Consider the following 118,202-nt stretch of genomic DNA (forward strand, 5'->3'; position numbering starts at 1 on the left):
GATTGGAATACAACTTTAACGCTTTAACTTGTATATTTATTATGCACGACGACCACCAGAGGGCATTGTTTATCTGCCAACGATTAGTCTTGAACTTGAAGGCTTTATACCGAGGGTGTTTTGTTATACCGTCTCCAGTGCTGTCTAGAGAAGATGTCAGAGAGCATAATGGCATGTCTTTCGGTATTGCAACACTCACTTTTTTTTAGTGCACATAAATTTGAGTGCAAATGCATTAAAATTATTTATCTTTTACTTACTAAAAATTATATGATATGATATAAAAATGAAGAAGACATACAGTGTATGTAGGGGACAGGTAACTGTCTGATGAGCATTAATCTTCATGCAGGACTTGATATAATCTTTTATGAAAATTATGTAGAAATAAAAAGTTATTTAAAAAAAAAAGCAAATTAGGAAATAATGATTGATTATTTATTTTTGTCGTAAGACAACATCGAGCAAAATTTGTAGGATCTATTGAGACTGGTGATTTTATTTGGACTTTTGTGCACACAGATGGAGGTAAACTCACCAGAAATCTAGCCCCAGTAGCATCACCTGGTGGTGAAAGTGTATAATTGCACCCTAACTTTGAATGTTGGCATGTAGGAGGCAGTGTATCCATATCAATGAGATGGTCTTGGATTCCTTCTTGCAGCTGCAGCCTTGAGAGTGTGGGTTGCTAGTGTGTGTGTGTGTGTGTGTAGTGCGTGCGCGCACAGCTTATCTAGCTGCTATATCCACCCCCCCGTAATAAGCAGAAAGAGCAGCTGCGTACCTCTCCTCCTACGCCCACCCACCCACTTTGCTGCACAGAGCAGAGGTTGGGAGGGTCACTTTGTCCTTGAAAGCTTTGGATGCTCTGAAGGACAGCATTGCTAGATAAAGACAGCTCAATTATTGCACGCATATGTGTGTGTGTCTGAGAGAGAGCTTTTCTGTTTGTCACGCCTCTTCGAACGCTCACATTCATCATACAAATTCTATTCCAGCAGAGAGGATATAATAAAACACTTTATAAAATAGTGTAAAAAACAGCACATTGAAATATTCTTCAGAAAAACAGATTCAAAAGTGACACTTAATGGGATGTTTGTTTGAAAACGTAAACACAATTACATTTCAAAGATAATTACAGGTCTGTGGCTTACAAAATAGACAGAGTTGGTGGCAAATTGTAGACATTGAGAGGTTCAGTAGACTGGGTGTATGAGGAGATTGTTAATCAGCAGGTCCCTGCAGTGTTCTTCTTAATGAATATCATTCAATCACAGCACTGAATGTTGAATGAATATGTTTTTTTGCAGTGTGCATATGCTGAAATCTCAAGCATCCAACCTGCTTAAAAACCATTCTGGAGCATTTTAGTTTGTTAGATTATCTCGGGATGCCAGACGGATGGTGTTTGTTACATAGTAGATGAAGTCATTAGTTTTCTCCCCCCTCCATTCTTTTCTTCTTTTACTGCCACCCATCTGGCACGTCACTTGAGTTAAAAGGAACCCATGGGTGTCTAGAAGAGCTGTTTGACCCAGATTTAGTCCAACTACATTCACTAACTACTTTATTAGGTACATTTTGCTAGGTTGAACACCCCTTTGTCTTCACACTGTCTTAATTTTTAAAAGAAATTCAACTGGAATTGAGTGGAGGAAACATTCCTCAGAGATTGTGGTCCATATTGATGTGATAGAATCACACAGGTGCTGCAAGTTTATCAGCTGCACATCTGTGATGATCAGTGTTGGGACTAACGCGTTATTAAGTAACGCGTTACAGTAACTACGTTATTATTGTGGTAACGAGCACGGTAACTAGTTATTATGCCAAAACCGGGAACGCGTTACTTGTTACTGGGATTTAGATAGGCTCGTTATTCGTTACTTCGTGTGGTGGCTATCGCGGAGCTTCCACAGATTCAATAACATTAGCAAGTGGATGAAGAAAGCCAGCAAGTGGATGAAGAAAAGGGAGGCAGGAGGAGAGACCCGAAGCGGCCGCTGGTCCGAGAGTGTCAGGTGAACTGAACTTCAGGTAAGAAGTTATAACCTGCAGTCCATCTGGGTCAGATATGAACCAAGTTTAGGTGGAGTTTATTTTCGTTATGCTGACTTTTTCGTACTGCGTGCTAGCTAGCATGACGGAGTTTCTATACAGCTGGGTGGGTGCTATGAAGTTAATGATGTTGAACTTTATTTTGTTCATAAGGTTAATTATTAGAGTTGCCAACCGTCCCGTAAAAAACGGAATCATCTTGTATTCAGAGAAAATATTACGCGTTTCGTATTGAGGTGAAAAGGAACAGTTTCTCCCAGACTTCAGCTACAATGACAAAGACACACAGCTGGAGTTATTCTGTGTTTACGCCGCACAGCTGCCTCTTCTTCTCTCATCCTCTCACCCTCCCTCTCCTGTTTATACTTCAATGAAACTGATCAATGATCAGCTGATCGGCATGTAGGGCATTAAAAGGGAAAGGGGGGCACAAAGAAATACTTTCTTATTCTCATTTAAAATGTCTCACTTTAAAAAAAAATAATTATCTGAGTCTTGCAACAAACAATTGATAGATTGATACATATATACCATCAGAACAGTGTACATCACTGTCACAACAGTGTTTATTTTCATTCAAAGACTTTATGATTTTTCCTATAATGGCGGCCGGTCTCTAGTCAAAATGCCCGGGACAATTTTTTTGTCCCAGTCCAGCCCTGTATGCAGCTCATCTTCAGTCTGGTGTTACCTACATCTTCCTATTCAGAAGGCAGAATTTCCGAGTTCTGAGTACAATCGAAACTGCAGTTTTCGTGTTGGATGTGAAAAGCAGGCTAGGATAGAATCAGGCGTGGGATTTCTCTTGTGGAAATGTGCACATTATTTTTTCCTTTCTATTGGTAGGTGGCACAGTGCACTTGTGGCAAGTAAGCAAGCTAGAAGACTGGCAATCTTGCTGGGTATCCAGTTACGGAAGCAACACATTAACAAGAGAATTCTGAGTAAAACCAAAGTTACTTTCCCTAGTAACTAGTTACTCTGAAAGTAACGAGTAACTTGAAGTAATTGAGTTACTTTTGATAGAAGTAACTAGTAATGTAACTAAGTTACTAATTTAAAGTAACTTACCCAACACTGGTGATGATGATCTCCCATTTGACTACATCCCAAAGGTGCTCTGCTGGAGTGAAATGTGGTGACTGTGGTGAACTCCTTTTCATTTTCAAGAAATCAGTTTTAGATGATCTGAGCTTTGTGACTCAGTTTGCTCCGTTACATCAAACTCTGAACCTACTATAAGAACGTCAGAATAGAAATCAAGAGTTATCAGACTAAGCAATGCCCAGTTTTCTTACATAACTTGCACACCTTGATTGTACAGAAGTTATTTAAGTTAATGTTGCTATCCTATCAGTTTGCAGTCCGGCCAGCAGATTGTGGCGACATGTGGGACCATCTGGCTCCATAAACAATGACACTATCAAATTAACTCCAATCACCTTTTTCCCATTCTGGTGCTCATTTTGGACTTTAGCAGGTTGTCTTGATTACGTTTACATAGAGGCATGTTTAGAGGGGGAGGAGCTTGGAGTGGCATCCCCCCCCTTTAGTAATCTTGCAATGGTCAACACCATTGGATGAAAGCTTGGTATCAACAATTAGAAATGTAAGTGAGTATATTTACTCCAGTAATTTACTGAAGCAGAGATTTATTGTACTTGTACTTTATTTAAATGCTTCCTTGTTATGTTACTTTCCGCTTTTGATTCCATTTTATTTTGGATACAATTGTTATAATTTCATACTACATAATACTCATTTTAAAGCTTAGCTTCTTTTTATTTTGTACATTAATTGTATTTGTTTTATAAATGAACCTATTGAACAATATATCAGGAATCAAACTCATCAACAGCTGCCTCGTTAAAGAGACGAGAAAAAAATAGCCATTCTATATAAAGAGTGTGTTTACTTTAGGCACTTTGAATACATTTTGATTATATAACTTGTGAACTATTAAGCTGTTTAAGTGTAATTACAACTTTTACTTAGGTTAAGTCTAAATACTTTTTTTCCACCACTTTTCACACAATAAACTTGTAATAAAAAACACAGGGTTGCACACCAAAAATCATACCCAATAATTTCTGTCAGTTTTCTGATCTTTTTGCAAATCAAATATTTAAATTCCCCCCTCTACTGTATTCTTGGTCTCTGCCATGCCACCACATTTAAAAAATCTTGAAAATGCCCCAGTTTATGTGTCTGAATGCACTGAGCTGCTGCCATGCGATTGGCTCATTAAGTATTTGCATTACCAAGCAGCCAAACAAGTACACCTAATAAAGTGGCCAGTGAGTGTATAATTAGTTCTTTTGTGGTCATGTTTGCATGGATTGCTGCAGTGCATAGCTCAGGTAACCAAGTTTAGACACGCCACTGAACACTGTGTCTACTTTGTGCTGAATAGTCAGCTGATACTATTATGATTGAAACATGGTGATTTATGTGTAACCTTAAAGGAGAGGTGAAAACATGGTAGGTATGCATGCTTTCTCTTGGGTCTGAACTGCTCAGATTGTGGCGACATATAAATATAATTTTATAAAAAGCTTTTTGTGACTTGTACACCTCTGGTCTCATGGCCTGGAAGTCTAATCTTGACCACACATGTACATCCCTAACAGAGATCTCAGACTTGCACAGAGACAAGCATCAACTTCTTTGTTGAACTGACCCAGATCTTTATATGGAGGATCATCACTTCTGTTGAGAGCTGGGTCTCTGGATGCTATTTATTAACCGAAGCGCAGTCTTCAGTGGAAGCCTTCACTGGCTCAAGCCCAATAAACACAGAATCAGATTAGGAGCACAAACAGAAGCAAGAGCAAGAGCATTGTTTATTTTAACAATCACTGTGTTTTGCAGACTCCTGGGTCAAATTGTCAAAAATGAGTTCTCAGCTCTTTTGCCTTTCACTTGGTTGAATTTTGTGTTTTTTCTTAGATCTTTCTGGTCTAAGAAGACAGAAAAAATTTCCCAGGTAGTAATCGAAATTCATGATCTGAGGCATCATTTTAAGGAATTAGCAGCCTGTTTGTATCGATATAATATGCAATCAAGGCAAAAAGTCCATACCTGTAAATGTGGGTAAAAGTCAGCACTCTTGTTTTCCATCTAGACTTAGCGTATTGGCCAAGGAATACAAGATAACACGGCTATTCTTTGGAGAGGTCCACGCTGGCTGCTGACACGAGGAACTCTCTGTCCGGTAAATCTGCGCTCGAGTCTTAAACAGCCCGAAGCGAGCTGCGAGGAGAAAGAAATCCCTTCTGAAGTTACGGGTGAAAAAGGCATATAAGAAGGGGTTGGAGCATGAGTTGATGGGGTAGAATAGCACCAACAGTAGCTTGGAGTCTGAGACGGTGATGAGAGGCAGCTTGAGGGCAGCTGAGATGGCGAAGAAAGAGATCGGAGCCATGCAGATGAAGTCTGTGAAGATGAGGACGGCCATGCGTTGAGCCACACGGGTGTCGGCGTGGGCTGGCGCTGATGAAGGCTTGCGAAAGGTGAGGTAGATGCTGAGGTAGCAGCCGCACACACAGAAGAACGCCAAGATGTTGAGGAGGAGAAGACAGACCACGTAGAACTGGGAGACCAGGGACTCAACATCCATGGGGAGGCAGATGCTCACCTGCATGAAGAAATAAAAACAATAAACAGTATTCGGGGGTCTTGACATAATTCAACAATATAAACTATGGACTGGCAGGCTAAATTAGCAGACACCTACAGTATTAGGAGTACCGGTAGTAGTAAAAGTAGTAGAGCAATAAAAGTAGAGTGATGGTTGGTTTAAGAAAGGAGTGAAGTACCACCTTGTAGTAATTGTATCAGCATGTAGTGGTGAAATTTAACACTCACTTTGCCATAGCTGCTGATCCCAACTGTGGGCAGCAGTGCAGCCAGCAAGGAGAAGATCCAGCCTATTGTCATGATGATGCAAGCGTGTCTCAGGCGAAGTTTGCGGTCAAGTCGCAGAGCATGCGTGATGGTGTGCCAGCGCTCCACGGTGATTGCTGTTAAGGTAAACACTGACAGCTCACTGGCGAACACCTGTAAATGACACACAGACACGCTACTTTACAATTCAAACACATGCTTGAATGAGCGTTGTCACTATGTGATGTGATGTGATGAATACACACCGTGAAGAAGCCTGCAGCATTGCAGCCCAAGCCCATCTGCCAGTCTATAGCATAGTTGTAGTACCGTCCACGTGTGAGCATATCCACGGTTGCAATGACTACCAGGTAGATGCCCATGCAGAGGTCAGCAAAGGCCAGGTGGCACATGAGGAATCGAGGAACAGTCAGCTTATAGCGGCTGCCTGATCACAGATAAAGAAGACAAATAAATAAATATCAGCAATAAAATCCACTTAGCAGATCCAAAGTACCAATGAGCCATAACATTAAATATTAAATGGGTGAATAACATGGTAGCAATGGCATTAGCACCTTTAATGGGGTTGTAGGATATGTTAAGCAGAAAATGGGCAGTCACTTCTTTATTTCGCTGCTTTGGAAACGTGAAATGTGGGCAAGTAAAAGGAAGTTTCCAGACAATTTGGAGTAAACTGTCATGGCTAAACAGCTGGGTTAGAGCATTTCTGAAACTGCGTGTCCTGTGAGGTGCGCCTGAGGCTTTTCGAGGCCCATGGCAAAGGATGGCTAGTCCATGTGTCTAATCCCTCAGAATGGCTACAGTTTCCCCAAAACCTATGCTGCACATGAAAGGAAAGGTTTCAGAACCCACAGGGCATCCGAGCGTATTTCACACAGATATGTGTAACTGCAGACTGATCAGAGCAGCAGAGCCACAGCTTGGGTTCCTCCTGCCTTCGCTGCTAACAACACCCAAATTCAAAATATCTCAAAATTTAAGGCTATTGTCTCAAATATTTAAATTACGCATCTCAAGGTTTTGACTTACTAACTAAAACTTCTGAGTAAGTCAAACGTTTGAGATACCTAATTCAGAAAATGGAGTTAATAGCCAAAAATGTTAAATTATAGCCAAATAAAGTGGCAGAAACACGCTTTCATACATTTTGGTTAAGTTTCGGGGAAAAAGTCTTTGGTCAGGTTTCAGGAAATGGTCTCTGATAAAATAGATTAACTGAGAAGGTAAACAATGTATTAAAAAGTTTTCCTGGGTTTACTTTAAACCAGAAAGGCCTGAAGATCTGTCAGTTCCAGTGATGGAGCTGGAGAAATATTTATTTAGGTGTTCTAGACATAAATATCCAAATACCTTTTAATTACATAACATACCTAATAATACAAGGAGAACTACTGTGTTGCCCAGCAGGGCAAGGACAGAGATGATCCAGATGAGGATGCGTAAGGGGGCAGCAGACATTATATCTTCACAGGGGTTGAAGTCATCAGGGGCTGGGCTGCAGGTGATGGAGGTGGAGTTGGAGCAGTGTTCCCTGAAGAAGTGCAGGTTATTTTTAGCCTCGGGGTTGTCGCACAGTGAGTGCCATCCCGATCTAGTACACAACAATACACACAAAGTGGACAACACAGGAACAAAGTAAATGAGTTTTGTTTCAGCAACTGCTTGAGCTGTTGACTCAGAAATGGACAAATAGGATTTTGAAAAGACCATAAAACAAACCAACCCACACATTTGTGTACGTCCATGTAAGGGCTCATCCCAGTGTCTCCCAACATTTTCCTGGCATGCCTCACTTCAAAAGGCAAAAATGCTTCACGCCTAACAGCCCACATTATTATTTATGATCCAAAACAGCATCAAAAATCTTGTTTGTTATATTTTCGCTTACAAAAGAAAATCCAATTAAATTTAGTTTCACTTCATAGCTTTTTTCCCAGCCTTTTTGTAGTCTTTATACCCCACAGTGAGAGAGCCACTGGATTGAAGCGACTGAATATAAGCTTCACAGACAGTTCACACTGTAGTGCCACATTTAATAAACAGTAAGAGTGGTTTCAATCCTACCAGGTAACTCTTTGCAACAAAGTGAAGAAGCAACTTCCCCCAAATCTCATACAATTTCCAAAAAAACATCTTCAGGTGTCTTTTGACTGGCAGAGCACGCGTACCTGTTTCGGTGCATGTTCAGGAAGGCGCAGCAGTGTGATGGGTATGTCAGCTTTGCCTGGCGCAGTTTGGTAAAGAGCTGAAGAGGAGGAAGTTCTTTCAGGTTGAAGGCTGACTCGGCGATCAGCCTCTTGAGGCCTCCAAGGATCGAGTCTGGCAAAGAGGCAAGGGCTGTTTCAGAGATGTCTCTGCAGAAGCAAGCGGAGAAAAAAAGTGAGTTAAAATTTTATTTCCGGAATCAATAGCATGCTTAAATGGACAGTTCACCCCCAAGAAGCAAACAGACATACTTTTCCTCTGGGCTCTAGTGGTATTTATTGAAGTAATTCTTTTGGTGTGAGCTGCTTGGTTTTGAAGACATTTCTGGTCAAAATTTCTGTCATTTCTCGAACGTAATAGAGTCTTTCTTTGAGGTAGTTAAATTGTCTACAAACAAACTTTTAAAAACTCAACAAACCTTGTTTTCTTTCTACTCTACTCAAAGACCACATCTCAAAAACCAGAGCTCAACTGATGAACATAGAAAATAGTGACTGCCCCCCAAGAGTTCAAAGGTTGGTGGTGGAGGAGATGGATAAAATGCCCTAGATAACCTACGCAAGGTTGACATGGCCTGAAAGGGAAATTAACATATCACAAGGACTTTAAAGAGTAGGTCCTGGCAGAGATAACCAAGAAGAAATAAGACATAACATAAGAGAGTGGACCTTCTTTGGGGAACTTACATAAAGGCCTTATCACCTGGTGGAAGATGGGATTTCCCTGTAATGAGGGGCATGTTCACATTATAAGACATAATGATAAACCTTAATGGCCTCCATTCACGATTGAGCTGTAATGGAAGCAGCAGAAAGCAAACAGTTCCTCCTGCTCACAGGAAGCTTTGTCAATATGTTTTTGTTGTTGAGTAACCTGGCCATGTTTTGGGAAAGAGACATTTTTTCTTGGTATTTTTAAGCCTTTTTCTGCCTTTATTGGACACCAAAGCTAGGAGAGAGAGTAGGAGAAAACATGCGACAAAGGGCCTTGAGTTGAATTTTAACTCGTGCCACTGCATTTACGATTTCGTCTCCTGGTGTCTTAAAATTTTTACAGAGTGGTCTTCAGCAACAAGTTTCCAGGCTTTCAGAAGGACTTTCAGTCTTTCTTTGGACATTGGCTGCTTTTTCACTCAGTTTCAGTCCGATCCTTGAAACTTACCATTTTCACAAGGAAACTTGGGTTGTTTTGTTCAACTACTGAACACTCAGCTATGAATCATTCAAGCATAAAAATAGCACCTAACTCAAGTGATTAACTAGTGCCGTGTCTATACATAACAAAAATCTCAGCGAAGAACCAGTTCTAAATTGTATCTTTAGGCACTTTGTTACAAGCAGCCTGTCACAGAAACACATCATTTGTTCCAATTTCTTCAACTGAATATACCAGAAATACTAAAATAATACCGCAGTTTGACAGGCATAAAATACATTTTTTTTAGCCAAGGTGATTCCCTAAGAGCTGTTAGCCAAAAGCTTGGCAAATCATGTTATTGTGTTCAATGTGTTGAAATATGAGGGAAACTGGACAAGTGGAGGAGAAAAGAAGAAGTAGCAGCCCCTAAAACTATCGACAGCAGATGAACAACAACATTTGAACTTCCTGTCCATAAGAAATGGGAGGAAAAAAATCCAGCAAAGACGTGACACAGGGCCTGAGAGACGCATCAGGCCCTTCAGCTTATCCATCTGCTGTTCACTGAAGGCTCATGAGAAATGCTCTCAGTGAAAGGATGGCTGTCAAGAAGCCCTTCTTAAGGAAGCAAAACAGGAAGAAAAGGCTGAGGCATGCCAGATTACACAAGAACTGGACTGAAAATCAGTGTGGATGGGTCTTATGGAGTGATGAATCTGAAGGTGAAATTTCTGGTGCAAATCGTTATCACAGTGTGCGGGTTAGGTCAGGACAAACTCTCTCTCACTTGCGTTCTACACTGTTTTAAAGAATCGCTGCATCCATTTACAATTTTCACTCTAAAATATAAGATTTCTGCACAGTACTATAATATTTTTTATGGTTTAAGCACCGCAAGGCAAGTGTCTTTCAGTTCTGTCACATGTAAGTGAAGGCAAACAGTTCTACAGCTAATATCTCCAAAGCTGGGAAACCCACACCAAAACAATCTAGATGGATAAATGTCACCACAGCCCAGAGGAAAAATGCATTAATTTAATTTAGGGGTGAACTGCCTTTTTAACAGATTCTTCTCTTCCCCTTAGTGTGCTGTCTGTAATAGAGATTTGATCAGTTCATAAAATATAAATTTTCATGAAATGCACTTGGATTTAAGAGAAGTGCCAGCTGAATAAAAAAAAAGAAAAGAAAGAAGCTGAAGAGAAGCTACTGTTTGATTGCCAAGTGACTGCCAGGGAGTGAAGGAAAAAAAACATCACAGTGATGATAGTCCAAAAGAATAACAAATAATTTGTCTGATTCTTACTTCAGTAGACATGTCTCTTTGTTAGGGGAATAAACAGAAATCTCCATTTCCAGGTAGAGTCCATCATGTTCACCTGACCCTAAACTATTTTTAATCTTAGATCTGTAAAGATTTTCCAAGTCTGTGCAGATATCATCTCCCACCCCCTGCTTTCTCCAACATTCTGACTTTAATAAGGTATGATGAGCAGGGTGAATCATTTAGGCATGAGTTACTGTTGAATGTCATGCTTACAGTACCACCAACTCACTGGAACCCACAAAGGCACTGGGACTGATGTGAGTAAGCTGTCGGTTGCCTCTTAGGAACCTGAGAGCAAGGGAGAAAGAGAGAGTGGAGTTAAATGTGTATGTTTTTTTTTTAAAATCTTCTGTTTGTAATTGTGTCTCTGCCTGTGACTCACAATCTGTGCATCTTTGTTCCGTTGAAGGCGTCACTTGCCACCTCCTTGATGCCATTTCTGGTGAGCCGTCTGTCATTAGAAAGGGAAGCCAAATTACAGTCATGTGGCTCCAACACAGAACATTTCCAACTGTAAACTTACTTAGCTATCAATGCCAATTTTAGTGTTTGCACTTCTTTTGTTCTCAGTGAGTAAAGCTGTACAAATACAAAGAGTTTTAGTGCAACACTGAGTAAAGCGTTGATATGATTGTGTCGCCTTCTACTGCCTCTTCTGCTTCCTACTTTTCTTCTGTATTTAACAGTATGGATCTCAGACGCTGCCATCAAAATGTTTTGTTGGAAGGATCCTGCATTTATGGAAAAAAAATCCAGCTTCTTCTTGCTGAGTGCTGATTGCATCCTTTTATCCATCTCTATTAATTTACAGCCAGCAGCCTTCTGGATTACTATAGCACAAAGTCTGGTAGGAAAAAAAGTTAATAATAACAACTAGCCCGGCACTGCTGACTGAATTGGAGAACATCGAGTTCTGTAGATAAAAGCTGCACAAACAAAGATGGTTTTGTTCGCTTTTTTACCGCGCAGTCACAGAATAATAAACTTGCTTTGAAGTCTGGGTGCAGAGAGTCACAGCCTACCAATGATGGCCCTGAAGCTTTGAATTTGAACGAATATTTATTTATCAGACACAGAATTTAAAGTAGACTTTTTGCTCTTCATAAGCTGAAGACTATGCAGTTTGATTCCCAGTTATCAGAGTTCATAAGAGGTAACTGGGACTGCAGAGTGCATTTATTCCTGTAGGAATGATGAGTGAGTGGCATTTAGTGATACATACTTACATATTTTACATGTAAAAGCAAATTTGACATTTATTTCCTTCAACTGGTACCACCCTTTCTGAATTAGCTTAGTACAAAGCCTGGAAGGAAATAATAATAATGATAAGCCTGGCACAATTCAAAGGTTTAAAAAATCCACCTACTCCCTCCTGTAAGACTCATTAGTTAACACATTATATTGTTTTTTTGAAAGTGTAAAAAAAAAAAACCCCAAATCAAAACAGTTTTACACGAGGTTATGTGCCAGACTATTTGTTGGATAGGTAGAGTAACTTCCTGACTGCCCGATAAGCTACTTAAAGCCAAGAAATAGTCAGACATATCATCCCTGTAAAACCACAAGAGCTGAACAAATACAATTTTTATTAGTAGATAAATTATAAATTAAGTTATACAGTAAATTATACAGAAATGTGGCTCCACTGCTGTCTCCTATGTTAAGCTAACTTTTAAGCTAACCTATTGCTGGCTAAAGCTCCTGGTGATTTATGCACATTAAACAAACAGCTAAACTACTGCTACAAGTAAAAGTAGTGCTGTCAGCAAAGGTTTTTAAAATCAAAAAGGTCACACTGGCTTCAGTAATACGGGATTGATATCAATAATTCATTAGCAATTAAGCTGCATCTTCACTACTGGAACCTGTCATGGTTGAACTAATGCTAACTCAAATTTTCGATCTGTACCTACCAAATGACTGCTAACAAAGTTTTCGTAGGACTCTCTGAAGTCCTGTTAAAAATTAAACACTAAAACTAAACTCCCCAGAATTTGGTGGCTTGTAGAATCACCTTGAGTAGCATAACTTTGGTAAGTTGTTTCTGTATGACTTTATCGGTCTCTTACATCATTGTGGAGAACCTTTGGCTCACTCTTCTGTACAACATTGCTCTATTAGTATGTGGGTTGATTTAAAATCTTAATTTTTAAACTAGCAGCAGTTTTTTTTACAGATGAAAATGATTGAGTGAAAGCATCAAGAAGCCTTAAATAGAGGTAATTAATTACTGCTATCTCAAAATTACACTAATGCTTTCATTTTTTTTTTCAAAGAAAACAATCTGTGACATATGCAAAAAGCAAAAAAATGTAATTTTATGTTAGATTAATGATCTGCAGCTGAAAAGGAAAGCACAAAAATTTATAAAAGGCAATAAAAGTATGAGTATGAAACAGAAAAAAGGAGAAACTCAGTGAGGGCAAAGAGCATTTCGTGGAACATTCATCACTGTGCATGTAATGCCCACTTGGATCTGTGAGGGTGATGTGTTTCTAAAAAAGAAAGATGAATCGCTTACATCTCTGCAATGGTTTGAGTGCAGAGGCCTCTGAAGGCATTGGCAGGGACTCTCTTTATGTGGCTGTTGTCCTGAAGATCCCTAAGCAGTACAAAGAACAAAAACTTTAAGATAAATGACCACTATTGCTAAGTAAGTGGTAGAAATACATTTTTTAGTGGAAAACCCCCCCAAAACAGCAGAAGGTGTAAAACATTAGGAAGCCTTCAGCAGTGCCTGTCTAATCCACTGTCTTTTTGAAGATGACAGATGTCAGTTGGGAGACAGTTTGAATATGGATTTTTAAAGGATGACGGCTAGGGACAGATGGTGCGTGTTCCTGATAGTCTGTTTGGTAAGAACTGCTGAATTCTTACTGCAGTAATATATGATTAGTGGTGTGATTTCTTATGGGAGTATTTAATTCTGTATGCATATAATAGCCTATAAATTCACATGTGGAGGCGTGTATATGAGATCGTTTTTTGTAATTGTACTGAGACCTACAGCAGAAAGCAGGCGGTGGAATGGATCTTGGAGAAGTCTGGAAAAATCCTGAGCCCGGTGTTGGAGATAGTCCTGTGATGTAAAAGTAAAGGTTTAACCAGAACATGTTACTAAATTGTAACCTCTGAAAAGCAGACACTAAGCAGGGAGTAGCAGTGATAAAATCACATACACTGTCTCATCCATTGTAATAAATTAGATTAAAAAATAACAAAGACATACTGATGTCTGATGTGTCTGCCATCCTAACATAACTTAAAGACGATTCTCGGGAATCTCATTGTTGGTGCAAAAATGCCATTTTATGTTCGTTGCTCTGTGTGCTATCATTGGCATTTTTAAAAAATTCAGTAATAAAAATGGGGACAAATTATGTGTTTTTGTGGCAGCTAGTAACAAATTGCCTAAAAATACAACTCTAGTTTCTCCCCCAAGTTAGGTGAATTTTTCATGCTTATGATTCATATTTTAGCATTACGTGACTTACAAAACAAGCAAACAAAAAAAAACAAAACAAAAACCCATTCCTCTGAAAATGGTCAGGTGGAATAAAAATGACTAAAAAAAGCAAACAGTGTCTAAAGAAAAACTTCAGAAAGCCTGGAGAACTTTTGCTCAAGATAACTTTAAAGAATTACAATAAAGTCTTGCTCCTTGAAAGAGACATGTATACTAATGGAGAAACTTTCTACTAATAACAAAAGTGTAACGTATCCATTGCTTCCTCCCACATTTTCACTGCAGAACCTCTGATATAATTGTGACACTTCACATCAGTCTGTCATGAAAACATTTGCTCCTCTCAGGGGGCGCTGAGCTACAACTGCTGAGTAGCCTGGCTTATTAACCAGCCAGGTAGCTAATTATACTAAATATATCTCTGAGTCACTCCATGTTGATAAGTGATTTTAAGTCTGAACCAGCTAATTGGATGTCAACATTATGAAGACCCTTTAAAGTTTGAGAACTCCTGGATTAAAGGTTAGGGTTCGGGCTACGATGAATCACAGATTTGTGCATGAAATATTCATATTCATGGTTTATGCACAGATTGGTGCATAGGCACCGTTTACCAATGAGGTCCAACGTGTTTTTGTAATGTAGGCCATTTGTTGTGTTTCGGTCCCTGCTATATTTGTGGGTTATATTATGTTTCTTTGTGCATGTAGTTTCTCCTGCTTTCTATGTTCTCCTGTTGCTCCTATCACGTTTAGTCGTAGCCCTCATGTCTAATTGTCTCTTGTTTACATCCTGTTTTATGTTTGGTTTTACTTCCTACGTTTACCTCTTTTTGTGATTGTTTGCCATTCGGCCATCAGACTGTCTGATTGTTTTCATCTGTTTAATAACCAACTGGAAACCAGCTGTTACCCCTATCTGTGTGTGTGTATGTATATGTAGTGTTTCCTTGGTCTTTGTCTTTGATTGTCAGTCAGTGACTTCTGATTTGATTTCTCGTGTTTCCTTTAGTGGATCAGGAAACAGGATCAGCCATTTAAAATATTCTAAATCAGGTGTAGGCGCCTATACAGCCAATTTAAAATCTTTTAAAATCACCCATTAACCGGTGTACAATTTCAATCCCAGGACGTTCTTGCTGTGAGGCAAGAATTACTTTCATATAGTCAAGTAATACCTGTGAGCCAAAAGCTCAGGCTTCAGGCTGCTCCGACAGTTTTTTTTCTACTTTTGGCTCTGTGTGATGTTAAAGAGGGCCAGAATTCCTATTATGATCCTCTTACACAGGTCTGGCTCTAAGTCTAAAGAAGGGGTCCCCAATCCCAGTCCATGAGGGCCAGTGTCCCTGCAGGTTTTAGATCTCACCCTGGGTCAACACACCTGAATCACATGATTAGTTCATTACCAGGCCTCTGAAGAACTTCAAGACATGCTGAGGAGGTAATTTATCCATTTAAATCAGCTGTGATGGATCAAGGACACATCTAAAACCTGCAGGGACACCGGCCCTCGTGGACTGGGATTGGGGACCCCTGGTCTAGAGCCTCACCCACCTGCTCATAGAAGATGAAATGGATTATTTCCATGGGCTGCATAAAGGCCCAGCATAAGATGAATAAGGAGTATTTTGAACTGCAAATTTTGCAAAGCTATATTAACAATATGGAGCCGTAAACAAGCATAATAACACCCCCACGACCCCCAAGGAAAATATTTGAAAACAAACTAAACTTGCACTAAGGTGGCCCTCTTTAAAAAAGCAATCGCTTTATTTTTTTCCATCACAGATTTCTGTTTATGTGTCCCAGTTTTCACAAATTGGGACAAACAGTAACAGTTAAGAATGTCTGTAAGGGATTTGAGCGCTGCAGTGTTCTTTATAAACTGCTACTTTGAGATTGTTTCAAAAGACATAAAATAATACTTTTTTTTTGTTTGCAACAAATTAAAGTAGCAGTCATGAAATGGCCTTTAAGTCATTTTGTGGAAAAAAAGACTTTCCCCCCCCCATGTTGGGGATGAAGGGTGACACCGGGGAGCCAAGCTCATTAAAAAATAATGTCTTTGATCATTTGCGGGCCATCAGAAGTAGGGCTGTCACCCGTGACCTATTTTGGACTCACAATCAGTTTTGAGAGACAAACTGTGGTAGAAATGTGAACTCTCACTGAGTACTCACAAGAACCGTAGTCTTGCCATGTTCCTGAATGCATCGGGGTGGATGGAACTCAGGTGTTTTGACTTTGTTAAGATTCTGAAAGAAACATATTTCAGTCAGATTCTCATTAATATAAATGACTGGTTTGCAATTACGGGGTTTCACAGGTGCTATTATCCTGCCAGTTATACTTACATCTCACTGAGTTCAGGGAGGTCGGAGAAAGCAAAAGCCCCGATATTCCTCAGAGCAGCATTTTTAGATATTAAACTGAGGGAAACACACGAATATGAAATATATTTTAAAAAATCATGTGGTCTATTATTCATTCACACTCATTCTTTGGAGTCTTTTTTTGTCTCCGCCACCCCTCGGATGCTTAACTTCTCAACTATTTGGGTGATCTTCCTCAGAGGCCGGAGCTCTTCATGTTCCATTACAAAGACTAAACACAAACATGTAGGATAAAATCTGCTTTATGCAGTCAGCGGCTTTTAGTAATCAGTATACTCACATTTTGGTGAGCTGAGGGAGGCCAGAAAAGGCAAAAGCACCAATACTCTCCAGCATGTCGTTCTCGGATATGGTCCTGTAGTTGGCAGTAATGACGAGTAAAAGAAAAAGTAAAGAATATAAAAGTTATTATAGGAGGGTTTTTTTGTAATCGATGTCTCAAATCAGACAGAATCCTCGGATTTTTCCTGTAAAGTTATTAAAAAATAAAAACAAACTTTGGGTGTAGGACACACCCAGGTTAAATATATGTGCAAAACACAGTTTCTATTTGCAATTCCTATGGTTTTAAAATCAATAAGTCTCTTAAATAAACTCTGCAGATGAATCATGAAAATCACAACAGAGGCAACTAAAAAGTTCAATCTATTATCAAACATTTTTTAACTTGTGATTGCTTTCTTTTACACTTTAACATGTAAGAGTCAGCACCTGCAACTATTTTCACTTTTGAAGCTGAACAACTGATCCTTGCTTGATCAATATTTTAATCACTACTAATTAAAATGATTCATAGCAGCAGAAAAAAAGAACAATTTAATTTGAAATCACTGTTTGCTAATTATAAAAGTTTATTGTAGAAATATATTTATGTAGAAAGCAAAGTGATAACGTAATTGGCACCATGTACAAATTGTCACATGAGTACAAAATCAATATCTATAACTCCAGCTCTTGTTAAATATGAATGTGGACCAAAGTGATTTTATTCATTCAATAAAAAAAAATTGATCCCCAATATGGAGATCAATTGTTTTATTGAATGAATACAGTGGCATTCCTGGCTGTGTTACCAGGAATGCAACTGAATTATTCCCCGTCTGTTTGGATGATCCATATCTCGTGTGTTTTGACCTCCTCAGCACATTATGCTCCGCATCGAAGAACAAACATAATCGACAGGCGCACACTTACAGTTCCATTAGGTGCTGGAGGCTGGAGAAGGCGCCCTGCTGAATCTCTCTGATCTGCGTCTGCTTAACTTCCCTGTTGATGCAGAAACAGCCACTCACATCAGGTTTCAGCACTTCACACTGATCACAAGGCTCGCAGGGGCTTTGTGTGCACACTGACCACTGAAGAAGGTCAGTTACTCAGTCACGATGAGATTTTTTTTCTTTTCATGTGTGAAACAAAATATATGTGAAGAAAGTCTACACGAGTTCCCAAGCTCTTTGCATGTGGTCTTGCATACTTGCAGCATACTTACTGCATACTTGCAAATATCCCCACTGTTCCCGAGCCTTGACCTTCGAGCAAAATATAGAGCAGAAGAGAACACACGCATGGCCTCCTGGGAGATCGCAGCGCATCTCTAGGGATGTTTGCTTCTTCTGCCACAAGTGTGTCCTTGTCTTGAGTGTGTGTCAGCTGTATTTACTCATAGGCTATGTTTTTTTGTTCTGTTTTTTTGGAAAGATAGATTGTGTAAGGAGAAACTGCTCGTGTGTACGTTTCGATAGAAGTTTGAATAAATGCTTAGGGTGATTCTAATCTTCACCTCACCCTGTCTCTTTCTCTGGAAGGCCTTGAGATTCTTTGCAAATGTTTAAGCAGCCAAAGCAAAAGGTCACTGTTTACTATGAGTGGCATCACCCTCAGATCTGCATGAGACACCTAAATCAATCATGTCACCTTTAATCAAGCACTACAGGTTAAAGTGACACTATGAAAGTAGAAATAACTTTACCTAGGGCTGTTTGATATAACGATATATATCGGATGACAATATAAAAACGTCTAAGTTTCATTTTACGCTATCGTTTGTTTCGTGGTGTTGTAAAATAAACTGTTTACGGCAATATTTTTTCATCGTTTTGATGGTCACTGTAGTGGCTATATTAATTTCTTAAAGTTCTCTCTTTCTCTTATATTTTATATAACCACAGGGACGGACAAGCGCCTGTTTTTATTTGTTGTCGTTAGCAACAACGACTGTAACAGCATCGCGTGTCCGCTTGTTTATGTTCCACATAAACCTTTCACAATAAAGCTCAAGATCCTGTTGAGACTTTTCAAAATAAACTGAATCACGTGAAAGAGCAGATTATTTACAGATGAGAATTAAAAAAGAGCTGCCAGGTCCTAAAAAATAAACCTTAGACTCAAACATTAGAACAGGCTTTTCCCCGCAATACTCACAAAGAAAACTGTGGCCTTTACAACTTATGTCTAAAAATGTATAGTTTCATGCATCGGTTAAAACACTCGACTCCAGCTACATGATGCACAGCTGGAACACTTCCCGCAAGTCGAGCTGCCCGAGATTCACAGAATTTACAGAAAATGTTACATTTTTGTGATTTATATCGTTATCGGACGATAGAATTCTTATATCGGGATATGAGATTTTGGTCATATCGCACAGCCCTAACTTTACCTGAGGCTTGGATTTCTCTACACTAAAGATGGGAACTTTGCTCATTTTCCTGGTACCAAAATCATGAATGAATGTCTTGATTGCTTAATCTGTATTAAAAAAAATGTACAAACAGGACTTTATCATAACTGGGCAACAGCTAAGGCAATCATCGTGTTATAGTGCAGACAACACAATGCGCAATCCTTCGACAGTTTCATCCTGTATTCTGCTGATTGATAACAGTAACACACAAAGTAGCATAAGAAAAAGAAAAAGACTGCAAGCTCATAACCCAGACTGTCCTGGTGGGAAGCTCTGACTTTTAAACCCTTCATTTTGTTTGTTTACAAGAAAACTCAGCGGGGGGTCTTTAACCTGTGGCTACCTGCTCAGTGGCCAACAATAGTAAGTAGCTGCTGCTGCGCTACAAGGTGCCGAGGATGAGCAGAAAAACTTTGCATGCATTTCCCCGAATCACTAAATGTTTAATGAAACCAACCGAGTCAAGTTGAGAGCAAAACTGAACCACTCGTCCAGGCAGATGAGCGAGGATTAGACAGGAACGTCCGGATGATTATGCACGTTCACGGATGAGATTCAAATTTGTAAACATTTCATAGCTACTGTATAGCTTTAATATGGTGAATGGGTGGTGGGATTTATAGACACATTTGCTGCTCCACTCGCATGTCAGTTTGAGGGATGTCGCCAATTATACAAATTAAAGTTGCTCCACATAAGGAAATCAGCTCAGACTACAAAACAGCAGAAGCTATAATTTATGTACTTTGTGGTTGTTCAGGTTTAAAGTTTCAGGCTTTCTTGAAAGCAAACTTTCAAGCTACAGAAAGAAAAAAAACTCGAATTACATCACTGGGTCTATTTTAAACTTAATGTGTGGAGCGTGAGAGATGCGGGTACTCAAAAAGGAATGAAAAACTTTTAAGCTGCATTATTGAATATCTGGGATCATGTATTTAGTAAAGCTTGGTAAAGACAGAAAGGTATCTTTTTGGCTCTGCTGGTTTGGACTTGACTATTCCTTAGTTTTTCTAGCTCTTGTGAGTCTCAAAGAAAGAAAAGTGTAAGCATGCTATCAAATACTGCCTGCAAACAATTACCAGAAAAGAATGGTGATCAGGTGATAGGTAGACTTCATTTAGAGGGGAGGGGGAATAATGTAATCCGAGGAAAACTGGTACATACATCTCCTTAAAAACAGTAAACAGAATGGGGAATAAAATCTATTAACATGTGTGACACTCCATTGAAGGCTTTCTATGGGCTTTTCTAATTTTCAGGGGATTTATATGAATTTTTCACCACTCTAGCAGTGTTACACTTTAAATATTACATCACATTAATTTAATTCATTTAAATGAATAGTGTGCTTCTTTAAAATCAGGATGAAACACAAAGAAAAATAACAAACAGCTGACAGTATCATACAGTAAAGTTTCATTCCGCACAGCGCTGTATTATAATGTTACATTGATGATGATTAGGCATGGTAGCTTAATATAATCTAACAATGATGGCAAAAAAAGTAAACATCTGGATCCACAACCAGTGGATCCTTTTGTGTGTGAGTCTCTGTGTGCTTGTGTGTTTGTGTGTACTCACAGGCACTGGGCGCTGGAGATGTTGGAGGGAAACGCCGTGACTCCAAACATGACCTGGCAAGACGGGCACGAGGTTTGTTTGGCCAAACTGGGATGAAATCCAGGTCTAATGTCCATTTCAGAGCCGCGCGCCGAGGCTGCTGCCGTCTTTATCGTAACGATCAGCAGCATCATTAGTGTCATTACCAACATCACTTCAGTCTGCCAGGGTCCACAGAGTGGTTTCACTTTTCTAGTTTGTCTTCTTTTTGTGTCTTTTACTCTGATATTGTCTCTGGTCCACGCTCCACATTTGATATGAACGCTTTTACCTGTCTGTCCGCTCGGGGGTTCAGCGCCAGGTCAGTTAGAGAGAAATGTGAGGTGTTTTGGTGTTTTCTGTCATGCAGTAGTGAATGCTGGGGGCGTGTGAAAAGCTCATGGGAGTATGAGGATGTAGGAGGTCTCAGCTGGGTGGAGTTATGTGTGTTTTTCTACTGTGTAACAACTTCCAGAACAGAGCATACGTCTTGATAAGATATAAATGACTGGTGTTCTATGAGCTGAGACTGCAAGAGAAGAATAAGTGTAGTGATGCGCTGTGAAAAACTGTGCAGTCCTCTTCCTTCTGTGAATGTGTATTTTCTTTTTCCTGTCCTATTATGTCAAATGTAGGTAAAGATCCCTTTAATAAGATCAAAAAAATAATATTTAACCTCATTGTTGGCTGTCGTGCATCTGCAAGCTTCTGTGCAACCCAACTCCACACCACTTCATTGTATATTTTCTGCATCTGACTTATCATCCCTGTTTCCCTGAGTGCCTGCGCTCATCTGTGTTGAGGTTTTGTTGCTCCTCTTGCCACCCCTGGCTTTTCATGTATACGCATGGAAAAGCGTTCAGGTTCCTGAACAGAAGAGTGCCACAAATATTAATGACTGCAGATGGAAATTTCAGTTTTCCTTTGAGTCATCTGGTCCTGCCTAAAAAGCTTCAGTGCACGTTACGACAGCTTTTCTTAAAAACACTCTTGCTGCCAAATATGCAGTACCTTATACACTCGTCAGACACTCACTTGTTATTATATAGTGCAGTAAAGAGGCGACAGTAAAGTAGGGAGAAATAGAAAGAGTGGCAAAAGACATGTAGCAAAGAGCCTTCGGTCGGAGTCTAATCTCAGGTTACTCGATTTTGCCTTTCGGCATTTGGTCATAAGTGGCCACTTTATTATGTATACCTGCTTGAGAGTTTGTGTAAAGCAGATATGTAATCATGCAATCACATAGAAGTTACTCCAGTACCTTGATGAATCTATGCAACAAAGAATTGAGGCAGTACCAGCCAGTTGTATCTAATAAAGTGTCTGTTAGTGTATAGATGAATATCCTTACATCATTACTGGTTACAAGTAGGCTTACAAAAAGCTTCTTTAGTTTAGTTTCAGCTGCACAGTCCTCTTGGTTGTTCTTCTTCTTCTTATTTCAGCTGCCCCCTTTAGGGGTTGCCACAACAGGTCATCTGCCTCCATCTCATCCTATTCCTAGCATCCTCCTCTGTCACACCAACTCTGCATTTCTTCCTTCACTACATGAATGAATCTTCTCCATGGTCTTCTTCATCTCCTCCGTACTGGCAGGTGCCAACACCAAAAAACAAAGCAGGACAGTCAGCTGATATGAAAGGCAAAGCTTGTAGCTGATGCTTGGAGTTTAACCTAAAACCAGAATATTCAGTTAATTAGTTTAACGACTCTGTTATATTAGAATGTTCCAGGTCTCTGTGGTATCTAGATATCTACATATGCCTTTATATTTTGTTTTTGCCTTTAGTTTCACATCCAAGTAAGGAACTGTTTCAGACCTACATGTACTTATCTTTTGTTTTTGTTTTTTTAAAGCATTTAAGCATTAAGTCGTGCCAGAAACAGTAAAAATTAGAACAGGCACCAGGTGTGAATCTGTTTTGTCTCTTGTCTCATATTTGTTGTGAATGATGAGCACATTTCGATAATAGTGGACATAATATTCTTTTCTACCACACTCTCCTCACACGTCAGCAGGACACGCAGCCAGCTTGCAAGGACATTCAGGATTCAGGTACACACACACACACACACACACACACACACACACACACACACACACACACACACACACACACACACACACACAGTAATTAAAAAAGAAATACCATATACAGTTTCTTTTCCCTTTGACATTTTCTTCTTTTTAATGTTCGGCTTTTGCTCTCCATTCATGTTGTCATCTTTTGTATTTATACATTTTTTGTGTGTGTGTGTGTGTGTGTGCATACAGGCGCGCGCGCGTGTGTGCTTGTGTGGACTGTGGGAATTTGATGTGGTTGAGGAAAAGAGCTCCTTGTAATTTATTCCAAAGCAGGAAGAAAAATGCAGCCTTGAGCTCCTGACACGACCACGCACACTCTGTCACACACAAGGATACACTCTCCCACAGTGGCTTGCTTATACACAAGGCAAAAAAAGGAAAGAGAAGGAAAAAGAAAGGATAGGCAGAGTCTAACAAGCACAGCTGGAGGGAGTAGAGATGAAGGACTAAGCAGGGAGAAGCTGTACAGCACCTGTGTGCATGTGTGCGCTCCAGCTGAATTTGTGGATCAATCTGCTGCTGATTGCTCGACACCTTTGTGAGGGAGGTGGAAAATATTAGGGAGTTCCTGCTCTTTTTCTTGTGTGTGTTTTCAATTAAAAATTCTTTTTTTGAGACACATATTTTGCACTCCATTTAGGCAATCTCATTTCTGCGGTCTGCTACAGATTCAGTGGGACAGCAAGCCACTGTAATTGTGTCCATGTCCTCTTTTGATTGTGACTGTGAGAAGCCAAAATGAAAAGGTAGACTAATGATGATGCTGAACAAACAGCTTTAGAAAAGAGCCTTTCTTAACAGTGTGTCTGAAAAATCAATCAGTGCCTCCCACCAGACACCCTCAGAATCAGATGGTTTTCTTTGTACAACAACTGTAACTGTGAAAGGTTTCTTTAAAAATATATTTTTTTATTTTTTTCCCTTCTTTTTACATTTTCATACCAGGCCAATCTTCTAACTGGGATTCTTTCTCTGTCAAAATCATTTTGTAATATAGTCATATTGATGAAACACTTTTATATCCTGAAGATTTTTTTCAACATCCTTGCAATTCCAGTGTATTGCACACCGTGCATCTCTAAGGGTTCCCTTTCATATGCTGTCGCTAGTTTTTGTCCTACATGGTTACATGAACCATGAAATCTAACACAAATTGCACTTTTTAAGCATTTTTTACACATGTAGATGACCTCCTGTAGTTCAAACAGAGCACCAGAATTGCAAAGAAAGTTTGTTTTTGAACGTAACGTGGTTGTTGGTGCCAAACAAGCTGGTCTGAGTATTTCTGATCTACTTGGATTTTCCCCACACAACCTCTGTAGAGTTTACAGAGAATGGTTCAAAAGAGAAAATATCCAGTGAGCAGCAGTTTTCTGAGTTAAAGGCCTCAGGAAAATGGTCTTAGCTGATAGGAGGACAGCAGTATCTCAAACAACCACTTGTTAAATCCAAGGTATGCAGAAGAGCACCTCTGAATGCACAGAATGTCAAAACTAGAACTAAAAACTGAGGCTAAAATTTTTACAGGGTCATCAGGGTCACCCTCTCCTCCTCCTCCTCTCCCTTAGCGTCCCTGCTTAGCCTCTTATGTCCTTGTCTAGTCTTGTGTTTTTTGTATTACTTTTCCCTGGAACACTCTCTCACAGTCTGTTCTCTAAAACCTAGGGTTGGCTGGAAGACTGTTTACTTAGCCTAGCAGGGCGAAGGACACTGTCTCAGCTGAACTCTGGACACGCACACATACATATACACTGATATGCGCACACTCATCCACCTTCCCTTTCCAAACGCCTTCGATGCTTATTCCCTTCCGATGCTGACGGTGGATCAAGGAGACCAGCGCACAGGCTGCAGGCCCGGATGTACTGTCTAAATCTGCTGTCCCTCACCCTTTACCCTCCCCTGTTGCTTGTCATGTGTTTCTTTGGTGTATTAAGAGTTTTTTCATGTGCTATGTGCAGAGGTTTTTTTTTCCTGTTCTCAAACTGATCTCCTTGTTGGAGCTCAGTCTGGGGGGAGTTATTTGTTTCTCCTTATCTTTCCTCATGTGGTGCATTTTCCATTGTTATACCTCTCTGACCTGTCTTCCCCATGTGATGTTTTGTGTAATGTATGTATGGTCGGAGGGTAAGATGGCGCCGCCATTGCGTGCAATAGGTCGGCAGCCTTATGAAATGAAATTTCCCCTTGTGGGACTAATAAAGGTATATCAAATCAAATCAAAATTCAACTATATAAGACTGAAAAACTGATTAATCTCAATCTCTTCAGCAATATTCAGACACTAGGGTCAGAATTTGGTGTAAACAACATAAAAGCCTAGATTTATGCTCCCTTGATGGCGGTGATGTAATGCTGTGGGGGTTTTCTTTGCACTTTGGAGCCCTTAGTATCAACTGAGCATCATTTAAGTGCCACAGTCTGTCTAAGTATCGTTGCTATCATATCTACGCTACAGTGAACTTTCTGATGACTTCTTCCAGGAGGATGAAAGACCAAGTCACAAAGCTTAAATCATCTTAAGCCAGTTTCTTGGACATGACAATGGCCTCCACAGTAACCAATCTCAATTCGGAAGAGCATCTTTGGGATGTCACGGATATCATGGATGTGCAGCCGACAAATGTACAGTCATCATGTCAATGTTTCCAACACTTTTTTAGAAGAATGAAGTTCCTGAAGGGGTCCAACACAGTACCGTAGTAGTGTGTACAAGTTCAAGTGAATACTAATGAAAAGTGTCCAGATTGCTGCAGCTTTGTTATTAAAACTGTCATCATATTCCATCATACTGATGCTCAAAGATTGTTACTCAAAAAAATAATGTGCTTAACAAAAACAGGATTCTGGGTTTTTGGCAGTTGGAGTGTGTAAAATGGATTTGGTTGCAGCTAAAATGAATTTGGCTCTAAAAATTTCATGCGTCCATCTCTTGTAGATATGAGGGCTCAAATGTGCTTTGAAATGATAAATTAAAAAGCACACCTTAGGTACTTTGATTGCCTGTAACTTGTATAATTCCACAGAATGAGTGCAAAAGTCATACTAAGGATAACTCTGAGGGTATCTGAATTGGATTATCTTCGGGTTTTGTTAACCTAATAGAGAATGTATATATCAGTGTGTTGCAGCAAATAAAATCCCCTGTTGTCCCACAAAGAATTTTCCCCATAGACCACAATCATAAACCGGACAGCTCTGATGTTGTTACCTCTGTCTGCAAACAAGGCCTTACCACTGTTTTTGTAATGACATGTGTCATGGTCTGGCTCCAAGGCCACAACAAAAGTAGAAGGGACACATCAGTGGGCGGTGAATTTGAACAGTTATTATGATGAAGCAAACAAGAAGAGAATTTTAAATCTGCAATATGTTTATCAGATAAGTCAGTCATATAAATGTGGGTGTATGAGGATGGTGAGGTGGAGGATGTTGTGGAGCACGAGCTGAACAATACCAACACAGGTGTGTGCAGACATTGATGAGGATGAGCTAGGATGAAAGCAAGAGAAAAAAACTAAGCTGGAATGGCATTTTCCCTTCTGATTCCACAGACTACATGTGACATTGCCTAACATTATCCTGTTATATTCAGGGGCATCTAGGAAAACAGAGATATTAGCTACATTTCATCACAAACTCTATGCTTTAAGTACTGTGCAAAAAGTCTGTGACCACCTTTGTTCTTCAACAGAGTCCGAAATCCCTTAGGTATTTCTTTAAGTAAAATAAAGTGTTGGTGTGTCTGTTTTCCTCCCTTCATGTCAGGTTTTCAGGTATCTTATGTTCATGTCTCATAGTTTTGTTTTTCCCAGTTTAGGTTATAGTTTTCGCCCCGGTTCACTGTGCCTTTTTTCGTATTCTTGTTCTTGTTTCTTGTTCAGCCAAATAAATGGCTCGCCTAGTTTTAGTCTCTTCCATATCAGCTTTTGGGTCGGCACCACAAACACACCAGCCCGCCTTTTTGTGACAAATGGTTCTTTTCGGCACTCATAATTCTATCAATTTTAACAAGACCTCCAACCCCACTGGGTGAAATGCAGCCCCAAACAGTGGCAGAGCCTTCACAATGTTTTACAGATGACTGTAGACATTAAATGCTGTATGTCTCTCTTGACCTCCTCCATACATACTGATAACAAGTTGATTCATCACTCCATGATCCCTGTTACCACTGATTTTTAGTCCATTTCTTGTGTAGTTAAGCAACCACCTTTCCACTGAGACCATTTCTGATGAGGTTTTGATGCCATAGATGGATCAGCTGAAGCGCCAGATGCATCTCTCTCAGGTCTGTCATATTTCTTAATGACATGAATGTTCGTCTGCTGTAGATAGTTTTATAGGCCTGCAACTACTTCTTTAGTCCTCCACTTGTCCAGCTCCTTCACATTTTTAAGGACCCACTTGCACAACTGAGATATACTGAGACAAACTGCTGAGATATAAGTTTTCAAGTTTTCAACCAGTAGATCTTTGGGAATCACGTTAGATAATCACTTTCTTGGTGCAAAAATCCTGTTTTATGCCTGTCAAACTGTACGCTATCTTTGGCATTTTTCACAGATTCAGCTAAAAACTGGGAACATGTGTTTGTGACAGGCTGCTAGTAGCAAAGTGCTTAAAATTGATTTTTTTTGCTAAGTTGTCTGTTATGTGTAGACACAACACTGGTTCATACCTTGAATCAAGTGTCCTTTTCTATGCTTGAATGATTCATAGGTCAGTGTGAAGTGGCTTAACAAAAACAAAACATTCCTCTGAAAATAGCCAGGTGCAAGGACTGGACTGAAAATGAATGAAAACACTGTCAATGTCCCCCCAAAATTATTTGAAATACCCACGGAAAACCTGAAGAACTTGAACAGACCACTTCAAAATACAAGAATGTCTGGCTCTTGGAAAAAATATAAAGAAATGAGAGGTGAAAATACTTAAATACACAATACTGTATAGGTACAACTTACTTCAAACATACAAACACAGACATTTTATTAAAAAAATGTGTTAAGGAAGCAAACTTCTGATCCTTTTTTGCAAATAAGACTTAAATGGCACATAATTATATACTTGAGTATATACAATCATATACTCATTTCTCATGTTTTTATTTTTTCCATATAACACGTCCCTAGATTCGCACATTTAGAAAAATATTCAGCAAAAACAATAAACATCAAAAATATTTAGCTGGAGTCACATAAATAAAATGTAACCTTAAATAAATAAATGCAAATTTTTCCTAGTGAAGTAGTGAGTATTTTTTTTACACTGTATTGTTTTTACTTTTATTTACAGGGTTGCACTACTGCAAGATTGCCTGTTTTTTTTAATTTATTTATTTTTTATTTGCTTAAATGTAAAACTTGTCATTAACTGTGCTTCTTATTCACACTGAAGCTGGAAAAAAAACTTGGATTCTAACATTGTCATAATAATAAACTACAAACAATGCAAAGCTACATTTTCCTGTTTCACTGCAACATTTGTTAAAAGGTTATATTTATGAATCTCCAATCACTCTGCACATGCTTTTTTGCATTTCTGAACATGTACAATCTATCTGTGTGTCATCTTACTTGAAAAACAGATCTCAATCTCAGTGACACAACCTGTTTAAAGAATTCAGATTATCTGCTGCTAATACTAATAATCTGATTGTGTGTTGTACAATCAGATTATTGTACACTGTCGAGAAACAGCGTTATTTTGTATTCACTCCATAAATATTGCAGGGCTCTGTCTTTATCTTTGTCCTAGCTGTCTGTGGCCAAGGACAGCAAAGCAGCAGATGGCTACAACCTAACACAAGCCTTTTGTTGAGCACAGACTGTTCTGCAAAGACAAAAAGAAAGCAAGACAAACAGCGAGAGAACAAGATAATGCAACTGGGGAGGTGTTTATTGAAATAGCAGCTCTTTGTATGTTTCACCTGAGGATGCAAGTTCAGCTCTGCAGTCTCAGGGATCTTTCATCCGGCAAACAGCAACTCTGCAGAGACTTTGCGTTTACAGCACAGAGTTGTGCTTCAAAGCCCTGTTTAGTATGTGCAGTGGGGTATATTTGTGCATTTGCCATCCCAGTAAAATGGTGTGGGACCTAGAAAGGAAGAGCTGCTTTCTTTTCTTAATTTGATGAAACAAAAGTTGAAAGGATAAAACAGAATGTGGATAGATGTGCAATTTATGGTCTCTGAATTTACAGAAATGCCCTTAATTTCTGTACTTGTTACATGAGAGACTGATGACAGTCTCTTATGTCCATTAAATAAGGTTTGCTGGAACTAAAAGACATGCCTGACATCAATCTTCTTTTTATTGGGAACTATTCCTCTAAGATCTGCCCTCTGATTCCCTGCTACCTTTTGACTTGTGTTAATTAGACAGTCATCCGATATCATCATAGCTGAGGGGGGTGCGATAATAGGCGCTTTAATGATGTCCGCAGGCAGATGGGAAGTGAAAAACAAACACGCAAAAAGCTCACTTGGGTAATATTTTATTTACTCATTAATCTTCAAAACTATTTTTCATAATAAATTTCCACTTTATGTTCATCAAAGAACCGTAACAATAAAAATAAAAGTAAATACTGTAGAAAAATTGTACATATAGAAAATAAACATGGTTAATGAACACCTAGATGTAGAATAATCCCACTTGTTGAGACGCCTCCTATGTTTTCAGATGGCAACACAACAGAGATAGAGGTAAAGGAAAGCAACAGACATGGAGGAGAGGGAGACGTAGTAAACGAGAGGGAAACACGAAAGAGGCAGGTCAAAAAGGCCAGTTAAGGATGGCGAGAATAAGGGGAGATGTTAAGTTAATTTTGACATTTATACTTTGAAATCTCACACACAGTCTGTTTCATGTCCTTCCTTGCCCTGGTCTGTTTTGCATGCATCCGACTGGTTAGTTACATTGCTTGGAAGAACTGTAGGGGCTTGTTCATGTCATGGCACTGTTTGTATCTTGTGGGGCTACACTTATTGAGCTGCAGAGGGCTCAGACACTGCAAAAAGTCCATAAACAGATAATTCGCCATTGCCCATGGGAAACCCATCCGTCTGTCCCGTATTGGGACATGTCACGAGTATTGATTCATCTGTCAACCAACAGCAATGAATACATGAGGACGCAAAGAGAAAGAGAGAAAAGGGAGAGCCAATGAAATCAAAGCAACTCAAGTTGTCGTATAGCCAATGGCATCAAGAACTGGACTTTTCTATCTATTAGCAACACATGGTAACATTTACTTTGTTATGTTTTTCTTTTCCTCAGCTGGTTTTTGCTATAAAAGGTGGTTGGTTAGCGTAGGTATAGTGGGTGTGACCTGTAAGACATCAGGCTAGGAAACAGGATGTGGCCTGTCGTGGGGCGCACGTGTCCGACGGCAACCCACAACATCCCCCTCCTCCTTTCCCACCTGCAGACAAACCTACCACCTTTGGACTTAGTGGGACACGCCACCACTCCACAGCACAGCTCGGGCATGCAGCACACTCGAGATGGTCACGCTTTGCCGATGAAGATTTGATCTGAGAGTCGATTTGGCGACTGAAATCATTGTTGTATCCCACAGACTGAAAAACCATTTGAAGTGCGTACTCAGAAATACTTCAAGCCGAGGTGGTGAGTTTATGATGGTGGTGCGTCACGATGTAACCTCTGGAGTTTCAACGCGGTATAAATCACACGGAGTAAGATAATTCACGTGCAATAAGATCCCCCCCCTCCCTTCCCCAGAGTCTATACTGCCCAAATGTTCCTCATATTCATCATTATCGTTGCCATAACAGTTATCATTATGAGCGTTGTCTTTTTCACCAATGTCTTCTTGTATAGTCTTCAGTGTCAGTTATGAAGATATGCTGCGCTTTTAGCATTGCAGGTAAGTGTATGTCTGCATGTGTAGATCCTTTTTAATTTTACCATGTGTGTGTTTGTATGTAGTCTATGTACGTATGTGTGTGTGTGCAAGACACCACAGTGCAAGACTGGTGCCTGTAGGTAGCATCTGAAGTCTCCTGTCCAGGAAAACATCTTTCAGTTTTTCACTGATTACACTGTTTTGTGATTTTCAGGGTGCCATAAAACAGCAGCGCTGCAGCGTAACAACCACAGCCCATCCGTTATATTAATGGTGCACCAGCCCTGCCGCTGCCTATCCACTCGCAACTCACTGTCTCTCTTTGGCTACACCCTGAATTCCTGCCGTGCTGTCTGGGGGTAGACTTGGACCATTGGTGTGCTTGTTTCCTCAGCATCCTCATTGCTTCTTCTAGCCCCATCTGCTAACAGGGAGAAAGGCCAAGAAGCTTGGAAGAGAGACACTTGGTGCTTGTCTTGGTGCTTTTACATCTTTGTTCTGGTGCTCTGCCTCTCACGCAAACACTCTGTCTGCCATGTGCTTCACTTAAAGTCTTCCTTGACCTCTCTTAGTCCAACTGAAGAGGTCCAACTGTGGCAGGGGAGTCTCTTTTTTTTTCTTATCAGGCTGACCCAAAATGGTTCTTAACTGGGAGTTGAACTGGTGCTTTCTAAATCATTTGGAATGGTGTTAATGTTCATAAAAGAAGCCTCTCACAGAGGCTCTGCTCATTGGTAAATACTGTACAGTAAGGGCTCATGCCCTCAGGCCAGTCTGTGTGTGTATGTTTGTGCTTGAGTGTGTGTGTGCCTGGGCTCGTTTGTGTGCATGTTTGTGCTTGCCAGCATGTGTGCAGGTGTGATTATTGGGGAGTAAACATTAAGATCAGCATGTCTATGTCATGTGTGTTTGTGTGTATTTTTTTCTTTTTGAGAATATATCTATTTATGTACATATACCGTTATATATATAAAGGTGTATGCGTATATGTCTGTGTTTAAGAAGTCATCCGCCTCAGACATAGTACTCCTTGTCTTTGTTCTTCTTGTTTTTAGAGATCTTGGCGATGCCCAGCGGCTTGTCCTTAGCGCTGCCATTGGGCTGTGTGGCTGAGTTGCTGATGTAGTTGCGGCTCTCGTCCACGTGGTAGGAGCCTTCGTCGCGGTTGCGATACTTGTACATGGCGTAGAGAAGGATGAGGATGCAGAGGGCAGCAGCTGCTACAATGCCCACCACCATGCCCGTAGTGCTGCTGCTCTCCCGCACCACCTCAGACGGACCCGGGAACATCTTCACCTCTGGCAGGGGAGGGCGGGCTGTGAGGGGAGAGAGGAGGAAATTGATGTTATATGATGGTTTAGTTTATACATTATTAATTTGGATTGCCTGCGATGATGGTGGGAGGAGAACTGGAAGACACAATGCATCATGGTGATGAATTATTTGACAAGCGTTTTGCATAATGCTACACGCTGGTAAGGGAAAGCTACAGCTTAGAGCCAAAGCTGTTTACATATCATCACATAATGCGTAATTAGATTACAGTACACATCGCTTAGAGGAGGATCCAGAGCACAGGTGCACGTTATATCAGGTTTTATTACATACTTCTGACACTTTACAACAGCCAGAGAGAGCTGCAGTACGGTGAGACTTCACACCATATTAAATGATTTATAAGGAAGAATTTAAATATCAAATTTTATGGCTGTCCAGAGATAAGGGGATGGAAAAGAAAAAGGTGAAGGAGGGAGGAGGTAAATAAAATGGGATATATAAAAATGAAATTTTAATGACAAAGAGCAGGATACAGATGGGAAGATAGGAAGAGATGGAGAGTGTTAGGTAATGCCCGAGGGTGGAAACCTGAGCGCAAATAAAAAATTAACTGGAGAGCATAAAAATGGGTAGCAGTGCGAGTGGAGGATGTAAAACAGGTAGGAAGCATTGTTTTTTTTCTCTCCAAGGGCCACATACTGAGCATGTATATTGATAACTAATCTCTTTTTTTAACTTATTGGATGTTGGCGGCCAGACTTAGAGGGCCCGGGGGATGTATTTTGCCCATGAGTGACATAAAAGCTGCGTAAAGGCAGTTTCACATGTATATTAGTTAATGTTTCTCACCTGAACTGGGGTCACATGGGTCAATGTCTTCATCATCGCTTGGGCACTCAGCTGATGCCACCAGCAGGTCGTCTGTCGACTGAGAAGAGAAGATGGAGAAAAATTGGCAAACGTGTCACACACACACACACACACACACACACACACACACACACACACACACACACACACACACACACACACACATTCATATACATACAAACTCATGATCGTCATCATTTCTAAGACAGAAACCATCAGTTCCCCACACCCCTTCTGTTTATTTCCTGTATGTGTGAGCACACAGCACCAATCTTTCGCCCACCCGTTTTCAGTTGACCATAAACACTTCTGCCTGTTACAGCCCCCAGCAATAGCAGGCGGCCAAAACCTGAGTGCCAAGGAGAGAAGAAGAAAGAAGAAGGAGAAGAGAAACACTGAATCCCTTTAAAACCACAAGGAGACTGCTTAGTTATTATCTAGTACTGTCTCAACCCTCCCCATCCTTTGTTCTCTTCTGGCCTTTCTATCTGCATTCTGCCATCTCCATCTGATACTGGCAAATGCTCATACGTGAGGCTGAGGACAAAAATAAAACCAGCCTTCATTAGATATCTGTTAAGCGTTTGATAGTTTATTTAAATCTCTTTTATTCAAAACCTCTCCACGAGCACCATGTTGATTTTCTACTTATAGCCCACCTCTAACCTACACCAATCCACTAATACACTCAACGACCGATCCTTTTCCATGCTTTGCTCCCTCTCAATGGAAAAGGCGCCCTTTTTCCTCTCAGTCCCTGCTCCTCTTGTTGCCATGGCAACTCTAAGTTCAGGCTGTTAGAAATGATGGGGAATAAAAAAAGAGGAAAAAAAAGGGAGTGTGCACCCTCAGCGGGGACCTGTGCGTTGATTTGCAGTTCCAGCCAGAGTGCGAGGAGAAAGGAGAGAAAAGAGGGAGGGAGTTAAAGATAGATGGATGGATAAAAGGAATTTCAGGTGGAGGCTATTGGGGAGAAAGAAAGAGAAAAGAAGACAGGAGAGGAGGAGGAGCACTTCAAAGTGCTGCGGTCTTTACTTAACACGGTGCTAATGTGCTCCGCATATTCATGAACTACTGTTAAACATCGCCCGCCTTGACGCTTCGGCATGAGAGATATTAAATGTGTGAGCGTGTGTGTGCATGCGTGTGTGTGCTTTAACCACACTGGGTGCTCAGTGCCAGCATTAAATTAAAATTGGATTGTGATGCATTGCAGTGGATGTTAGTAACCCACGGAATAAAAGAGAGGCGAGAGAGCAGCGGAGCTAAAAAAGAGAGAAGAGCAACAGAGGTGGAAACTAAAGTGGAGGAGAAATCTAAACCAAATCAAAGTGCTGAGATGTCTAAGTTAGGACAAGAATAGCAAACGGAAACTCATTAAACTGCCATTAAACCTCGCAGTCTCTTCTTCCTGTAGGAGCACAGTTGGTGTGAGTAGCGGAGATGTGAAACCTCTGAAAAAGCCTGCACTGGCCTTACAAGTCTGCTGTAGTCCAGTTTGGCCTAAAAGTTACATTCGGTTACTGATGCTTGACTCGTACTCTTTCCTCAGCTGCCTTTCCAATCAGTTCTGCCCACTGGACTGTCAAATGCTGCTAGGGCGAGCTTAGCCTCTGGAATTCAGCCAGTCAATAAACCCTCTGTGCCTTTGCCAAGAAATAGCACATGAACCAATCAGGCCGCAGGAAACACACCACCCCTGACACCTGTCGGCGATCAATTTTGAGCCACGGTGCTTGATGATTGATTCAAAGACACCTATGTGCCCTCCGCAGACACCTGATTTGAATCCTGACTTCAGCTAAAACAAAAGCCGAGGAGCACATTTTTACAATGTCCCTCCTCTGATCTGTGACATCACCTTGTCAGCTGACCACCCCATCCAAAGGGAGGGTGTCAATTGGAGTATTGATCCACTTATCGCAAGGGAGGCAGTGAACACAAGAGAAAAATGGGGACATGCCAAACACAACTTAAATCGCATTGATTACCCACAGAAGTTCAGAGAAAATCTGCCAAAGCAAGTGTATGCCCGAGGATCCTCCGCCCCTCTGCCTCACCCTCCTTCTTTGTTCCCATCTTTTCACGGTCTATCAATAGAGCATGCTGACATAATAATGGACACAGATGAACACTGATAGGGAGGAAAAAATAGATACAGGTGGACAAAGCGAGCGTGACAAGAAGAATATCTGCATGCTTAAAGAGTAAAATCTCTACCTGAGCCGCCGAACAGTGCCAACGACCATCCATGCCTCCCTGACTGCCTAGTTCACACATAGTAGCTGCACTCAGTCCTCACACTCTCTTGCAGAAGATTCAACAGATTGTCTGCTACTTTCACAACTGGAAATCACACACACATGTACTCACACAAACTCTATGACAGCCAAACATGCTCCATTGGTCTAGTTCTATTTAAACACATCTACACAGACACGCGAGCATACACCAGATCAGGCTGAAGTTGGCAGGCTGATGAAGAGATCCTGACGAGAGAGGAGAGGAGCTAGCTCCACTACTGCAGATGGTGAGATAGACTCATACACCGCCTGCATTAACAGCCTATCACTGGAGCTCAACCACAGACAGGGAGGGAGGGGGAGGGAGAAGAGGAGGGGGGGGGGGGTGACGAGTAAATATGGAAAGATATGAAGGGAGAGAAAGAGCAAAGGGAAAGCGAAAATAACCGAGGGAAGAGGGAGAAAGTATCACCAGAAGATCGATAACAAGTAGAAGAAAGGCAAGATGGAGACGAAGATGTGAAAGATGTATAGATAGCGATGCAGGCAGAGAGAAAAAAAAAACAGACGGAGAAAGAGGAGAGGAGAGGAGCGAGCGAGGCATGAGACGTGGAAGTGCCTGGGTCAGCTGATTCCTGTAGCCAATTGGGCAGAGCTCCGAGCCTCGAGTTTCTTCCATCAGTCTTCCCATCAAACACAGGTACACACAAACACATGAATGCGCGCAAACACACATCCACCGACAGACAGGGAACATCAAAACCAAACTCGAGCTCTGTGACTCAGCGCAGCCTCTAGCATAAACACTCACACAAACTCTCCCTCTCTTCTCCTCGCTGGTGCTCAGCTGTCATGCATTATTAATCCCTTCCACTTTTCAACACGCAAAAAAACCCCACGAAAAAAGCCTCGACACAGTGTGGACGTCAGGAGGAAGCACATAACATATTCTTACTGCACAAAGCACTGACGGCAGGAGCAAACCCATGGGGTAACTTAGGCAGATCCACTGAGAGACACACGCAAACTTGAGGCGTGTGCGAGAAACCGGCAAAGTGCCCGGACCCATTGCACCTTTGTAAGACATCTCTCACTGCCCCTCCTCTGATGCAACGTGCTGCAATACAACTTATTGTTCCCGATCCACCTGAGTGTATGCGCGCGCGCGTGTGTGGATTCAATGTTTTATGTGTGTCTTGATTAAGGCCAGATTGGTTGCCAGGCAACACTAGGCAGCCTCAATAGGGAAGCTGTAGATTCTTCTTAAACAAGACAAACACACATACTCACAAAAATAGAGTTTGGGGGGCAACTGGAGTGATTTGACTTGCACAGACGAGCAAACGCCCGTGCTGCGGTATATCGAGCATATAGTGGGTCTGACCCACTTCTCATGCTGACTGCACTGCATAGCTCCACATCCCAGATTCAGCATTCACATCAGTAAATCACAGGCGCAGGAACAGTTCGCTTAAATCGCATACACATTGAGAAATTGAGCAGTGAAGAGTGTGAAAAGAAAGGCCCTGTGACAGCACTGTCACTCTGCAGCACTATCCCTCCAGCTCTCATATCCATTATTGATGCCTGAGGCTTAGCTCACAGCTCTCTGCGTTCTATTATTTATGTCTGAAACAGCTGGCGGTTTATACACAGAGGAGCTAGTCTCTGTGGGAGACTGGCTGGGAGAGAAAGAAAGCAAGCAGCGGGTAGTGGGGCTCACTATCTCCATGGCAACTTGTATCACTTAGAAAAAAAAAATAAATCTTTTTTTTCAGTGCTGCTGGCGCACAGTTTTATAACACAGGAGAACTGCAGCACACAGACGCCCACTAAGAGCCTGATAACATCTCTGTAGTGATCTGAACAATAGAGGCGTCTGCGGTGTACCTGCTCACAATGTATCCTCTGACATTAGCATCGACTCTTCAGCTGCTGCCGCTATAAAAATGCCACAATAACAATTTTGTGTTTCTATTGTACCATTTGCATCAGTTTACATATTATGGGAAAGCTATTACATCCTCCACTGGCACAAACAATTCTCCTGCAGTAATTTAGAAGGGAGGGACCACTTAGCGGTAAATTTGCCATCTAGTCTATTTCTGTGATTGTGCTGGAGCAAAAAGTGAGCCTTCTGTCCATTAAAGACAAACAAACAGTGCTGCAGGGCAAATAAAAACCTATTAATCACCCAATATAATTAGGAAAAGTGCCTATGGTATTTCCTGGAGCAAAAGCTATGTTTTTTTTAAAGATATTGGACTTTTTAGTTTTGTGGCATTATTTCCTCTATTTGCGGATATATAACTCTAAATAAATCTTGTATATATCCCATGAGCCGCAATCATAGACCCCATACAAAGATGAATTTGCAGTTTACAACATAAATTTGATGAATTTATGTTATTTATGAATTTATTTATGAATTTATATTCAAATTGTTTCTGCACGAGGTCTCTCCCTGTTGAAAGGGAGTTCTTCCTTCCTGCTATTGCCAAGTGCTGCTCATAGGGTTCGACTGGGTTTTGGCGTTTTATGTCTAATCTACCTTGCAATTGTTGCTGTTAAATAGCACTACAGAATACCATATCTTGCAGTGCCAAGGATAGCCAACATGCTCAAATCAAAGTTTAAAAATGGGAAACTCCAGGGTGATATCACAGTGGCTATGTCCAACTTTTATATACAGTCTGTGGCTGCAGCAGACTTATAGATGATAAGACTTGTTCAGACTTTGATTCCCTTTAAAGTCAGGTGAAAGACTTTGATGCTGGAGTATCCTAATGCCCAAGGGGCCTAAGGAGCTGACGCTGTAATTATTATATTTACCATCTGAGTTTTATCTGGAAACTTTTTTGTGCTATACACCCTGTCAGATTACTGCTATGCATGAGAAAAAAACTATTTTTTTCAGTTCTCATCTGCCTTTGAGTAGCCCCTGAGGAGTCATCATTGTCCACCTTGTGCTTCTAGTTAATTTTAATTTTAATCTACGATGGGTAATGCACGCCCTAACAGGACAATATATAGCAGGCAGAAGGGAAGTAATGAAGCACAAATACTTTAATATTTTCAGGTATTTATACTTTACTAGTCTATTTTTTTTAAAATAGGCTCATTACTTTTTTATTTAACACATTTGAAAGAAGATATCACCTCACATCAGAGCACACCTTCAAACACCAAAATGATATGAGTCACAATGGAGGGAATAACTCAAAAAAGATAACCCTATGGGTGTATCCATCATCAGGGCTTATTGCATACAAATAGATGAAATTTATAGTAATTTATGCATCATTTATAGTCTATACTCAGGGATTTAAATAGCTAGAATGATCTGAAACAGCATTCTTGGTGAGACTAATCTGGTAAGACTAGTCTGTAAGTTGTGATTGCAGTACTTCTAGCTAGCACTACGGAAACAGAGGATAAAGGAAGTAAATTTATTTTTTGTTTTTTTTAAGTGGCAATTTATTTCAAACGCAACATTTCTATCAGCTCAACAAATATCAGCCAACGCACAAAATGTTTGTGTGCAGTTTGTCACACAGCGTGTCTGCTAGCTAACAGTACAGCTACTGTATTTCACTCAGAGATGGAGAAAGATGTGAGAAAGACAGGATGGGAGAGAAAGAAAAGAGGTTATATTTGAAGGTAAGGACAGATCAGTGATATCTGACAACCTGAAAGGCTTCAAGCTCCAACATTCTGCAAAACAAACTGACGTATTTCTAACTTTGTATTATTCAAAGTTATATGAAAATACTCAGCTGTTTAGTGTAGGATAAAAAGTTTAGCTTACTGTAATGTGGTGAATGTAAAGCACTGTGCTGGACTGGAGCACAGTGGCTTGGTGTTCTTGGTCTGTGTTAGCTTACATAAAGGGTAGCAGAGATTAATTTGAATTTTAGCTGATGATGCTTAGAATTATTCACTTAAGTTCAATCTCCATCTAACTGTATATTGTCTTGTATAAAGACAGCACAAACAGTATGCTGTCAGTGTAGGGGATGGAAATCAGTCAAGATAGCTTGTTGAATATATCTGCTTACATCATGTTGAATTCATTTGTGAAAACCCACAAAGAGCAGTCAACCTCAGCAGCAGCACAGGTCAGCTGATGACAGCTTGTACATTAAGAAAGACTCCTGGAGCTCCAGTTTAAACCCTGACGGCACACATTTTTCTGTTTGGGTATGGAGGAAAAGTGAAAAAAGTCTGCATTCCCATGTACTAATATAATTTTATTATTATATTAATATAGCACTTAGCTTTGCACAAAAATAGCTTGTAGAAACGTTGTCCAAAGAGCTACTTTTCAGAGGCTCTACCTTTTACAGACATTAAAGAACGTCTGTATTTTTGCCATCTCTGATAATAGCATGCTAAATATGGAACTGAAAGGCAGGAGGAAAAGAAGATGACCACAGAGAAGATTAATAGATGTAGTGAGGAGGAGGACATACTGAGGGTTGGTGTGAAAGGGGATGATGCTAGGGATAGGGTGAAATGAACTGAGCAGTCAAAAGTAGAAGAAATCTGACGTATTATCCAGTGCTTCTTATTATTATGTGAAACACTGCATATGAAACGTGGTCCATGAGTAAAGTGAGCGGAGCTCTGAGCGGAGTATAAAACAATTCCACTTTTCCTGTTATATCTTTCCATCCTTGATTAGTGGGCTGCGGCATGCTAATCCTCTTACTGAGTGCTAAAAGAAAGTTATCAAAGCAAATTACCACTTTTTAATTACCTATTGCCACACGAAAGGAAGATATCTGAGGAATTACATTGGAACAGCAGATCTTTATGTGACCACACAGATTGGATTTAATAGGTTTTCCTCGCATGAGATGACAAAGAAAAGCTTGATGGTGCTCTGACCTGCGGTGTTCCACCCTGCTTCCTGTTAGTGGCTGTGGTGGTTGTGATGTCACTGATGGACGGGGCGGAGTCTGAACGGTTGCCTCCGGCCGAAGCGCTGGACTGCGGGGTGATCGAGGAGGATGGCATATCGCCGACAAGACGCGCGCTCCCCTCCACTTTGATGTGGGGGTGCCCCTCAGCGGCCATGTTGAGGATGCGGAGGCCGTTATAGTAAAGGCCAGCCAGCTGTCCCTGGAACATGGCTGCACCTCGCTCGCCTCCACCAACGCGCACTGTTGTCTGGCTGTTGAAGATGGTCAACTGGCGGCCTACGCAGACACACACAAACACCCGCAACCAAACACACATAGAAAAAAGGTGGACAGGCGCACGCAAATACAGCCACACGCACACACACACACATTCCAGTGGTCACATACGTGCGTACATACACACAAAGTAAGTGTTACACAATCCACCACCCCAAAGCCATGGTGAGAGGATGGGATAGATTATGCATGGCAGAGCAAAATCGAAGCCGTGGAGAACCGTGGAGAAGGCTGAGGCTGAGAGAGATAAGAGTGAGAACGGAGAACCAGAGAAGGAGAAGGGGGTGAAGAGACTGAGAAGTTGACGAGGAGGATGAAGAGGCAAAGAACAGGAGGAGGAGGAAGAGTGAGCAGATGAGAGGAGTCAGAGGGCCCCGAGAAGACGGGGCTGACAGATGGTTGCTATGGTGATGGCTGTGCGGCACGACATTGTATTTGAAGGAGCGACAGACAGGCAGACAGAGAGACAGAGATCTAGAGAACTGTTGTCACAGCCCTATGAAGCATGCACAGGTTATAAGCTCTAGCACTGCTCACTGTTAAAGGGACTAGAGTCTAATTTAAGGAGCTCTGCTGAAGTTTAGGAGGAAAACTTTTACATTTTTTCAAAAAGAATTGCTCTATTAGTCATTTCAAATTTACATAATTCTTACATGGCACAATACTTTGCATGTACTTTAATTTGATTACAAATTTTTTTTCAACATATAGTCTTTAGTAAAATGCTTTATCGTTTACAATTTGATAGGAAACAAAATTATTTAATAAAGCATCTTTTATCAGTACTTCTTTTCTATTTTCTGATTTATTCACATTTAAATCTCTCCATCGTCCCTTTAACCTGATATTATCAGATACACACTAACAAGATACGTTCACAGGCACTACAGTTTACACAGTATTACACACTACAGCTGCCCAACTTTTAAATACTTAGTTATGGATTTAGATTTTTAGATGTTAGTTGATGGTGCACAATAAGTCAACTGTCTTCAAATTGTATTTTTTAAGCTGAAAGTTTTAAGGAATTTTAATCAGGGTTTTTACCTTTGTCGAGTAGCCAATCGTCAACTACTCGACCGAGCCGATAGGGGATTCGCTGTCTGGCGATGGCCAGGCGCTCGTTATCAATGTTGCCTTTAATTTAGAGATGAAAACACAGTAGTAATTACGCACATCCAAACTTGGTACAGGAGCTGGATACAAAAAGAACAGCAATGAAAAGAAAGTAATGGTCTGCTCATTGTTGGCATGTCACTGTGTTAAGGTCAGCTTGAAGAGAAGAAGAGCTGAATTCACTACGTTTCCACTGAGCGGACTCTTACTCTCTGTTCATTGGGTTTAATTTAAAGAGACATTTCAGGGGTTAACATCTGCAAGAGCACAGGGAAATAATGTTACAGCTGTCACATACTGCCTATATGACTGACTGAGTTTAGTGTTACATACTCACACACACCTCACAACAACTAGCATTTAGCATTTTGGCTATGAGCTACCTAAAGCCTCATTGTGTTAAAGACTACTAACTAAGATTACCACTTTAAATATAAAACCCAACAAATATAAAAACAAATACTATACTCAACAAAATACACTTTTTTCTTTTTCTTATTTTTTACTCTAGTTAAACATTTATCTCCAAATATGACATGTTTTTAAATTATTATTTGACCAAAAATGCACCAGCTGTTATTATTTTCTTTTATGGTGAGAAAAAACAACTGTATTGAATATTTTCATAAATTACCTTTAACACTATTTAACAGGCCTAACATAACATAGCTGGCTAGTATACAAGCTATTGTAAAAACGACCTCATTTTATGGTTTAAAAAGTCATGTTTCATGTCAGATCACACATATTTCATTTCAAACACAATAACATAAAACAAAGCTGCAATTATATGTCTCAACCTCAGTGTTTGAATATAAACATTGAAAGAAAACACTGATTAGAAAGTGAGTTGAATTGGAATAAAGTATAGCTGGCGCTGCCCCCAGGACAGGCAGTGGTGTGATGAGTCAGAGGGTTGGGCCTATACGTGCGGGGCAGGGCCTACCTGAGGGATAACGCTCTATGACCGGCAGGTCGTCCAGCTGGAGGGTCGCATTGCCACCACTGCGGGTGAACCGAATTACGTGGTACTTCCCGTCGTTGACAAACTTGGAGCTCTCCTCGATGTTGATATCGTCAGTGCCGACATTAAACACTACTCTAATGTTGCCTTTGTCCTGAGGAGGAGGAGAGGTATGACAACATTTTATCAGATGTGTAAAGGTCAGGATATTACCAGTTTCATGTCTTTTGGGTATGCACAGCAGAGTGTGTGTGACCACGTATTTGTGTATTAAATGGTGTAAAAGGACCTGATAAGTTTCACCAAAAACCAAAAGTTGAAAGCAGACAAACAAAGGGGTGGACAATGAAAACCAACGCTGTCTTAAGTATGGTGAATTTAAGTACTTGGCCCATGCCTGCTTAACCAGCAGCTGCAACTGATTCAAATAACTTCAATTGTTTACTCAGAATGATAAAACTATTTAATCAATGCTGAGATAGAGCTGGGCTTTGGGTAGATGCCCTTTGAACCTGGATCAAAATCTGCTCAGGTTAGTGACAAGTTATGCTGTTTTCCAACTTCATCTTGGATCAGTAAAGGAATCAGTCTTTTGCATTCCAGTCATAGTCTAGACAGAATTGTCACACATAATGGCCAGGGAAAAACTCCAATCCGGCCCAGTGAACAGTTTTGGAGGAGGATATACATTTTGGACTTTTAACTGTATTTTCATAAGTTTCACACTTTTTCCTAATGATTAAGACCACGGACATTTATACTATAGTAACAGATTGACAATTAAATGACAGAAAATTTCCTGTTTTTTTAACTATTGACTACAATAATTTATGTTTTGTTTTTTTGCTTGTTTTTACAATGAGTCAGGAGTTAAAAAAGATAACTTTTTTGTAAATTAACGAAACCTTTCCAACTTTCCACATCCTTCCATTTACTACAGCTGAATTTCTTTATCCTGTAGAAAGATTGAGACATACTGTTGCACCTCTTTTTTTTATATTAAGATACCTCAGGGCTTAAATGTGTAATTAAAGTTATTTACACTAACATAAAGCCTAGTTAAAATCGACATGAGCCATATGTGGTCCTCAATGTTAAAATAACTTTGAGATCCTTGGTCTCGAGGATGACATCAGTTTCCTGCCAAAATAAGGTTGTTTTATATTGTAAACTATACCAATGATGACATAAAATAACAGCTATAGCAATCGTTGATGGCTTATTTTAATGATCGTAACAGTGCTATTTTCATAGTCCTATTTGAGCAAACAAATGCTTCAAACTGAAACTGCTCTGTGATATTTCACGATTTTCTGATATTTTACCGTGCAACAAATAAAAGCTCGATTATGAGGATGTGAAATCTTGTGAAGGTGTTATCAACCATTGTAGAGATAAATGTGAGAATTTATTTTAGGAGGTATTGCTCACCACTTGTCAAGTACCCAATGCTGGGATGTTTAATAATGTCCATGTGTCTGTTATGACTGTACAAGTGAAAGTTTATGAGAGCTTGCTGGGACAAGGTTGATCACTGAGGGCACCAAGACCCTCAGTAAAATACACAGCTGAATGCAGTTTTGTTGGCCTTAATTTATACTTAATTATCATTTTAAGAGAACATGTTGTGCTTTGTCTTATTTTCTGTCCTATACATACTGCTACAATAGTTCACGGTCATAAACATGGCTTAAGTTTCAAATAATGAAGTCAGGCTATGAACAAGGAATCCTCATGATCCCAAAGCTAAAGCTTCATACTGCTCAGCTAAAGACAGTTGTTTCTACTTTTATGGGGGATATCCCTGATATAGTCATCTCGGACAGGTGGCTCTCCAAACCTTCTGTTTGTGAGAGAGCCAATCAGAAGAAAGTTGACTTAAAGAGAGAACATTACCAGATTGTTGGCTGAACTGAGGTACTTCATAGAAACCTTCTATAATATAAATAAGGAGCTGGAAATTAGTATATTAGGTCCATTTTATGCATGATCACTAATTTTTACACTAAAAATCAATTAATGTAATTATGCAGCCCGGAATCAATAAACAAATAGCTTCTGTTACTGGAAGGGAGGAATAAACGTGTTCAACTCTTTCATAGTGCGATATAATTTCCTTATGAGAATTCATAACAAGTCTTTTTGGTTTAAACAAGGAAAATACACAATCTGTAAAGGTTTTGCCATAATTACATGTGTCATTTGGAGTGGTGGACCATCGTATTATGATGAAGAGTGAATACTGTTAATAGATATTGAATGCACACAGTTCTAATTACAAGTGTTGTTACTGTAGCAATAGCTGACTAAATGAATACAAACAAGAAATACTACATGAGAATGATAAATCACATAAACCTTGACAAATTGTTGTACTTACTATCTGCAGCTGAAGGTAGTCTCCCAGGCCGGATGCGCTGTCCACCCGAAGCAGAATGGCATGTTTCTGTTGAGTGCTGAACCCGAGGGCAAGCCGGTCAGCCCTGGTGCTGGGACGCTCATTAGGGGGCCATGTGTAAATCACCAAGCCTCCATCACGGGCAAAGATATAAGTGGTTCCAGCTGGTCGACACAGATAAAAAAAAATGTAATTACAGGTAAATCTGTGTGTTGTGATGGTGTTATCTGCCATCACAGTTCGACCACTCCAGCTGGTAAATCTATGTTTTGGTAAATCTTTTAAACACAAGGAGCATATTGGAAAATAATAACAAAAAACTTAAAATGTCACAGCTGACTGGCCTTTTCTATTCTGACAAGTCCTTCTCCAGGCTGTTTCCCAAATTACTTATCACCATTACTGCAGGAGGCTGACTGTATAAGTGACTCAACCAAATAACAAATCATATAATTGTTTGACTCATAGGGTGACTTAAAACCAACATATATCTCTCTTCTAAGGTTCTGGAGGATGAATTAATGTTTAAAGCTAGAGAGCATGGAGACATTTTTAATCTAATGTTACACATAGACACGCTATAGAACAGCCAGTTGAGGGATTGGTATTTTTTTACAATATCAAAATCAACAGTTGACAGTGCCCTCCTGTGGAGGCTGAGAAAAAAGGCACAAGATGATGCTGTGATTTGGTGTTTCAAAGCAAATCATTCGACTGCAGCATTTTCACATCTGCAGTTCTGCACCACAGTGAAGATTTGATTAGGTTTATTTCTTGCAGTTTAGAGAGTCAGCCGCTGTGATTCACCTAACTCGGTTAAATCAGATAACAAACCTGCTAACAAAAGGCAAATGCATGATGAAACCAGCATGATCCAAATGCTGGTAGATAACGTTTTTCAAGTTGGTATCTACTTTGAATACAGCAGATAACAACCTCTACACTTGAGCTGTCTGCACCACAAAAAAAACTGTAATCCCCCCTGGGCCTGGGAAAGACCATAAAAGCAAAGACTCACCATCGTTGCACAGTGGCCCGGCGTATGAAGTCATGCTGCAGTCACAGGTGAAGCCCTCCCACTGCTGCAAACAAACTCCCTGATTTGAGCAGGAGTCTTCTTGGCAGGTAGTGCTGGGTCCTGCAGTGACAGATGTGGTTGGGTGGAAGGGTGCAAAAGTTAGGGAAATAGAAAAAGACACATGGATTTGGTTTTGTGTGGAGCCCAATGTGTTTACAACATTATTAGAGTACAGTGTGGTTATTTTTAAACTGCATTTCCTTGAAAAACTTTGCAGTTTCAAATGGTTGAATAGGCTTTTTGTGCTGCAATGACATTATTATTAGTAGTATTAGTCAGACTAGGATGTTGTGGAAAGGCTCCCATTCTTTAGCTTTACACTAACAGGATCCAGTATAAACACGAATGAACCTAAAGTGTGTTATTCAGTGAAAAGAGCCAAATGTGGAGAGCATGCAGGTGGTGAGGTTAAATGAATGGGGCGAGGACAGGAGGGGAAATTAAACATAAGAGAGCAGAGTTATGTTTAAAGGCCTTCATCTCAATACTCTTCCTTGAGCAGTCGGTCACCATTCTCTCCCTGCTTCATGCTAAACGACTCAGGAGGAGGAGAATGTCAAAGTGCTAAACTTAGCTCTCCTTCGTTGCCCTCAACACAAGGCAAGGAGGAAAGAGTGTGAAATGATTCACAAATGGAGTATTGAAGTTGAGGTTAGGAGTCAGTAGGAGAGAGGTTAGAGAGCATGCTGCAAGGTGGTGGAGCTGTGGTCAACTCAAGTCAAGCAGTGGTAATGTTGCTACTGTGATGAAATCACTACGGTGGCTAGGAGAGGATAGGTCTCCTCTGACCTTTGACTCTGGATCACTGGGATCCACACAACACTGGACACCACTGGGTAGTTTTAAACACACGCACACACACGCGCGCGCACGCACACACACACACACACACGCGCACACACATTTCCTCAGCATCACACACACACAAGTGTCTCTTACATGCTCGCACAAAGCGATATACCTTGCAAGTCAGCTTTCATCAATGTAACTTTTGTCAGCCAAACAAAAAAGCAAACAAGCAAATTAAGTTAGATGGTTAGTCAATGCACACAGATGCCTGTGAACTACTGAAAGAGTGGATCAGAGAGAGAAAACACAATGTGCAGAAAGACTGAGGAGGAGATGAAAAGAAAGAGAGTAAAGTTTACATCTAACAGGCCAGGAGCTGGGTTAGTGGGTTATGCTAATAACAGAGAGCATGATTTAAATGAAAACTGAAAGAAAAAGCAGTTGGGACACGGGGCAGGAGCAGATCTGCCGTTTTGTCTGCACCTCACCTTCACAGCCCCTCTCCACTTGTCCCATGGTTGCCAAGGCATCAGCCAAAAGGTCCGGGAGCCGTCCGTTTAGATCGACTGTTGCTAAGCAACCCTGAAATCCCTCACGGGAGTGGACAAGCTTAGGCAGGTCTCGGTACATCTCTTTGGAAACGCCCCCGATGTACAGATCACCTGTCGAGGAGCAATATAGTGAATGGCAGCTTCACAAAGCAAACATGAACTGTCTAGTTTTGCATGACTGTATCAATAATTTAATTGCAATAAATTATAAATTACTTTATCAACTAATTGATCTAATCACATAGCAGTGTTGTCACAAGTTCAGTGAGCTCAGCCAAATATCTTCAGTTAGTCAGTTAGTTATATATAGTACCAATTTAATTTAGCTTGATAAATTACACTAGGTTAATTGTTTTTGCATGTTTTTACCCTTTAATTTTTTTTTTATAAAACTGTTTAATTGCTTTCTTAATTAGAGTTAGAATAATAAAAGACACTACTCTCATATCTGTATGGTAATAAGTAGCTACCTCCAGAAGCTGGTTCGGGCAGACTACTGGATCTGCGCTGCCTCATGTACACGAAACATAACTCTCCTCACATCATATACCAAACACACCCTCCCAATTTGGTAGTCTATTTAAGCTACAAAATTTCTTACCTTTCCCTCTGACATGTCAGTGCCACTACTGCCCTACATCACTGTCTGCTGTTTGCAATCCCTTCACCATCCCAGCATCCACCTGTAGACTCCGGGGGGATGTTTACTCATCACTTCCCAATTTTATATTTAACATATTCAATGGAGTGATGAGCTCAGAGAGTGTCTGCCAAGCTGCATGCTGCTGCTGTAACAAATCAGTTTAAACGTGAGCTGTCTGACTGAACTTTGTTTACTACAAAGGCTGGAAACAGGGAGATACGGCTAGTCTCGTTCTGCTCAAGGTAACAACACCTCCAACTTCATTGACTCAGAAGTAGTCTGGCACACAACCTCCACAAAAAACAGCTAGTTTGTGTTTAAAACAAAAAGAGGTGCGCGTATTACAGTATACGGTCTCATTAATAATGCAGATAATTAAGATTTATCTCGTGTCAGCTTCTGTATCTAACTTTGAATGCCTTTATTTTTGCGTACCCTTTAGGTCAAGGTTCTTGGCACCCATGGTGGTCTGTGTGGTGACTTTGGTGTCAATCTTGACTGTGTGGAGATTGTTAGTGTCTCTGGATATGTGCACGTTGTGCCAGTGGTTGTCATTAAGAGGACTGTTAGAGTTGCCCTTAATGAGGTGTGCTCCGTTTCCCAAGTCAGAGATGTAGTGAAGGTAGCTAGAGAAGGAAAAAGAAAAAGAGAGGGGAGGGGATTAAATAACTGAGAAGTGAAAAGGGAAATTAATCGTACTTGTGATGAAGAACAACACAGGGTCATCCGCTCCGGGGCATTATTATCTGTCTTTTAGAAGCTTAATTACAAGAATAAAAAAAGAGCTGCGTGACTTGTGCATTTTTCATATCGTACACTTAACAGCCCATTTCAACCTTAAAGTCAAGAAATTTTTATTTTTTTGTTCATCAAGGATGATCTTAATAGTAAATTATAAATTTCTGCAGGACAAACATTAACATGAACAAGTAAAACTGCCTTTTATGAGTAATATTTTATATTTTATTTGACGATGACTGACTTAAGGTAAATCACACACAACTTATTGTCCAGCTCACCCTTTAACCAGCTCTACCACTATGAAGTCATTGCCGTCTCCTCTGTTGAAGAGGATAAGACCGTCTGGGGACGTCGTCTTGAACTGCATGAAGAGATGCATGGAGTAATAGGCCTGCAGCGTGGGCAGGGTGACAAAACTGGAGCGGGATCGGAAGGTGACGGGGTCGGCCACAATGCTCTTATAACCGATAACAGCATTGAGCTCGCAGTAGTCAATGTCGCCGTTCTTGCACAGGTCAATGTAGGGCATGCCGTTCAGCGTCAGGCCCTGAAGGTGGCCGATGAAATTGGAGGGCACGGCAGGCATGAAGCGTTTCTCAGTCACAATGCCCGTCTCCACATTATGGAACTCCAGCTGGGTGTGGTCACCCGCCATCTGACCTGGTGGCGGGGTAAACTTAAAAGGTGAGGGCTTTGGAAAGGTGGGTTTCAGGTGGAACTGTTCAACACTAAAACTAAAAATATTATTTATTCAACATCCTCACTATGAATAAAAGACAGACTAATACTAAAGTAGACACTATCATGACCACAATCACAATTCAGTATGATTGCTTTCAGGCACAGATGCTCTCTAAAAAAGAAATAAACCGCTTAATGTTCAACACAGAATTCAAGTGGATGTCTACACTCCAACTTAAGACCTGGAAAAAGTGTCATTTTATGGGGAGAAAACAAAAAATAAGTCAGGCTGCTGTGGTTACCTTCAGCAGGCTGCAGGTCGTCCACGGTGAGTTTGAGGCTCTTGCCACGCCGGACTACCCTCACCGTGTGCCACTCATTATCATTGAGGTTTGACCCAGCAAAGATGGTCTCTGGGCCTTTACCTACACATAGCCCAGAGCACCATTAACATATTGCATAAAGATGAGGAGAGAGACAGAAAGAGAAACAGATACAGAGAAAGAACCAGAAGAAGGAGAAGAAGAGAGCCAGATAGTTTGAGTAAAAAATTAAGGACAGAAACTGAGAAAATGGAGGCTAATAGTAGCAGGGGAAGGAGCCATTCATACCCTGGGGAGACAAACACCTCAGTGTTAACGCACTCTTTCCAGACAAACAGACATATAGACAGACAGGCTTCTTTGCAGATTTACAAGAGAGACAGATGACGTGACACAGACAGACAGAAGGATTAACATAAATGGATGTTGGGGGTGTCTAAGACTGGAGACTGTGAGTCACAACAGGCCCACGCTGAGACAATCCATCTGTGGACAGATCGCACCGCCATGACGTTCTCCTACAACCCACACATGCACAGACAGCAAATTCAGACCCCCTTGACCACCCAACAGCCCTCTCGCCTCCACACTTATACTTGTTCAGGTGCCTGAATGTAGGAGATTTGCTTATGCAATGCTGCAGTCAGCCTCATGGTGGCACTAGACACACAGCGGAACATCAGCGTGCTCTCCAAGGTGCTGATGTGCTGCAGAATGAAAGAAGCTGAGCTGTCCTCTCGTGATGTCTCTCTCTCTCTTTGCTCATCTACCAGCTCATATCTTCACATAGTTGACTGCACACATTTGACAGGCTGACTGTTCCCCAATCCTCAGTGTCCCCTTGCTTCTACTCTTTACAAGCACCCCACCAACCTTGAGCGCAACTCCCACTACCTCCCAACACACACAGGCATACACTTACACATACTCCCCTTCCCTCTACTTGCTTTGAGAGTCTGCTTACAGTGACCTATAGGCGGTAATGACGGGGGAGGTGAGAAGCAAACTGACCCGAACGAATTCTGCTGCAGAAAATGTCAAGCATGCCGACATCAATCACGGAGGCACACACATACGGTCCCACACAGTCACACACACATATGAACACAGGTAGAGAGGTAAAGAAATGTAGATGTACAGGCTGCCGACACGTAATCATAATTAAGTCAATCAAAATGGATGTGGTGTGAAATGTGTGTGTGTGCAATTGTGAAGCTAAAAGAGTGTGTTGGTGGACTCGGAGAGCACAGAGGGTTCCCCTGAGGAGACTCAGCTGTGCTCTGGGCATGAGCATCTCATCCTGTTACCATGGATCATTGCCTTGCACTGAGTGAGGGAAAGAGTATGTGCATGTATGTGCGAGTTTATCATGTGTGTATGCGTGGACTTTTTTGAGTAGTAACTGAATACTCAGTGAAGCAGTGATCTGTGTTAACCTGGGAGGGAGAGACAAATGCACCCACACCCACACACACACACACTAGTGATGGGTCGTTCGCGAACGAAATGGCTCTTAGAGCCGGCTCTTTGACGTGAACGACGCGAGCCGGCTCCTTATCGCGAGCCGTCACGTGGGTTTTTTTTTTTTTTCTTTCTCTCAGCCTCTCTCTCGCACTTTTTTTCCGCTTCACTCTGCACGCGAGCCTTGTGCTTTACGCTGGGCAGAGGGGGGAGGGGCGGTAGTTACACTCAGTAGCACAGGAACAGAGCCAGAGAGAGAGAAAGAGAGGCAGGGACAACAACATTAGAAAGGTATAGTAATCATCCACAACTATTTTCGGTTGCAGATGATAAAGGATTGAGAAAGTTTATTCATGCAGGTCCATATATCAGAGAATATGCATGTTCTTTTAGTTTTCATATTATAATTTATATTTAATTGTGTTGTGGTTTGCAGTGTTTTGTGTTCTTTTCACTTTAAATTTGTGAAAGGAAAGAGCTGAAAATTTAAATAGTTAAAACTTGAAATGTGAATAGTTGATTTTTGTATTATATGATTTATTTATTACATTTTATGTGGAGTGAATAAATAAAAGTATATTTACGGTGGCCCCTAGAGACAAAGCACATACAAACTTCAAATCACGTACGAACTCTGAAGCATGTACAAACTCCAAAACACGTAAAAACACGTACAAACTCCAAAACACGTAAAAACACATACAAACTCCGAAGCACGTAAAAACTCAGAAGCATATAAAAACTCAGAAGCACATAAAAACTCAAAACACGTACAAAAGACAACAGAAGTGCTCCAGGATGCCGGGCGCAGTGTTGAGCCTTTGTTATCTTGTGGCTACACAAGCCAGCAAGTACCAACAACCGGATTTGGTGTGTGGTAATAACAGGTAAATGAACTTTTTTTTAAATTATTTGAATATATATATGAGTGCCTGTGTATAAATACACAAACAATACACACATGCTTTCAATTGTGTAATTTAAGTGATCTAGTAGCTCTGCTTTGGAAGTTCAGTTCATGCTAGAAATGTGTTTTGGAGTTTGTACGTGTTTTGTCTCTAGGGGCCACCGCATATATTTATATATAAACATATATAAATAAAACCACTTGTTTTTACGTTAGTAATTCCTTTTGTGCATAATTTTATATTATTGTTAATAATAAATTAATTAAAGCAACAAAACAATCTGAAGAGCCGGTTCGGAGCCGAAAGAGCCGGCTCTTTTTAGTGAGCCGAACCGAAAGAGCCGGGTCTCTAAAAAGAGCCGGAAATCCCATCACTAACACACACACACCTATTCTGGGTCAGCGTTAAAAAGCCATTCAGTGAGTTACTAGTGAAGGCTGTGGCGGTCAGCAAACAGCCTGTGAGGTTAAAGCAAAAGATGAGAAATGACTCAAACAAAAAAAACACAAGGGAGGCTGATTGTTGCTTGGAAAACATAATTCAAGCCAAATGACATGCGAGACATTATAAAAGCAGGACAATGAAAACAAAACAAAAAAAAGTGTTTCATATTTCAATAGCTCCAAATAACAAATGGCTTTTCTGAAGGATACGCCTCAAATCTCTCCCATGCCGAGGCTTTTATTTGACTGCTGAGTGGACTATTTCACTGGCGCCTGCCTGTTAAATACATTTCCCCCCTTCCCCCTTGAATATCATATGTATAATTTATTGTATGCACACGGTGTGCCAGAAAAGTGGCTGCCTACTGAAATGTTCATTGAGACAACTGGTCTAAAATTGGCCAGCAGACATGCGGAATAGCAACAGTGCTGTGTGGCTAGTAGGGTTTCTATGGCAACAGCAGTCGTCCATTTCACCACCTCTTTGCCGTCACAGAGCATCCGCTTCTTTCGCTCTCTCTCACTCTCCTGCTTTCTCTGTGGTCGTGACAGAGAGAAACTCCACGTGAGGGAATTAAACTTCATCAGGGATTCAGCTCCACTCACAGAAGCATGAACAGGAACACACACTAAAGAAAACACACACACACACACAGACACACAGATGGGCAATGAAAAGACTACAGAATGCAAAGGCACTCACACAAGCACACACGCCAAAACCCACTAAATGAAACACTACCCAAAAATCCCTCATGTACAGTTTAGAAAGAAACAACAAGCAAACAAAGAAAACAACCCGACAGACGTCGGGATGAAGGTGCGACAGAGAGAAACAGAGGGATAACACGTCTTTTGTCTCCGGCATGAAGGAGAAGTAATTACCCTGAAGCTCTAAGTTGTATTCATCCACCAGCTTCCACTCTCTACTTCCGTACCTCTTATTTATCAGCACACCTAATTTTACTTAAACACCTCATGCCCGGGTTTCTTCTTCTCCTTGTTCTTTTATTTTCTCCTTCCTTCAACCCCCACCATCCTCTCTCATTCTCTCTCTCTGCCATCGATCCCTCTTTGCTAAAATGGCCGACCTGGAAAACCCTGGCCCTCAGCAAAAATCGCACCTCTCCTGCAGTGTAGCTGAACATCGCACGCATATGTGCACCTCCCCCGTCAAACACATACACACATGCACACACACACACACATACACACAGACAAATGGTACAAAAATATGTTGAAAGAAGATTAAATGAACTGACATGATACACAGAGTGAAAAACAGCCACACACATTTATAAAAGCACATACACACAACGGCGCGCACACGTTCTGAGGAGGTAGAGGAAAGGGGGGGGGGGAGTTAGGTGAGATGGAGGATCACTTACTGGCTGTACAGTTTATCCTGATACAGTCTGGAGGGAGAGCAGAGCAGAGGGTTAATGCTGCACACATACACATACTCTCCACGCCCTGGGGATGCACACATCGACACACCCTGCATACATATACAAACACGCACACAATGCTGAGAAAACACACGCCGCTCGTTTGTCACAGGACCACAAGCTGGACCTGGACAATGTGCAGCAAATGCAGTTTCTTCGATTTTTATTTTGTAGCCAATAAAAGGAAAAATCTGAATAAAGACTGATGGATTTTTACCTTGAGCACAATAAAGAGAGCGGTGTGTCACAGCATGACTGGTGTGGTCATTGGCTGCTCTGGCCTGAGCGACAGCTTCAGTCACCAATAAAAAGCGTGGGTAGACTGTGATGGGTTATGTGTGTCAGTTTTGTCTAACGACTCTGAACACATCCCATAATTTTTGTCGCCTATCCAGAGCGCGAATCTCCGTAAATGGTTGGAAGATTCAGCCCCTGTACCTTTTTTTAAAAAAAAACCCCATGATGCCTTGGTGTGTCGAGTGGCGTCAACCACAGAAAAGACGTGGCTGCAGACAACCAGAGACCAACACATGCACCCCTCTGTAAGGATGTGTGTGTTAGCATGTAAATGAATTCATGTGAAAGTGTGTGGCTGTGGAAAAAATGAGGCTGAAAAAGTGCTTAGCAGTTATCTCAGGCTGCGAAATGTGCAAAGTATTCATGTGTGTGTGCGTTTGTGTTGTTTGTTGAAGGTGTTGGGGATGCACAGGTCTGCTGGGAGTGAGCAGAGAATGCAGCTTGAGGCTTGACCCTCTGTTCAACACAAAACCAATAACCTTTAGCTGTTTATATTTGCATGTGTGCATGTAATCTGTGCAACATATCTGCTGAAGCAGTGAAATCCATCTCTTGTGCATACTTGCAGCAAAATTAGCTGAAATATTTATTGGAATTACTGAGAATTCTAATTTAAAAGGGACATCTCATGCTCATTTCCAGCTATATATTTTTAGCCTCGGACTCTGGTGCTCTACTTTTCCATTACTCTAGGTAGTGAATGAGTTCTGCATGATTCATATTTCAAATTTGTGTTCCTTTATCTAATACTCAACTTTTGCACAGTCCCCGGTTTACCCATTTCCCAAAACAATTCATTTTAACTCTCTTCTCCTTCTCTTCAAAAAAACTTTCTTTTGATTGGCTGCCCCTCACAAACAAAAGCAGTCAGGTAGGGCTTCTGTGCTCACACTAGAGTAACGGTGAGCACTAAATTTTGGCCATTGCAACAGTATATATGTATATATGACAGAAAATAAGAAAAGCATAATAGGGCTCCTTTGAGTTTACCGGGACAAAAAGTTATTAATCAACAGTTAATGACATTTCTATGCAAGAAATTACCAAGAGGCCAGTATCAGCTGCATTCCCATGACAGGTAATTAAAGTAATGCTTGAGATTCTATGTGTTTGTGAGCATCTGTGTACCTAGGTTGACAGTAAGTCGGACACGGGCCCCATCCAGCTCCAAACGAAGGGTATCTGCGGAATTACGGGAAGTGGTTGCCATGAGAACGCCATAGGCCCGCTGGGAGCGAAAGCGCAGCGAGACGTCCTCCGCCTCGGTGTGCATCACCACAGGCAACTGCACCTTCATAAACTTACTGCCGTCGTACGACAGGATAGTTGCATCTGCACATGATCCACAGAGAGAGAAAGAAAAAGAGATATGGAGAAGGAAGAGAGAGATGACGACAGAGGAGGGTGAGGTGGGTAGAAAGAGAAAAAAGGAGGATGATTGACAAGGAAAAAACACATAAGGTGGGTGGAGGGAAAGGCAATCTGATGCTGAATGAATCAGATTTAAACATGACAAAGTATGTTACTGCGTGGTTATACTTTTGCTGGTTCCCCCGCCAATACATGTTGAAAACCTTTCTACAAAATTATCCCATCGCTTTCCACTCTTAATTCATCATCACTCCCTCCGCCTTTGAGAGGAGTATGTAAAAATAGCCGCAGCTGGTTGGCTGGCCCTATTATCCGGTTCAATCAGAATGCATGGTGTTGAATGTGTTAGCCATCGTCACTGACATCTCAGACCCTGGAGTCATAATGTAACAAGCTCAGGTGAACCTGCTTTAATGTCTTTTGCATACTCATTTGCATATTCATAATCTTCTCTCCCTGCTTCCTGCTGGGGCCAATCCCCGACTGCTAAACTGTTTACCTCTGAGGACCCTATTTTTTATTGGCCAATTACATACACAGCTAAACACACTCTCCATGCCTCTGTGTCTTTATCTCTCCTCCTTCTTCCCTTCTTCTTATATCTCTCCACTCCATTCCTCCTTTGCCTTCTCTCCCCTTTTCACTCTCCCTGTTTCTGTGGGAGACGGTTTGAGCCAAGGCAAAAACAAGAGAACAGGAAGAGAGGAAGGCGTCATGAATACTGATGAGCCGAGAAGGAGGGAAAGAGAGAGACAGTGTGCGTGTGTGTGCGTGCATGTCAGAATAAGTGAGTGAATTTAAGTGTGAACAGAGAGGGGTTTAGTAAAGTGAGAGTGGGGCTGGGGGGGGGGGCAAGAAAGAGGGAAAGGAGGATGGGGAAAGGGAGAGAAGCTCCTGGCTAAAATGCAAATGAACCCTCATTAACTTGAGGAAAAAAAGAAGGTGGTTGGCCTGTTATATCACACATAACATAACTAACAGCCACACATACACCCGCCCCTGCGCATGCACACACATGAACACGTTTCTGATAAGGGAGACAGCTGACTAAATTTTCCTCATCACAGCACCTGACTCACTACCAGGCAAACAGGGGATAGAGGGTTGGTGAGAAGAAAAGTATGGAAGCCCGTTCATGCTGGGGAAAGAAAAAGACTGACGATACAATGCACGCTGGCTGTGTCACATACTGTTGCATCATTTGACGCCTGTAGCACACACCAGATGGACCATACAAACAGAATAAGTAAAGGATAAGACCAGTCACATTCTGCATTTTTTCTTCTCATGTCATCGATCCCCCGAAAATCCCAAAATCAGATCCCGGCTCATCTCTCAATGCCTTCTAACTTTCTTAACCTCATTTCCAAATTGATTTGTTCTTGCAAAGTTGTTAAGTAAAAAACATGTCAGGCTACTTTAAGTCACTTTGTCGACACATCCAACACAAGGTATTGGGATCAGGATATCTACATCACTGGGATTCAAGCACTTGTACTCTAATACTAATATGAACGAAACTATCTGCAACTGACCCCCCCCCCCCCCCCCCCCCCCAAAACATTTCAATAAATAAAAACCAGGCTAAACATCTGCTAACATTTGCACAGTGGTCACAATGTAACAATAAAAATATAATAGCCACTATTTGACACAGGGTTCACACACACTCACGCACACCGCCCTAGCAGCAGGGTGATGTGAGTATCAACCCCTGTTGACATTTAAAAAAGCACAATTTATCCTAGAAAATCTTGACATGTCATCTTTTTGACTGAAAAGTAATAATTCTTAGCCATAAATTCAAATTCGTCATTTTACTACTCCCATTATACTCGCCATTAAAATGTGTCATTAAAAAATAAAAGCAATCTCGGAGCCAGAGCGTGGCGAGCATCTTTGTTCATTAATGAAGAGAGAGGGGGAACAAAGGAGTGAGAGAGAGAGAGAGAGAGAGAACGAGGGAGGGGAAAAAAGGGAGGGAGACACCGCAGGTAGAAGGCATAAACATGGCCAATCACTCTCTCCATCTGCTTCTCCATCTGGGCTTCCTTTAATCCACTGAACCACCAGTTAGTGACCCCTCAGTGCACACAGAGTGGGATGAAGTAAGATATACACAGAGCTAAGGAAAAGAGAGCGATAGATGCTGCATTGCTATGATAAACATACACACTGTGGATGTTTGTCCTATGAAATAAAACATTTTCATATCAACTCCTTTCAGAAAGCCTGTGTGTGAGTCTGCATGGGCATATCTCCTGCTAGATGATAGTACAATCATCACTTGAGACGCATCAGCGGTTATGGCGCAAACAACATTTCTTCTCTTCTTCTTGTCTGACGCCCATCTCGCTTCTTCAAACAGGCCTGTATCAGTCCCTCTGCCAATCTTTCCTGCTTTCCATTTCTCCCCCGCCCTGGTCTCATACCATTTCTCATAACTCTCTCTCTCTGTGTCAGATTTTCTTCTCCCATCTCCCATTCCTCCTCATCTCCTCACCCGCTGTCATATGGCGGTTCCAGCCCGGTGAGTCCACCTTCCTCTGTCACAGCTCCTGCTCCCTGCTTTCTGCACACTTCCTCTCCCATCGATTCCCAGTCACTGCATCCATAGCACTCCAATAGTCCTGTCTGCAGCCCTGCTTCTTCCCACCTCTTCTCCTCGACCTCTGTTCCCTCTCTCCTTTCCCACTATTCTTTCTTTGGTACAGAAAATACAGCCAAAGATAGAAAACCTGCACCGTTATTATTTTTGTTGGTGAGCTAGTAGACTAATTTTTTTCATTTTTTATCTTCACCCATCCATACAGTATCTACTCCTCTTTTTATTTTCAGCTTCCTACACTCCATCACCAGGGATTTAGTGCAAAGTAAACACATCAGGACATCTGATTTCAGCATTAAAAAAATGAAATAATGCTTTAGTCACATTTTTATTTACCGTTTTATTTTACAAGTGCACCTTTTTTAATGCACCTATCACGCTAATTCAACCTGCTATGAGTGAAAAAGCATAATTCAAAGTCACAAATAATCAAAATTTTTTACAACCAAGTGATCACAACATATTTTCAGCAGCTGATTTATTTTTGATCTTAAGACTTCTGTGCTTCCACCCCACATCATCTGTCACTCATGCCTTTGGCATTACTCAGTGTTCTCAGGCAAAAAAGCAAATGACAAAGCTGTCATGATGACTACAATTTGCATCATGACATATTATTAAATTTTCACCCAATGTGGCTGTGCATTGACTTTAATTAACTCTCTTACTCATCTCCATTGTGAAAAGGAGACATTAGCATTTCTCTTGCTCTTCGTCCCCAGTCTCCTACCCTGTTATTCTCACCTCTCTCACAGGAGCGTCCCAGGTAGCCCGTCCCAGAGCAGTCACACACATAGCGATTCCAGCCCTCCCTGCAGATACCGTTGTGCTGGCAGGGGTTGGACAGGCACTGTTTGGGCGGCTCTCTGGAGCATGAGGGCTTCACTCCCACCGCCCTCTGGGCCTCAGCCAGCCGCCGGATGTCTTTGCTCTGCCCGTCCACAAATAGATCTCTGATGCAGCCTACGTACCCGTAGTTCAACAGCGCCGTCCACACCTGAAGAAGAGGATGCCAGTGTTGAGTCATGACTACTGGATATTTGTCCAAACTCTTGCAGTGTGTGTTGCAAAACTAAATACAAACAAATAATGTTTGTATCATCACTGTACAGCTTTTATTTATTTCATCATGATGTATTTTTATTTCTTACACACTTTGCATAAAACAGGTATTGGGGTAATCTTTTTTTTTATTAATCTAAAAACAAAAAATTAGTTTAAACTTGGTTGTTTCATCTATAATTACTAAAACCTTTTGCTGAAAATCATTCTCTAAACACTGGTTGCACATCTGTGCTCCAAGACTGCAAAATGCATAAGCTGCATTTTTTTAAAAGTTAGTTTAATAATTTTTTATATACCTATTAATATTGTTAACATAAAAATTTCCCCAAATATAATTTTTTAAAATCAATTTCAATTATAGGCCCGCCAGTTATTTTCTCAATTAACTGATAAAACATCAGGAAAAACAAATGAAAATTCCATGTCCATGCCAAAAGGAGAAAGAAGTATAAACAACAAAAACAAGAACATAATAATAAAATAATCTGTATATTTGGGAATATGTTTTAAATGGTAATTATACCAGCCCAATTCACCCATTCATGCAGCTCTTTAGTCTATGCCTTACGTTTTTCTAACTTTCACATATACTCTGGTGGGTGCAATTTGGAGTTCAGTGTCTTTGGTAAATACTCTACGGCATGTGGGCAGGAAGAGCTAGGGACTGCCGACCTTTCGATTAGCAGACACAAGTGCTCAGTAAGTTGTTGCTCAGTAAATTCACTCAGTAAGTTGTGGTCAGTAAATTAAATCACTATTGATTAAGTACTGGAGACTTACGGTCAGTTTTACCCTGGAGGTAAAATACTACCAAATTACTAACAATAAGAGGTGAAAGACAGCAAAAGAAATAAAAAAGGATATGTTAAGTCACTCTGTGCTTGACAAGGCTAGATGTTGCCAAGAACAGAGAGCACATGCTGCAAGCTAAAGAAATTTCTCCAATTGTGTTAATATATTTGAATGCCAGGAGAATTGAAGACATGCTGATTGCCATGGCAAATTATTCCGTAATCTGCTGGAGGAAATCAAAAATGACCTGAAACCTTGAACTATAAGAAAGCATTCAATGCAGGTGGAACCAAAATGTTTCTTTCAAACTTTTATTTTTCGCCCTCTGGTTCTTGATTTAAAATTCCAAAGATTTATTTTTCATAAATCCTTTTAAGGCTATGTGGCACCCAAAAATCAGCTTCATGACATTCAAACTCCCTGCTGTTTTTTCACAGTTCAGGACCATGGACAGCACACAGTTTTCTCCCCCAGATCACTGCCAACCATACAAGCACTATAAACAATGACTTCTTTTTAGTGTACCTCTTTAGGTCATAGCATCTATTTTAAACTTCCTCTCTGTATGGCACTTTTTTACTGTGCCCACAATGGTGTTAAAGTTGCTTCTTTGTAAGAAGTGGGACCTTGCTGTTTTGATGTATTTTAATGAACTTGTGAAACACCTCCTCCAACGCCTCCCATTCTACCGCAGAAAACTTCCACTGCTTCTTGTTGGTCTGTGATGTCATGCTGTTTCCTGGGAGAAACACGCGTAAAACCTACACGTTTGTCAGATTACAAGTAACAGGCTGCACACGAGTTGTTAACAGCTCTCTCGCACATTCTCCTCCAGCTTTGGAATGCTGGACTTTATTGAAATTAACTTGGTCAATGTTACAAAAAAGAAGAAAAAAATCTGTATATTGTAAGTAGATTGCCGGCAGAATCAGACATTCTGTTAATGTAGGTAAAAAATTTTAATATGGAGAGTTTAGGTTATTCATTATTGTCTGCAACTGCCACACTTTACTAGAGCTGAAGTTGACATCATCTGCCAGTCCTAAACACCCACACTGACTATATTAAAACACAGGAAAAAGTGAGGAATGTTTGATGTTTGCTGGAAATTTTCTTTTAATTATTTGAGCTAGAATGCTTATCATAGCACATGATATCTACACACAAACCTCTGTTGGGAAGATGAGTCCAGCACGATCCTCAGGTAAACCTCCGAGGTACAAGGTGTCATCCAGGTCCAGGATTTCACTGTCTCCCGGGGCCGTGTATGCTGTTCTTACACTGTTCACCGAAATAGTTCCTGAACACGTCGCCAGACATCAAAACAATATCAGTAATTGTTATGACCTTCAGCGTGAACATCCTCATCACAATCACCACTGTCATCACCAGCACCATCACCACCAGCACCACTATTATGAGTGCCATCATTATCATCTTTATCATCATCATCCTTGCGCCTCTCTTTGTACTCCTCCTCCTCATCACCACCACCACCACCACAAATCACAGCTACAATCAGAAGTAATTGAAATTCTACACAGTCCTCAGGTAGTCCCTGTGAGTTAAAAAATGCCACATTTAACATTTTTTTTGCTAATAATATATTTCCTTTTGGAACAGTAATGCGCGGTTGGAGCAAACAAATAGGATTCCCACTGAGAGGAAAGGCAGCTTCTACAGACCTCTGTAATTAACACAGAGTTTCAAGCAATAACTATATGCTCATAACAGGCTGACATGTGTAAAACATCCCCATCTGTAATAGAACTGTACAGTACTGTGCAAAAGTATAAAGTCACCCCTCATTTCTTTATATTTTGCTAGGAAAATGTAAAAATAGGAGCACCAGTTCATTGAAACACCTGCAAAAATGCATGGAAATAGAGTATGTGTAAGGCAAAAACAGAACTTGTACAATTCTAATGAGTTTAAAAGTAAATGTTTGACATGACAACCTTTATTCTTCAACACAGCCTTAACTCAATGGCAAGCTTTCTTTTAATTTCTTTAAGCAGTCTTCAGGAATAGTTCTCCGGGCTTCTTAAAGGCCCCTTCAAACCTCTTCCTTGGATGTCTGCTGCCTTTTGCAATGTTCTCAGTCAAGATGATCCCGCACTGCTTCAATAAAGTTGAGGTACAGGCACTGGGGAGTGCAATCAATGACTGATGGTGTTTCATTGTGTGTTTTTAATCCAGGTATGCTTTCACTGCATTGGTAGTTTGTTTTTGTGATCATTGTCATGCTGAAAAATGAAGCCATTGGCAATCAGGTGCTTTCCAGATGGTATTGCATGGTAGATCAAAATCTGATGGTACTTTTCAGTGTTTTAATAATTCCATAATTCCATCAATTTTAACAAAATTCCCAACATCACTGGATGAAATGCAGTCACTAACCATGACAGAGCCTCCATCAATTACAGACACTCACTAGTGTAACTCTCTCTTGTCAGATTACAAGTAAGAAGAGTAGGAAAGTAGATGGATCTGGCAGAAAGGCCAGATCTCACAGGTCCTGTATCTGGATTTGTTTCCTTTTCTTATGACATAACTGTCAGATGCTGTTCAGATGCTGTAGATAGTTTTTTTCCACCTCTTCTTTTGTCCTCACTCGTCCAATTTGTCCCTACACTTTTTACAACACAGTACGCACCATACGGAACGTTTTTGGCTCTTTTGGGAATCACCTTGTTGGTGCAAAAATACTATTTTATGCCTCCCAAATTGTATTATCTTTGGTATTTTGAGTTGATTAAATTTAAAAACCTTTGGAACAAATTATGTATTTTTGCAACAGGCAGCTAATAACCCTAAAGATCCCTAAAGATACAATTTAAAATGGGTTCTTTGCTAATTTTTCTGTTATGCATAGACACAACAAATCTAGTGATTCATAGGCCAGTCTTAAATTGCTTAACAAAAAAAAACAATTCATCTGACAGTGGTCAAGTACAAGTACAAGTACAAGAACTGGACTAAAAATAAATTAACAAGCAATGAATGTCCAATGATAAACTTAAGAAAGCCTGGGGAAGTGTTGTTCAAGACTTTGCACAGCACTCGATAGACTTACCAGAGAATCTGGGTCCTTAGCAGCAAAGTATAAAGAAATGATGGGCGGCTCAAGACTTTTGCACATAACTGTAACTGCAAAATGATTTTAAGACATTGTGCAAGTATGTTTTACATACCGACTGACAGTAATTGTGACAGAAAGGAAAGGTTTAGAGCAAATGTGATTATGATGTCAAGTAGCATTAATGGGTCTACCAGTTGGATACGAAACAGGCCACCAAAAGCTTTAATTTTAGTCTGAGTGTTATTATACCAGCACATGAACAATAAACTTGACAGACCTGCTGTATATGAATTGGGTTAAAATAGTCAAAATAAAACCCCTTAAAGTCAGATTCAATAGAAACAGGTGAATTAAATACATACAGAATGCAGATGGTTGCAAAAATGGTCATGTTAATCTGCTGCTTGCTTCAAAATGTGCACAGCTACTGTCAGTTCAACTTTTGCTATTAGCTTCAGAATTAAAAGAGCTGCGATTGTACCTGAGCGTCCGTCTCTCTGGAAGTCAACATGGTACCATTCTCCATCATTGACCTTTCTGTCGATGGCCTTGGTCTTGGTGGTTCCTGAGCCCATGTCCAGCAGTAAGTACAGGTGTCCATCAAGCATCTCAATAGCAAAAAAGTCCACCTGTAGATGAACCGGAGACAGGTGTAAAAAAAACCAAACAGGAACATTTGTGCAAGCTGTGAAAATGCAAATTATAGTTGCAGGTGTGACATGAGTGCAATTTGTTCAATTTACTTCTTTTTGAATTCTCATTAATGAACTATTCATCTTGAATTTGTAGAAGTGGGGACTTTCGTTTGTTTAAAATCTCAATTCTGCAGCTAAAGCTCAGAATATCAGTCACGATTATAAAGTCACTGCCCTGTTAGAGAGGATGATTAAAGGTAGCCGTTTTAATGAACTGAATTTTCAGATGCAAAATCTTTGTACACATTAATAAGCGACAGGTGCGTTGGAGGAATAAACTTCATTAAAACAGCTCAATTGAACTCCCGCACGCTGTTCCACTTACTGTTCGTATACTTACTAGTGGACCATTCCACCTTCTTCATAAGTAACATCCCTTCATATCTATCTAGATAATCATTCCAACATCCAGCAGACTAAAAAGATTAATGAGATGAATTTAGCCACCTTGCAGTATGTGAGTGGTCAGCCAATAATATTCTACAAAAAATATTCTAAATGAATTTCTGTTCTTCATAAATGGATTTTGTACTATTTCATCAGAATTTTGAAAAATGTATACTTTGATAATACCTAATACTTTGTTTATTTGGCTACACCCCTTCAAAACTAAAGTAACTCATATGAACTTCTGCACTTTGTACTATAGTGACCCAAAATATAGCTGCTAAACATCAACACTGTCATTAAAATTTATTTCAACATTATACATTATACATTATACAGTTAGCCTAGAATGTTTTTTTACCTTGACGGTTGGAGGTGTGCGCGGATCCTTGCGCTGCTGCTGCCGGGGTTTGCCGTGGCTGAAAAGCATCAGCCCATTGGGCTCTGTCGTCCTGAAGTCAAATGAGATGGATCCCGCTTTCTTCGCTGTCCACTTGCTCAGTGCCACGTAAGACTCTGGGGTGTCAAAGGTCACGGGGTCTAGCGTTGCTACACTCTCACACTTAAAGGACACCACCCCACTTACCTGGTACAGAAAACAGTTGAGTTGTTAAATTGCTGTAGTGACTATCTGGACCAGTATGGTTCCTTTGTAGTCTGAGACCGAAATAAAGCCAGATTCCAGCTGTGAAGTGGCTAAAAGATAAAAGCTTGTGGCTACCTCTCAAATATATAATCCCATTTACATCGCTACAGTGTGAGTCTCACAGGGCGAGACATGAGGTGTTTGAGGGGATCCAGCATTGTCTGGCTTGTTGGGACGTGTTGATTAAAGCACATACCTTCATCTTGGGGTCTCCCTGTTTAGCCAGTCTAGACAGCTCCAACCGTACATCGTTGTTCTTGTACACCACCTTGAGGGGAGGGGATTGAAAGAAAATAATGATATCTGAATGCTGCTTCACTTTTAACCAACACACATAACATTTCTGATAGAGAAATTATTAAAGTAATGCTAAATTCTTATTAGTAAGCTGGAGGAATGTATCTCTCTCGCTGCGTCTCTGTCTCACTATCCCTCTATCTGCTTTCTGCTATCCAAACATTATGTACTAGCACACACAATGATGCTAGACTGTTTCCCTGTAAGGGAACACACACGTGACAGTTCCCAGGATAACGTTGGGGGAAAATGTATGAAAAGGTTCAGCAACAGTAAGATTGATTGACTTTTGAGCGCACATCGATTAATGTTTAACCTATTCAAACACATTTTCTATTCAAATGTTCTGATGGGTTTTTTATATGAAAGCAAGAACCTAAAGACCAGCATCCACTCCGGCTTCATCTTTTCAAACTCCCATTTGTCCCTGCCACCTGCATGATTGCTTTTACATCTTCTATTTTCTTTGCTTTACTGTTTCTCTCTTTGCTTTCCCTGACACAGTCCGCTCTCTGACTCAGTGTATAGAGTGTGCTTGTGCTGAGCATTCTGATGTTGAGAGATGAGCACACAGGCTCTGCTTTATTAATCCAGACCTCCTTCTATAACCTGTGAGCAACCAAATACTCCTCTGCATTGGCTCTGCGTTTTAATTTTCTGCATGTCAGGTGCTATTGTGTGTGTGTGTTTAAGGCAAGGGGGTGGCTCTTGAACACAATAAGTGCTTCAAACGGTCTTACGGTGTGGGTGTTTATGGGGAGGATTGTGCCTGTGCTGCATCCAATGCACAAAACTGTTACAGCCGTGATTGCTCATGCATATGATGATTCGCAGCATACATCTTAATTTGCTCACATGGATTATCATATCATCGTATTAAATATGTAAATGTGCCAGTGGAGGGTTCACTTTGACAGCGGCAGCCTCATTTAAACATCATCACTCTTAATGAAGCAACACAGAGTGCATTCACTACTGATACAGATAGCTCTCTGTTTGGCACATCATCTGTTGGCTTGTTTGGTTGTTTGTTTATGCCTCTGTGTGAATCTGCGTGAATGAAAGGGAGACTCAGGCAGGGTGTGTATCCGATGGGCGTGAGGATGTCTTTGGGAGTTTCGTTGTATCAAGCTCTGGGTATCCATACGTATGTTTATTTGCGTGCAGCAACTGTTTCAGCGGAAATATTTGGGCATATAATATTACACTACGACTGTGTTTTCTGTGCATGCATGCATGTGTGCATTGTGAGTTTTTGTTTCTGTGGTGCTGTGGCCCATTTCAAGCACAGTGGATGGATGGAGCATCTCTGTGGCGTACCTAATTAGCATGTTAGTGCTTAGTTCTGTATCTACTCTCTCAACTACACTCATCACTGATTCTCTCTGATGCTGGGGAGGGTGTGTGCGTGTGCGTCTGGGACTACTTGTGTGAGTCTGCCAAATGGAAGCATGTCGGTGTATGTGTGCTTTATAAGATATTGTGTGTAAAAATGTTTGTGTGATGCGTGGCAGAAGAAAGAAAAGAAGATTTATTTTAGTTTAAATGAATATTTCTTAAACCTTAGGTCAAAGCGGACAGCATTAAGCACTTGGAAAGACATTTTACACATGCAAAGTTTTATCCTATGCCAATAATTAGGTTTTTTTTTTTTTTTTACCTATCAAGCATGTGCCCCACCTCTTTCAGACATCCCATGAAATTATTGCTGACTGGAGAACCAGGCAGGTCAGCGGTGCTGGGGCTTCCTCCCACGTAGAAGAAGTCATCAGAGCCTAGCATGGTGTAGTCCTCCTGTGTGTAGCCCGTGGTGGTCAGGATGCCGTCCACAGAGATGGTCACCTACACAACAAAGCACAGGGAAAGGACACGCTATATACTCACACCAAAGGCAGCGCTAAGCGCTAGCTAGGCGCTGACCAGCCAAATTAGCCCCCGTTGCTCTGGTAACCAATCTATATGCATTCTGGCAGGGAGAAGGCCTGATTGGTTTTGGGAATTGGCCACTTTGATTCGCAGCAGTTGGATCAGTGCTGGCTGTGTGGTGTAACTGAGTAGTGTCGCCTCTTGGCTTTGCTGATGTAACCGGCTTCAGAAATATGTAACTATGCACTGCTAAATACCGCTCACTCCTGCAGGTAGTGGTAAACTCTCATTTTTCTTTTGTGCGCTCTGAGAATTAAAACGGCATAATCTTCTATCTTCGGCCTATCAAGAGCAAAAAGTCTATTGTAAATTCTCTATGCGATTAATAAAGTTTTGCTGAAACCCAAAGCTTCAGGGCCACAATTCTCTCGGTACCCAGACTTCAAAGGCAGTTTATTATTCTGTGACTGCATGGTAAAAAATAGACTAAACCATAGTGATTTTGCTAAAAGGTTAGCCTTGTTTATTAAAGGAAAAGCCAACTTAACCCATATCAGTGAAATTTTCCAACTTATGTTTATGGTTCGTACGCTTAAGCTGCTTTACGGTCTAGGCAGAAGACGCAATTTGATTTATTTCCTAATATGCTAACAAGATTTTTCCTAAATGCTTTGCCTAAAGTGACACTGGTGCTCTTATAATTTAATCAGCTCATTTTGGAGTGTAATAGCCTGTACAGAGGCTTTTAGGTGTCACTGATATCCAATCTTGTCACACTCAAGTCACCGTTAGTGGTACATTATCACTCTCTGATATTCTACAGTACATTACTGACCATGTCTGGCTGCCCATAAAGGTTGTGAGCTCTTTATTTCCCCACTACAATAAGTTCCCTCTGACTGCTGGTGCTCATCATTGCCAGGCAAACTTGCCCAGCCAGTCAGGTGTTAGTAAGTCTCCGCAGGCATCTTCGTGCTATGCAGTAAGGTGTTAGTACTATTTACTTGTTAGTAGTTGTTAGTTGTTGCACTGTTGGCAGCCACAGAAGTGTTACTTGTGTCAGGCCAAGCTGTGTTGGGTTACTGAGGTCAGGGTTCATGATTTCAATGCTGTTAGTCATTGTGATGATGTTATGTTATTGTGTTGTTAGGGTGAATTGTGATGATGGTGTTAGTTGGTTAGTTAGTGGTCTGGGGGGGGTTTGTTAGATCAGCGAATCAGGATGACAAACACACAGATTTAATGCACACACGCACAGGTGTTAGATGGGTTACGCCTCATTCCACACACATAAATATACAAACATGCAGTCTGTTCCTCTCTCTGCATGCAAGCACTGGCAAAGAGGACACAATAGATAATAAAATACAAAAAAACCCCAACAACATACGACAGGATGAGTTAGAGGCACCATGGAGAACATGCAGTGGAGGATTGGTGAAAAATAAAAGAAAAAAGAATTTAAAAAAAGAAGGGAAGGAACCTCTCTATCCACTTTACGGACCAATTAGAGAGGGGAAGGGTTTTTGAGTCACGCCATGCAGGATGGGGGAAGGGGAGGGCTCGTCATTTGCGTGCAGGTGAGGGATGAGCCAATCAGCGTGGGCCTACATGTCAGTCACAAAGTGATGGGGTGAAAATAAAAACAGTAGAAGTAAGGGAGGGAAAGGATTTATAGAAAAAAAGTGGTTGGCAAGGAAGGTGGATGTGGGCTTTTTAAGCGTAAAAGATTACCAACCGCATTTATCCTGTTATTGGTTTAGTTTTGATGTCTATGGTTCAAAAGGAAATAGACACGGGGCAAACCCAAACTAAGAAACAATTAGAATGATATCTACCGAACAATGGAGTTTGTTTACCATAGCGTGTCCAATGCCTGAGTGCTTTGTAGGAGAGGGGGAGAAAGGAAAGCAAAAAACTGTGAACAGAACAACCTCGGGAACAAAAAAAGGAAAGCTAGAAGGCCTCTGGTGAGGTTAGTAGGTTGGTTGGAGTGGTTTCGCTAGGAGAAGGGCACAGGTTAGGTTAGTAGAATGAATCATTCCATGGATGGTGGTTAGTTTCACTAGCAGGTTAGTAAAGTTAGTAGTCAAGTTAGTAGTACAGACAGGCAAACGGTAGAGGCAGGGCACAGGTAGGTTACAAGCACCTGGGTGCTAGTGACCCTGTATGTTCTCTAGTCCACTCCCTCGCTCTTTCACTCTCTCAGTCATTCACTCACTCAAACACACAATTGAAAATGCACTCACCTAGAGCTGAGAGCAGTGCAGGTCTGCTGGTAAAGCCACTGTAAACTAAGACCAAAACCTCAGGTATTTTCTTACTACCATAGCATCACTGCAATTGGACAACAGACCACTGACCATGGTTTCTACACTGTTTAGCTTCCCTCTGCTGACTACAGTCTTTTCAGCCCCGTGTGGCCCTGGAACACCTGCACTGTGGTTCATCAAAGTCAAATACAGAGCGAATCTATTTAACAAGGAGTCAGAATTAATTCTGCAACTAATAAACATCTTCATTTGGTTAATGAGTCAATTATTTCTCAGGCAAACGAAATTATTGTTTTGGCGTAGCCTTTTAGTATGCACGTTTTTTTTGGTTTTTTTTAATCATTGCTTCTTCTGGCTTCTCTGCATCTCGTCAGAGAATCAGTGCCACGAGATATGAGGAGTGCTGGGTTGCCCGCACCTATAGCCTGAATACATTCCTGTACAATAAGAGACATTAAATGCAAAGTTTCTGAAAACCCCAGCTGAGGTCTAAACTTCACAAACAAGCTAATGAAGTAAAAAAACAAAAAAAATCACAATGTTGTCACATTTGAGAAGCTGGAACAAGTATTTTTTTTATCTTGACATCTTAAAATATTTTCAAATTGTGCTTTACTTCACTCTGCCATTTACCAAGCATTTTATCAGTAAAACTTCCATTCATCCTTGTTATCTTTATGTCCCTCTCTACATGACTGAAAATGTTTCTTCCCAAAAGCCTTATCAGTAACATAAATTGTCTCCTCTCCTCTCTGTTTCGCTTACTCCTCCATCTCCTGTTGTTTGGTTACCTGTCTCAGGTTGCGGGTGACCTTGACATCATGCCAAGCGTTGTCGTTGAACTTTCCGTTGACGGGCTCCACCAAAGCCTCAAAGGCCCCAGAGCCGAGGTTGATGACAAGTGACACTGCCCCATTCTTGAGCGCCAGGTTGACGTAGTCAGCTGACTTGCCGGTGTGCAGCATGAGGCCATTGCGCTGCAGTGTCTTGAAGGAGAGCGTTATTTCATCACTGCTAGACTGGATGGGGTTGGGCGACAAGTCGTAGCAAAAGTACTCTGAGCCCTTGAAGGTGGCGACGTACTCCTCGCGAGCTGAGAGGCAAAGGGAGAGGAGGAAGAGGGAGAAGAGGAGGAAACAGAAGCATGGAACCATTACGTTGTTGCCAAAGCATTATCATAATGAGTGGTACATTTTCCAAGCTATGTTGCTTCTTCCCACACTGCTCTTCACAAAATGCTCAAAGATGATAAAATGGTAGGTGTTCATCAGAGCCAGCTGAGTAAAACAAAGCTCAGCTGGGCCTGGTTAAATTTGATTCGGATATGCAGTACAAAACATATTGTTTAAGATGCTGAAAATGCTGTTATTGTCAAGCAAAGCCTCACTGATGCCAGCACTTGGAAGAAACACTTCCTTCCATACCTCTAATTGTACCACAGAGTGGTGTGTAAACAAGCTTTGATCATTCATGTGGGTTAGAGATTAAACAGTGTGGATGTGCGGGAGACAGTCGTGAGTCTGTAGCATTCCAAACTCGTTACGAAACCTGTCTCTCTTTTGAGAGAACAGCTGTGTTGGCTGTCTAAAGTGAGGTGCTCTTGTTTGACAACATGGCTCCTTTCATGATGTTTGTTAAATGCCAGAAATGTGTAAGTGTCTGCGTATGTGTGTGTGGCGGCAGCAAAGGTTAGGGAAGTTTTAAAAGTGAATGGCAAAAACCGACGATGAAGATGGAGAAGAGCAGCCTGCAAGCATAATGGCAGCCAAAGCAGGTAGGAGTGGCCAATTAGAATTCAGTAACAGGCAGACAGCCAGTAGCAACTTACCTTGCACACCCTTAGTGACCCACAAGGACACTAGACCAAGGTTTTACAATCCATCATACTTAAGCTCGCATTCACTTATCTGCTCTCACACCTACACACACTACTCTATACGCAAGCCAGCAGCAGAACAAATATGCACACCTACGCACACATCCGCAAAAATGATCATACTATCGTGCTGCCATAGACAAGTAGAGGCGACATTATCTGTCTCTTCACCTCCCCCCACCTTCAAAAACATCACCCTTCCTCTGCATCTGCTCCAGCGTTCTCCTCACCACCATCCCTATAGCTCTCACACCTCCCTCCTGGCCTCATGCCACCATTCCTCTCCTCACATCTCACTGGCCTCTTTTTCTTTGCTCTGTGGAGCCTCTGGCATAACCACCATCTTGTAGTTCACAATGACGAGGGGAACAGAGGAGGATTTAGCACACGCTAGGTGAAGCTGGAGCAGGAGAGACACTTGGTGAGGAACCGCTGGAGAGGAGAAGAGGGGGGGAAAGATGCCATATAATGAATAGACTGAAGTGTAATAGGTTATTAAGGTAGTGAGAGGCAGAGAGAGGGATGTTGAAATGGAATCGGCCGCAGTTGAGTGAATATAACACAGAGAGAATAATGAGAAGGAAAAAGTGAGAATATATCACAATTCAAAGGCCAATTGTGGCAAATTGTCTTTCTTTGCTTTAGTTGCATGAAAAAAAAATCCAAAGTGTGAATGCCAATATATGAGTGAGAAACAACACATTGTGTTGTGTGATTCCTTCCCTCCCAGCATGTTAATTAAGAGTATGTGTCTGCATGCCTCAAACAGAAAAAGAAAAACTGCGTGCGAGTTCGCGTTCAAGCGTTTGAAAGTGTAGACAACTATATGCTTTTTATGTGTGCATGAAATGTGCGGGGGTGTGGGTGGGTGCTGGTCTCTGTAAATATTGGTGTATTGCTGTCAGAAAAGCTATTACCAACTCAGGGCCTCGGGCTAGTCTTTACTGAGAGGAGTGAAGAAAAAGGAGACCCCCACACACAAACGTACACAGAAAGACCAGCCACAAATGTTAACACAATCACACATACTCACTCACTCTCCCACACACACACGCAAACGGAGCCAAATGTAGATGAGGTGGCAGAGCGAGAAGGGGTGGGTGTGTGTTGTTCACAATGGGAACACACGCAGCCGTCCAGCAGCATTGTAGCGGTAATTTACAGAGGTGCCATTAGGTTTCAGTGTAGTGCTCCACCATTCTGTTGCTAATTTACAGACACATCATTAGAGCAGACAGGAGCACATAAAGCATCTCTGCATCGATCTGGAAGCTCTGGCCCGCAAACGCTCACTCCTCGTTCTATTACATCACATGCACAACAGACGTGCACGCACACATTCAGACAGGAAAATGCATATTGGGTGACACAAACACAAGGAAGACGTGCGTGCATGTGTTCACTGTGAAGACACACCTAAAACACACAGAGACGCACACGCTCTCAAGTGGGCAGGTTGGAGTGGATCTTCTGTAGCTCAGATTAATGGAGTGAGTCAGTATTAGCTCAGAGTAAACAGTGAGACAGACACTGACATACACACCACATGTCACACTTCATCCTGTGGAAAGCACTGTCGATCAAAACAAGCGAGTCGGAGAACGGAGGAATACAGTGAATGAGGGAGAAATGAAGGGGAAAGAAAAGGAGAGCCTAAGAATGAGAATTATAAAAATGTTCCTGTGGAGAATTTTTAGTACTTTATATTTATTAATGTACTGTAGAAGTTTGGTATAGGGCTGGGCCATACACCCTAAATCTTTTATTATATCTGAAAATACTATCGTTATTGTGATATCATTGCTATAGCAACATAACACAAACTAGCCCAGGCACATCAGAGCACAACAGCACCATGTCATAATTTAGCATCTAAAAGAGTAGCTGTTTTAATAACCTTCGATCATGAGCAGTGCTTTGCAGAATATGCAAGAAAATGTTTCCCCCAAAAGGTGAAAACGACTCGTTTCACCCCTGGATGCAAAAACAAACTGTTGAGTATAACCAGGCTACAAGTAGGAGATTCCAGCATTTGGTGATTGGACGTCAACCCAGATATAGGCGCATGACTCCACTTGTGTTGTTGGTGCGCTGACTAGTTGTGCTGGGTATTTGCACTCGCTAGTTCATAGCTAGCTGCACTCCACATGACAGGAAGGTCACATGGAGTGGATGGAAATTTTAAGCAGCTGGTTTAAAAGCTTGACCCAAGACACAACCCATCAAAGGTAGAAAATATTTTCCAGTTTTATTATCTGATAATATTTGTGCGGCTTTTGAAAAGTTACAAGGTCAAGTTACTTTAGTTACCGTTCAATAAAAGTGTTAAGATACCTGCTTAACATAAAATTACTTAAATTTCCAGGGAAAACACTAGCAAAGCAGCTTGATTTATGTGGTGTCACTTAATGTACTGCTGGGTCACCACTGTTGCACTATGGCTGCTGCTACTGCTGGCTCTTTGGTTCAGTAGACTCAATTGAAAAAAGGATGGAAAAATACTCGTCATTAACTTGCACTTAAATGCAGGCTGCTAGCATCAGTAAAATGTTCAGGAGTTTTTTCTATTTTGTCAAAAATACTAGAAGTTTTCTTGAAATGTTGTGATATCATTTTGTGTCTATATCACCCACCCCTACTGTGGGAATTGTTTCTCGTGGGCTGCGTGTTTGGACAGCTAAGCTAAGCTTTACTTTATCTCTGAGGTCACTTTTTGCAATAACGGTCCTAAATTATACCTGATTAAAGCGAGTGAATAGAAGAAGGGAAAAGAAAACTCTTTAAAGTTAATTAGCTTTGGGTAACTTTAAAGCTAATTAAAGGATATTTCTGAAGAAAACTGTAAAAATTGTTTTTATATCCATTCTTCTTGTGTTTTTTTTAGTCGAAAAAAAATTAATTGGCCGTTCATTGTCACCAAATACCAAACATTTGCTGGCCTAAACTTCTAAAATGTTCTATTCTTTGGGTCATATAAATACGTTGGGATTTTACACCACTGAATTTACAAAGTTATTAATAAGGAGATTTCTTTTCTTGGATACTGGGAAGCTGTTAAATGTATTTATTTACTATTTTATTTACCACTTTATAAAATAAGTGGTTGTATCAACAATTTTTTTTAGCTAAAAACAAAGCAGGCTCTCTTTTGAATTCCTCCAGCTGTGAGCACTGGAGAGACACAGAGCTGTGAAACTTCTCGTGTGTAAGTAATTCACACAAGCCGACTGTTGGTAGACAGATCCAACAATAATTTTTAATTTCATCTTTTAACCCTCAATGATCAATAAAATAAAAAACACCAAGGATGCGGCACTGCTGGGGTTTGTAACGTGTTGAAATATGCAGCAACTGAACAGCAAACTATTGAAAAAATATGCTCTAATGAAGGTCAGTAGGGTAAAACACTTCCTGAAATGTCTTTTTACCAGGAAAAATACAACTAAATCAAAAACAGCTTCCTCCACTGCACCTCGGTGACTAATCAAATCTTCTCTTGGCTGCTCCCTTTAGGGGTCACTATAGCAAACGATCTATTTCCCTTCCTTCACACCCTATCTGTTACATTGTCTCCTGTCACACTAAAGCTCCAGATATTGTAGTACCTACATTTTAAGTCCGTAGTCTCACCTCTACACTCCCAGTTTTCCTTCTGTCTCCAAACACACCTTCTCACTATCTTCCTCCTCAGTAGCAACGTTTTCATTGGTAACCTAGTAACTAGTGGTTGTTGTTAGCCTGGCCCTCGTCTGCTCTGGTTTGGAAATCTTATTTTTCATTCACTTGTTTAATTTGAACAAAGATTATACACTGGGTGCCCTTCCTGATGCAATCCTCCCTGTTAATCCAGACTTGGACAGGACGCTAGGAATAATCTGGTTTATGGGCCCTGTGGTTGGCTCAAATACTTTGAAAAAAATAAACCAAGAAAATGTTCTGCAGCTTACCAAAATATGCTTTTCTCAATTCTTGTTCTAACTAATGGTGTAATGAGACCACTGCAATTACATAAAGACTCTATGCACCTTAAAACAAATTTACACAAGGCATAAAGCTTCACTAAAAAAATCACCATACAATTGCCACTGTTATGCAAAAGCCTATCAGCTGAGATTCTCCCATCATCTGTCAGCACTGACAATTAGAAGAGGAAGACAGGCTTTTGTATTGCATTTTCAATTACTTCACTTTCATACACAGAGAAAGAAAGAACAAAAAACGAGTGACGGTTTGGAAAAAACCGAGCGACTTCCTGGTAAGCTGTGAAAATATGTCACTATTAATTGATTCCAGCTATCAGTTGAACCTTTAAAGTAAGCCTTTCTACAGCTGGCTGTCAGGGGTGAATATATGTGGGTTGCAAAATGGTCCAAAACACACTCCAGCGACTGCATTTGCAGAAGGAGAGGTCTGTCTAGGAACAGGATAAAGGAACTTGTACAAAATTAATGAAGTGAACTTTGAAGGCTATGCAAGGATTGAGAATAAGCATAAATGTAAAGATGGAAGGTGACTGGCATTAGTTCTTGAAGACTATCGTTAAGCTACTGCTGTAATGAATAAAGCAGTCCGTGGGGAGGCGAGGGGGGAGAGAGGGAGCGAGAATAACTGATCTGATGGTTGCTGCTTCAGAGACCAGCTGCAGCTGTACCACCCTTCCAATGATCAAACACACATCAGTTGGATGTTTCTGTCTGTTTGCGCTCTCATGGCGAGTGTGTGTTGCATTTTTCTGCTCATGTGCGTCCTCAGCGTTTCGCACACTAATTTGTCATTTCCATGGCAACCCACTGTTACAGGGGCTACACCAAATATGAATGTGTTTGTGCATGCATGTGTTTCAGAGACAGAAACAGAGAGAGGGGGGAGAGACAGGAAGAGAGATGGAGAAGGAGGTCGAGAGAGAGAAAGAGTGATTGAGTGAACAGTACATTATCATGGACAGCTGTACTGAATCAAAATGGCGGATGGAGGCTGGGAGCACGTCGGGGGAGCCTACATTATACAGCACCTGATAGAGGGAGCAGGATGGAAAGAAGCAGGGAAAGAGGAAGATGCATTGGAGAATTTGAAAGGAGAAGGAATAAAAAAAGAGGGAGCAGGAGACTCACTGAGATGGGCAATGCAGAATGGAAGAGAAGAGAGAATAAGGTAGAAGGAAAGAAAGACGAGACAAGGAAAGGGAGTGGCAGAGAAGGAGGGATGGATGGCTAGAGAGAGGTAAAGACAGAAAAATGCTGGTGTATCTAAATCCTAGTGTAGCAAGCCTCAATCATGGCAGCCCTGTCATTCTGAAGATAGCACACTGCAGTTCCCTTGCACCTCGTTTTTAGCCCACCATGCAGTTCTGCTATCAGCTCCTCTCAGACTGTCCACACATGCAAATACACATGCACACACACACGCAGCATAAACTCAAGCATCCTGCACGAAGGCATCCCTTCTTAATAACAGACAGGTGGATTAACTATACACTCGTACACTATACAGATAGATGACCAGCATTGGAAATGTATGTAAATGTATGCTAACATATGCATAGTTTCCATATTAAGTTAAAGTGTGAGAATTCATACAGTCGAGTTCACTAAAGGCTGCAAATGCCGTTTCCATCTCTATTCGGTGATATACAGCATCTGGCTTTGAAAGCGATTGGGCTATCACATCACAGCCAAGGGAGCAATACTGTAGAGGAGGATATTACTGTCAGGACACAAGTGACAGATTGCTCGTCTGCAATGTTGATGTCTTATTTCTTTTTTGTTGTTGTTGTTCAATTGAAAGCATTTATTCCCAGTATGAAATATGCACTTTAAAAAATGCTACACCAGCACAGAAAAATACAATACTGACCTAAAAGTGAAGAATAGTGCAGAAACTGTGATTGAGTTGAAAAATCACCAACAATATAGACACCTGTCTGAATGGTTTCTTCTAAATGTTTGTCATTTTTTGCAAATCGTTGATGATAGGAAGGTTTTATATAATTTCTGCAATAGCAGGAATGTAAGACTCACAGGACTGCTAATTAATCTAGTAATGTTGTGATCATTTTTTATGTTATGTCATGTTTACACTTTTTGTTCTTCTGGATATGCAGGGTGGTTTCAAGTGCTTATGTAGCAATACACCACCATAGCAGAGACTCCCAGTCAATGTGATGTCAGTAAAACAAGTCTTTCTGGAAACATTGTGGTATATGGTACACAAACTGAAACTTGCCGCTTAACAAATAATGGTCATATATTTTCATGCAAGTGCTCTGGGTGCATGATATAACTAAAGATTAAAAATATCTCCTTTACCTTCGTACACTATATTAAGTTGGAAGTGGCTCCATAGTGTAGTGGTTTACACTTTTGCCTAACAAGTGATTGGCATTAGACCATATCATTAAGATCCTGCTCCAATGAATAAAACAGGCTGTGGCCTGTTGTGAATAAGGGAGTTAATACTGCATTAAGTTGGCTTTTTTAAAACAAAAAAAAAACCTTACAAGATGGCACAATTCACTTGTTTCAGGTTGAATTTTCACACTACTTTAAGTAAAGCCAACTTTTTGTTTTTGCAGTGATTCATTGACTTGAAAGAATCAGATGTAACTGAAACCAGGTGTTATCTACATAATCATGATCATCAGTCATAAGAATTTTTATATACGTTCTAACAGTGAACAGCAGCATTTTATAACTTTTGAAAAGAAAGAAACTTTTGCATTCTTTCGTTGCTGGCGTGGATTGAAGACACAAATGTGTGATAATGTTGGTGCTACAATTTCAATGACAGGTCAATGCAGAAGCCTGGAGATTTATAGATTATACGGATGTGGATGTTGCAAAAACTTAAAAAGACGTTTTGGAGAACGCTTTGAAAGAAATGCCACAATTCCTTTACTGAGAATTTTGACTTCTTGTCCTATAGCAGCACTGATCAGTGGTTTTGAGTGGCGGCACCAATCTTTCAGAATACTCCAGCAAGTCCGGCACACCTTTACTGTTAATCATAATCAGTGACAGGGCTGTAGGGACGAACTTGCCTTTGGTTGATGTTGTTTTATGTTCTAGTTTCTGTGAAGCACTTTGTGATTTTATCTTGAAAGGTGCAATATAAATACATTTTTACTTTACTTTACTAGTTAGCTCACAACACAACTATTGAGGTCAAAGGTCAAAATTTAAGGTTTAGCCAATCCTGTTAATCGGTCATTGGATACTAGTGCAAAGCTAATAAAAAGTCAAAATGTCTTCATAAAATAAATTATGGTTTTGAGAATGGATTATAATAAATCCAATAACTCTTGGACTTATCTCTAAGCTACCAAAGCCTGCTTAACTATGATTGGTTAAGAAAACCCAAGCTTAATCTGGACCTTAATCTAACAAATCCCAAAATCTTCCCCACCATCAGTTTATGTAAATTCGCATTCAGGTGTATGTCTATAGAGATTATCGTTTACGATACTGGATTATTCATTAATTGATTCCCTGGATGAATGATGGCTTTCTGTTGATTAAGCACTCCATTAATTAGCTCTGATCGAATAATTGAAAAGAAGAGCAGCACATTAAACAGCACTGAAAAGAATCATTATGAGCAGTCCTTTTGTCAACAAAGAATTATATCCGTAAGAAGATATGAGTCTCCTTGAGTCCCATGTAGTGTATTTAAAACTTATTTAGAATATTAAAAACAAAGGACTGCTTGATTGCCTTTGCTTAATAAACAGCAAATCATCCACGCACCATCCATTAGCGATGAATGGATGGTTTGCTGTTTATCAAACAGAACCGTTATACTAGCGTTTTCATCAGTCAATGTGGTGGAGTGAGCCTATTAAAAGGTCTGAACCCACGGCTGGCGCCACTGAGGAGCCAGACATTTTTTATAGGGGTGGCCAGTGTCAAACCAAACGCCGGGGTGGCACAGAAATGGATGACTCGGTTTTATTGCTATGTGTTAAATTAATGTAGCCTAAATAGTCTTTTTTCTTTTCTTTTTCAGGCATCACTTCAATGAAGAAATGCACTATAGGAGCTTGTGTAAGATATTTATCTTGTTGATAAAGATAAGGCTCATAAGATAATTGCCATTTAAATGTGTCAGAGAAACACGTAGATGGTCAGTAGGTATTAAATGTATTAACAGTTCTACATGTAGCCCCCTCCCCCCCATCAGGCTTTGTCATTAGTTGTGCAAGGTGGTCCGAGGGCTAGCCATGGCTTCCCCAGACAACCTCTTGGACAAACAACAACAAGGTCCATCTCAGGACTATTGCAAATCATATTAAATTTAGCAATGTTTTTGAGAAGATACAATCATTTAAGTGAATTTCTTTGAGATAGAAATAGAAGAAGTAGAGCATAACAAAAATAATACCGTACATCAGAAATCCTTTTCAATTTCCATGTTAAGAAAAAAACTATGAACAACACACTTTTTGCCATTGTGTTCAATCCTTTATATCTTGTCCCTTTTTGTTCCTTTTATCTGTGTTCATATCTCTCTGTCTCTCTCTGTCTCTCTCTCTCTGTCTTGCTCAAATTTGGCCTTCTCTCTGGTACCCAGGGAAACTGGCTTGTTTCCATGACAATGTCTTCAGGCAGAACAGTGTATTTGTCTTAAGCTGGATAAGATCAGAGTCAGTTTCATCCCTTTTAGACACACTCACACCGGCATGCAGACAAACACATACAGTACATACAACATGGCACATATGCACAGTAAAGTAGAAGAGCACCAGAATTAGAAAAATGTGTAAAAAGCAGACAATTGGCAGCATTTAGATCCACACACATGCTTTAACATCTCTCACACACACGCACCTAATGAAACCCTCTTGTGGCATGTTGTTAACAAATAACAAGCACATAAAGAGCTCTTTTCATAAAGGTAATGTGATGGGTTTTTAATGAACACTTTGGCTATTTTAATTGTCATAGTTACGCCAGACAAGTGCCACAAGTAAATGAGTGTTTGTGTATGCATGCACGATTCCTTTGAGTGTGCGTATGCTCGTTCAGGTGTCGTTTTGGCAAAAAGCGAAGAAATGAACTTCAAATGCCAGATGGGGTAGTGAAGTGAATCGCCAATTGGGCCGCTACTCTCGGTTCCCACCCAGGCACAATGGAAATTGCTAAGACAAGTAAGAAACAATTGGAGCACCAAGTACCCTGTTTCTTTCTCTTTCTTTCTAAAAATGGAGTGTGTGTGTCTGAGTGTGCGTGTTCGATGAGGTACGTGCATCACTGATGAATACCATGCCGGCTGATGTGAGGCTCTGTCAAGTCGGGGAGCCCAAGGAGAGATGCAGCACTCCTGCTGAGAAACGCTGCAGTCTTATCTCCCTTCCTGTCTCCCCGTGCGTCGCCGACCTTCTCTTTCCACCTTTCTTTTCCCACTTTCTGAATTCGCTCCTATCTTTCGTCACCATCACTTTTCTGCACTCTTTTACCCTATCCCATCCACCCGTCCTCCCACCCTCCCTTACATACTCATTGCCAGCCTCCGCTCTATCTTTCCCCTTCATCCTCTGCAAATGGAGAGTCCGTTTGATGTCTTTATTTTTAGGCCATTATAGGGTGCTTTGGCTTTGGGTGTTCCCTATTAGCGTTGCAGTGAATGCTAAAAAATGTAAATGTGTACGCTTGCTAATGAGCTGGTAATTGCATATAATTACCAGTAAAAGTATACATTTAGTAGTGGGATTGCAGCACATTTCCCATGTTGAATTCAGTAACTGCATCTCCCTGATAATGTGGGGGCTGAGCACTGTATGTGGTGCTGTGACTTTCATTACAAGAACTGCATGGGTGTTAAGCATTAATGAGTGTTGTAGTACAGTGGCGTAATGGGTGTTAGTAGTGGAGAGTAGAGGCAGAATTAGTCCCATTAGTGGAGAGTTTATATCTGGGATAATTGTCAATTTTCCAATAAAAACTTTGCTGCAATTGCTTTACCATTGCTGATTGCTAGAGGGCGCACAGTTTCTTTTTTCACAGCTCAAGATGAGGCCATCAGGAAACAAAATCATGCCAGTCAGTAAGGCAGGCAGCCAATCATCAGATTCTTGCCTTCTAACACTAAGCATCTCTCTCTCTCACCTCGAGTTGGAGGCTGCTCACTTGCCCGTCTTGTTAATTATGTAAGCTTTACAACATCAGCGGCTAATGTGCGTCTGATGAGTATCTTTCATTCATTGTACTTTGCTAGGATTAGCCGGAGGAACAGAAATCAGGCCAACGCAAACAATAACTGAGTGAATTTACATTTTTGAGTTGATACTTGTTCACTGTACCTAAAAGCATAAACGCAGGGCCTGTTCTTTCACTGCTTCCTGACAGCGCTGACACTAACTAAAATTTTTGGAGATGATTAATTTGCTGATTAATCATTTTAAAATGTCATAATATGGTGGAAAATACTCACCATGGGAGTAAAATGTCAACAATGGATCAACCAGCCTAAACCAAAACATATTGTGTTTAACTAGGCTAATTAATCTGAAATTAATGCCCAATCTTGGTAATGTTTTTGTTTGATTATACTACTAGTAATGCCATGGAGTTTGTATCTACTTCGCTTTGTCATACATGTGAGTAAACTTAATATTTTGAAGTTTTTCACTGTTGGTCAGACAAATCCAAGACATCAACTTGGGCTGTAAAACATTTCTATTTATTTCATTTAATGTAACGGGTAAAAAAAGAAAATAGATAAAAATAGAAGCCCCACCAATTGGTCGAGGTAAATGGCTACACTACACATTCTTTCTATAATATACCCTTAGGTGGCTTTTGCTGAGATTTGGCAAAAAGATTTGGCATGATATAAATAAAAGTGCACTGCACCAGAATCTGTTGATCAAAAAACTAACTGGCCAATTAATCAATAAGTAATCATTATCTGTAGACCTAAATTATTTAAAACTAAAAAGGAAGGCATTTTGCTAAGAGCAACACATCATTTATCAATAATTTACACTGCTGCTGATTAATCTTCTGATGAGGGGCGAAGCATTTCAACAGTACCACCTAAAATAACAGAGTAAGATGAGAGTGTGCTGAGAAATTATACAAGTGTAATTAGACTAACAAAAATATGTATTTAAATTTTGTTTCAGCAGGCCTGTAGTTTATTAAAAAATAAACAGCTCTTGTATGATTTATTATTAGGGCTGTTGGTGGTGATGAGTAAGAGGTAGGAGACATGCTGTACTTTGCTGGTACCGACTGGTTCCTCTTGTCTTGGCGTCTGCTACCACTCCCAACCCCACATATGGTGGAGTCAGCACGGAGCTCGTCCACTGCGTATGTGTATGTGTGTGTACATGTGTGCTTTTTTTTCGTTCTTCCGAAAAAGCGCATTTATCCATGAAAGAACAAAAGGGGGTGGAGAGGCGGGGGGGAAACGCACAAAAGAGACAATTCAAAAAGAAATCCAAAGACTGTGATATTGGGCATGTGTGTGCACAGCCAGGAGTGTGCGTCCATCTGCGTGTTTTTACCATAAGACAATGTGTTAAAATGAGCCGCTTTGATTGCCGACGCTTTATGAGTCACAACTGATGACTCACAATCCACCTCCCCTGAACATGCACCCATGCACTCACACAAGACACACACTGACATACAGGCAAACACACCTCGCTCTCCACTGCCTTCATCCACTGACCGTGAAGAATATGCGCAGGCAGCCTTACTCATGCATATTTACACTGAACACATACTCACTCACCTACTCAGCGGGCACTCTCTAAAGGTTATTGTGTGTGAGTTTGCGTCTGTTTGTCCGTCCGTTCACGTACACGCATTTTTAAAGGTCACTTCAAGCGAGGCTGACCACTTGTCTGTGTAGCGTATAGATTGTTGGATTGATATCGAGAACACTTGGACATGCAGACAAACAACCATTATTAACTAGGCAGCCCGCTTCAGAGCTCGAAGAACATACAAATATCATAAACAAGCATAGCTGCCAATTATGACCAAGAGCCACTCGTCAATCCTATTCAGAATCTACAATCATTCATTCACCCAGAACCCTTCACGGTCTATTCTTGGAGAGACAGAGAGAAAAGAAAAGGGCAAAATCTGCTACTTGGCTTTAAGCACATTTTCCATCCAGATTATTGCTGCTCAATACTTTTCATGAAAAAATCCATTTCCCCCCTCTTCCTTTGGCTGCTCGATACTTATGAAAATCCAATTTGGCTCCCTCCTTTCTTTCTTCCCTCCACAATTCGTGCATTTTCACCCACTCAAAGTGATTAGTGATCTGTGGGTATCATTTCCAGGGAGAATGATAACTGTGTTTTATGGAGGAGGGGAAAGGTCCAGCGCTCCCCATCAGGGCTGATCTCCCTTGGTGAATGACTGGGCTGGGAGGGCAGACAGGAGCACCGCTGTCCCTTTGCAGATACAGGCAGTTGCTCTACATCACAGGAGAAAAGACGACTCACTTTATCTCTCCCTCGCTTCCTATTTCCCTCTCTGCTCCCTCTATCATTCATTCCTTTAGCTGTTCTCTCACAGGCACGGTCTCTTTTTCTCAATTTCTCCTGCCCACACACACAAACGCACACGCACACACACACATATGCTATATATCTTTCTAAGACACCCCTCCCCACACCAATCCACCCCCTCAAAGAAACTCATTTCAGCTTTGCAGGCTCCTCAAAAAGCCTCTTTACGCTGAGCTAACCTAAGCTAGGCTTCGTCTGCACCATTTGACAGCCTTTACATCTCAGTATGCAGAGCAAAAACACACTCGCGCAAACACACACGCAGCCTTTTCATGTGTACAGTGTCTGAAAGAGGCTTCAAAGGTTTAAAAAATAAATAAGAGAAACAGTTTTACTTTTTAGCCTATCACAATCCAAACATCCGTAATAGCGAGGGCATCCACTATACACAAATACACTGAATACATTGTGTAATAATGCTGGAAACATATGTTAATACATGTCTGTCCTTAAGTAGGTGATTTAAAATGCTGAGCATAAGCCAGATGAAGCCATTAAATTTTCACTGCCACCTGGATGATTCACGGCAGACATTTTAAGGCAGAAACTTCAGCAATGTGAGTTTACTTAGCAATCAAAACACAGAAAAAAAAGCCCAGATAGAAATATACTTGTCATAATAGAGATGTCTTACATGGTAGATGTTTAGAGACATCATTTGTTCTCTTCAAGATATTTCTATCTGCTAGCTAGGATGAACATTTCATTAAATGGCACATTTCAGCGAATGCACGGCAGCCCTGTCACAATGGGAGACAGCCGTCATCACATCGTCTCTCTCATCCAATCAAAGAGCACAATAGACGCAGATCAGCCTGTCACGATCAAGCCTGTCTTCATGTGGGCCAATCAGTGTATTCATCAGCGTCATGCAGAGCCGACCGATCGAGCAGCACCTACCTTCCCGATTTTCAAAAGCACGGTAGGCTCGAGCTTCTATTCAGTGGCATGCATGCAGGCAAAAGTAACAGCACGCTCACGCACGCATATGCACACACACTCATACGTCAACACCTTACCTTACCAAAAATGAAACATTCCAATTTAACAGCAATTGCACATAAGAATTTGAAGCTGAACAGCTCTAAGTCTGAAATTACCATACATTCAAGAGCCTGTCAATACATTCAACTTCAAAACCATCCAGAATAGCTCATTAGCCATAGATACATAAAAAAGTATGGGAGGTACCTCTGAGCTTTCCTAAAATCACAAAGGGTGGTGTCCCACACAGAGTGTAAGAGGGCAGGAACAAAGAAGGAGAAGGAGAAGGGGGTGGGGCAAGAAGAAAAGAGGTGTGGCAGTGTGAGTTTTTTGGCCATCAGTGAACAGTTTTCAAGCAGACCAGTGGCACTTGTTTTTGGGGATGTCTTCAAAAACACTGGGCAACTTGTGTTTTGAGGTGTAGCAGCAATGCTTTCATATGCTGCAGGAACATCTGTTCAGAATCACATGCGCTCGCCAACGTATTAACGGGAGCCCATGTGAGCACCGGCAACGGCAGAGCGAGACATGCTGGAAGCAGATGAAAAGCCATGGAGGAGTGCGGATGTGCGTTTCTCTGAAAGCTTCCAGTCACTGATTCAAACCCTGTTGTAAGAGCACACATGCACATGTATGGCTACATCGTACACACACACACTCAGCACTCACATCCCTCTCAGTCAAACTCTTACACACAGATGAGAGAAAATGAAATGAGGTGAATAGTAAAGACCAAATCAAACCATCCATGTTGTCAGTCGGTCAGTCGGCCCATAGATCCATCTCCATGACCTGGAGCCCTGCCAAGTCTAATCCAACCAAGCGCTGAAGCAGCAGCCATCTACACCCTCCCGTTACTCCAGCCTTGACTACTGAATATATATCTTAGAAGAAGTTTCTCTCAGATTCATCACTTAACACCTAAAATAATCTTCAAAGGCATGGTTCAGGTCTAACTGTTTCAGCAAATTGCATTCGTTTCAGCTTAAATTAAAACTCTGGACTGTTTAACGTCTTAATCACGGAGAAAAAACTGACCTTCGTTCAGTGCCTAGAGAGACAACTTTCTTCGGCTCCAAGTGGCGATGAGGTGGGGGAGGGATACAAGGAGTGTTGGAGGAGTGTAGGGGGAGTTAAGAGGTAAGGGGGAGGGAAGGGTGATGGTATAGCAGAGGACAACAGGAAGTGAGGTAAGAGGAGGCCATACCTTGGTCGCCAATCATCAGGTGTGCCAGACCTTAAAGGAAGACAAGAGCACAGTCAGCACAGTAAAGGATCATGGGGTCTGTGTGTGCGCATGTATGTGATTTTGTGATACAGGAGTTTGTCAATGGCATGCTGATGAAGGCTAAATTTCTCTGTGCCGGTGTGTGTATCTGTGAGTGCATGAGTCATCTAAATTATACAAAATCTCTAAAAAAAAAACAAAACAACCCTCGCTTTGAAGACACTTACTTATCCTAGGCACCGATCCTACGCACAAACAGGTATGAACACAGACGTTTGCACATAGCCATAAACTAGGTCGTACACTTTACAGTATTTGCGCGTCTACATAACCTCGAGGCAAGAGCCACTTCAGATGATTGCGCATGAGATGTAGTACTTACCAGATATCAGCATCCAACCCCTACATACCCACACAGACCAACATACATCTAGGCTGGTTACCTTTTTTTAACCTGGCTATCTATTACTAATGTATTTCCATAACAGAAAATGTGCTGAGTGAGAGATGAAGGTAATACTGACATGGAAAAGATGTGAAAGCGAGAAGAGGAATGATGAAAAAGAAAAGATGATCATGATTACGAGTTAACTGAAGAGCAAGAAAGGTGTCGATTAGAAAAAAGAAGCGAGAAGAATGAGGAAAAGTTTGAACTAAGAGCAGGATATTGAAATAGATAGATAGATAGATAGATAGATAGATAGATAGATAGATAGATAGATAGATAGATAGATAGATAGATAGATAGATAGATAGATAGATAGATAGATAGATAGTACAACCTACCTGGAGTGTAGCTGTGCTCTGGAAAGGTGTTGCGGCCGGCCGAGGAGAGAGAGAGACAGACATTCATTAACATGCATGCTCAGCCCTTGGGTTACCATGGCTACTTACTGTACATGCACACCTGTCCGGGGTTACCGCGGCAACACACATGCAAAAGTCCACGCACGGACACAATGGATACCATGCTGCACTGGTAGCCAAAACTGAGATTTATCTATACATACAGATGAACAGTCTCTCTACGACTCCACGCAGGTACAAAAACACATATCTAAGAGCGTAAACAAACACACGCCCACCCACACTTGTAGGGTACACAGGGGTGGAGGTAGGGGTATTCAGGTAGAGGGGTGGGGAGGGGGTGTTGGTGTAAATATACAGTCCTACCTGTAGGTTTGGATTCAAGAGCCATTTACCCCATAACTTACCTTGTAGCCGCTTCCTCTCCCCGGAGCCCCCCGACATATAGCATGCAACACACACTTTCAATCTCGCAATCTCTCCCACATCCTCTTTACCTCTCTCCCCTCCTTCTCTCTCTCTCGCTTTCTCTCTCTCTCTCTCTCTCTCTCTCTCTCACACACACACACACACACACGCACACACACTCACACCAACGTCGACTATGGCAGTAATAATGATGTGAAATAGCAGGGTAAACATGTAGGGATGGATTAGCAGTGCAGGAAGACAAGGGGCATGCATGGTCCAATACTGGGACAGAGTGTGTGTGTCTGTGTGCTTGTGTGTACATGAAACTTTGGGCGCCTGTGTGTGGATGTGTGAGTCTTGAGCTTTGTGTTCATGTGAGTGTTTCCTTCCCTCTGCCCTTGTGCCGGTGGCATGGCAGAAACAGGTGGAACCATTAGCATGCTAACAGTGATTTGCCCTCAAGGACAATGCAAGCCAGGCCAGGCCTAACAAGCCAGGTTCACTCTGCCTTCACTGGAGGGCAAAATAACTTAGACAGTAATTACATTTATGCACGGGCTCTGCTCAAACTGTCTTCACTTACTACATCTATATTCTGAGTATCTCAAATCATTTTATTTCACCAAAGTGACATATTGATGTGCTCCGGAACAAAACCCTCATAAATAGTTCCTTCATTGCACTGGTATTAAATATGTAATATACTGCAGTTTTTTCAGGGCTGAGAATGCCTACAGTAAATAACAACATTACGCTTTGCAAATACTTCTAGGCTTGACACAAATCTGCAAAAATATGAGCAGGAATAAAAGTGGATCATTTGGGAGCCTTGAAGATACTGTGTAATTGTAAACGTGTACGGAAACTAAGACTGCCACAGCTAAATTGCTTATTTCTAGCATAGTCCTAAGGATTCATATTTTCCTCTAGCAGAGCATGTTCATTCTGTATTAAAGATTCATAACTGAATTTTTTTCTAATTTTTAGAGGGTTATAATTTTATCTCAAAGCTTTATTGTGCAGCTACACCGAGGCTGCTGGGTTCAAAATAACACAGTAATTTCAAGGTACCATATAAAAGATAAACCTTTATGCCCGGCTTTGCCTGACTCTACACAAAACAACTACACAGTGTCGGCTCATATACTCGCAAATAATGATCATCCCAGTTTTGAAAGCGACAACTCTTTCACAACCTACAATCAACATATTTGCAACCTTAGATGCTATTAACATGTTTTTGCTTCAGTCAAAGAGACCTGGGCCTCTAGTCCCCTTCTTTTTTAGCCATCCACTTAATTTTAAACACAAACTGAGAATTATCTCCTCTAAAGTGTGTCAGTGCATCTAGAATGAGAATTTCCTTTGAAAAACTATAAATCCGTAAGAGTAACTCACTGCTAGTGTTGCTGATGCATATATATTGGTTCAGCCTGCGGTTCCTGGGGTTTGAGATATCCCACAGTGCCGGTATCTTGTCACACCAAAATGAACAACAGCGCATGAGGCCAGCTTTTTTAAAAATAAATATTATAGATCCAGAACACACAAAATAGCCCTCCAGAAAATGTGGGCTATCCAAAGAAAACACATCATCTGCTCAGTTTTTCCTCACCAACTTCTTTATATCTCTGAACCAAGAATGATTCTGAGAATTTAAAGATGGCGTTGCACTCTTCTGTCCAAGGTCTGTGTGTTGGTTAGCTGGCTAAGAAAGACTGCACTTTCAGTAGAAAAGCTCAGTCCATTAAATCTGTTTCCAGAACTAATGTCTGTGAGTTTTTTTAATACTACTACCAGTAAGTAACTAAAAAAGATTTCAATTAACCTTCAAGAGCTGACTGTTAAGCTTCTTTAGGCTTTTTAAAAAAAAATTATTGTGCCTAATGTGCACTGATGAAATTGACAGATGAAAAAACTGCTGCTGATATGCTTGACACAGCTGAACCCACCTTCTCATTTTTCTTTAATTGCTGAGTTGCCCTTTTGGTTAACTGCAGTTTCCTCCACATAACAAACTGATGCATTTTCCTCCCTCACAGAATTTGTTATTGTCCTTCCTATCAATCAAGGCATTTGATTCCCCCCCTTCTAGCAACTGCACAAATCAACTAGTTTTCCTTTGACTGATTGCTTTAGAATTTAGGGTATAGAATTTGCCTCTTCTTTTCTTTTTTTTTGCCCATAAAGAATTTAATATATTAAATCCAAAAGCAATTAATAATTGTGACGCTATACGTGAAAAGCTGGCCAAATATAGAAACCAAAAATGCAGCTGCACACAAAAACAGCTATGCTATTTCCAGTGTTTGTTATCTGAAATTCACTGTCTGCAAATGCCTCTCAAAACTATGTCCCCAAAACGTAGCGTATCAACCCATTTCTGATGCATAAACTGCAAATAAAAGGCATGCTATTTTGCACTATATCCTTATCTGCCAAACCTCATGGCTATGAGGGGAAAGCCTGGCTCAGCTAAGCTACAAATGCCTTGGGGTGCAACCCGGTCAGACAGCCAGTGAAATTTTTAACTCTTTTTGGGGGGGCCATTTTAACCCAGAAGTTTTGCAATTTTATGCAAATTAATAATTAAAATAATGAAAACATTGAAAAATGTTGTGTTACAATTGCACATCATTTTCATTCAACATTTATGCCTAAACTCTGAAATCTTAATCTACAAAAATAAAAAGAGAAGAGTCTGAACTGATTAGCTTACACCAAAACTTAATGCTAAGCTACAATACCAAGTCTCAGAGCAAATTTCAGCTCTAAAGTAAAACACAATAATATGTTTTCTCTGAAGCTGCAATTTAGTTTGAAAAGAGAATTTCCACATTATTTTAACCATGTAATGCTACAAAGCTTCTTACTTAAGACATTGAAGCACATCCGTCTAAGCAGACCTCCAAACTCGAGACTACAATTTATGTGACTACAATTACTAACAGCAGCCACTGGTGCCAAGAGAAAAAACATGACTCTGGCGCATGTTTTCCAAAACAATTGGCTTCACTCACAAATGAAATGTGAGTCCAACACTAGGAATATAAAACACCCCCTTAAAAGGAATAAGTGGCCTCTTGTTGAGCGACGAGTGCCAGAGAAAAGTAGATATTGTATCTGGTGTGAGCTTTTCCATAAAATGTCTTCACCTCTTATTTAGCCTGTAAAGCTACACCGCTGTTAGGAACCTCAGTGGTATTGTGACTAATGCTGGTGCTGGAGCCAGTGCACTGTGTGAATGTGTTTCTCTGTGTGATTGTATATTTTGTGTTGCACGTGTTTGTGCAGGTATGCGTGTGCCACTGCTGTCTGTCTCCCACTGTGCCCTAAGCAGCAGCAGCAGAACAGCAGACTGGATTAGACTGGCTTGGATCATACCTAATTCTCAGTGCAGCACTGAGTTTCTGCACAGAGCTGATCATAGCTTCACCTTTCACTTCCTGAACACACGTGCAGCACAAAAGCCCAACAACTGCTATTTATTTTAGCACTAATGATTTAGTCTGCAAAATGCCAAAACTACTAAATAATACTAAAAATTGTCTGGCGTTAAGTACCGGGGCACAAGATGATGCTTTTAAACTCTTATTTTTTCTGACCAGCAGCCCAAAACATAAATATATTAAATGTAAAATGATACAAATGACAAAAAAGACAGCATCTCTCACTTTTTAGAAACTAGATCAAGGGAATATTTGGCATTTCTACTTTAGAAGTGGCTTAAACGCATTTTCATGATTACTTAATCAGCAGATGACTCACCCAATTAATTGCTTTTTGCTCATAAAATATTGGAAAATAGTTAAATAATAGTCAAGGTAAGATACTCTGCTTGTTTTATTAGTCGGTACAAAACCCAATAAATATTCAGTTTACTTTCATATATGACAAAGAAAAACATCAAATGCTTACATTCGGGGACATTCTTTGTATTTTCTTCCTAATTAATTCATTTTTAATCATCAAAACAGCTGCTAATTAATTTTCTTCTTATTTCTCTCTCATATAGACTAATTATTTCCTCACAAATGAACATAAACGTACCTACTTTAATACCGTTTTTATCTCCGTGGCATGTTAGGAGTGGTGGTCAAGACTTTCATTATTGCCTTTGACGACCCTCTCTGCGTCTGATTTTTAATTGCACTAACTTTTGCTTCCTCGCATCCCCTCTCCTCCGATGACCCGGAAAACTCCACATGTAGCAGTTTATTTTTACAGTGCTTGCTTTGTAGTGTCATTTACAGGATTGACAGAAAGCACATACTGAGGCGCAATGCACTGTTGTGCTGTGCCGTCAAGCAAAGCCCCAATTTGTTTTTTCATTTACAATCGAAAACATTTTTATGAAGCCGCGTGGCGCATTTTAGTGCAAATAATAATGTAACAATTCAGAACAAACAGCACTGTTCTATACATGAATTAGAGGATTTAAAATGTTCATTTAATTACTATTATAGCTGCAGCTAATTCAATGTATTAAACAACTTTCATATTTCATGAATTTATAAACAAGAGATTTTCATATCCATCTGTCTTTAAAAGGTAAAATTTTAAATTGTTCCTTATAGAAGATTCTAGGAAATCTTTATGAATCAGTTAGACAGGGCGTCCAACTGTGAAGCCTGTTATAAGTAACCAGCAGCTCTTAAGGCTGGCACTATGGATCCATGGATTTGTATAATGGAAGCTTCGGCACCGCTGTCCTTGCATCTCGTCCTTGCATCTTCACCTTATATCCTCACTGGGAGGAGCTAAGATGCGAGAAAGAGATGTGAGGGGAGGAAGCAAAAAAGTATATTGAAAAGAAGCCCATATGTTGCCTTTTGTAGTGGTTAATAAGGTCATTTCAAAGTCATTAAATTCTAAATCAATAAATAGACTATGTCACTGATTCTTGTCTTAAAACATTTAGATATCACCTTGTTTTTACCAGTGGCTGGTAGGAGGTAACACAGCCTTTCTGTGTGGAGTCTGCATATTCTGCCTGTGCCGATACTGTGCAAAAATATGCATGTTAAGGTATTAACTGATTCTAATTTGGACATTGGTGTGACTGTAAGTGTGAATGGTTGTCTGTCTCCCTGTTGTTAGCCTAGTGATGAACTGGTGCCTGTCCAGTGTGACCTATGATAGCTGGGATAGTCTCCAGCCCTCCAACATGACTCTCATTTGAATAAGCAATTAAGAAAATAGATGGACAGATGTTAATGACCATCGCCAGACCACTACACCATGTGAGACATGGGGAAATCAAATGTTTCTGTGAGTCCACAAAATGCAACAGCTGTTAAAGTTCTGAAGAAAAACAACTGAAAACAAGGTCCAATGCAAAATCTGTAAAGACACCATTGAAACTGATAAGTACTGAATAATATTTTTGCTTAAAATGCCCATCTGCACCTGCTATGGAATGTGTGTGGCTATTTTCTTTCCAGGTACTAGAGGTGGACAACACAGGCAACCCTGGCAACACCTGAAGCCAGTGTGTTGACTTTACAACTAAACCTGTCATTGTTAGTTTAGGTTCACTTCTTATGCTTCCTATTTTTTTTAATTAACTGTTTGTTAATTGCCTCGTTTGTGTGCATCTCCCTTGTTTGTTGTAGGACAGGTGGCCCGATTTGTGAACATGCCTCCTAGATTAAACACGCAGTAATCTCCACTCACTGCCACATGCGTGTAAACAGAGTGGAAAGACTGCGTGGCAGATATGATGCCTGAAGTCATTTGGAGCTGCAGGTACAAACGAGTGCAGAAGGGGGGAGGCTGGAGCTGAGGCGTGGAAGCAGGAGGGTTAGGAACGCATCTTTCATCGTGTCTTCTTATTAGTCCTGTTTCCATGGTAACCTAAGCCAGCCTACTGTCCACTAAATGCTAGGGTGTGATATGACGGGTGGCTAAAGGGGATGTGTGATGTTGAAATTGGTGCTGGGTGGGGTTTAAGGTTAGCCATGATGGAAGGCCACTCGGCTGTTTTTTGGCTGATACATTTGTGTCATTTAAAAAAAAGAAGAGGAAAAAGAAGAAAAATCAATTGCTGGGGGGGGGGGGGGGCTGATTGGTATCGCTGGTGCTGAAAACAAAAAAGCACAGACTCGTTTTAGAGAGCTATCGATTAAGAATGCAAATTATCTCTGAATGAACTGAAGCAAATCTGAAGACACACACAACTTAGAAGGGGGAAATTAACGAATTTGCAATGATAACCATAACCTGGTAGCTGAGTTCATTAAGCAGCTGTTTCATTTTTGTAACAGCCATCAGTACGCTGCCCAATGTATTGGCACTTGTAGTGACCAAAGGCACTACTGGAAGTATTAAGAGAAGGTCTTCTAGCAGTTATAAAACGATCTGCGGCATACTTACAAGCGTTTATAGTCTGACTTTTTCATCTTTATAAACACAACACTGTCTCCTTTTTTATTATGCATAAAAGCACTGACACAAAATCATTACACACAATCACACAGACGCAAACAGAGCATCTTAACAGGCTGCAAGCTGTTCAAATTAATGGCAGGCAATAGATTGTACACACATCATTCAGCACCCTATGTATGGTACCTCTGAAGGCCATTTAGAATCAATGCAAATCCATTAACACAGGCAGGCAGGTGTCGGCCATATAACAACCACTGATTTCCAGCATCTAAGCCCTGCTCCAATTAGAGTTTCTCAACATGAGCCAACAGCCATGTCCACAACTGATCTATATAGTTATTGTGTTTTGCCAAATGCACCTACTGAGCTCCTCAAAACCTGCAGCCAGCCATTTTAGTGACTTTCAAGAATTTGTTTCAAATTGTTTTCAAGCTCTCTTCTCCAGCTTCACTACACTGACTTCTCTTCCTGGGAGTGGGCTTAATTTTGGGTTCTGGAGGAGCTCACTTAAACTGGGAGCCACCGGCAGGTGTAAGAAATCAATCTCAAACATAATCAGTATGCATGTCTTGCACTGTTTGTGAAGGCTCCTGGTCCATACACACAAATTGAAGGTAAATGTGAAGGTGTGAATGAGAAATAGATATCTTTGTTGAAGGACTTGGTGTTTGTAAAGAGAGGTATACATATATGTCCACATATGTAAGCGTATGTGCATGTGTCTTTTGAGGTGTACATGTGTATGTGTAAAGGATGGGATGTATATGATGGGTCAGCATGATTTTGGGCCTTACCTTCGCTGCAGTCATTGCCTTGGTAGCCGGTGTCGGAGCAGTCGCAGACAGCCTGGTCGTTGACCACATTGCACACCCCTCCGTTCTGGCACTGATGGTCTGGGCCACAGCCAGCTGTTACTGTGACGCCCTCTGAGCCGTCTAGTGTCACCAGTGAGCCGTTGATGCTCACTGCCGTGATCCAGCCACGGAAGGCAGGGTGTTCCCGCACTGAAGGAGAGGTGAGGCGGAGGGGCGAAGAATGTAGCTCTGGGCTCACCCCGCCCATGTAGGTATGACTGAATACTGTCATGTCTCTTCTCTTACTCTTCACTTCTGCCCATCCTTCCAATCGCCCATCCACCTCCAACGAGGTGTTCCTCCAATCCCGCTTGACACGCACTGCGTGCCACCGCCCATCACTCACCGCCACACCTGACTGCAGCTCAGCCGGCTCAGCACAGAAGATGGAGAAACGCAGCCGAAGGTGACCGTGGAGAAGCAGCAGCTCCAGAAAGTCGCAGAATCCCTCGTCATCCAGGTAGAGCAGCAGGCCCTCCTGGCTGTGAGTCCGCAGGCTGAAGCTCAGCACACTCTCGCAGCAAGCGTTCCATACTGGGAACCGCCCCCACTGGCTGGAAACGCCTCCAAACTCCAGGACCTCACCTTGGGCCTGGCCCCCCACGCTGCACAGGCAGAGCCCCAGGAAGAGCAGTGGGGCTGCCGCCCAAACACAAACCGCCATTACACTCATACACACACTCACGCTCACACTCACACACACACACGGGAGGAGATAGTGGCTAGAGCTGGGGTGTTCCCTCTAGCCTACAGCTCATGGTGACAACTGTAGGGGCTTGTGAAGAACTCTTTATGGGTTTCTCAGGTGACCCTTCTATCTTGCAAGTGCTCCTTTCAAAGGTTGGCTCCTATAGGATTCAGCTCCAGGAAAGGGAGGGGGTCAAACAGCGGCTCCCGCCATCCTTTCAGTATGCTTTGGACATCTTTTTTTCCCTTGGCCTCTTGTTTGTGTCGTCTCTGAGATGCTCAGTGTCTCCTCTCCATTCAGTCTTTATTCTTATCTTCTGACATATGAGATTCCAGGTGTGTGTGTTTGTGTGAACGTCTGTGTGAGTGTTAGATATGTGACAAATTGTATGTGAACTCCATCTTTGTGCCCTAGATAGGGCCTTATCCCCCATGCAGGCAATTCCCCACGGAGTACAAGTGCAAGTGTGTGTGTGTGTGTGTGTCTCACACACTGGTAATGGAGAGAAATGACACCGTCATAGCAGTATTTTCTCCCCCTCCTCCCTTTCTTAGTAGGGCAAGACTTAAAGTGTGTGTGGGCAAAAAAAAATATGTGTGTGTTTGTGTGTGTTCGAATGTATGTGTGTGTGCAAGTGAGGTATGTGTGTCTCTCACTGCCGCGTCATCACTCTCTCCAGCGACCTACAGAGAGAACAGAGACGGCACAATCAACCAGGGTCACACACACACTCACGCATACATATATACAATACACAAACTCTCGCGCACACATACACAACCTGATCCCGCTGTTGTTCTCAGATTACTCTTTCTCGTGCATTTCTGCGCGCATACACACAAAGACATCATATTGTCACACTACACAAGGAGCAGGCCCACATAAGTCTTTATAAACATACAGATTAACACGTAGAATTTTTACTTCCACGCAGCCCACACGGCAGTGGTTTAAGCCAAGCACATACAGTATATAGGCACATACATACATACACAAACAGCACCTCCTTCAGCAGAGCTCCCATCATGCCGCAGGAGATTTTTATAAAGTGGCATACCTGCGGCGGCCTTAATAATGTCCAAAAAGAACAGCTGGACCCACTCTGACACTGGCGGTATTCTTACAGATTTTAATCAACAGCTTTCGTGTTTCAGTTTATTTTGTAAATGGGTTTAACGAGGCTACCTCGCGGCACCGTCAAACACCGTGTTAGGTTCATCACAAAGAGCGGGAGCAGCACCGCGCGCTGCGGCGGATGACTCAAACCGCCTCGCTTTTATCGAATTAACGGCTTCAGAGCCCATTTCAAACAGTTGAACACATTCACACGCGCACACACGGCACAACCCCACAGTGGCAGCAAATGCACACGCACAGTGGACTACACGTAGCGTCTTCTCGGAGTCTTTGAGAGGCGAAAAGCGGCGACATCACAGTTATTGATAGACGGGGTGAATGAATGCGGTTGAAATATCGATTCTCGATTTGCGGCTATATTTTCTCTCCATTTTTTTCTCCCTCTCGACTACACCGGGGGTTCGGTCTCATCACCTGAGCCCTTAGCGCCTGACGTTAACTACAGCTTAGCTCACCGGTTACATGTTAATTACTTATTTTTTTTCTTTATACGGTTAACCTGCTGTTTTAATTGGAATTACACCTGTAATAGTGTCGTGGCAGCCTCGCCCCGGTAAATAAAAGGCAAACCGACCGCGGTGTTCCCTCAGCTTAGGCACATATTACACTAGAAAACCGACCTACCTCACGCGCATCCTGTGGTTCCGTGGCAACAGTGCCGCGCGCGGCTCATCGATTTCCCTTCCATTTGAGGAGAATCTCCCCCGAATTCGCGAGAGAGGAGAGAGCAGGCGCGCGCCTGGTGGCAGACTGAGTCGGTCTACCGGACAGGGACGAAACTATCATAGGATCGCCTCCAGGCGACAAGGTGCTATTGCTCTCTCTCTCATACACACTCTCTCTAGCTTCCCTTTCCTCTCTCGCGCTCAATCTCTCTCTCTCTCTCTCGCTCGCTCTCTCTCTCTCTGTGACTCAATGCCGCTCTCCCCCTCTCCTTCTCTCCGTTCTCCTGAGGAGGAAAAGGTGCAGTCTGATGCTCTCCGCGAGACTCGACAGAGGGAACGTCACGTGGTCGCAGGAGAACGATGGAGTGTGAATGTGTATTTGTGTGTATGTGTGTGTGTGTGTGTGTGTGTAAGAGAGAGAGAGAGAACGAGAGGAGAGGATGGGCGGGGCCGCGCGCCGCTGCAGCACCTTGGACAGGGCGCACTCACCGCCCGTACGAAGCTGAAACGCTATTACCGGAGGCAGAAAATGAGGCGAGAGCCTGGGTAGATCCGAATGATTAAATCCGTGAGTGACAGTGAGGATGGCCTTTACTTCACTGGCGCCACAGGAGCGAGAGTAAAGACAGCGATTCAGTGAACTGTGGGGGAAAGGACGGATTGAAGAGGCCGTGTCAGTTTACAGATCTCTCTCAATCTGTTTCTCTTCTCACACAGAGAAAACATAATCCATCTGAAAATAGATTACATACGGTGTTCAGACACCACACGGACATATTACTGTTCACACCCTCCTTAGTTCCAGTTAAGAGAAACCTTCAGGGTGGATAAGGCCCTTGAACACTCTGACCTCAGCCCCTTCCAACACCTTTGGGATGAGCTAGTGCCATTTCTGTGTCAGGCCTTAAAGCCCACCAGTGTCTTACTAACTGTGCCAGGAGTGTTAATCTCACGCTCTAGTGACTGAACTGGAACAAATCCACAACCATATAGTGTCAGCACATTAGACTGAGATGTTCAACAATAATTTATGGCTGCCATATCTTAGATAAGAATCTGAGCATTATTATTTTTTTTATTTTATTTTATTTTCAGTTTCTGATTTTAATTGATTTTAGTTATTGTTCCCACAGTGGAATTTATTGTTTCAATTGTCTTTTTAAGTGTTTTAAAACACTTTGTTTTTGCTGTCTTTTCATTAGCTTCAGTTTTAGTTTTAGTCTTTTTATTTGTCATAATGAGGGTATTTGTCAGGGTCAAGATTTAAGAACCTTACAAAAGGTATTCCAAACAAACACAGTTGAATCACACTCATCTTGAAATCCTGGGTCTAGGTAAAGAGATGCACCCACACCTCAATGGGCAGGTTGTTGTCAAATGCAACAAGCTGAAAAAGAAATACATTTCCTTTCCAGTTTTATGAGCACAATGTTTTGTTTTAGTGGATTTTAGTATTTCTTTCTTAGTTTTTGCATATTTGTCTGACTTGCATGTTTCAGATCATCAGACAATTTTTAATATTAGACAAAGATAACCCTAGCAAACACAAAATGCAGTTTTAAAAAGATTATTGAATTTATTAAGAGAATAAAGCTCTCCAGACCTACTTGGCCCTATATGTGACAGATTAACTGCCTCCCGGTTTTAAATTATTAATTAACTTTATTGTTAATTATCCAAATTTTGGGGGAAAGTTGAGTTCACTTTCACTAGCCTCACCGAGGCCTGATTGCCGCCAGATCCGTTGACTCAAGAAATTGCTTAAATAGAAACTGTCTGACGAAGTGAAGATCTCAAAAGCAACACATCATGCCACGATCTAAAGGAACAAGAACAGATGAGATACAAAGTCATTTATCAATCTGGAAAGGGTTGCAAAGCCACTTTTAGCTTTGGGACCCCAGTAAACCACTGTAAGAACCATTATCTACAAATGGAGTAAATTTGGAACAGCGGTGAACTTTCCCCGGAGCGGCCAGGCTATTAAAATATCTCAAAGAGCACATCAACGACCCATCCAGGAGAGTTCCAAGTAGAAAACCACTGGTGACCAAAGGGAACACAAAGGCTTGTCTCACATTTGCCAAATAACATCTTGATGATCCCTGGGAATTTTGGGAAAAATATTCTGTGGCCTGACGAGACAAAGGCATAATGTTTTCAGGGAAGTTTTGAGTCCTGCTACATCTAGCATAAAATTAACACAGCATTTCATAAGAAGAACATCATGCCAACAGTCAAACATGGTGGTGGTTGTGTGATGGTCTGGGGTTACTTTACTACTTCAGCACCTGTAGAATTTGTTGTAATTGATGGAAACATAGATTCTGCTCTATATAAGAAAGAGAATGTCCAGCCTGAAGCTCAGGTTCACTTAGTTTATGTGGCAGGACAATGGTCCAAAACACACCAGCAAGTCCACCTCTGAATGTTAAACAAGTGAAAATGAACAAAAAGAGGTTTTGGAGTGGCCTATTTAAACTTCTGACTTAAATCAGGTTGAAATGCTTTGGCATTATCTTAAACAGGTTGTTCATGCTAGACAAAAAAAAAAACTTCATTTAAAAGCTGCACCATGTATTTCCTCAGGTCTAATATTAAAATTAGTTTGATGCTCTGAAACAAGGGTGACAAACATGCAAAAAATGAATAAATCAGGAGGAGAGCAAATACGTTTTTACAGCATTGTCACGGTCCTGGGTCGGTTCGACCCAGCATTTTGAGTTTCTTATGTTTTAGTTTATTTTTGCATTATGGATCATTTCTTATTCTCTGGTGATACTGTTTTGATTATAATTATGTTCTGTTCCTTTAGCTATCCGATGATGATGATGATTATTTCTGGTTTAGGTCTTGCTATCTTGCCCTCATTTTTAGTTTAGGTTGCCTGTGCTTAGTCTTCTCTGCCCGTATGTCCCTCTGTCTGTCCAGGGTGTCTTGTCTGGTCCTCTGTGTCTGTTAGTTTCCTGTTTTATTCTGAAGGTCCTTGTCTTATGTGAGTGTTTTCAGGTTACGTTTCCCCTGCCTCGTCAGTTGTGATTTTCCCCAGGTGTGTTCCCCAGGTGTGTAATCGCTTGATTACTGCCTCAGTGTATTTAAACCCAGTGTGTCTTTGTGTCAGTGTCGCGTCGTTAACGTCTGTTCATCCTCTTACCCCGCCCCCCCGTGTGTTCTGTTTGCCGTCCTGCTAGTTTATTTGCATTCCAGTCTAGCGAGTTCTTTGTTCAGTCTGCTTTTCCTCAATAAAGCTGAGGGTTTTGAGTTCACCTATGTCTCCGTGAGTCCTGCTCTTGGGTCCACCTTTTTGCCTGCCTTCACACAGCCGAAACATGACAAGCACTCTGTGTAACTTTTTTTTCCACAACTAGTTTTAGTTTCAACTTTTGTTTCAGTTAGCAACCTCGGTGTGCATATATTTCAGAACAGTGTTTGAAATCCCCCTGACTCATGATTTGTGTGTGTTATGCAGTGGGTCTCAAATGGTATGCCCATGCACGCCAGTGTGCCGTGAGGTAAGTTCAGGTGCGCCAACCATACATTATTAAAGCACTAAAGTTATGATGGAATTGGTAATTTACTGTGCCAGGACTTTGTATGCATTCATTTCTTATACAGAGGAAAATTCCTACAAATGACTTTTGCTAAAATCCATTCGCACCATTGTCAGATTGTGGGGAATATTGCAGCCAGACACAGAGAAGCATGCGGTGTTAAGTCCCTGATCTGTTGGGAAAAGTTGGACAATGCTAATACAATTTCAAGTATTCATAGATAGTATAAAAGATGGATTGGGTTCCTGCTCTGAAGAATGAAGTTTGAACCTGCATTCTTTCTAACAGCCATAATGGAGGTCTTCTTAGGTTGCAAAAAGGCTACAAGGTTTTAAAACAAAGGCGATGGGAAAGATTCCTCAGCACCCTTTCTCTATGACCTGGGTAAAGGAGGAAGATCCAGGGGATGTGGCATGCACTGTCCTTGTTTTTTTTTTAGTCAGAACCATTTCTCTGATGTCATGTCAGGTTTAAAAAAACACCAATATGTAGATGATCAAAAAGCTCAGCACAAGGCTTTCTAACAGGACTTCTCTAAACATTGTGTGAGCTCACAGGGGCTATGTCCATACATTTCATGCAAGGAAGGTAAAATGGGTCTAATCCAGTGTCAGCAAGGCTGTTCACTGGTCTGAGTAAAAGCACTGAATCACAGAAACCTTAGACGAAAGTGGCAAAACTCACAAAAGTTGCACTTCCAGATGCCAAAACAGGCAACAAAAAGTGCTTTTGCTTTACATTTCCACCAAAAAATGGAAATATTTTTATGTTTGTAAGATAACTGAGGCTTAAAAAAACCCTGAAATATAAAAATGAGTGTAATTTGTAGTTTTAATTCATCACTATGTATAACTGTGTAATGCACAGACATGCACTAGCATCCACTTTTGAAATTCGCAAAAGTTGAGGCTTCCACATACTTCCACATACAGATTGGGATCCCATCCAAGCTCCTCAGCAAACACACATGCAGAGCAAACACTTTTTTCCAGCCCATCCCCGGGAGGGAGGGGATTCCAGCTGTGTTGAGCCCAGCTCAAAGGTGCTCTCTCTGGGCTCCCTGGGCCAGCTGCTGCTGCTGCTCTTCTTCTCTCTCTTCTACTGGATCTATATACAAGCCCAGCTCAAGAACAAAATGACTAAAATGAAAACATCTGAAATTGACTTCCATACACCTATAGGTAATTATTGTCATTCACAATGTGCAAATAGTTCAAACTTCATGTATGTCAAGAACAAATGCATGTCTTTGTGTGAAGTGTTAGTGTTTATTGTAAGCAAATATCCAAAGCCAAAGATGATTTTCTTTGTTCTAATCAGGCATGATGGTGATGTGAATGCTGTTTGTTTTTGAGGTTCATATCTCATATCTATGTTATGACTCTATTTGAAAACCACACTCATATTAACATGGAACAAAGAATCCTCAATAGAAATTTATGGTACAGTTCTGGATGGCGGTTGTCCTCGCTCCGCCCCCAAGGAGCCAATCAACAGCTGAACTGGAAAACATATGAGCCAATCATCTAGTTGTGCACTATTAAGGGATTAGAGCCCTTTCAACTGTGCAGTAGCATGCACATCTTCTTGTTATATACTAAACATGAAGTCCAGTGTATTTTTAAAAAAATCTTGGCCTACTGTATCTGCCTGCTGTTAATATGGGTATAGTATAATTTTGATAGAAGCCTCAAAATAAAGGGAGTTAATAAGATGACTGCTGTGTCACTAAATGTCCTCTAGAAGGACTGTGGTTACATATAACTTGACATAGGCATTATTAAATTTCAACTGAGAGTACAAGCCATACTTTGGCCATACTACTACTTTGTCATACCGACACCTTCATCAGGTGCTGGAAGGAGAATGAGTTATAGAACTAGGAAACTGGCAGCTGAAGGTTGGCGCCTCCTGTAAAAAGAACAGCCCTGACCTTACTGGAGGAGCTGATTCAAGATGCACTTTAAAGAAACACTGAATGGAGTCCTTACACTGATGTTCAGCTGTTAAATGCACTCCATCTTTAATCCTGTCTTTGTACGCTAGCTACCATCTTTAGCTGTGTTTGTTTGGAGAAGATTGCACAATCTGACTGCTGTTTGAGATATTTGCTTATGTACACATTTGCTCCACCAAGGCAGATGACTGTTAAGAAGGCAGCTTTATGGTAAATAAATATGACCACACAAAGGCTCAAATTGATTTGAGCAACAGATATCAAAGCAAAACCGCAGAAAGCCCACGATGAGGTAAAGATGGGAGGTCTGAGCGAGCAGTTGTGCACTTGTTTCAGTGGGTGTTCTTATGTGTGACGGGAGTGTTGGCGAGAGAAGAGGAGCGAACCAGACAGGGAGGAGGAGGAGTTACTATGGAAACTATCCCAACATCAGCACCTGGTTTCCCATTGGACTGACCACCAACACCACTCCACCATAACTGCCTCATACTACTCGTTTTTCCTCCTCCTTCTTCTCGCTCTCTCCTCCCATCCTCGTGACCTTTTGGACCAAATGGCATTATCAAATAATAACGTTCCTCCCTGTGTTCCCCTGTGAAATAAAGAAACACCACAGAAGATGTGGTAAGCGTTTCTAGTGCAGAGTGTGACATGCATAAACAAATTCATTCACATGCAGTCACTGAATGAAGTATTGATGAAGCAGTTTCTGTTTACAGTGTGTTCCTGACTGCTTTTTTTCTCACTAGAATTAATAAAAATTGTTCCTGATTCTAGAAGATGCTTGAAATTAGAAACACTTTCAGACTTTTTTTTGGATGGATATATGGATATTTTTTCCAGCAAAGATTTCGGATTCAAAGTTTAATGATGGGTACCCTCATATAATTACATGCAATAATTCTAAAAGGCTGGGCAGCAAACTTCACGCGACTTCTGTTTTATTTAATGGATGAACCCGGGATGAAACTCCTTCTCAGCTGATTAAGATAGAAATGAGCAAAATGGAAAGGCACAGAGGAGGCTCAATTCAGCATGCTGCAGAGCAGGTTATCTGTTTCTACAAGAGCCATCAAGACGCGATGTGATGCATCATCAGTCTGTAAGAGGCACAGGGAAATGCATTATACCATGAGCATTTTAAATTGCTGCGACTCTATCAGCCGGCATTAAGCGTGACAGATATGGGCCGCCTCTGATTGCATTAGTCTTTATTGAATGATGAGGTTCTGTACATATCTCCATCCACATCCCTTCTTCCTCTCTTTCCTCCTTCTAACTTCCCCTCTCTCTTCCTCCCTCTGACAGGCTGACAGCAGGCAGTGACCCCTGACTCTTTGCCTACTCAGCAAAGAGAAGGTCACTGTATATGTGTGTGGGTGTGTATACATATTTCCTTTATGTATGTGTGCGTGTGTGCGGCAGCACTTGTGCGCGGGTAATATGTGTCTGGGCTGCCAGCAGAGAAAATATACAGCCAAAAATAAAAACTCATCTGTCAGCATCCAGCGTGAGTGCGTGTGTTTGTGTGCCCATATTTTTGTGCTTGCATTTATGTCAGTTTGCGCCGCTGTGTTTGGAGCTCTGAGCTTCAGATGACGAGGTTTACCTAGCTGATGCCATGAATGGTGACAAACAGCGTGTTGAAATCGCAGGTTTTTAGCGGTGATGCAATATAAAAGTGGGATTATACGCATGCAGGGGAGTTTTCCCCGTCATTTAAAACACTTAATTCCACAGTGGTGTGAGAATATGATTATTATGGTAAGATTTTCTGAGTCAGGCCCACTGCTGTCATGGAGAGAGGGTGATCTTTGTGTATGTGAAAGTGTGTATCTGTGCGTGCGCATAAGTGAGTTAGTGTGTGTATGTGTGAGTGTGTTTGACAGGCAACCACCCTTTTCTAAATGAGATTAAATGGGAGGTTTGTCTCTAATCGTGTTGTAATGAGTTTCTGTGTAGCTCATACATTTACTAATTCCACTTGCCAATAGTGCAAACAGCCACGTGTGTGCATGGGCGTATATGTGTGTGTATGGGTGTGTCTCTGCGTGGGAGGTAGCAGAGGTCACCTCCCTGCAATCTTACTCTCATTTATAACAATAGCGCTGACCTGTCCTCATCAAAGGATTGCAATTTCGAAACACAAATAACATTAGCTCGTGTGCACAAACATGCACACATGGATGCCCCTGGTGGACACGCACACAAACACACACGCACTCACACACATCGAGCACAAGTCCATCTGTGTATGGATCTGTGTGTCATTAGAACTCTCAGCAGGCATTAGCATTGATCATCTGACCAGCAGATGGAGAGTGACCGACAAGTACCAAACAAAGCCTGTCTGATTGTGTGTCTGTGTGTCTGTGTGTGCGCTTGCAGAGAAGTGGGTGAAGAGGTTGAAAGACAGGAGAGAGTGAGTGTCTGTGAGGCTATGTATTGCATGGCCAAAAAAAAAAAGGAGAAAAGAAGAAAAATCAAGATCCACTGTAAATTTGGTTTGCATCACCGATTTCACATTTGTAAATGTGGATATGCGCAGAGCTTTTTGTGTGTCTGCAAAAATCAAAATGACCATAACTCTTGACCTCAGAGCAGCGACTGGTTGTCATGCAGCTCAGCACAGCCTGCGGCACTCCATGGCCTACAGTTAGAGGTCAAGGCTCAGAGCAGTTCTGAGCAGTGGACTGGATTTTCAGAGTTAATAATAAAAGAGAAAACCAGTAACGAGGAACACACCGCCACCTTGTACATCTGAACTTTTACCTTTTGCTCTGTGGCCTCTGAAATACCACGCACTGAGAACACTGCAGCACCCAAGTACCTGAACATGCATGCACTTTACATGTAAATTACACCTTCAGCACACACACACACACACACACACATACACACACACACACACACACCACAATGGGATCTCATACACTGTATAAGCAGTTGCCGAGCTTTTTCATCTTACACACCACCACAACCCAGTCAACTCAAGAACCTCTTCATCAGCAACACCGCTCATGTTCAAATATGTTAATTTGAACCCATTTCAAACTGAATGTGGAATAATTTCAGTTTAGCATCTACAGTTAATGACTGCATCAGCTTAATCACCGTTTAGGCAGCTTTCATAATGTTTAGCAGCCAGTTTTAACTGTTTATCCATTAAGTTTATCTTATTGTTTCTCCAGTCTTACCGTTATTTGTTAGCATTTCTTTCAGATTGTTTAAGCTAATATTTCCATGGACCCCTAGTTATCATGAGATACAGGAATCATTGCACAAAATGACAAATAAACTATACAGACACCCCCAAACTATTTCTCTCATTTAAAAAGACCAGTAGGACTAGGGCACATTTTAAAAATAATAACTGCCTTAGTTTGTGGATTCAGGTTTCTTTCTTTCTTTCTTTCTTTCTTTCTTTCTTTCTTTCTTTCTTTCTTTCTTTCTTTCTTTCTTTCTTTCTTTCTTTCTTTCTTTCTTTTTTACTGTCACACTTTCTTGAGTTAGGTAGGCTACTGGGACACTTAATGAGGAAGAAGCATCATTAATAGGTCCAGAAAAAGCTGTGTAGCATGGGTAATTCCTGAGGATTTTATAACAGCCAAAGCCAAATGTACCTTGATTTAGGTTATAGTGGCAGGCACGTTTGGCTTTGTACAAAAAAAGTACAAAAATCTAGAGTCTTTCTTCCAAAGAGCCAGATGTTCTTGTAAACCTTTGAGCAATATTGCTTTAGCCTTAGGTCTTTCAAACGTTTTCTTCGGACACTTTTTCTTTAGAGTCCTTGTACTTGACAATTTTCAGAAAAATATTTTATTCTTGTTAGTTTGTTAGTTTGTTGAACTACTTAGCACTCACCTATGAATCAATCAAGCATACGATGGCCCTCAACTCAAAAGAGGACCAGTGTTGTGTCTGCACATAATAGTAACTCAGCAAGTTCAAATTGTTTCTTTAGATACTTCGTAACTGTTGCATAAACATAAAATTTGTTCCCATTTATTTAGTTCTACAATGTCAACGATGCCACAGTTTGACATGTTTTGTGTTTTAAGTGCTCAATAAACTTTACAACGAGAATCCTAAAGAGCCCTTAGTCAAAAAATTTTCATATCTTGTGTCTTTAAAATATTTGAAGAAACTGGACAAATGGAGGAAAAAAGAAAAAGTGGCAGACCTAAAAAACTATCTACAGCAAAGGAACAGTGGCAGAGAATAATATTTGTTAAGAAATGGGGGGCAAAATCCAGCAACAATCTGACAGAGGACCTGAGAGATGGATCTGGTCCTTCAGCTGGTCCAGCTACTGTTCACTGAAGCGTCATCAGAAATTGTCTCAGAGGAAAGGTGGCTGTCAAGAAGCCTTTATTAAGAAAGGGAAACAGGGAGAAAAGGCTAATATATGACAAATTATACAAGAACTGGTCTGCTGGAGTGATGAATCCAAATTTGAAATGTCTGCTTTAAATCATCATCAATATGTACAGGGGAGAAGCAGAATAATTAATGTCTACCGGCATCTGTACAGCACGGTGGAGTGGTCATGGTTTGTGGTTGCATTTAAGCCAGTGCTGTTGGAAGTCTCACCAAAATGATGAAATTATGAACTCATAAAAATACAGTCAGATTTTCATCTATCATGCAATTCTGTATTGAAGGATCTGACTAGACCCAGCTTCATTTTCCAGCAAGACAGTGATCCCCAAATCCCAGCCAATGCAGTAAAAACAGATAGATAGAAAAACACAGAACTGAACACTCTCAGTCATGCACTGGCATCCCCAGAGCCCAGAACTCAGGAGTATTGAAGCAGTGTGAGATCGTCTTGACATAGAATGAAACAAAAGGCAGCCAACATCCAAGGAAGAGCTTTGAATGTCCTCCAAGAATCCTGGAGAACTGGTCCTGAAGTCTATTTAAAGAAATGGCATGAAAACTTGCCTAAGAGAAATTGGGCTGTGCTGAAGAATAAAGGTGGGCTTAGCAGATATTGACTTTTAAGTTAGTTAGAATTGAAGAAACTCTGTTTTTGCCTTATATACTGTATTCACATATGTGTTTTTTGCACATTTCAATAAAATGCTGTGCCTGTTTCCCCCTTTTTCTTGCAAATATAAACGTGAATGGTGGCTCAAGACTTTTGAATAGTACTGTAAGAAGAATTTGCGCACGATTTTAAGAACTGGTTGATGGGATTTGCCCTGATTCAGCCAAAGGAGGGGAATCAGGGTCGAGTATGGATGTTGGTTGACGTGGTCTGACTCACTGTTTGTTGCAAAGGTTACAGATGGGGTTGAGGTGAAGGCTTTGTGCAGGCCAGTCACGTTGACCAGACCGTGCTTTGTATATGATTGCTTGAGAGGAACTTTGCAATTGTCTCATCATTCAAGATCATCGTGTGGTGTAGCATTAACATTTCCTGTAATGAAAAACCACCCCAGACCAGAAGCACACAAAATGTAGTTTGTATTGATTACACACATGAAGTGCCCCATTTATGTTCTCTGTATGTGTGTGTGTGTGTGTGTGTGTGTGTGTGTGTGTGTGTGTGTGTGTGTGTGTGTGTGTGTGTGTGTGTGTGTGCAAGCATGCAGGTGCAAGTGTGAACACTCAGGCCATGTTAGAGAGGGGCATGAATTAGGAAGTGTGAGCAGAGAGAGGAGGGTTACTATGACAACAGGGGAGAAGTTCCAGGTGACACGGAGATCGTTGAGATGCTAATTGTCCATTTTCAATCCTCCATAAACTTTAACAGCCACTCTGCCTCCACATGTTATTCTAACTCATTCACAGAGTATACCTCTGGGATGTACAGCTATTCCACTCTCCCTCTCTCTTTTCATTTATAATGACACCCCCATCCTCCCTTCACACTCTTTCATCTCCTTCCTGCTTTCTTCTGCCATCACAGGCAGAGAGAGGGAGACTATGTAAATATCACAGAGGATCTGGAGCATATGTGTGCATCTCTCATGAGGCCAACCAACACCTGATCATCAGACTCTCGTTTCATTCGCCTCGTCCTTGCTCTCTTCCCCCCTCTCCTCAATTTCCTCCTGTCCAAATTCATCTCCTTCCAAGTTCCCCACTCCATTTTTTCTCCCTCCTCCCTCTCACCGCTCCTGCTGTTTATCTCCACCACCGCTCCCTCCCCATGCACTGCGTTTAACCACTTTGTTCCCCTTTAAGATAAAGATAATTAAATCAGCAACTAAATGAGAGAGACTGCGCTGCTGGCGTCACCACTTTGATGTTCTATTTCAGCACTATATTATCAACATCAACTCATCAGTCCCAAACTACTGTTGCTCACGCACAGTCACACACATATGCACAATTCTTGCATCCACACAACACATTCCACTAACTCCATCCCACCTCCTCCTCCTTCTATTCTTACTGTACACACAAAGAAGGATTTGACACGCTAAGCGCTACTGTCTTAAGTTTTAATTCTTGTCATCCAACCACAGTGTTCTTTACTGTTGATCTCACCCACTTCTCTTCCTTCTTTCTCTCCAGACTGCTCCATCTCCCTCATTTCTAATCTTATGCTGCTCTCACTTTTCTCTCTCTCCCTCTCTCGCTCCCCTCCGCCTCCTTCCTCCCGATCAGCAGGTTGCTAGGCAACTGTGCTCCATTGATCTAGGGGAGCGCGATGACAAGCTCCCATAACTGCCATGAAAACACACACTCAGGCACACACATAAATGCACACATAGTTATTAGAGATGGCTAGTAGCACCTTTAGCAAGAAGGCGTCCGCTTATCTGATAAGGACAAGGATCGGGATAAAAAAGGAGGAGGGACACGCTGATACAAATGACAGAAGAAGAGGAAGAGGAGGAGGGAATGGCTCTTTATCTTGCTTACCTACTCATACCCTCCCTTTACTGTTCCCATTCTCATTCCACATTTCCTCCTTTTCCTTTTCCCATTTAACCCTTGCCATCCATGGAAAACAATTACCTTCCCTGGCGGCCAGGCCAAATTTCCAATCTGACCCATAACACAGTCATAGGCACCTCATCATCGCGAGGTAGAAACTGGCTCTGTTCCATTTGTGCCTCCACTTATTACTTGCGCTCACACAATGAAATGAAACAAAGGAGAAGATGGTGGTCTGAGGGATAGAGGCATCAAATATTATAAATACCAAAAGGTCTGAGATTGTGGCGTAATGTGGAAGTGAATTTTTATTAACACATACAAATGCCATCATGTAGCTGAATACTTTTGATGTTACCATATCAAATATTTGTCTAAAAAGACTGCTTGAAACTTCTAGTTGGAATATTTTAAACGTGATCATAATAAGATAAGCAAAAAGGATTTCCTGGCATTTGCATGATTACACTGATTTTTCTGTTATTCATTAAAAACAAACAACAAACAAGGAATATGATCAAACATCTGGATGTGTGTTTTCTTCATGAGCAATGCTATTCCTGTGAAGCAATTTACATTTTTTTATGCTTTCATATTTGTAGAGATTAAACAAACAAGATCTTATATAGTAATTTCTGAGCTGTAGAGGTGGTACAGCCGACTTTCTGTCAAACATACAGACTGTGGAAGAGAATCAACCTCTTAAAGGGTCCAAATCTGGTTGAAAGGAAAAGTGAAAATTACAGCAAGTCTGCTTGAGATTCAAGTATGTACTGCTTTTAATACCTGTGTTTCTCCTTTAATTTTTATATAATTCTATAAATTCCATCCATCCATCCATCCCTCCATCCGTCCGTCCATCCATTTTCTGCTTTCTGCAAACCTCACCTAGTAGGTGTGCAGGAGGGAGGTATCCCGGTCAGGTGTTCATATGGACTCAGCTGGTTCCTTTTGATGTAGAGGAAGCAGATGAAGCAGCTCTACTCTGAGATCTTCTTGAATGACTGACTTCCTCTCCATTGCTACCTTGTCATTGTGGAGGGGCTTTGTGTCCCAGTAATCCAAGGAACTATGTTAATGTTCTGGTCCTGGTAGGGTCATCCAAGGAAAACTGATCTTTCATGAGGGGCCAGAGTAAGTGTGATTCAAGAGAGCCTTGTAAAGATGACAACTAGTATTCCAGAAACGCCTTGGGGAGGGGTTCATTTGAGTTCCTGATGGCCAGGCCTTTCCATGGAGACTGAGTGGTCAAAGCCCAAGTGAGTTACATAGGTTCGTCCTCCTTAAGGCCCACCAACTGTCCAGGAAGCTGTAGGGACCTGTTGCTTTGGGGAGTGGTCCTTTAAATTTCACATTCTTTTTATTCTTGTGTCTTTTATTTAATTGTGCACAGACAGGGCGAAGTGTTTTGCCAGTAGTACACATTTGCACTTCAGTTTTTATTCAGATTTTGCAAATGATATAATGACAATCAATAGCATTGCATAAGTATTTTTTATGGGAAATAAATCAAAATTTCATTTTGGGCAGCAGTGCCCCCACAAAAACCTTTGGCCACAACTTACTTTCCTTTAATTCTAGTATTATCTGCTGTGTCCTGGGTTTTTCTTGTGATTTTGTCTTCTGCTCTTTGAAAAAGGACTTCATAAATAAATGCTGCTTTTTTACTTAAGATTATATCCCACCTTGAAAGCTGTAAATGTCATCTGAGCCCGAGGTGTGAATCATCATTAGCTTTAAAGCCTTTTCTGCTGGCAAAGTCATTAACCATGACCCACCATACCACACTGAAGGACGGTGGTTAAGCCAAGGAACTGCACACGTCTAACATTTCGATTTATTTGCAAAAGACTGATGACATAGAGAAGATTAGTGAAATTACACTCATTTTTCTTGAAACATAGTGTTCATTAATTGATGAAAGATCAATAAAATACCAAACATTTGATACACAGAATCTTTTAAGAAGAAACTTTTAAATTTACCTGGGTGCAGAATTTGAATCTTCACATGTAAACAGTGGTCTGACTTGTAAGGCATCACAACATGTAACAACAGAGGGCAGGAAAATCACCCAATCTATGCCCTGCTAGGACTAACATCATTGCCAAATTAATGTCATGTACTGTAATGCTGGCACACATATATTTTAAATGGCCTGTGCTTGCTTCTTTCTGGCACCCTTGAAGCATGGCCACAGTACAAAATATATCAAACATAGCATTAGTTCACGAAGACCATTAGGTCAAGCTCAGCCTCCAGTCCTGGCACAACAGGAGCCCACATCAGCTGATGGTTTAGCCTTCCTTGCTCCCAATTTGAAATCTTTCAAAAGCCACACATCTGCAAGCTGCTTTGTAACCCGCCTCTGCCCCAGCTTCTCCTCTCATGTCAAATCTAAGTAAGTATCATATTTACTGTCATTGCAACATGAGACGCCATCACAACATGTAATGACAGCAAATATGAGACAGAACAGAAGCTTGTTCTGACCTGTGCTGAGGACTGCTGTTGTTGCTCTTTCAACCTTAAGCTTTCCTCATAATGCGTGTGAAAGGAATAAGAGGTCCCAGAACAAAGCCAAACTGCCACATATTAAAAAGACAATAATCTTCTTTTGATTATATTGGTGCTGACTGAAATGGAGGAACAAGCAGAACTGTTTTTAATTTGCTTTGCTTGGCTCTTAAGACCCCGGCAAAACCTGTATGTTGCCATGGCTATGCATCAGTGTTGAGTTGAAATGACATTAGATTCCGGTGGATAAGATTGTTAGGGAAAAAATGAACCATGCTCTCCATGGAAAGTGGTTGAAGATGAAAATGAAGTTTCAAGTGGGCATTTCTGTCTGGTCTCAGGCTAATTTTAAGTAGCTAATGGAAAGCATTTATATAGCATACACAGTCACGTTCGCCCATTCGCATTCACATCCCTGTTGTATACTAGAAATTGCTTTTCGTATCATACACTGATTACCATTTCTGCATTTTTCCCAAGGACACTTTGATAGGGGAATAAAGGAGCGATGATCAAATTACTGATTTTCTATTTTGTGGGCCCCGTCTACCTTCTGAGCAAGAGTCAGCACTGCAGCTCAGAAGGCACTGAAGTACAGGTTTCATTTTAATGACAGCTATGAATTACAAATATTACATTATAGTAAAGCACTGCTACCAAAGGAAGTTGTCATAATGCATTTTCAGAAGGTCTTGTAACTGTATGATACCTATACAGAGCACACTGTACCGAGCTCTTTCATGCTTTGTCAGTCCTACAGAGTGAACACTGAAAGAAACAGTCTTGAATGCAGCTGCTTGGAATGAGGCAGGGAGAAAAGAATGGTTTATTGAGATAGAGACCTTGAGATGCATCAGTAAAAATTCTAAAAGCAGATTCTGAGATGAAAATGACTTCATTGCTATGAAATAAAATAAAGTAAGAAATAAATATGTTTAAAAGACTATCAGTAAAGCGCTTTAGACATTCACCTCAGCAAGGCCACCAAGGTGAAAAATGAAGATGGTGTAAGATGTGAATGGAAATTGTATAGTTTGATGCACATGGCTTGAAAAGAAGTAGTTGTGGATCACTGAAGTCATTAGGATTTATCCTCTGGAGACTTGCAATGTCTGTACAAAACTCCAATCTTTTCGACAGACTATAGGGCAGCGCGGTGATTTATTCCTTAGCAGTTTTGCCTCAGCAATAATTTTCTGGGAATTTTCTAACCGTTTGTTGGCCAACTGAGGCCTTTCTGTATGGTGTTTGAATGTTGTCCCCGTGCCTGCAGATGATCTGGTTTCCTCTCACAGTGTAAAAGCCTGCCTGTTAGCTTAATTGGTGATTCTAAATTGGCAGTAGGTGTGGATCAGTTGTTATCTGTCTCTGTGTGTTAGCCCTGTGATGGACTGATGAACTGTCCAGAGTGTATCCCGCCTTTCACCCAGTGTCAGCTGAGATAGGCTCCAGTTCTGTGTAATTAAAGAGTGAGTTAAACAGGACACAAACCATATGCCTCCAGGTTTATAATCCTGATTTATATCACCGCCACACCTCTTGCCAACTTGGGTATTCCAACCATCCTCTGCTGCTTATCCAGGTCCAGGTTGCAGGGGGAGCAGTCTGTGCAGAGATACCCAGACATCCCTCTCCTGAGCCACCTCAGTTCCTCTGGGAGTACACTGAGACATTCCCAAGCCAGATGAGTAAATAATCCTTCCCGTGTATCCTGGATTTGCCCTGGGTTCTCCTCCCAGTTGGATATGCCCAGTAAAGGGGGAGACGTCCAGGAGGCTGATACCACTTCAGCTTGCACCTTATGAGCGCTTTAAAACAAACTTTAACGACATCAATTTCCGACTTTCAGTTATTTAACTTTAATAATTATCATTTTATGGTTTGTTAAAGGGAACTAACTATTGGTTTAATTAATTATCAACCTACAAACTGTTTTATCTACATATCATTTCTTTGCTGCGATTCTTTTTTTAATTTAGAGAAGGCAGCATAGACTATCTTGCCAACAGAGAAGTTCAAAAAAAGGCCTGTTATGATTTCGTGCTTTGAAATGGTTGCTTCATTTATGGTCAGCGTAACAACTGTAGATGACAATATTTATAGCAAACGTTCTTTTCTGTGGCCACCAGCTGTCGGTCTGTCAAGCGTCCAGAGCAAAATGTTCCGAGTCCAGCCAGAGTGATAGTCTCTCTTTCATCATATCAAGTTAGTCCTCTTTATCTGCCAAGCTCAAGGAATTCATTGACAGAGAGATTTTTCTGCATCAGCTTCACACTGTCGTGTGCTTCTAAAATAAACACAGTTAACGATCGGAAAGGAATAAAATAGTGAGGGAAAAAAGCCTTTATGAATCCCCAGTCTCTAACACCTCTTCATCTCGCTTCTCCTCCCCCTCTCCAGCTCTTTCTCTGACTTCACTACAGACTCCAGTAGCTTTATGCTGGCTCGTCTCCAGCAATTATCTGGTTGGTTCCACTCTGACGCAATTCAGACTCCACTCATCCTCTTCTTCGTCATCAACTCCTGCTTCCTCAGTAAAAGCGAGACTCCCTCACTGACATAAACTCCCACTCATCACCAGAATGGGCATCAGCTCTATCTCTGCTCAAATTTTTCTTTGGCACTGACTAAATCTCATCTCCATCTCCTCTGTGGATCCTCAACCAGATTGACAGCACTGTGCTGCGGCTGCGCTCAAATATGGCCATAACTCCACTTTGGCCCTGACTCCATGCCAGCTGTCCACCAGCTTTGGCTTTGACTCATCTCTGCTCTTAAACCTCAAGCACAAGCGTTTCCGCTTTCCAATCAAAAAGTTGACAGTACAGTATTAAGGCTCTCTTCTCCCACCCAAAGTTCTGCCTGAATAATTAACAATGGGATGGGTGAAAATCTTGGATTGTTATTTGTCCAGTCCACCACTTTAATACAGACTCAAATAACAAAATTAACAGTAGGACACCCATGAACTATTTTATAATCAGGAACTTTCATATAATGAATCCTACCACGAAAAGGCCAAAGTTTTACAAATAAGCTAATGTCTGGGGCCTGGATCTCCTCCATGCCTGCTTCATGCCCTGGGGGATGGGGCTATGGCTCTCTACATCCTCTTGCAGACCATTACATGTGGAAACCATTTGAATACAAGCACGCTGATCCACACAGGTGTGCACACGCGTGTTCACTGTTCGTAGACTTAAACTACACCTTTCTTGGCTGCTACTTCAAAGCACATTGTGCGCTGTCTGTCCTGCGTTCTGCACAACAACATTGAATATTTAGTATTTACTGCTGTTTACACTTAGCTAGATTAATGCGATGGTGTTGTGTTTAGTATGTTGCTTTGTTTTTTTTTTTGCTTGTTTTCTATTCTTTCTCCCTCAACAGGTGATCCAGGAGATTTTATTTAATTTAATTTACTTTTTTCCCCTTTCTTACTTTCCCTCTCCCCTTCTGTTTTTCTTTTCCTTCCTCTTTCTTTCTCCCTTTCCTATCCCTCACTCATGTCTGTCCCGTCTGTAACAACTGAAAATAAAATAAAATAAAAAATAAAAACCAAGGTCAAATGGACCAATACGGCAATGCCACGATGATCCATTTGACAGAATAAATCCATTGGGTATCCTTGTTGGTCTTCAGACAACAATTCTGACGGCTAAAGAACCAAATGGGACAGGCAAAGAAAAAAACAAAAAAAAAACAAAAAACAAATAAGCTAAGAAAGAAAATATTTAATGTTGAAGCTACAAGTTGAAAGTAGTACTGTAAAGTCACTCGTTGATTAAAAACTTTGATTTCTGGCCATTAAAACCCTTTTTGTTTTTTATTTGGAGCAAGAAGTGGCCATATTTACCTAGAGGACGGTATGCTAATTTACCATCTGTAAGATGTATCGAATTGTATGGATGCCTTGCACAGGCACGGATACATGCTAATTAATGCTAAATGACAAATATTTTTTTTATAATTTATTATTGTTATTTGTTAGATTAATTAATAGTTCCAAAACCCGAAAGGCATCAAAGACACAAAAACAAATCAAGAGGTTGAGTTCAGTGGTTAAATTAGAGGAGGACAAACCTAAGCATGAAGCTAGTTGCTACAATTAGCATTTACCTTTAATGTCTGTGTGTCAACAAATTTTCGTAACTGTGGAGATGTGTCTGCATCTACAAAAAAGTATACTTAACTTGGACATTATACTCTTTTGTAAGCACAGACACAGCTGGACACGTCACGGCAGAATAGTCATTCCTGTTAGACCTTGATTTTTTTCTATTGTGAAAAATGGACACAGACAGCTGGAGACTGGACAGACATCAAGCCGACTTTTTTTTTGAAGTCGGCTTGAAGTCTGCCACCTGGGGCACATGAATTGGATCAAGCAGAGATACCCGTAAAAAACACAGAATGGAATCCTTTCAGTCATGGATTGGCCTCCCCAGAGCCCGACATCAACGCTATCAAGGCAATGTGGGATCATCTTGACAAAGAATTGAACAATTCAAGAACTGAGCTCTGAATGTCCTTCCAGAAGCTTGAAGAAATATTCCTGACGAGTACTTAAAGAAATAACAAGAAATGCTGCAATATTGATAATAACAATAGTAATATTAATAATAACTTTATATCATAAAGTGAAATAAACAAGATTGGATGAGCTTTGAGATGTTAAAATCAAAATTCCATTGTTGATGAAAATGTTACCAAGGTTTTAGCAGATGATTTGATGGAACTATAGAATAACAATAAAGATGTTAATATCAAATATTCCCCTTTCAAGATAGTTAGAATTGTACAAATTCCATTTTACATTAAGTAATACTCTGTTTCCATTTATGTTTGAACATTTTCTATTTCCCAGCAAATTATAAAGAAAGAAAGGGTGACTCAACACTTTTGCACAGTAATGTACACACAAGGGCACAGAGCTCCTGGAATGGAGGTATTTGTTCTACTCAGAGTTCAGTGTGAATAGTCAACAGCAAGGCTGACCCTTGGGTCAAATTTTATCTGCATTTATCCAGCGCTTTACTACAATAGCACTAATTCTGTGTGAGAGAATACTTTTCATTTCTGCTTGAGGATCACTCCAAAAACACGAACCTGAGTGTCAGTGGTTTGGAAACAAGGGCCTTGGTGCTTACTCTTATTTTCAGAGTAGGGAAAAAAGAAAACAAAATGTTGAATGGTGTCTCTAACTCCATCACGATGAGGTCACAAAAACATTTTTTAACAGCTTGTAAAGCTATCATATCCCTCTATCTTTTAATATTCTCATTCAATCAAGTGGCTCTTCATCTATTTTAAAATGTTGGCAATGTATAGTGAGTGCTTTTTAAATTTTGGATTACTTTAAAAACGTGCTCTGAATGGTTGCATTTTTTTCCAATTTAAATCACGACATCTGAGTAATTCACACCATTTTAGATTCTGTATGTGTTACTTTTTTAGACAAAGCCATATTTTTTGTAGTTTCACCTCTGTGCACCTCCACAGTGGCTCTTAAAACAGTCATTATGTGATCAAAGCGCAGCCTTTTAGCTTTAATTCAAGAGGTTTAATAAAAGAAAAAGTTAGGAAATGCTGAGAATTATAACCATTTACATACACAGTCATCTGCTTTTATAGGCTCAAAACTTATTGGACAAAACAATATAATATTAAATATAATGGCAGTTTTTAATACTTGTATAAAAGGCTGATGTCTACAACCCAGGGTCATCAAATGCTCTCTTTCCTTGGCTCCTGCTTATTTGTGGGTCTCTCTGCATTCAGTTTTCTATTTAATAACTGGAAAGCATGCTCTGTTCGGTTGAGATCAGGTGACTGACTTTGCCACTGAAGAACATCCCATTTCTTTACCTTGAGAAACTCTTGGGTCGTTTTCCATTTGGACTATAAAAAGCCATCATGCTTTTTCTATCAGCAGTCACATCGGCAGTAAATACCAGTGGCCACAGGTTCCCCTGGCTGCCATACATCCCCTTGCCATTACATATGAAGATCACTCTTGTATACCTTGTCAATGATACACCAACCTCATTGAGAGTGTTCTCGACTTGGCTGTCAGTGCGCCCCAGGGTGGCTGTGGCTACAATGCAGCTTGCCATCACCAGTGTGTGAATGGGTGGATGTATAAAGCGCTTTGGGGTCCTTAGGGACTAGTAAAGCGCTATACAAATACAGGCCATAGTGTTAATGTAGCCACACCTAAAGCTTTTGTTACCTCCTTGATATGTTTAATTTTCAGTCTAATGATGGATTCCCTCACTTGCCCCTCTCTATTGGCCTCATATTATAATGTACAGTGAAACGCTACGAAAAGCAAATTCAACACTTTGAAACAACTTCAGATCTTATGTCTGCTTCATTTATTAAATAACAAGTGAACAGGCCTCAGCTGGCCATGAAACCACTTGTCAGACAGTTCTCCAATTAACTGTGAGCCTCTGACAAAAG

The 118,202-nt window shown here is 41.1% G+C and overlaps 2 protein-coding genes and 1 long non-coding RNA gene across 18 annotated transcripts; 1 reads left to right on the plus strand and 2 right to left on the minus strand.

Annotated features, from left to right (window-relative positions):
- Nucleotides 1-1,002: 1,002 nt before the first annotated feature.
- Nucleotides 1,003-21,181, minus strand: fshr (follicle stimulating hormone receptor). Of its 2 annotated transcripts, none has more exons than XM_082543390.1 (15): nucleotides 20,765-21,181; nucleotides 17,695-17,766; nucleotides 16,781-16,855; nucleotides 16,462-16,536; nucleotides 16,288-16,362; nucleotides 13,650-13,721; nucleotides 13,164-13,244; nucleotides 11,022-11,090; nucleotides 10,853-10,927; nucleotides 8,139-8,324; nucleotides 7,341-7,561; nucleotides 6,213-6,394; nucleotides 5,929-6,120; nucleotides 3,140-5,698; nucleotides 1,003-1,735 (listed from the first exon to the last, which is right to left on the minus strand). In XM_082543390.1, exons 1-14 carry the CDS (start codon nucleotides 20,953-20,955, stop codon nucleotides 5,162-5,164), a joined length of 2,103 nt encoding a protein of 700 aa, XP_082399516.1. In that variant the 5' UTR covers nucleotides 20,956-21,181; the 3' UTR covers nucleotides 1,003-1,735; nucleotides 3,140-5,161. The 2 variants fall into 2 exon arrangements, with proteins under 2 accessions (XP_082399516.1, XP_082399517.1); XM_082543391.1 differs by lacking the exon at nucleotides 1,003-1,735 and having other exon boundaries at nucleotides 5,203-5,313; nucleotides 5,409-5,698.
- LOC309712541 lies at nucleotides 1,726-3,320 on the plus strand. Its single transcript, XR_014278321.1, has 2 exons — nucleotides 1,726-2,040; nucleotides 2,908-3,320. It is a non-coding gene; the product is annotated as an uncharacterized lncRNA (long non-coding RNA).
- An 8,169-nt stretch (nucleotides 21,182-29,350) lies between the features above and the next one.
- On the minus strand, nucleotides 29,351-97,440 carry nrxn1a (neurexin 1a). 15 transcript variants are annotated; one of them, XM_082544248.1, is made up of 26 exons: nucleotides 96,778-97,439; nucleotides 94,269-95,699; nucleotides 86,653-86,670; nucleotides 85,846-85,875; nucleotides 70,047-70,348; nucleotides 68,842-68,865; nucleotides 66,797-66,958; nucleotides 65,016-65,087; nucleotides 64,535-64,759; nucleotides 63,573-63,720; nucleotides 61,179-61,309; nucleotides 58,897-59,149; nucleotides 55,302-55,505; nucleotides 53,817-53,843; nucleotides 49,596-49,718; nucleotides 48,891-49,272; nucleotides 48,307-48,497; nucleotides 47,166-47,339; nucleotides 46,850-46,876; nucleotides 45,829-45,948; nucleotides 44,793-44,974; nucleotides 42,395-42,566; nucleotides 41,380-41,469; nucleotides 40,022-40,332; nucleotides 32,868-32,946; nucleotides 29,351-32,056 (listed from the first exon to the last, which is right to left on the minus strand). In XM_082544248.1, exons 2-26 carry the CDS (start codon nucleotides 94,999-95,001, stop codon nucleotides 31,755-31,757), a joined length of 4,482 nt encoding a protein of 1,493 aa, XP_082400374.1. In that variant the 5' UTR covers nucleotides 95,002-95,699; nucleotides 96,778-97,439; the 3' UTR covers nucleotides 29,351-31,754. The 15 variants fall into 15 exon arrangements, with proteins under 15 accessions (XP_082400374.1, XP_082400384.1, XP_082400381.1 ...); XM_082544258.1 differs by lacking the exon at nucleotides 53,817-53,843 and having other exon boundaries at nucleotides 96,778-97,440; XM_082544255.1 differs by lacking the exon at nucleotides 86,653-86,670.
- Nucleotides 97,441-118,202: the final 20,762 nt, after the last annotated feature.

This window comes from Aulonocara stuartgranti, assembly GCF_965226115.1.
Source record: "Aulonocara stuartgranti genome assembly, chromosome: 8".
NCBI classification, from domain to species: Eukaryota; Metazoa; Chordata; class Actinopteri; order Cichliformes; family Cichlidae; genus Aulonocara; species Aulonocara stuartgranti.

Coding starts and splice junctions, on each gene's coding strand:
- fshr (XM_082543390.1), bottom strand. CDS start 20,955: ATGTTGGTAATGACACTAATGATGCTGCTGATCGTTACGATAAAGACG. Junction 8,325..10,852: donor TCCAGTGAGTTGGTGGTACT/GTAAGCATGACA, acceptor TTGCTTCTGCAG/AGACATCTCTGAAACAGCCC. Junction 6,121..6,212: donor ATGCTGCAGGCTTCTTCACG/GTGTGTATTCAT, acceptor TGTCATTTACAG/GTGTTCGCCAGTGAGCTGTC.
- nrxn1a (XM_082544248.1), bottom strand. CDS start 95,001: ATGAGTGTAATGGCGGTTTGTGTTTGGGCGGCAGCCCCACTGCTCTTC. Junction 41,470..42,394: donor CATAGAGCGTTATCCCTCAG/GTAGGCCCTGCC, acceptor TCTAAATTAAAG/GCAACATTGATAACGAGCGC. Junction 40,333..41,379: donor CGATTGGCTACTCGACAAAG/GTAAAAACCCTG, acceptor GTGTCTGCGTAG/GCCGCCAGTTGACCATCTTC.